Genomic DNA, 144,179 nt, shown 5'->3' on the forward strand with positions numbered 1-144,179 from the left:
AAAAAATTGTAGCTCTTTTAGGTGTCTGTTGTTTCAACACATTTAAGCAGTTTTTGATCATGGTTAATAGTAATTTTTATTGTATGATTGTATCACATTGATAGTTATTGCAATTTATTATTATTAATTTATTATCAGTTATCATATTATCAATTTATTATCAACCGATTGTTTTACAATTTCTTTTGCGAACTACTTTATGTGATTGCTTAATTTTACCTTAAGTTTAATGTTTGTGTTAGTGATAAGAATTTAAGCACAAACTGCTGGAATGGGAAAATATAAGGTATCAAAACCTGTTGACCACTAGCGTTTTTCGTATTTCGGAACTTTACAAATTAGTGCAGAAACTTGTGTGGAACACATTGCACAGAATAATGATTCTTTATAGGCAACCATAAATACACCTCGTTTTATCGTTCAAGTGATTGTCATTCGATTCCCTTTCAATCGCTGACTATCGTCATGCACTGCATTGAAGCAACTTGACGCATAACTCAGCTCTTGGTACACCATTTCTTTCCAAGAAGAGAATTTGATTCACGTTTTCCTTGACGAATGCGACGCATCCCACTCTCGCTAAGCCCAAATAATCGCACTGACTGCAACACAAGAGATTTTTTCGCGTGTAGAATTGTGAGGAACTCAGGGAGTAATCAGTAGTTAAGATTCCCCTACTGCATTCACTCACCTGAACATTGCTCGCAATTTTTCGATGGGGGTGGGTTTGGTCACCTTGTCAAATCCTTTGATGGAAAGTTCACAGAACACGCACGTAAGATAGTGGATGTTGCTCTGAACTAATAGAGAAAACCTCATTTACTTTCTTTTATCTGACATTCATGCAAGTGCACATTTGCTGAGCATTTTCGTGGATTGGATTCCGTTATATTCCTCTTGAGATTTTTCCATCTTATATCTTATATATCTTTCTTAAGATTAATAGCCCATTGAACTAAAATATTCGTTGCTTTTATTTTTTGCAGCAAAGAAACTAGCTGAAAAGCCGTCGGTAGTGTTGACACAGTTGACCGCGACGCGCCTGCTCTAACTATAGCACTTCTAACGGATACACAATTCCCCTATCCCATTGTAATTCTCTCTATAAAACTGTCATCGCGTCAAGATCGATACTTATCAATCAACCTATTATTTGTATCAATACTTGGCGATCCACAGATCTTCCTCACAACCGGTTAGTCGTGAGGCTACGAGGCGCCCGTCGGTCCGGCCAGAAGCCTGCAATCAAGCGACTGGGAGGTGCAAGGGAGGCGGTTTGGAGTCGCCTCCAACAAATAAGCTCCAAATGTTCACTCCGGGAGAAGTTCTCCCAAAAACTCATGGGACTAGAGGTTTGCAACCTGCCCCTGGGTTTTAAAAATTTTTTTGCATGTCACAGTAATAAAAAAGATTTCCCTGACTCCGGAGGAAAGCGCGGTACGGTGGCGCCAGGAAGGACGGGGTTGAAGGAGTCATAAAGGCTACAGAAACAGAAAAGGACTAGGACGATGATCTGCAGTTATAACGCACGTACGCTTGCGTCAGAGGCGGCCATCGAAGATCTGATGATGCAAGCCAAGAAGATTAGGTGCGACGTCTACGGACTGACCGACACAAGACGTCACCCTCTCAACGCCGTATATGAAACTAGAGAACTGTTCTTAGAAACATGCGAAAGTAGAGGTGTTGGAGGAGATGGTGTCCCCATCAACACGAGTATGGCAAAGAACGACTCTTTCGAACAACTTACGATTTGAATCGGACGTCTGCGGCTGAGAAGACGTGGTCCAACACCAGCTTTGACTCTCTTCGTCGCTCACACTCCAACATCAAACTACGAAAAAGAAGAGGTCGAAGCTTTCTATATGGACTTGGAGGAGTTCTACAGAGAAGACCATGCCTTCTACAAGGTCATAATTGGCGATTTCAACGCCAAAGTTGGCCCAAGAACAACGCCTGAGGAACTTCACATCGGGACCCACGGCCTACAATGGAATGACCAGGGGGAGAGGCTCGCCGAGTTCATCATGACGACTAAGACCATCCATGGGAACTCGCAATTCCAGAAGCCCTCCTCTCTACGCTGGACGTGGGAGTCACCCGATAGAGGCTCCCGTAATGAAATAGACCACATCATCGTCAATAAAAGGTTCTGCCTGACGGACGTCGCTGTTGTGCCAAAGTTCTATACGGGGTCGAACCATCGCCTCCTCCGAGGAAGATTTTCCTTCACAAGGAGAAAAGAGAAAGCCGCGAAGTTCAGAGAGAGAAGTCCCAGAACTATCATTAACCGAGATCTCTTCGTTACGCTAGCAGGCTTTTGGGAAGATTCCGCAATGGACAGCATCGGCGAGGAATATGACCGGTTCGTTGAACACCTTTACGACTGCATGACGAAGACTTAGAGTTTTAAAACCACCAAGAGACGCCTGTTTCTTGAAACTCTTGAGCTGATACGCCAGCGTGGAGCATCACGAGCCGCAGGAAACCAAGAACTCAGCTCTGAGCTAGGAAGGCTTCGCAGAGAGACGATAAAGGAAGATCCTAAAGAGAGAAGAGCTGAAGTATTGACTGAAGCTGCAGAGGCGGTGAAAAATATCCGCTCGTCCGTCGAGACCTCGCCAGTCGCAAGACGAGGATGACTGCTCTCCAGAACCCGAAGGGAACAACCATTACATCGAGAAGGAGGAAGAAGAAAATCATCTACGACTTCTACTCTGATCTCTTCGACATGTCCACTTGCCTCCTCACCATTTGAGGGAAGATGGACATGTCATTTCACAGGTTCTCCGTCCGAAATACGACATGCTATGTTGTCGGAAAGAAATCGTACGGCACCCGGTCCCGACAGAATAAGACCAGAACACCTGAAGAGCCTTCCGCCAGTACTCATCAACACCCTGGCGAGGCTCTTTACACGTTACCTGTCGGAATGCAAGGTTCCAGAACAGTGGGAGACAAGCAAGACAGTGTTCTTGTATAAAAAAGGAGATCCACGTGGTATCGGAAACTGAAGAAAACGCCCAATCTGCTTGCTGTTCATCATCTACAGACTCTTTACAGGAGTGATCCTTAATAGGATTGAAAAAGTCTTGGATGAAGGACAGACATACGAGCAAGCAGGGTTTCGAAAAGGATTCAGCACGATAGACCACACTCACACTGTTTCGAAACTCAACTCAACTATCGCGAGAGTACAAGATGCCGCTGTGTCTCACCCTTGTCGATTTAAGGAAGTCTTTGACTCAATAGAGACGGAAACGGTCATGGAAGCCTTGGACTACCGAGACGTCCCTACTCAGTACATAAAGGTACGTCGAGAGCTGTACAGCACCATCAGGACCGGAATCGCGCCACTCTAAAAGAATATCATCATTGACATGAAGATGGGGCTCCGAAAGGGTTATACAATCTCACGCAAAATATTCACAGCCACCCTCGAGAACGCAATGCTAAAGTTAGAAGGGGACGACATGGGAGTGAAGGCTGATGGTCGGTAGCTACACCATTTACGCTTTGCTGATGACATTGTAATGATAACACCTAGCATCAGCCAAGTGGAACGAATCCTGACCGAATGCGACGAAACATCTGGATGCATCGGTCTCCAGCTGAATCTGCAAAAGAAGATGTTCTTGCGCAACGGGTGAGTCTCGGATGCCCCATTCACGCTGAAAGGAACGAACATATTCGAACGCACCAGCTATGTTTATCTGGGTCGGGAACTAAACATGATGAACGACCTGACCTCCGAGCTGGGCAAGAGGAGACGAGCGGCTTGGGGAGTGTATAAGAGCATCCGGAGGATTGAGGATATAGTGAAGAAGACCAGGAATAGCCGGCCTCGTGCTCACCTCTTCAACACTACCGTACTTCCTGTTCTGACCTATGTTTCGAAAACCTGGGTATTTCGCAAACAGGAAGAAAACGCGGTGAGCGTCGTTGAACGCGCAGCTGAGAGAGTGATGCTGAGAGTACCCCCTTCACGCAAGTGAGGAACGGGATTCGCAGTTCTTTCCTACGCCAGCGATCAAAAATTAGCGACGTCCTTATTACGACTTAATAAGTCCACCTTATTTTACTTCCCTTGACGACGCCGCCGCGTTCGTCAAGGGAAGTAAAATAAGGTGGACCGGACACGATGTGCTTTAACTACAACCGTTGGAGCCGTGAGCGATTGGGTTCCCTTCGATATTGAGTCCACTACAGGAAGACCGCCGATCCGATGGTCAGATTTCTTCAGGAAGTTCTTCAAAGAAAATTATGATGCTCTTCGTGTCCAACGCGAAAAGAGGAACTACTGGGAGACTCGGGCATGCGATATGTGCAAAAGGAAGAATAACTGGCGCCCGCTTGAACAGTTCGAAGATCAACGGAAGTCAAGTTGATCATGGTGATTCCCGTGTATCCAAAGAAAAAACAAGCAAACAGATAACTTCAGAAGTTTCTATTGCTTCTTCCTTTCCTACTAATATTGAAAACGATCTGATGCACCTAACGTATATCTGCTAGAAGTAATAAAAACCGTCGCACTAAGAATAATTCTTATATTCGAAAGCTCTACGGTGTCCAGGAAAAAAGTGCACTTCGAAAGCGCTTTCTAAACAAAAAAGGCATCATTTAAGTTGGAAGTTAGTACTTGTGAACTACTCAAAAATCTGAGGGACCCACACGCCACCTATGAATAGGTGAAATGCTAGTGTGCTCACATACCCTATTCATTGCGAATATCTGACTCGTGTGTCATATTTTTTACCACCGTATCGCCCACATCGAATGATTCGTTTCCTTCGAGGTGATTACCTATGAATTTCACTCATGGAGAAGGAGGTGTAAATGCAACTTTGAGTTCTGCTATGTTTTTTATTCCTCAGAACTGGTACGTTCAACTCGCAGAGAACTAAACAGAGCAGGATTTTGCTGTCCATTTTGTTAACAAAGCTTCGACTTCGATTCAACTTTTTGCGCAATCTAGTCGTTGTTCAATCTAATTCGTTTGAAAGCTTTGACATGGCGTTTTTATCGCCACTAAGACTTCGATTACAATTTATTTCCACAGAGGACAAAAACAAAATAAAAAATATTTTTAAAAAGTTAGCACAAAATATTAAGGTAATATGAACGTTATAGGATCAAATAGTTCAAAATACAAATCTTGTTATTGCACACACTTTCGTGATGCATGCGTAGACTTTGCAAATCAATTCCATGCTTTTCCTTTTCATGCAAACTCTTAGTTACTTTCTTTTCTTTCTTCTTTTTACTACCCTTTCATACAACGTTCGTTTGAGTTTCGCAAAATTTTGAGGTTAATTGCATGGCTTTGCTTTTGCAATCAAACAAGATTTTATGATTGTCAATGATAGATCAGATCAATAGATCATTTCAGTAAAAGCTTAATATGCCGATTTTTCTTCCTTCTCAATGACTTAGAGCAGAGACAGATAATAGCTTCAAAAATACATCAAAGTGCAAGTGCAAATTTTGTGCTCCCAAACTGCTTTCTTGATGAAAACATGCAGCTCACTTTAACTTATTTATGAGACTATTTTTACCTCCACGTTCTTCTAGCGAGCGTCTTCAATATGGGGTAACCAATACTATTACAATAGTATAAAAACACTGTAATTACTTATCCGGATTAGTTTATATTCCGTTTATATTATTTTATATTTATTAATTATTAATCACATAATTTACATGTGTTTTTTTTTATTCTGACATTTTTTTGTTATCTGAGCCCGAAGTGATAATGCAAAGAAAACGTTTGATGTATTAAGACACACGGTTGGATGAGAAATAGAATGAGTTAAACAAAAACAATAAACTAAACGATAGATGGTGCCACTGCTTGAGGATTGGAGAAACGAGAAAGTCAGGGTAATTTTCAGAAGAGAACGATAAGGCGAATATAGTGCACTTCATCTGATACGAGGAACTAAGATTATCGCACAAGGTCTAGGATTTTGAAAGTAAAATTCAAAATTATAGGCATACGGTACGAAGTTTGTGAATTGAAGCACGTGTGTAGTGCAGTGGTAGAAGGTCTCGCTGCGAGTGCAAGATCGATGGTTCTAAACCGCCCTAACGGTAACGTATTTAAACCCCTGGGATCGATAAATTGGTACCGGTCTTGTCTGGTAGGACGGAAACCCTGATTAGGTTTGTTGGCACGGTCCGCAATTCACTGTCTGGGCTAGTTACACGTTCGTAAGCTTCAAATGATTCTGAATCGAGGTGAACACAGTGGCGTATCTGAAGTGGGTTGATCCAAGGCTGGACACTTTAACGTTTATCCTTAACTGAACGAATTTTATAGATCGGAAGATAAATGTAATGAAGGAGGAGAGGGAGACGCATCGCATGCGTTTATGGTCTCCTCGGAAAACTAATTCTCATTTTGCCTGTGGAACGCGTGGCGTCAGCGCCGTTGAACGCGCTCGGCGTCGACTACACGCGCAACATCTTTTCTTCACAAAAGAAAATGTTCAATGAAAATTTATAGAAGTATGCGAGAAGTAACCATAGACGCTAATATAAACAACAGCTGATTTTTGAACAATTTCCAATGCCAATTCAAGTGAATGCGTCAAAATTTTGTATTTTGCGTAGATTTCACAAGGGGTTTGACACCGGTTTAGGAGATAGCGTAAAGAATTGCGTAGCTGCGAAACACCTAATCATAAAAAAGATCATGAATAACGATGGAGGTTACAGAATCGACGGAAGATCAAATTAATTGATCAAATGTAATTTAATTCCTTTTGTTCCCACTAAAATAATTGATTACTTGTGGCTACCCCTAGTGAACAGGTAGTGCAATAGGTAAGATAAAAGTAAGTCAGAATTTCTCAATTCTTTTATTTTATCTTATTTCTTAATTTCCGTGATGGAATAAGCCCGAAGAAAGTCTACCCTAAGTGGCTAAATAAATGCTCAAAATAATAAAAAAAAATCCTAAAATAATAATAAATAATAAAATAAAAATGAAATGTTTCTTCCGTGAGATGATATTTGAACCGTTTAATTGGCAATGATTTACAAGACCTGGAAAAGTTGAGAACAACACTGATTCATTTATTTGTGTTATTAAGAAGGACGTCACGAGTTCGGATCCGTTCTTCTTCCATTTTAAGAACAAGACATCATTTATTGCTTCGTCGGGCAACCTTTAATCATTTCATTAATTTTTTCGCCATAGAGGTGTAATTTTATCGCTATTTTTGAATGTTAACATGCGTTTTTCGGACCAATTGCGCTCTTTTGAATACCACAAATGAATGAATCAACGTTGTTTTCAATTTTTCCAGGCGTTGCAAATCATTGCCAAGAATAGATGGCTCAAATGTCATCTAATGGAGTATAGGACGTCTGTCTCGATGACAATTTGCTGGTTATATTGGTCTCCATCAATGACAATACTATATGGCATTTAGACTAACAGCCATAAATCAGGACAGCAATTTAGAGCAAAGTTATGTATGACTGGGACTATTAGGTGAACAAGAAAAGAAGATCAAACGGTTTTTATGACTTGACTTTTAACGTATAAACACCTTTTCAAACATAAAAACTCTTCTAGAGGTCCCATTTGGAATCTACGATATAGCACGAAGATTTGAAACATTCCTGTAACCTACCGAAACCGATCATCACAAGGAACAATACGAGACGAACGGCCATTTGCACAGGTGAGGCGTCGTTGACGACGACCAGTCGCAGTCAAGGCACCTTATATGAATGCGGACGTCTCCCGATTGTTGGTGTCCGGCTGGCCGACGGCCCTCCGGCCGCCCTCTCACCAATGACACCATCTTACGACACACACCCACACACACGTGCACACAGTTACAGTAATACACACACCCACACACAAGTGCACACAGTTACCGTAATTTCTCGCCGCCACATACCTAAGCTGTAACAAATATTTTACATCAGCAACTGTAATCAGTTGTGGTAATAATCATGTCGAGGTGTGGACTTTCGGTGGTCAATATTCGAGTTTGACCTTAAAAACGAAGTCGGATTTACTGGAAGAGATTCTTGTCAGCTCACTTTAAAATAAAACTAAATGTAAAATAAAGGCCGGTAAATAGGAGTAGGTAAAAAGAAATAAACTGAAGATTTCCGTTCTTGTTCGCGCTCCCAGTAATTCTTCGATTATGCACTTCTTCTATAGATTCTTGTTGCACCAATGGACATGCGACAAGAAAACATTCCAACTTTTCTGATAGGAGTTGGAGAACTATTTTTTATGCACTAGCATTTTCACTTCTTCAGCTTCTTCTTTCGTATAATTTAATCTGCAACGTTGTTTACTCCATTGGATTAGAATTGCGAAGCTTTAGGAAAAATCTTGTAGTAATATGTGGAGAAGAGTGCTCAAACTCGTGGTAGCAGCTGTGTTGATACTTCGGTTTCTTTAAGGTTTAGAACCAGTAACATTAATCAGTTATAGTTAGTTTTCTCTTATTTGAAGACTTCGGGGCGGAAAATTTTGGTGCACGCAATTTTATCCCTTTTTTTATATTGTATCTATAATCTTTCCCTTCTTAAAGTTGTTGAATGTCCTCTTTAAGAAAAAGAAATTTCATTTCAATTTTGTAGTTATTGATTTTATTTCAAACGTAATGTTTAATTGGTGGCCAAACTTTTGAGCCTGAACAGGGAGAGTTCTGATCAAAGCGAACTAACTTCGAAGAATTGTACCGAATGGGGCTGTGGTTTTGAATGCAGCGCATCACCACTTTGACCTGCTGCGGAACCCCCGGCGAAAGCGTAAAGTTCGGGTAGTAGGTTGCGGAACCTAGCGTTGCTCCGCTCATCATTCCCTAATCGTCCTAAAACGATTTCAGTTGCAACGCGCCACCTGTGCGTCCAAGTGGGGGAAGAGGGGGGGAAGCGAAACATGTACATAAAAGCCTGTTCCAACTTACTTCGCGGGTAATAAAGCGGTTTCCATGCCGTTTTTTTAACGACGACAAGGCAAAGAAAAGATCTGCGGAAAAACGCTGGGTGCCACAATCTTCTCCCCGAACTCTGCACTTTCGCTGTAGGTTTCGCACTACGTAAAATATACGTCGTGATAGGTTGCCCTTTAGGGTGAAATCCTGCGGTAGAGGAAAAGAAATGAATGACTTGCGGCATCTTTGCTAATTTTGAACAATGTAAAAAAGGATTCATTTTGGAAGATTCCATTAATCACGCATAGAGAGGAAAAAGTGAGAGATAAAATGATGAAATAGGATAGGCACGTGGGTTCCCCTGCTCCTATCCACCTCTTCGCTGCATATGTATAGATATGCCGCACACTACACCCAAGGGTTGCTCAGGATATTGACATTCAGAAGCTGGGATCTGAACTGAACTCTTATCATTTCCTCTGATATCTGTACTGTGATGGTTCTGATGGCCATAACATGGCTTAGGACCGACTCACCGCATCCAATGTAACTGGCCTAAGCCTCTAGCTGCTTCAGCACGACCTGTTGTTGATTCCTGCCGCATCCGTTGAACGTCTGCCTGTAGAAATTACATAAGGTTCATTCTATTACTTCAAACTACACAAAAAAACTCTTTTTTTTGTGGAGTTTAAAATAATAGAATGAACCTTATGTAAAACTTTTGGTTTTCTTTATGAGTAGTTTTTTATTTCCTTCGTGAGTCTCAAATATCGGTCAAATTTCTTCTTGCAGATTTTTAGTTCAAGAACACATGTTTGTCGTAGGATAGTAATACTCGTTCAGCAGTCACTCAAAGTCACTCCATTCAATTCGGGATTTATTTTAAGGCTTCAAATCCACTTCCCAATGCATGGCTATTTTATTGAAACGCATTCGTCATATTTCGCAAATCGAATAGCAATTTCTAGGATATTTCTTTTGAGATTGCCTGGGTATGTTCCAATTTTAATGAGAACTACATTGTTTACATGAATTTTCTCAAACCATTACTTTCTTTCAATTAAAAGGAATTTTCGTGTATTTCTCGTGTAACAGTCTTTAACAATATTTCGGGATATTTTCTGTGAAGGAATCATTAATCCAAATCCTCTTTCCTCACAAATCACATCATTATTATATTATTTTAAATATGCATGTATTAGTTACATTATAACATATTATTTCAATTATTCCCAACTTTTTTCACCAACTCCTTACTATCAGTTACGCTTGCGTGGGAAAATCAGCTCGTAAAGACGCTATTCCTGGAGCATCGAGGCCAATGCGATCACTGGAACGGAAATTATTCGAGAAAGCGTTGAAATCGCAGCCCTCGATGGTCCCGTGTTTGGCAAGGAGGTGGAAACTCGATCACTTCCCTGCTCGCTTACGCGTCATGACGTCGCCTAGCACCAAACGGATACGTATTTTGGATTAAGTCAATCATATACCGTATACCAACAACAACAACACACCGTTTAGCATGAAATTTTCTACTTCTACTAGCATATTCTAGAACAGAAATTCTCGTTAATCAATGTAACCATCTGCTGTGAGAATTTCAAGTTTTTTTTACAATTACGCCCAAGTCTAAACGTTCGGCTAACGTCGAACATCCGAGTTTTTATGGGGTAAGTGTCATCCGCCTTCACGGATCAATAGAAATTAAAAATAGTGTCATTTATATGTAAAATGAAATTTGTGTTTTTTTTTCTAGCGACGCTTTCTTCGTTCTTTTGTTTTACAAATTCACGGATGCCCGAAACGATTATGAATTGATTTCATGGTCCTAAATTCGTCAGTACTACATTTGGAAAGCATTCAAGCTTGATTTCACACTTACATATTGTTTCGATTCCGCAAAGATTTGGAAACATAATTCGAATTGTGAATTTTTCTTTTCTTTCTCCTCAACAATTAGCGCAGAACAATGTGCTGACATGAAATGAAGTGACTATCATCATCGTACTGATAAGGACAAAGTTAAAGGCAGCACACCACGAATCTGAGGTGGTGCGGATTTCAGGTGGAGTATTTGTGTACGGGATAGGAGATTATGGAGAGGAGTGTGATTCTGTCCATTAATTCCTAATTGCCGTAAAAAACGGCACGGAAGATGTGCGAATGCACAAGGCTGGCGCGCTCCAAGCGAACTCTGTGAGCGTGCCGGCGCACTGTTTTCCACAAGAAGTTTATTTTACTATTTTCCACAAGGAGCGGAATCACCCTTCTCTCAATAATCTACGAGCTCGTATACGTATACTCCACCAAAAATCCGTACCGCTCCAGGTACCTGGGGTGATGCCTTTAAGACAAAGTATTTAAGCACCCGGTTTTATTCGTGCTGCCAGTCTCTGAAGAAAGGTTGTTGGCAACTTGATGAGGCTGAGGCAATGGTGCGGTGCGAGTAGACATGGGGTTGAGTACATAGGAATGAAACACAACACAGCAGCTTTCATGGTCATAGAGTAGTTCACAACCTTTCGATTACTTCTTGGTAAAATCTCTTAAAGTTACTGAGGCGCACCAATTCAATGTCATGTGAGCCGGATAAACTATTTTGCGTCTTCTGGTACAGGCGCACCAATTCGATGCCTTGGGACCATTTTTCAGGCCACTTCATCACTTTTTTGCTTTGGTACGCTAATTTCACGCGGTTGAGCTCGTCTCATTACATTCTGGAATTTCGTTACACACACACACACACAAACACCACACACCTCAGAATAAGCCCGTTATTATATATGAGCAGTCTGAAAGTCAGGGTAAAGCTGGACTTCAGACTTCGTATCGTTTTCGCTCCGCTCTCTTTCACTGAACAGTGAAATCAAATAGTAGTGGCATTTTCTGTAAAATTATATTTGTGTTATTCTAGCAACGCTTTTTTCCTCTTTATCGTAACAAATAATGGCGAAAGATCTCATAGTTTTTTTTTTCTTAAATGCGTCAGTACTACATCTGGAGAATATTCAAACTTCGGTTTCAAACACTCTTTCGATACCAACGTAATATGGATCCATAATTTTAATAATTATTCTCTGTTCCCATTTGTTTGGATTATATATCACACATCGCAGTAAAGATACACTCTACTACACTACAAAGTGTATTCAAAATTTTGGCTGAGCAATGAGTGATGATCGCTGTTCTACACGTCATCAAATGGAGGAATTACTGGCGCCCACTCGATCAATTCGAAGAGGAATCAGGAGGATCCACGTAGAGCTCTGCACGTGATCAAATACGAAGTACAATGATAAGAAACAGATAGGTTCTCTTGTATAAACTGAACAGCTGGAAATTTTGGAAGGCATCTATTCGTGTACCTGCTGATTCAGAGTCTTAGAAAAACAAAGGTTATAATTTTTGTTCGATGCTAGTTTCCTCTTTATAGCATAAGATTTTTTTTTAGAAATTTTCCGAGAGGATTTTTTCGCTCCAAATTTCATGTTTTAGTCTATTACAGATGTTGGTGTTTTTTTTCACTTTTATATTCATTCACCAAATAGTTCCTTAAAAATTTTCTACTCTTTCAAGAAAATGGAATTATGTCAAGTTTGAAAAAAGCTGAATCAAACACTTGGAACGAATAAGATTGAACAAGGACAGGATTGCGAAAAATCCGACTGAAGATACGAGTATAATCAGCAATAATGTGTAGGCGACGTGTGAATTGAAAAAAACATTCGACCATATAACAAAAAGGCAGCCCTAGTCTCCATGAAGGCCACCTCATATTCCATTAAAAGGTGATCGGTTTCAATAATATTGGTATGATACGAGTTACCAGCCTTAGTATTTTCAAGAAAGGCAACATCAAAGACGGGTTTGTCACGATTCAGTAGCGCGGAAAGACAATACTTACTTATATCGAAACAAAAGCGAAATACCTCGGCTATTAAAAGTGATGAAAATGACTATGTCAAGAAACACACCTGTAGACTTCCTCATACTTTTCTAGTCCACTTTCTCCGTGTATTAGCCTGTTCATCCTTTTCCGTTACAGAGATTGTAGACTATGAAAAAATCTTTCAATCCACGTTCACTTACTGTGGGCACGAAATTGTCGACCATCGTAAGATTTTGATTCGACTTTTTTTTTGGATTCGCATCGTACCTCCATCCAACTCGTTTGAAAGTCTTGGTCTTTTTTATAGTCACGATTACTTCGGTTAGACTCTACTTTCCTGAAGAACAACAGAAGGTTGAAAATTGCTAAGAAGGGGATATGAAATCAAGAAAACATGAAGATCTTTCACTCACTGATACATTGAATTTGAACTGAAGCAGTCATTCTGTTAAGCTTGGGAAAGATCACTCTCGAAAAAAAAAGAAAAAAATTACTTTGCCTGCAACAGCGAAAGTGGTGTCAGACAAAAGTTGTATACCGAGGTTTTATGTTTGCTGCTAGACGATTTTAGCACCTTTAAAGGCATCACTCCACAAATCTGGGGTGGTACGGATTTCAGGTGGAGTATTCGTATACGGAGTGGGAGACTATGAAGAGTGGGGTTGATTCCGTCCTTGTCTTCCTAGTTGCCGTAAAAAACGGGAAGATACGGCTTCAGGCGTTCTGGCGCACTATTTTCTACAAGGACTTCGATTAGAGCGCGCTATCCTTTTGGTGTACACGCCGTAATCCATGTATTTGTGCCACTACATTGATTCAGTATCCTTGTTCTTCAAGCAGACTCTTTCACCAATTTATCACTGAACTAATAAAATTCTCCGTTGTGCTCAACCAGTGCCGAACCAAATAAAGCACAATGGAAGCTGCCCAACTTCTTCAACTCCTCCTCATCAAGTGAAATTCATGGGTAACCCTCCCCTTCTAAGAACACGAATTTTTTGATGAGCGATGCTGCAAAAATACAATACAATACAATACATGACACATTCACAATGAATATCCAAAACATGCTAATATCCATTTGACCCTTACTTAGCAGTGGTAGCTTTAATTTAAAGGAAGTAATTTCTGTAAGTTTTTTCATTCTCAAATACGCTGATAGTGTATCATAAAGAACAAAAAAGAAAACTCATTTGGTCTAATTCAGAAGGTTCAAAAAATCGAAACACAAGTTATTGCCAGAGAAACCTGGCGCAGTCCTTTTCGCTTCTTCAGTTACTACTTGTGACGAAGAAGTAATGGATTTGCAAGGTGAGTTGCGAAAATAAAATACTTGCACAGAGGAAGAAAAGTTCACAAGAAATCATCTATGCATCCGTAGCTGTCCACTAACGACATGTAAAATTTGTCTAGCTGCTACGAAAAACGAGGTAAACGGAATAATGTCAATGGCTCTTAAGTCTCCTATAAAAAGTTAGCTGTTTTGAATACACCGATCAAAAAAGGCTTCTGAGCAGTTTTTGCAAAATTTCCCGTGTCGGCATTTGTGAATCTTCAATTTTTTCTCATTTGCACGGAGATTTTTCTACACTTTTTCTTACATTCTTGTATGCTTACACTCGTTTTAAACACTTCTCTTATAAACTCGGTTTTTAATCAAGCATCAAAATACGATATCCATCACGCACTGTTCATTTTCAAGATTTATCGCCAGGAAATCAGCTGAACAATACTATTTTGGTGATTTCTTATTTAAAATATATAGTGTGTGGATGTATGCTCATTAGAACTACTAACATTGTTTTCCAGGCAATGTTTCATGCTCATGCTGGTTTCATGCTCAACATATCACTGTTAGAATATTTCAACTTTATTGTTTGCTTCATGAAAATTACTATTTATCACTTGGTTGTCTCCGATAGATATCGTCCCTCACAACTTCTATGTTCCTCTGATAAGTATTTTTACTTTAGAACGCAACTTTCAGCATGATGGATCAGCTTTTTTCACCTGTTTTGAAGAATAAGCACTGCAAGAATATCTCGACAAAAACTTATGTTTCGTAGCGACGGAATGGATTCATCTTGTAGATCAAACAATAAACAAAGAAGTCACAGGAATGGGGTGTTGTATTGCTTTTGCGTTCGTATTGTACAAAATCTTTGTTCAAACTCTTTGACTTTCCACATCTCTTATATCGGCCTCATTCATCGAAACCTCTTGACCTCACTATACCGGACTTTGACAAACTACCTCGGAAACAATCTAGTGTTTCTTATGAATTAGGCGTATTGTGAATACATTTGTCATATTTGCTGGTAAAATGCATATTAGTTGACGTTTCTTCAATTTCTTTGCCGCTTTTTATTGGCAATTCGTTTTGTCGCAACCCAACCGCTTTAACAAATCCAAGTTCTCAGTTCACCTTTTTACTTCACCTTTATTTATTGCTTCCATTCCCCGTTAATGAGTCCCTGCGTCTAGCGTGTACTGTAACAGAGCTACGAATAGAGCAGTACTTCAACCAACGGACCTGGCCATCTCTCACGGTATTCAACACCGGAAAGCAATAGACAGAAAGCAAAGAACTGTGAAAAGTTAAACTTTGTTCGGTCCCTATAATAACGATTGCTCATCTTTTCTCCAACGTCGTATGTCCCGGTCGACAGTCCTTGGACACTGTCGTAGATAGCGTTCGGCGAACGATGTCATCACACCTCAGTCAGTACGACTTCTCTTTCACATAAGCCGTCGCGTCTTAAGATGCTAGTCGCCCGGATCCAGTTCCAGAAACTCATTGATGAAGTGGACAAAGTGGGTTCACTTGGCTGGAGTGTACCCGCACGAGGATATGGTTGCCACTAGATTTACGTCCGTGATAGATAGTTCACGCCCTGCCTTGCGGTGACACTTTCCGGGAGGCCATAAGGCTACCGCCATACTTTCCTGTGTTTTATCCTTACTCTGGCCCCATGTCAGCTTTGTCAAAATGTACACTGTGCTCTGACATTTGTGCGGATCTCGCGGCCGGGTTCATTGAGCCCCTTCACACTGCACACATACATTAGAACGCATATGGAATACTTCGCCACCACCCCCCCCCCCCCCTTTCGCTTCTGTGTACTCGAGTGCGTACAATAAACGTTGAATTATTACTTAGTCCCCATCCCACTCTACTCATATGTGCATACTACAATATAAAGACCAGTCTTTCACTACAGCACAAAGAAGTGCAAATCCCCGGACATATGAGTAAACCCCGGACGCGGGAGCGTGTGCTCCACTCAGTCAAACAATCCCAGGGACACCAGTCCTCCAGTCCACAGCAAATCCTCCTCCTTCTCCTCTGGTTGATGGTACTGCTCGAGAGTTGCGCTTGATGTTCAATTGGCTCATTTTTGCCGTCCTTCCTCGTTCCGCAAGCTGACCCAACCATGGCTCGAATGAACGACGAAATGCGAAACTGCGTCCTTTATAGAGGCGAAAGTGGGCGAAATGTGAAGCGCGCGCAATGTAGGAGCGACAACGACAAAATGGTCCGAGGTAGACCTGCACTTGCACTCATCTACGGGTCACCAATTTGCATAACCATAACTGCCTGATCCCTACAATATGTTCTTCGACAGCATTCTACGTCTACGATCTACATGAAAGTTCAAGACTCTTGAAGCTTTACTTAAGATTTTTAGAAGAGCAAAGAAGGATTCGGAAGAAACACTAAGACAAAAAGTTGTGGCTCCTTAACGACATAGGGAACCTACAGTGATCTAACAATCTAAATTAATAACTTAAAAATTTGAAATAATAGTTTAGCAAGGCAGAGTATGCATTTTTATTCCGAAACAGACATATCGCCCAAAAGAAGTGTGGTCTCTAAATGAAATAGGCATACTTGTAAGGTAGCATCTGCATATGCAAAACAGACATATTCGATATTCATTGCTGCGTTAACGAGTAAGCGGAAGAAAGAAAAAAAGGAAATAAATTTGATAACGTCTTACTGCCATACCGAATATGTGTTTTGCAGTAAAACAGAGCTCGTCGCTCGACTCGTCGACTTGACAAGGATTCCTTAACTATCAATTGAAAGTTCAGGACAAACGTCAAACTAACAGTATCACAGGAGACGTACTTTGTAAGTAAGATTTAGCATGTGTAGTGACCATGATGTGGAAGATCAGCGATTTGATCGAGATAGCAATAAGGTTGAGAATAAAAGATTACTCGATCGACCTATTGGAATATTCCGTAATCTTTGTTATCGTAGCTTATTTGTGAAAGGACAATGGTGGCTAAGTACATGTCCAAATGGGTGTGGATTGTCTATGGACATAACCTAACCTGATTACGAAATAGTCTTTAAAACGGTCACGACCTATGTTAAACAGTATTATGTGATGTGGCGTTATGTGATATGATCTACCCACTAGGGTGGAATTAACTAATATTTAAATAAACTGCGACAAAGAGGGGGAAAGTTAAGGAAAAATAACTAAAGTAAGATGACTATTATGAAAAACGTTGAAGAAAATATGATAATCTGCTAAGGAGAGAAGAAACTGTGGAAAAAAACTGTTAAAAGGACAAAATGTAATTAAGAAATAAGTGCTCATAGAGGAAAAAGGATGAAACTAGGAAAAAATGGAAGAACTATTAAAGAGGGAAGGAAGAAGAGGAGAAAAAAGATAGAAAGAATAAGAACAAAGTAGAAGGAAAGAAAGGCAAATTAGAAAGACCGCAGTAATATAGAGGTCTGACGCAGCGAATTAGACTATAGAGAATGTGTACAACTGTTAACGGCATTCGCTGACGAAACCTTGCGGATGATGATGGTCAAAGGTTGCAATAAAGATCATGTGATGTTCAGTCGATTTCACAATGATTTACCAACACAATGTGTCTCCCCAACAGAAAGAACACTTGGCACGCATTATGAACCACAACCTGCATAGATATAAATGTGAATGTGAAAACTGTGAGAATTAAAGCATATTACACGTTGCCTAAATAGAGTACAACGCGTAAAGTAAATATACAGCTATTCATTATGCAACTAGTGATATGCAAAGTGTGGAATGTGAAAGGATATGAGGTATGTGATTAAGACTTTACGAACTTAAAAGGTAGATAAAAGTAACAAGAATCAGAAGGGGATAAAGTCTCAAGTTTTTAAGATATATACTATGTATGTATAAACGGGATTTGAAATGTGGAAAAGTGTGAAAGGAAATATCAACTTGGAAAGTTGGCAGGAATCCTAAAAGGTGCATGATGTCAAATTAAGAAGTTGGTAAAGAGTGTGAAGAGATGTGAGATGTGAAAGGAATTAGGAACTATCAATCAAAAAGTTTTAAAAAAACTATGACATATGTGAAATGTCAACTTAAAGAGTTGATAGCAAGGGTGAATGTAAAATGTGCAATATATAATGCAATAAAGAAGGTGATATATATTAGACTGGACGAAAATCTATTCACCATTTGCCATTTTTTTATTTTTTACTCAGCTTACAATAGAAAGTAATCAATAATATAATCACCATATTTAATTACAACAGTCCTCCACCTAATGAGCAGGTCAGCGATCTCTCTTTCTTCCACAACTGGGGAGACTGGGAGTCAAAGGAGTCACTGACCGCCCGTTCGACCTCTTCAAAGCCGCTCGTCTCAGCCGCTTTCTCGAACTGCAGATGCGAGCTTGTGGAGTTGACTAGTGTATATGGAACCGATGACGGTATGGCCTTGTAGGAATAGCTCATAAAACAGCATTCCCCTCGAATCCCAGAAGCAACAAAGTAGACACTTCTTGGGGAGTCTCGACTTGGCTTGCGTCGGCGGGTCTTCCCCTCGAGGAAGCCAGAAGCCAGTTAGAGTCGTAGAGGCCACAACTCTCACCTTCAGTAATAAGATCTTCGAGGAACTCCTTTGAGGGATCCGTCGAGCCAGCACTTTTCTGTAGCCAAGGGCCTAGAGGTGACTAGCGACTGTTGAGTGGCTACACCCGAGCAGAACTTTGAATTATAGGATTGGCAGCTATTGACGGTAAACGATGATGTAGGAAAGAATTTGATCACTGCATCAACCTTAGTGACTCGAAGTAAAAACGGAGACCTCTAACGTCTGCAACGAATTTTTTAAAGGATGACGATGGGCTTATAAGGCAAAGCAAGACGTCCGATATTCCTTCATGTTTTTTTACGCTAAGTAGACCAAGCAGAGCTGAATAAATCAGCAGGAAGAATGTCAAGTGTCGTTACTGTTAGAAATAACGCGCTGCTCATCGGGAAGATAATAGTATGATGTGAAAACGAGAATAAATAGTAGAGGGATTCCTAATGTATTATGCCGTAGAGAGGTGTGTTTGAAATCTTGCGCTTGCGCTTTAATGCATGTGCGCAATGATTATAGTCACTGCTTACTTTTGTCATGATTGCCGTATGATCACGATATACAATAACGGGCTTAGTCTGTCACGTTTGTGTGTGTATGAGTGTATGTGTGTGTGTGTGTGTCTGTGTGTGTGAAACGGAATATCAAAAAGGGGGTGCGGCAAGTCCCACTGCGTCGGATTGGTGCGACAGGTCCCACGGCGTCGGATTTGAGTGCTGGCGTCAGGTACCTATAAAATACGTACGACGGGTCAAATGCTGTGGAATTGGTGTACCTTGCTGCGGTAGAATCACGCTGTAACCTCCTGTGGATGTCGCAAAAGGTAACTGTGGCGCTGCAACTGTTTCATATCCATGGCCACTGCCCGTGTTGCGTTTCACCTGTACGACTCCTCCCCGCGCCTATCTCCTTGTTCGCTTCCTTCAGAATGGTGACATCACTTCTTCAGAAAGTGGAAACACACATGCAAACGGTTGCTTAAATAGTACCTAGCTTTTCATATGATTTGACGTGAACCGTTACCTTTATCAGTACGATGATGTCGTTCATGTCGTTTTGTGCCAAACACTAGTCTGTGGTAAGTTTTAAGGAAAAACACTAGGAAAACACATACTTCGAGCAATGCGGACGCTCAGACTGATATTAATATAAAAAATGTATTGAAGAGTCTAAGTAAGCGAATAAAACTTTAAGGGAGAAAGTGATTACTGTGAAAATGAGACCAAGCGGAATGGAGCCGCTATAACAACTGTGAGCTTATTTATAACTAATCATGCATTGTCTTAACTAGTCCTTGACTAAGGAAATGGATGATGTGATCTGCTAGATTGTGCTATCGGCGCATAGACGTGCTAAGTAAAGTTCTTTTAACATGTGTGCTGTATCCTAACAAGCGTGCTAGTCAAAAAAAGAGCGTAAGTGTACAAGACCAAATCAGAAAAAGGTGTTCCAGAGATAATCTATGTAATACAGACCGTCTACAGCGGCGTGAATTGGAGGAGTATAGATCGAACGTGTGTGCGTATGTATGTGTTTGTTTGTTTGTAAAACAGAAACGCACGATAACTGTACGATAAATGTGGCCAACTAAGCCTGCTTAAATGCAACCCACAAGTGATTCCCTGAAATAACGAATAGACCGAGCTATAGCATACACAGAAACATGTTCGTATATCACGGGTGTCTACTCCTAAACTGATAGTATAAGCCAGTCCTGGCTCAGCAGAATCTGAGGTCTGTGCTCTGCCCTTCGATCTGCTCCTCCTTGTTTCAGTGAAGACAAATCGTTTTTTTTTAGACAGTGGGAAGATGTAGACTGGCTACTAACCACCTGTGATTCTTCCAGTGAGGTAGATGTGCTCAGCATGTGCAAGGGCACAGTGATCTGCCGCAACATATCCATCCGGAAGATTTGATCAAATTCCATATCTTATAAATTATCCAGTTTGGATCTTTCGATTGATTGGTGGTTCTGAAACGAATCCAGCATGTGCATAGCATAAACAGAAACACCCTGGAATGAAAACAGTTCAAAATCGTCTACTATTGTCAAAACGACAAGAAGCGCGATGCAATTGAGTAGACGACTGCCCCCGAAACGGCGGCATTAGGATCGAGTGTGGACTCTTGCTAGCACCACTCGCCGTTGCATTTCGCGATGGTCCCACGTTGACTCCAGCAGCTTTTTCCCGCGCTGCTGCGAGCGCAGCTCCATGCGTAGCCACACCGTGCTTCTTTTCGGTTACACCCGGCTAGGTTTCACTTATTCAATGAAATTATTATTGACCAAATGATATGCTTTGAGGTTTCTGATTCGAGTTTAGAAGAGAAATCTTCTACTGTATAGTCTAACCCCGGAGACACTGATATTTCAGTTTGACTAGTTGTACATATTCGATAATTTCTGTCTGAACACGAGGCTGTGTGCTACTTCCCAGGTTATCCATCATATGTTGGAAGATGTTTCCTCAAGTATGTCTCTCAAAAAAAGAACGTTTGCAACAATGAACAGTTTAAAATAAAAAGGCGGAGTCAGAACTCTCCTCGGAGTTGGTTGGGGCCAGTTTTTTTTAAAGAGTATCAACATTTCTGTGAAGTTTAGCGTTGTACAAGTAAAAAAAAACCATCTCAGTTTAGCATTTCGAAGCTAACCTTAGCTCTAGGATTAAGTCTACATACAAGGCCTATCCATAATTTCTGAGAACACACAATTCTTAATTTTCTGTTTTGATGGTTGGAAAGATGGAGGGAAAAACACATACGAATTTGAACATTTACAGTTAGTCCAAGATATCCAGTAAATACTAAGCTGCACTAAATCGAGTACTCAGAGAGTAAGTGACCACCTACAGTACGATGGAAAAATGCTGCATTTGATGGTACAAATGTGCACAGTAAGACTATGGACGAAAAACGTCTATTTACATTTATGCAAGATTACAGAGACTCTCCAATATCTACAATTTCTTTGATGAGGAAATCAAGATCCTCTCGCTTGATCGCTTGATTGGAAATGATCAACCGGAAGAAGTTTGGTGTTCCATGACGAGGTTGATATGCTACCATCGTTGAACCGCGCTCCATCATCTTTCCCTTGATCGCCGGTGCAACCTGAGACATCATTTCAATTGTCAATTTTAACTTTTTGATGACAACCATAAAAATCTGTTTCTCTATATCATTGCCTTCCCACGAAATTGTCCATGTCCGGATCTCGATGAGATGTGGTTAGGGGTGTAGATTACGATTATGAGTGCCATCATGGTCGATTCCCGCTAATGTTGATGAAAAACGCCGTTGAGAACAGTGTTTTCGCTCGGATTTTCCTACGAGGCACTTAGTAACGGTCCTTATCCGGAAACGGATGCAAGCGAACAGGAGAGGAAGCGTCGGCAGCACATTGATTGTTCGCCCTCCATCGTCAGTTTCATGATATAATAAGATCTGAATTGAAGACCGAGGGTCACATTTTACGACAACAACTTCACAAAGAGATAGAGCGTCTGACATTAATCAATAAAGTTGGGATTCGCCAACGCGTTTACTTCAATTTGGAATTGTTAAGATCGAGGTTTGCGAACGCGTCTTCAGCCTATACAATGACTTGGGAGGGCTAGCCGATGTGTCAAACAGTCAAGTCTGGCACCAATCCATCAAATCCAGAAGGATGAAAGAAATGGGTGGCACCAGGGCGGTTTCGAACCACCGGCTGTGCGGTCACAGTGGACCTCTTGCCGGCTGCGCCACATCCGCCCTTTCCTCATAATTAAAGTCAATTTTAAAGTTTCTGGCGTTAATCAATCCGCTTCGGATGCGCCAATGCGTTCACTTCAAATTAGAATCGTCTGATGTTTTCGAACGTGTAAATGGCCCATACAATGACTTCCGGTGGCTAGCCAATGTGTCAAGTCAGTGTTTTTATCCTCCGTCCTCATAATTATGCACGGATAAATGATAAAAACAAAAAAATGAACGAAAATAAAACAACAACAAAATCAGACAACTATCCATGTCTCCTTAGATACAGACCTCCATCCTAAATTTCTACCTGGTGCATTCAAATTAGCTACAGGTTACGTTTTTTATATGTCATTACAGTAGACAGCACTTTTTTTACCACAACTTTCTCTTGATATCTCTCTAAAGGGGCGGGTGTAGCGCAGTCGGCAAGATGTCCGCCTGTGACTGCACGATAGGTCGATATCGCCCAGAGCTAGCCAAGGCTTTCATTTTTTCGGCGTCGATACATAGGCACCATACTCATAGAGGATAAACACTGACTTGACACATCGGCTTACCCTCATAAGTAAGGCTGCGCACACGTTCATAAGTTCGTGGAACAGTTGTTGCTTTCTTATTTTGTACAATCGTTCCAAACTTTTTATTCTATATTTATATTCTGCTTCAGAGGATTGGTGTAGAGCAGTCAGTAAGACGTTCCGCTGTGTTTGCACGATCGATCGATGGTCCAAAACCGCCCTAATGCCAACCAGGCCTTTCATCCTTTTGGGAGCGTTAAATCGGTACCGGACTGCTTTAGGAGGAGAAAAACACCAACTTGATTTATCGGGTAGTCGGCTCCCCTTCCTATCGCCTCTTCTGATTAAGCGAATTATTCAACTCATGTAATCTTACCTTCCCCAATTTCTCTTTTCTCTCTTCTGGACTCAAGTTTCGTAACTTCTTTGGCACATACCAGAAACAGATGTTCAGGAACTCAGGCTAAAAACATACATCAGTGACAGACCACGGGCGGTGTTGAAGTGTGAAAGTTTGTAGAGACCCTGAGTACACACCGAATCAAGTACTAGCTCATATCCTTCCGTTTCCTTGATTCTCTTTGTGAAATAAGCGGCAAGATCCATAAGATAGTTCACTTGATCCCTGTAGCCTTCCATTCCCTTAAGAGAGAAATATACAAAATTTAGATCACATATAAAAAGACGCAGTCGTTCAGAATTTCGCTTGGGGAATTTTATGCGTAGAAATATTAATGTTAGTATACAAGAAATAAAAAACAAGAAAGCACGTATGTGGAGGTTGTTCTCTTTCAATGAGGTCCTTACAGAACAGCTTACCTTACTCTTCCACATTAACCACAACTTAAACACGTCGTTATGTCTCCCACATTGAATCACCTTGTCACCGGTGTCGTAGGTGACATCATAAAATTTATCTTGCATAAACAGATAGTCAGCTGTCATTTTATTACATTGCATGAGAAGACCCTGAAAATATTTGTCAATCCCTATTGAGGATTTGACAGCTAAAATATCATGACCGAAAACTTGATCTTACATCTTTTCTGACCAGGCAAGCCGAACATTGCAGTAAGGCACCCATCAATTTATGAGGATTCCATGTGACACTGTTAGCTCGATGGACACCAGCCAATTTGTGGCGATGTTCGGGTGACAGCATTAGGCCACCTCCCCAAGCTGCCTGAAAGAAAGAAAAAAACGGTGACCTGGTGACGACGACGACGTCCCATGCGGCGGCAACGGAAGAACTCACGTCAACGTGGAGCCAAACGTTATGGCGTTCACAGATGTCTGCTACTTTCTCGATCGGATCAAACGCTCCGTAGACTGTAGTTCCAGCTGTGCAACAGACGAACATTGGGGTGAGTCCTAAAAAAATCAGGGGAAATCTTCTCTGGTATTCAATCAAATTAACTCACTCACAGAGGACCCTGACATCAAAAGAGATCTCAAAGTGTAATTCCTTGGTATGAGTATTCATTGTGTGGGCGCAGTGGAATCCTGCTCTCGCAGGAGTGCACAGTCGAATTAAAGTCAAACGTGTTGACGTATTCTAAGCGGATTGATCAAAGCCATTCAATGTCTATCCTTTACCTTTTAAAGGCAGCATACCACAAAACTGATTCTCTCCACGAAAGGATATGGTTAGGGGTGTATAGGACGAGTGTAGCGCAGTCGGTAAGAGGTTCCGCTGCATTTGCACGATCGATGGGTTATTTGAATTTGATTGATTTGATTAGGTTTGAATCCGCCGTAGTGGCTAACAAAACGACAAATTTTTACTAGACTTGTCTGGGAGGATACAAAAACTGGCTTGACACATCGGCTCGTCTTCCCAAGCCGTCAGGCTACAAATGCGTTCGTAATCCTCAAACGATTCCGAATTGAAGATGCGTAGTCGCGTCCCCATAGGGATTGATGACCTTTATCACTTACAGGTTTAGATCACGAGTATAAATGGGATATGCGAGCGTACGCGTTTCCCATTGTGCCGAAGAGAGAGCATCAGCAGTCCACCAACTGTCCTCCAGTACGCGGAGGCGTCGCGTATGCTTGCGCTCGCATACGGGACACGTCGTCAGGCGCCTCGCAGGGAAGTATAATTGACAAGGCAATCCCATTTTCAATGTAGTTTTTTCAGGACAGCCGGGAAAAATTGAGCATGGTTGCGCTCACACTCGTGACCTGCACTCTCAGTCCTATCTTTTCGTAGGAGGATCCAAACATCGCCAATTTTGCAGTATACTGCTTTGAAATTGGTATCTGTAGTTCAATGGCTCATTCCTTTCATCCATAGTATATATTTAGAATTTCTCTCACAACTGGTGGTCCGCTAACATCACGATTTCGTGGCTATCAAGGTGAGCGCTGGTCTGCTTTTCTGACGTTGCTTTTAAATAATCTGTTTGCTAAATCATATCTTGTGGGATGACAAGGCGTTTAAGAGAGTAGATTACACGTGTCTTTGATTTTTCCAGGCTCTGAAGAAGGCGACGACGCCGAAACGTTAGCCAGAATAAAGATCAATAACAATCTTGGTTCAGCTTAAGAAAGTAGTACACAATCAAACTCTACGATGCCAAGATTCAAAGAAGGTCGAACTTGGAACTTATTTAGAATTTATTTACTCATCCAGTCAAGAAATAACTGATCCAACTGACTAGTTTTTTTCAGTTCGCTAACGCTGTACTCTTTCTATGAGAAAGGAACTATTATATAGCGAAGTGGCTTGTTCGATGTCCGCTTCTCCACTATGCTTACGCTCGACTACGTGCTCTTATTACGTTACGATATTTTACGGCATACCTTCTTTTTTGGCCTCCATTATTTTCTTCTCCAACTCTTCCGGTATCATCTTTCCAGCGCTGTCAGTGCGAATAGGATAGCAGTAGTTGGTTCCAATTCCACAAATTGCAGAGGCACGTTTGATTGAGTAATGGCTCTGGAAATATCCATCCATCAGTAACAAGATGATCGAACAAATAGCATTGGTTCGTCGTAGATCAATCACAGACATCTTCACTAGTAAAGGCACAAAGTTTAGGCAACTCTTTGAGGCCCTCTTGTTTGCCGTTAGGGAAGAGATTGTGTCTGGCGAGTATGAATGCATAGAGGTTTGATATGGCTCCGCCTAAAAATGACAACTTTAATTAAAATTTTTTAAAATGCCTCGGCCAAAAATCTGGCAACCATCAGTTCTCTCAATCATAGCCGAATGGCGTTTTCTTACCAGGTGCAAAAACCCCGTCGGATGTGTTAGGATCCCAACCAATAGTTTCCCACATTCGTCTCATCACTGCGTTCTCCATCAGAATAAACACTGGAGAGATTTCGTAGGTAAACCTGAAAAATAGTGGATAAAAACAAATAATGCGTTGTGTTTAGCGTTGTTGATCAGTCAGTTCGGGATGCGTCAACGCTTTCACTCGACTTCGTTTCAGAATTGTTTGAAATTCATAAATATGTACACTCTATACAATAACAAGGTCAGCTAATGTATTAGTTCTTAGTCCTCATAGAAAACCAGGGTATTGATTCAGAACCGAGTGGATGAAGTGTTGGTTTGGATTGTGGTACATCCCGTCTACAGAAGTCACTCAAATCTATTGAATCGACATTTTAAAAAAAAACAATATTGACGTTCTGAGCGAAATAAAAAACGTAATCAAAATAAATTGAATCTAGCACTTATTCGAGCATATAATTTTGGCGCTCTTTTTAAATCTGAAAAAGACGCCCATCATCTATGCGTTAACTTAAGAGCTACAATAGATTAAGCAATCATCAGCATTTCGTCCCTCGTCCATCGTCTACTTTTCTTCGGTTATGAAAAAGTTTCTCCAAGTTATCAGAGTACATCAAATTACACATATCGCTGTTTTTAATCCTCTTTCGTTTTAATTTCTTTCCAAATTTCTCAGAACTCACATATTTGTGTTAACCGTCGCTGTTAACCATTCTCCGGCCAACGATACCAAATCCAAGCCACATGAGATCTTAAACGTAAAGACAGATTCGAAGATAAGTGCGAAGTTTTAAAAAATTAGAAGAATTGTTCGAAAAAAAGGCTGATGACATCACAGGACACTGTTTGTTTTGGGATAGATAAGGTTTTACTGATGTTTTTGTTACCTGATTGAAAAATCTCGGATGTCCTGTACGCACTCCATAACGCAACGTCTCTTCGCAAGCCTGAAGGAATCAGGTTTTTTGTCAGTAGTTTCCAATAAAATTGTGTGGAAGCCAATGGGGCTTCTGTCCTAAGGTCTCAATTCTTCTTTTTTTGCTTTTGTTATCCAAAGAAAAAAATTAGAAGTTAGTGGATGAATAGTTAAAAGTAGTTAAACTTAAAATAGTCAGCAACGGTAGGACTCGATTAGAAACGCTCCAAGAAATAATAACAAGACCTCAGAAGACTCCATTACATATCTGTAGTAAATACTTTTTCGAATAATGCTGTACAGCCTTTGTTTTAGCTCAGAACGGTTAGGAACAACAACACGGTTAGGAATTTGAGACGTCTTTAAAGACAGCGTATCACGAAATTGATGTGAGACCAAATCCCCAGGGAGAACGTAGAGTTCGTGTTATGGTTGATGGAAATGAGCGTAGCTCAGCTCCTCTTCCCCTAATCCATGTTCAAATCGATTCTCAATTTTATTTTCTTTGGCACGCGGCAGATGACTCTGATGACATAGGATGAACCTCGATTCCCTTCTATCAGTGGTCCAAAGCGGAAAACTACTAGCACACCCTTTCAATCAAGCGTTCTATGACTCTAATTGCAATTCTTCCCGTTTAGAAACACTTAAAGGCATCACCCCACAAATCTGAGGTGGTGTGGATTTCAGGTGGAGTATTCGTATACGGGATCGTAGATTATGGAAAGAAGGGTGATTCCGTCCGTTTCGAAGATGCGGCGAGTGCACAAGGCTGCCGCGCTCCAGTCGAACTCCTTGTAGAAAATAGTGCGCCAGAACGCCCGAAGCCGTATCTTCCGGGTCGTTTTCTACGGCAATTAGGAAGAAATGGACGGAATCACCCTTCTTTCCATAATCTGCGATCCCGTATACGTATACGCCACCAAAAATCCGTACCACTCCAGGTTCGTAGGGTGATGCCTTTAAGTTTCTGAAACTTACGTCGAGTAGCAATAACGGTAGTGTTCAATAGGTATGCAGGATGTTCTTATGCTTCTTCACTGGATGCTCTTTTATATGCTCTTAAATCCGCTCTCTTTCTCCTATCCAGCTTGGTGGAACTTCATAGCGATTCAACAAATCCCATGAGACCCACTACACTGTTTTTTTTTTAGTAGAAAGGGAGAGAAAGCAATAATACTTTCTTGATAGAAAAGGAACAAATGAAAATCCTCGTATTATACAAAACCATTCTTGAGAAAATGTGGTAGGATTCGAATCACATCGATTACATCGAAAATAAGCGAAGATAACTCGGAAATAGCCTTAGAAGTATCGTATATTGAACTCGTTCATACAATTATTAGAACCAATTAGCAAACTCTGATCAGCAATCAGAGATGCAAAAGGGAATCAGTTTGCACCTTTGAATTCCTTCTGGAAAAGAGGTGAATACCTTAAGAATAGTTTGCAAATTTTGTGGTTTGTCCGGGATCTTAAGGTCGATAAGTTTGAACATTTCGGCCGGATGATGAAAGTCGATGACTTTGCTTTCATGTACATTTTCTTCACGAATATATTTTATGAGGATCTGAATCAGGGTAAAAGTTTAAGAGGATTTCTGGTGGAGTTCCTAAGTACTTACGTCCACGACAGAGCGCAAAAATTTCTCGGTTCCTTTCCAGTTGTCTGTCTGTGGAAGGATTTCTGGAATAATCTTCGAGAATCTATATTACTCTTAGCTTAAGCGAACTCTGCCAGCTGCTATGTTTATTAGCGTCATCTACGTTTCAATGCAATATCCCCGAATTCCCAATAATGAAGACCTTACAAAGCCATGTAACCAAATCCCCAAACACAAAAATGGAGTCTGAGTGTTCAAAGAGTACCTTTCGCAATCAACTTGTTGAGATCATCGTTAGATACAGGGTGAGTGGATGCCCATCGTCGTCTCCTGAAAAGGGAGGTGTTTTTCAATGATGTGATGTGGTACGGCAATGGTTCCTCGCTTTTCTCATCGAATCCATCTCAAACACTACATTGATGAAAGGTTGCTGAATTTAGACACATGCAAAGCGATGAATAGTATGTCTTATATTGTCGTATACTGATGCGTCCAGGTCTTGAGAGGTACGTAAGAACCTTCCAAGGAGAGAAAACGAAGGATTATCTTTATTTAAACAAGGGGGTTTTTGTAGAAAACATAAAGGAAACACCCGTTCAAAGCACTCCGTCATTAGAAGTGTCGTAGTAACAGTAGCGAGACCACGTGGCCTTTCCCCAGGTCCCAGGTGATGAATAACGGCTAGTCGCGGACCAATAAAGATCTTGTGCCTTCTTCGAGACGCAGGTGAAGAATGATATAGAATGACAAATACAAGGATATTATGAGTCAATCAAGACACAGCAAAACAAAATCCCTGCTCATGCTCGACTCCGGGCAGACCGAGATGAGATGGCGCCACCTTCTAAAAACCGTAAATGACACTGGAGAAGAACTACTCTTGGGACAGTAGAGGAATTTTGCGGTCCGTCAGTGTCCTCGTCAGCAGTAATATGTCTAAGAGCATCGCCTCTTTTGAACAAGTCACGATCCAAATCGGACAGCGGATGAGGAAATGTGGTTCGAAGCTAAGCTATCTATAAGTTATCTTTTACTATAGTAATCTTCGGCTCCAACATCAAGCTAAGAAGAAGTCGATCTATAAGGCTTGGAGACGTTCTGCAGAAAAGATTCTACTTTCTTCAAGACTTCTGTTGGCTACTCCAATGCCTTAACTGGCCAGAGGAATGTCCGCAGAACTATGCATTGGAGTCCACTACCTGTACTGGACTAACCAGAGAGAAAGGTTCTCCGAATTAAACATAGCGGGTATGAGCACCCGTAAGAACTCGTAATTCCAGAAGCACTCCTCTCTGTCGTGAACGTGGAAGTCACCCAGTGAAGAGAACTGTAATGAAATTAACCACATCATTAATAGTGGTCGAATTTGATGGAACGTGTGAAAAGATCGGTCTTCAGTTAAGCATGGACCAGATATTAATGAGAAACGGATGGGTTTCTTATGTTCATTCACACTCAATGGAACGGATAACCGAAAACCCCGCTATATTTCTAGGTTGGGGAACTAAAATAATGAACGAATAATGTTCTCCGAGAAGGGCAGGAGGAAGCGAGCGGCTTGAGAGCATATAAGATAATATAAGCATATATAAGAGCACTGAGGATATAATGAAAGAATTAAGAACATACATTACATTTTCAACACTACCGTTCTTCCTGCCTTCACCGATGCTTCAAGAACTGGAGCGTTTCGCAAGCACAAAGAATATGCGATAAGAGGTAGAGAACGCTCAGTTGAAAGAATGATAGACGACATTTGAATGAAATCCCTCGCTGGGCCAGAGCTGTGAGCGACGGGATGCGACGCGATATCAAAAGAATCGCAGGAACACCAACGACATGGTGGTCAGACTTCTTCACAATGTCCTTCGATGAAAGATATGATGTTTTTCGAGTCCTTCTCAAGAAGGAAAGCCATTTGGGAACCTTTCGGGACAAACCGAAGTATTACTGTTGCCCGCTGAAGCAAATCGACGAATAACGAGAGACAAGTGATACAGTTGCTTCCACATTTAAAAGGATGGAATGATTCTATGTGAGCTTTAGCCGGAAATCGAAAAGGATGGGCTATGTCTAAGGACGACACATCCCAGCGAAGATGCGGATAGCCGCATTAGTCCACCCGGCCGCCGATTAAGTCATGTCATGTTTGCTTTGATTCTTTTATATTACCTTGTTCATATTTCCTTATAGCAGCTATTCGATTCCCTTGTGAGAAGAGGAGCCACTGGACAACACTTGCCCTCCATCGGGACAAATGGAACCATTACTGGCGTCCACTCGAGCAAATCGGCGAACAACGAGAAGTAATACAAGTACTGCAAGTGATACACAGCTCACGTCCACCACTCTACTGTTTGAATTATTATCGATTATTTATATCGATGATGATTCAATAGATAACAATTCATTTGTATACCAACATTTATATACATCGGGCGGTGTGGCAAACGCGCCTTAATCATGCCCTAATCTTTTGGGTGTACATGGTAAAAAATTCTACGGAGAAGCAGTGTTTTATGTTTGCAAAAACGGATTGTAAAAATGTTGATGGTTCTCATCTCGAGATGTACGTCAAGACTTTTGGACTAACTATTTACTTGCGAAAGGAATCTAAAGAGAAACATCTCGGTGAACGCAGCATTCAAGAGCACTAAGGATATTGAACTCTTACCCGACTTGCGAGTTCTGTAGGCATCGAGCATTTCGCATCGCGATATTCGACGCTCCATAAATTCTCGGTGAAATTCGACTCAGGAACATAACGGATGCAGTAGAAGACAAGATACGCGACTCAGAATTCAGGAAACGACAGCACAAACGAGTAGAGGGAAGAAAATGATCATGACCCAGCTCTACTCACTGTTTTTGATAAGTCAAACGACAAATATTACATGATAGTGTGCCTAGGAGCCTATAATCAGGTTTGTTTCTCCTGACGTCGTAACTTAGCCGGTTGAAAAGCCTTTTTTGAGAGACACCACAAAAAAAATTTAAAAAAATAAAGAAGGTAAAAAAAATTGGGACAATGAAATAGTTCTGGATCATAGTCGACGAATGTCAACCGAGTGAGCGACGCGACGACGTCACGACAGATCAGACATTGATATATTGACCCACGTAGTACCACAATAAGTTGCGTCGCCAAGTGACACGAAGCAACAGAAGGTTACTATGCACGACTTCTTCCGGATTACGAGAGACAATTGCGGGAGAACTGTTTTAATCAAAAGCACACTGCATTTATTTAGTTGGGTATATTCTCCGAGTGTGGTACTGGATAGGCAAGTATGGGTTGACTTCAACTTACAAAGGCTAGGACTAGATTATCAAACTTATCCGACAAGGCTATTTTAATCCTATGGCACCCAACTAGTAATGCAGTTATGAGAAAAATCCAAGGAAAAGACACATTTGAAAACTTTTGTCAAGGGCAGCCTTGTGCAGTAGTGGAAATTTTCGAAGTTGGAGTCTTTTAACCAAAGCACAGAAGGGAAAGTAATTGGCAAATATCGCTATGAAAACTCGCAACTTAACTCCACTTGAGCGGTTGTAATTAGTTGCTTTTTCCTGTGTAGCCTCAACTTTAACTTAAGGCTTATGTTAAATTTCACGAGCTCATCGGGCATTTCAGATGTTTTGAATAAGTTCTGACGAACCAAATGCAGTAAAATTAGGATTATTTGGTGAAAAATTGTAGGATTTGCTTGAAAATAATGCTATCAGAATAGAAGTTTTCAGTAAGTACTGACAAACCCGATACGTTTAATATCGATACTTACTTTCTAAGTCAGAATATTTGTGCCCCTCCCCACCTCCCCAAAATTATTTGGTTTCGCAATTACAACGAAAAATTCGAACGATTTCATGATGAAGTACAGAACGCTGTCATTCTGCTGGCTGAATGGGTTGAAAACGGAAAGCCAGCAGAATGATGGATTTGTTAATGACTGAAATGTACAGTGCTTATATTGTCTTGTGAACACATAAAAGTTTTCTCTGAAAATGTGCAATGAATCGTTCCGGACTTCTACAATATCAGTCCAATCACAAAGTGAGCACATGGTCCATCCATGGCTCATAATGTAGCAAATGTTGTTGTTGTAATGTTAGCAAAAATCGCATACGTGAAATAACACTTGACCATTTGCACTCTAGTCTAGTCAGGCACATGGAACACCACCAACTCCAGCATTTTTTCGTTACGTATACTATCCTAACCCTAAGTCACAGATCCTAAAGGATTAAAGATAAAGTCACTGGCGTATTCATCCACTTAAGATGCGCCAACGTGTTATACTGCAATTCGTGGTCATTGAGGTTTTGGAACGTGTATTGGCCTATACAACGACTTGCGGGGAACAGCCGATGATCAAGTCAGTGTCTTTGCCCTCCAGTGTCATTATCCTTTAAAAGCATCACCCCACGAATCTGGGGTGGTGCGGGTTTCAGGTGGGTTCTGCCTATATCGTAAGATCGTAGATTATGGGGAGGAGGGTGATTCCGTTCACTTCTTCTTAATTGCCATAAAAAACGGTCCGGAAGATGCAGCGCGTGCACAAGGCTGGCGCGCTCCAGATGAACTCGCTGTAGAAAATAGCGCCCCGAAGCGCTCGAAGCCGCATGAAATAGCTCCACTTTACAGAATAACTCTATAAGTGGAGTTAGAATTGTTGGAGAGTCTTAATTGATGTGTAGAAATGTAAGGACTGAGTATAAGTAGCACAATAACCAGTGATCGAGGAATGATTGATTTGGTTTGTCTGCAAATGCTGCAATTACAATTCCAATCTTAGATAGTATTAATGGAAATGGGTAGCTGACCTTAAAAAACCGATCTTTTCGACAACCACGTGGGTTGGGACACAATTTGTTTTCTTTCTTTAGTTTTTCTTTTTTTTTGTTTTCTTTATCTAAGTATGTAAAAAGAGGCAAAAGGTGTTGCCACAATAACATCTTTGAAATGTCATATTGATTGTTGGTAAGCTCTACACGAAGTTGTTAAATATTAGGGTGTTCGGAAAGTATCTGGCAAAAATTTCGCAGTAGCGCAGATTTTTTGAGATGTTCTGGGAGTTCCCGTTTCAAATATATTATATAAGGACGCTACCGCTTGTATACACATAACATATGTGGCTCCCTCGTCCTTGCCTATTTCATCCTGTAATGGCCCAACATTCCACCTATATTCGACACGTACTTCTTTACGAGTTCGAATCTGGCCACCCCGCTGCTGAAGCCTATCGAAACGTAAGTCAAGTTTTTGACACACTGAGCAGTCTGTGTGCGCCTGGTTCCAGCGCTTCAAAGCCGGAAACAAGAAACTCGAAGATGAGCCTTGCACTGGTCGACCGACTGCAATACCGTTCGACGAACTGAAGAATCTGGCGGAGCAGCATCCATATGAAGATGTGCGGTATTTTGTTGACACTCTCGGCCGTTCGTTGTCCACCGTGAACAATGGACTACGCTCTATAGGAATGGTGAAAAAGCTCGGTCAGTGGCTCCCATATGCATTGAGCGACGGCAACGGCCAAAAACGCCTGGACATCTGCACTCAGCTGCTCTCCAAAAGCAGCAGATTCGCTTTAGCTAGATACCATTGTCACTGGAGATGAACAATGGGTCCTCTACATCAACCACACCCACAAACGTTCGTGGTAAACTTGAAATTCTTAAGAAGGTCATGCTGAGCGTCTGGTGGGGAGTTCATGGAATCTACCGTTTCGAACTGCTGCAGGACAACACGACAGTTACTGCTGAGGTCTACTGCGCTCAACTGCAAAGACTGGCCGACAAGATCCGCAAGGAGCACCCGAGGCTTGACAACGTTCGCCTGCTGCACGATAACGCGCGCTCTCAGATCGCGAAGAAGAATTCTCAGAAAATTCTGGAGCCCGGATGTGAAATTTTACCGCACCCAAGACCTGGCCCCCATTAACAAACCTACACACCTATTTTCTGCGCAAAAGTGTCAAATGTCAATTTCTTATTTGAATATGCGCTCAGGAAAACTAAAGAAAAATAACACACAAGAAATTGAACGTTTAAGTCAATCCACCGTATACAACAAATAATGAATTGCACTGAATCTAGTACTTAAAATCTGAGATCACCAAAGATATGGTGGAAAATTCTACATTTGATAGAGCAAATCTGCAGAATAAGACTACGGACAAACAGCAACTTTTACACAATTATTTATGCAGAATTATAGAGACTCTCCGATATCAATAATTTCTTTGATGAGGAAGTCAAGATCGTCGCGCGTGATCGCTTGGTTGGAAATGATCAAGCGGAAGAAGTTTGGCTTTTGATGACCAGGCTGGTATCCTACCATCGTGGTGCCTCGCTCCATCATTTTTGCTTTGATTTTCGGCGCAATCTGAATAACTTCAATCTCGTTGGCAGTAGCTACGAAGTCGATTTCCTTGGATTCCTTGGATTTAAGTTCACATTCCTTGAATCAGCTTCCTAGAATCTGAGTCGAAATCCTTTTGCCAAATTTCAACCATATATAGTAGGGTCAAGGCGACCTGATGCTCGATGCAGTTAAGTGTAAGTGACTGTGCTCGAAGTGGCGTGGTGGAACGTATGGGTTGCGATCTTGGAGGAAGGCGGAGGGAGAGACGCTTGCAAGCACCAGTCATCGCCGTTTCGAGCGCAGCCGCTTAACCAATTCACTCATCAGATTACACCGAGCTGCAGATCGTTTTGACCCGACAGTACCTTACGCAATTTAACTGCGGAAAGAACCAGTCTGATCTGATTGATCGGTCAGCTCAGATTACATCCACTCATCAGATTATACATGTGTTCAAAACTCCGGTTTCTGCAAGACGGGAGTCGATGATTTCTCTTTCTCGCCTACACTATGGACCCTGAGGGAACGAAACGAAAATAAAATGAAGAACAATTAACAAGGGCTTCGAAAAGGATTTCGTTCAGCTTGTTATAAACACTCCGTTTCAAAACGCGATCAAGTATCTCGAAAGAAAAACATGTTGCTACGTTTCGGTTTCGTTCACAAAGTTTTTTTTTGACTCAGTTGAAACGGAAACGATCATGAGAACTTTGGACGTCATGTGAATTTCTGCTCAGCATGCAAAGATGAGTTTTCGTGAGCTATGTGATAGTTTCAGTTTCAGTATTTTGCCGTTCCACGGTATAAAAAGGGGCGGGACGGAACGATATTGTTATCTTCTCTAGACATTTCAGCCCAACGCTAGAGAACATAATGCGAGGGTTAGAATGAAACATGATGAGGATGTGTTGGTGGAAAGCAGTTGCACCACCTTCATTTCGCTGATTTCATCGCGTTTCTATGAGGCCAAATATCAGAAAGACCTATTGGAAAGAATGATCCAAGCTGAATCCAGGAAATCTTTGTGGGCTTCGTTCCATTTTTCATGAAGGTCACTGGGCGATAGGTTCCGCTATGTTCTATTCACGTACAACGGAAATAAACTCTCCCAATGTTTAACCAGTGTGAATCTAGAGAGGGGGATAGAAATGACGAATCACTCTCCAACCCAGGCAGGAGGAGATGAGCGATCAAAAGTCATTGAGGATGAGCCGAAGAAAGTCAAAGAAATCATTTTTTACTTGGAAATTGCTTTTTACTTTGATTTCGGTAACGATTTCTTCTGCTTATCTCATACTTTAAAAAATCTGAACTTTTCACATGCAGAAAGAAAACGTTTTCAGTGCTACTGAATGTTTCAACGAAGGGATGATGTTAGGAGTATCAGGTTTCACGCAAGTGAAAGAGAGTATCCGAGGTCACCGTAAACCTCCAAAAATCAGAGTTACTGGCAGTTTTGCAAAAAAAAAAGAAAAAGAAGCTGAACCGGGTACGTGAAGCGTTTCAACGACAACATTGTATCAAAGTGGTGACAGGATAGATTTAATGAGGTATGAGTCAGACCCAGCATAGAGACCGCCGTCCCCATGGTAGAAAATCTTTTTAGGACTCCTCTAGTGACGTGATTGCCTCGAGGGGAAGAAGCAAATCTGACGTGTAGCTGAGAAAAACGAGAATGATACTTACGTTACGTTACCAGACTTAGCAAATGAGGCACGCACTAGCCGACGTGTTGTCCTTTAAGTTTACGTACCCTTTAAATCTTCTCTGTATGGTCATGAGGCACATGAGAGGATAACTCGCTGATTTCTTTAATTTGCCAGGCTGTGACGAAAGCGACAATGCCGAAACGTCAACTGTTAATAAAGAAGGATAAAGATGGATTAATATCAATCTTGGCTACAGCTCAAGCGAATAAATGAAAAAAAAAGAAAGTAATGTTGTCACCATTTCGAACAGTCGATTATATATCAAAAGCTATCGAAAGCTTGTTGATAGTAATAAAAAGGCGGCTATCAGATCTTCTTCTGGGATCTTCGCTATGTCTAGATTTTGTGCTTGTTCACCGCTTCACCCCTCGGTATTCGCTGCTCTCCTACTAATTCCAGACGGATGGGAGTGGGTAATACGGATGTCTACACACAGACAAAACATTTGTGACTCAGAAACTCTTCAGATTCCGATGTCTGCACTCCTCTATTTTCTTCACGTCCTTTGTTACATATGTGAAAACGCTTGCACAGTATTTCTGAAGTTCGTAACGTTAAACCATTCATTCCATCAAAGAAAACACACTTTTGTTTATTTTATGTCTGCGACCTTAGTAAGGTAGAAGTAGACGGGCTTCATAACAAATAGGCGGATGCCTCTCTAAGTGCAAAATTTCACCACACATTTACTTATTTTGCATTCAGATCGGTCACTTTTACAAAACTATTTGTATACGAAGTCTTTTTATGTTAGACAACTATCCTTGACAAATGTTCCTTCCCATCTTCACCAATCTTTTGTCAGTTGATTGACCGAAACAATCTCACCTTCTCTAACCTAGCCTTTTTCTCGGCTGGATCCATATTTCTTATCTTGCTTGGAACATACCAGAAGCAGATGTTGAGGAATTCAGGCTGGAAGCATATGAGATGAGCTCGTCACAATCCGAAAGTTTTTTTGTTGTTTTTTTAAGGATAACCACATACCGACTCATTAATTAGCTCGTAACCTTCGGTTTCCTTGATTCTCTGCGTAAAATAGGCGGCTAAACCCATTAGATTGTTGATCTGCTGTCTGTACCCTTCCATTCCCTTGAAAAAAACATATCTGGGTCAATTAAAAAAAGATGTCCAAGTTTAACACTTTTCATGGTTTAGTTTGTTTAGCATCTACTCGTTGGTGATCTTAGGAAACAGTAAAAAAAAGCCTGACGGACCTTACTCTTCCACATTAACCACAATTTGAACACATCGTTATGCCGTCCGCACTGAATCGCTTTGTCACCGGTGTCGTAGCTGACATCGTAGGGTTTATCTTGCATGAATAGGTAGTCGGCTGACATTTGATTACATTGAAAGAGAAGACCCTGGAAATCACAAATTTTCGTAGCTCTTGAAAAATTTTTTGAAAAATATTGATAGCGATTGAAAGTTCAATTTTCACAAAAAAAATAATTGAATTCAATTTAATAATTTATAATAAAATTCAAAAAATTCAATCTTACATCTTGTCTAAACAAACAAGCTGAACATTGCAGCAAAGCACCCATCAATTTATGAGGATTCCATGTGACACTGTTAGCTCGTTCGACACCAGCCAATTTGTAGCGATATTCCGGTGACAGCATTAATCCGCCACCCCAAGCTGCCTGAAAAAAAGGCGATGACGTGGTGACGACGACGTCCCCTGGACCTACGGAAGAACTCACGTCAACATGCAACCAAATTTTATGTCGTTCGCAGATGTCCGCTACCTTCTCGATTGGATCAAACGCTCCATAGACTGTAGTTCCAGCTGTGCAACACACGAACATTGGGGTAAGTCCTAGACAAAAAAAAGTTATTCTCTAGCATTGAATTAAAATATCTCACTTCCACGGAGCGAAAATGTAAAAGATGCCTCGAAGGGGAAACCTAATTCAGTAATTGTTTGAACTTTGACAATTAGATATATGGATGGTTTACTTGTTATATATAATAATGAAGAAAAAAATTCTCAATAATGTTCTGCAGTACTGCTGCCGTTGCTCCAATGCCGCCATGCCATTCATAGAAGACGCTAGCTCGATGTTGCTCTTGTGTAATTTAAATTGTAATTTGTTTACTTTTTGATTAAAATTAAGAAAGGCCTATATAAACCTATTGTGGAGAAGCTTCGAGACTGCTCTACAACTACAACATCGCGCAACATAAGTTCCACCCAAAAATTGTAAGTTCTGGAAATTTCGAAAAATGGGTAACAAGACTTTCTGCTCAGCCTAATATATACAAAAACCCTCCGAATATCTAAGAACTGTAGTTTTTATTCCGATTTTATAGACAGAATGCATATTATGCTCAAACTTCTAAGTACATTAAACTACGACAACAATATCATTACTCAGGTTATATTCAAATGCTCAATTAGTAATAAATATATTATTTATAAATATCCTGAACTATATAATATACATAATTTTAAGAAATTTACCAAGATGATAGTATCTAAGCTGTTGTTGTAATTTTCTTGATCTGTTTCTAACACACGCTCATGTATTGATCTCCTTCTGGCGCCTTATCGTGCTATATATAACCAGCTCTAAATTGATTTGCCATTCTATTCACTCCTCCTTACCGAAAAGCCTCGGGAGTGAGTTACCATTACTATTCCTCCACTTATTCCCTATATTCTTCTCTATTCATTCAGTCTAAGGTTGGAGGCGAAACCCATTCAATTCCAGTATACTCTCCATGTATTCAATTCTATTCCGATGTACTCCTATCTATATCCTGTCTTCTATTCTTCTATAAATTTATTTTTTTTTTTTTTTTTTTTTTATTTTTTTTTTTTTTTAAAAAATTTTTTTATTAAATTTACTTGGGGGCGCAGTCGGAGAGAGGACAGTCCGTTGTAGCCAGACGGTCGAGGGTTCGAAACCACCCTAGTGCTCACCAAGCCTTTCACCCTCCGGGGTCGATAAATTAGTACCAGACTTGTCTAGGAGGATAAAAACAATGACTTGACACATCGGCTAGCCACCGGAAGTCATTGTATAGGCCAACACGCGTTCCAAAACCTCATCGATTACGAATTCCAGTAAGACGCATTGGTTTTACATTTTCTTTGGTGCATCCCAAGCGGATTGATACGCCAGTGACTTTTTTTTACTATCACTTCACTTACCGCTACTTTACTTCGCTTTACCACTTTACTACTACTTAACCAACACATTTACTCCATGTTCGGATCATGGTATCTCCATGAAGGAGATATTACATAGTGAAGTAGATTGTTCATCTTCCATTCTTTCTCTACCTTTACTTTTGGCAATCATTTTTACAATATTCAATAGCATACCCTCTTTTTTGGCCTCTCTAATTTTCGTCTCCAAAGCTTCCGGGATCATTTTTCCAGCGCTGTCTGTGGGAATACTGAAGCATAAATCGGTTCCAATACCACAAACAGCAGCAGCGTTTTTGATCGAGTAGTGGCTCTAAATGTCATCACTTAACAATATATAATTTAAACATATAACATTGTTCTAAGTTTGTTTAAGTTCTAGATCCCTAACATCTTCACTAGAAAAGGCGCAAAGTGTGGGCACATCCTTCAGCCCAACATATTTGCTCCGAGGGTAAAGGTTGTGTCTGGCAACCATGAATGCGTAAAGGTTGGCTATGGCTCCGCCTAAAAATAACCTGTTTTAGAGAAGTTCCACAAAACGCCTGGGAACATGATCATGGTCAATTTCTTTCAGTTCAATTTCCCTAAAAATAGAGTACGATTTTTCTTACCAGGGGCAAAAATCCCATCGGCTGTATCCGGTTCCCAACCGATAGCTTCCCACATTCGTTTCATTACCTCCTTCTCCATTAGAATATACACTGGAGCGATTTCGTAGGTGAACCTGAACAGTACACATGAAACAATATTTCACAGAATAATTGTCTTTTTTTTCCTATGTTGGTCATTTCGACTTTTTTATCAGCCATAAATGATTGGTTCTCCTTTCTTTTTTTTTTTGTAAATTTAGGCAAAATATTTCATAGTTTTCTTTCTATTCCCGTCATTTCTAAATTTGAAGAACATTCATACTTCAACTTCAAACACTCTTTCGACATCAATATAACATAGACACAATTTAAAAGCATTACTAAGTATGCGTTTTCCTCCAGTTTTCCCCCAACAACTATCACAGAATGATGTTTTAACATAAAATAACGCGAACAAAATCACCGCACTGATAAAGATAACGTTCCACGTCAGATCATGCAAACTGTTCGCTACTATTTAAGCAGCCGATTGCAATCGTGTTTCCACCCTTCTGAGGCACACGGAAGAGCCATAGAGGTGAAAAGCAATGCGCGCAGTGGCCACGTCTATGAAACGCTTGCAACGTCCCATTTATTTTTTGCTACATACACACAAAACTACTGCGTGAAACTATTGCTCTATGTCGCACCATTTCGACGCCGTTGGTCCCGTTGCACCCCATAACAATGATTATTGACGTCGGTGCACCAACTTGACGCCGTGAGACCCACTGCACACTATTACAACGCTTATTGGCATTGGCGCCCATTTCGACGCAATGGAATCTCCGCACCCCATAATGACGGTTATTGGCGTCGGTGCACTAGTTCGACGCCACAGTATCCGTTTCATCCCATAATAGCGGTTATTGGCGCCCGCGCACCAATTCGACGGTGTAGGACCCGTCCCTCCCTAATTTCCCGCTTTGCGGCGCCAGCACACCTATCTTACGCCATTGGACACGTCTCACCGCGTTCTGGAATTTCGTTACCCACACAAACACACGTGACAGGATAAGCATCAGAGCGAGGCGAGGGTAGCGTGTTGGAAAGGGGTCATCACTGGGTCTGAACGGTCAATAGTTACAAAACGGCTCGGGACTAACAAAGCCTTTTTCTGTTTTGGACCGATACATTGAGGATAGACTTGTTTGTGAGGACAATTTTACTAACTCAGAGGCAGCGTATCACGAAATTGACGTTGAACGGTAACCTCAGGGAACCTAGCGTAACCCGGTGGTCTAGCTCCAATTATGGATTATGGAAGCCACCGTGTCTCCACTCAACTTCCCGTAATCCTCAAAAAAAAACGACGTGGAAACGGTGTTTGTTCCTACTATGTACGTTAGCACAGTCTCCTCCGCAGCATATTCATTAGTTTTATCTGAATAGGCTGGTGAGAAGACCTCATTATTCTTCGACCGCTCGCTCCACTCCATGCGGCTCGTCGGGATGCGTTCCAACTTACCTCCCAAGAAAGGACGTAGACTTCTATACTCCTTACGTACGGTGCTCCTTACGTTTTTCACGACGATTAGGGGCGGTTGAACGGTGTCAGCTTGGTTTCGTAATTTACAACCCTGCCTCTGTGGGATCCTTGAGGTTTCCATACGACGTCAATTTCGTGATACGCTGTTTTTGATACAAAGGTTGGCCCTCGCAAATCATTGCTTAAAGGCATCACCCCACGAATCTGGTTGCTAATGGGCGTAAGAAACGGCCCGGAAGATGCGGCGTGTGCAGACGGTTGACGCGCTCCAGTCAAACTCCTTGCAGAAAATAGCGCGCAGGAACGCTCGAAGCTGTATCTTCTGGACCGTTTTTTACGGTAATTAGGAAGAAATAGACGGAATCACCTCCCTCTCCTTAGTCTACGATCCCGTATACGAATACTCCACCTGAAATCCGCACCACCTCAGATTCGTGGGGTGATGCCTTTAACCTGTATTCACGTTATTTAAGCTCTATTACTTTAAATAGATACGAACAGAAATGGCATAGAAATCTGTCAGCGCCTGCGCTCCTTATTTTCACTCGTTTAAGGTGAGAATACAGTAAGCAAACTGAAAACGCCAATTTGACTATGCCACCCGCAATTCGTCACTCTTTCCCTGCATACTCACTTTTTATAAAAAGCTCTCCAAAATTGCTGGAAATACTTGATCCTGTGAATACTTGCAGCTGCAATGGATCTTGTACTAGCAGGAGAATGTGAATGAATGAGTTAAGTACTGTGCAGGGTCCATTGAGGTAGATCACGTCAATTAAAAAAGGGGCATGTTTTTCGACTAGAACCAAACTCAACGGTTCGAATACATTCGACAGAAACTATAAATCGTCTAATATTCTCTCCGAACATCCCAGTACTGACATGTTTGTATTTGCTGTCGCCGTCAGCCATTCTCCTGCCATCGAGACCAAATCCAAGCCGCATGAGATCTGAAAGACGAGTATATTGGAAAGAAATATTTGCGACAATCATCAAGAAGTATTCCTGTCTGGTCTATACGGGCATTTCATTCAATAAAAGATTTGTTTCTTTACCTGATTGAAAAATCTCGGATGTCCTGTGCGCACACCAAGTCGCAACACCTCTTCACAAGCCTGAAACAGGTATACAATCATCCACTATTTGTCGAAGTTTTGAGTAGCAATTCGGGAAACTGCAAAGTTTCAGCTCTGCCTGCTACTCCTCTACTTCTTTGTCTTTGTAACCCTTACGTATGCAGCTAAGCTCCAAAAACTAATTATGTGCGCTTTACACAAATGAAAAAATGAAATTCATCAAAAGGATCAAAAGTGCTACGAATAACGTCGGGCGAATTTGAGGAACCTCTCTCAATTAGGAACCAGAGTGAGTGATAAGATTCGACATACAATGATGTAGTAGTACTTAACATAATCGTTTATAATACAAATATAATTATTCAACGAGGGGAAGGAAGAATGAATTCGCTCATTAACACAGAAAACCTCATGTATATGAAAAAAAAACACAACGACAACAAGTTACACTCCTTGTTCTTAAAACAAGCGGAAAACCGCCTTAAAAAAATCACGTTAAGTGCATTTTGTACCTGGTTTGTTTTAATTATTCTACTGGCCTTCAATGCAAGCAGAAATCCAAGCGAAAATATTCAAAAAGAAGACCTTTTGGCAAAATACCTTTTTGATATAATATAATGAGTGAGAAAACATGTACTTGTACTTTGTCAATTTCCTTTTTTTACAAAAACTGAACGGCACTTTGAGGAGGAAAGGAGGACAGCTTTTTTCATTATCGTCGACTTCAATAAAATGAATTGAATGAAATTGTACGCAGGGTGATCTAAGGGGCGTTGAACCAGACGATAAGCGTGTAAAGCGTGGGGAAGGTCTCGGACTCGGACAAGATTTTTTTTTACAGAGCCAGACGTTCTGCAGTCGTTTTTACGAAATACATGGGAACGTACAGTAGGATCCTGTACTTTAGATGTGTATACCAGATCCACGGAATGAGTAGCACAGAATGTTTTCTTGTAATTTTTGCGAAGGAAGGAGGAATTCCTGAAGGCAGCATTCACCTTCAAGTCTATTGTGCACAGCAATTGTGTGGGACCCAAAGTTCTATGAATGCTATTTAAATGGAGATTTCGCAGGTGAAATCCGTTTACTTGTGTAGTTTTTTTTTTCCTCTAATTCCCATATTAATACAAGACTTATGTAGTTGTGTTATGGGGCGAGTGTGGAGCAGTCGGTTAGAGGTCCGTTGTGGCCACACGGTTGAGGGTTCGAATCCGCCCTAGTGCTCACCAAGCCTTTCGTCCCTCCGGGGTCGATAAATTGGTACCAGACTTGTCTGGGAGGAAGAAACCACTGATTTGACACTTCGGCTGGCCCCCGCAAGTCATTCTATAACCCAGTTACACGTTCCAAAACCTCAACGATTACGAATTCCAGTAAAACGCGTTGGCGCATCCCAAGTGGATTGATACGCCAGTGACTTTATCCTTTATGTAGCTTTTCTACAACTCCCAGTAGAAGTGGAGACGGAGGACGGGATTGTCAACTGTCTAAAGGTAAAAATCAATGATGATCGGCCGAGTACTATTGTAACAGTCACGTTTTACGATTTTTTTTTCACAGGAGATCGGTATTTTCCTCCACAACTTTTAAAAATTCGTCCATACAAAATTACTAACTAGAAAAACACTTGTGTACACGCGCCATCAGAAGGCAAATCGGTTTCGGAAATAATATATATTTTCACTAATACCACGTTTATACGTACATCTGACTAAGTACCAATAAAAATTCAACGAATATTGCTACGGTTAAATAGCTAATGAGTGTAAAGCGAGACAGGAAAAATACTAACACTTTTCGCGCGAGACCAAGAAACTAACAACTGAAGGCTGCAATCTTTCCATCACTGAAGTGTTTGAGCGGGCAGTTTGCGGGGAATTTCTGCCCTACGGCGAAGGATCACAACCGATAAGCGCAAATGAACAAGGAAGGCTGCAGTGAAGAGGAATTTTAAGGCGAATTAGTGTAGTAGCAGCGAGTTTTGAATTTAATTTTGTATTTTCTTGTACGGGCGGGTGTGGCGCAGTCGGTTAGAGGTCATGATTGTGATGATGTGAAGGGCCAGTGATTTTATCTTCTACTTTATCGTTTTTTTCTTGTACTTTTTTGTTTTTATTTTGCATGATAACGGGACTGAAACTGTGTATAAATCGGACAGCTACTATTCATTGTGAGCACTGTCTTAAAGCAATTAAAAGGAAAGACATATCAAATCACGAAGATTCAGAGTAGTAACAAAAGTCTTCTAAGAATGTGCCCCTTGTTTCCCTTGTTTTTTTTTTCAAGTATCACTAAAATCATCGTACGAAAATACACATTTTAGAAAAGACTTCTAGGATTTGAAGAGGAGAAATGAAGATTGTGAACCACACGAGAATGATTTCTGGAGAATGATTTCAGAATATGAGGACATGGCAGTTTTAGTCCAGTTTCTTATCGGATGCGATATGGATTTAAATGTGCAGCCTTGAAAATTCACTGAAACAATCTGGAAAAACCCATACAAATATGCATAGTGTGCTTGTGGATGCATCCATGCATGACGTTGTGAGAAGCAATGAAATACGCAACGAGGACGTGTGAAGGACTCATTTTCGTGTACGATGAGGCAATACAAAGGAAGAATCAATCTGGACACCTAGGAAAATTTCAGGGAAGCATACGAATACCTTCACAATAGTCTGCAAATTTTGTGGTTCATCCGGAATCGTAAGGTCGATAAGTTGAAGCATCTCGGCCGGATGATGGAATTCAAGGATTTTATTTTCACGTACATTTTCTTCACGAATATATTTCAGTAGGATCTGAATTAAAACAAAATTATCTAAAAAATGAAATTGTTTATGAGATTTCTAGATACTCACGTCAACGACTGAAAGCAAAAATTTCTCGGTCCCTGGCCAATTGTCTGTCTGAGGGAGGATTTCTGGAATAAACTGGTATATTACTCATAGTTTGAGTGAATCCACTGAGCTGCTCCGTTTATTGCTTTAAAGCAAACAAACACAGGACGAGGTTTTAAGAACGATCTCATGCAAAACCACAAAATCTCCAAGAGTAGTTACAAGTACGAAGTCTGCGAACACCTCAAAAACACACAGAACTACGAGCTGAACTTAAAAAGCACACCTTTGGCAATCAGCTGGTTCAGATCGTCGTTAGCCATAAGCTTTGCGTGCCCTGAGGCGTGAGTAAATGCTCATCGTCGTGTCCTGAAAAGGGGCGTCATCTGAGCGCTGCGATGGGATACGGTAGCGCCGTCCTTTACCCTAATCCCTTCGCTAGCCGCTTCTCCTTGAAATCATCGCAAGCACTGCACACTGATGAGTGATTGGTGGATTTGGAGACACACATACACTCAACATTCCGATGCAAAATATTTTGATGACGTCGTAGCAGGAGCTAAATAAGATCCTTCTTCACAGGAACGGAAGGTGAAGATTAGTTGTTCACTGTTTTTTGTTTTTAGAGTTCGAGTGAAGAATCAGTAAGTAACAAATGTGACCGGCAAAAATCGTCGATAACTCAAGATTTTCCCTTACATCATTTTCAAATAGACTGCATTGTTACAGGTGATGGGAAAAAATCGAAATTGAGCCCTTTCATACTATTCCCGTCGAGATAATGTCAATTTTTTAGGATTAACTATGAGCCTTATCTCTAACGGTTAGGCTTAGGAAGACGATGCTACTCAAATCTCTGAAGTTCTCTTTTTTTGTAGAATTTTCCAGAGCTGAATTTGTATAGTTTTTCTAGATTTTGGTTATTGGGACTTGAGACAGTTATAACGTTTAGACTCTACAAATCCAGGAACGCTACGCTTCAGGAGCACTCACAAGCCTCAGTTGACCTGACAGAGCGGCATTTTTAAAATTGTACGAGCGACGAAATGATGACGTACAAAAGCAGAATTCATAGAAATTTTCAATTTTATCCAGCGGCAGTTGGGGACGTCGGATTATAAGTATTGCACTGTTTCATATAATCCACCTACCACACGAATGATGAGCACAGGTGAGCAGTAAACGGATCAATTTAACTTAAATGAATTAATTCAAATTCAAGCTATTGTCTGCAGGAATGCTTTACATACATTAAAATAAATGACAAAAACTATGTAAAGTGGATTAGAAGTGAAATTAATCGGTAAGGAAATCATTTTAAAACGTACAAGCAATGAAATCCACTTTGGTCGATTTCATTTCTCTCAATCTAATGAACGCAATATTTTGCGATTTTGAGATGATACGTGCACGCTTTGTGCGTCACAAACGTCGTAGTCTGTCCAGACGACCTGAAGCTCAGTGCACTTGCGTGAGCGACGGGGTAATACGTTTACGATCCAGGTGGGACCATCGTTAAATTCACTCGGACTGCAGCGATGAGTGCAGCTAGCGAGCGATACCGCGGCGTTTCGAACGCAGCCACTTACATAACTGAAGCGAACTTCACTTCGTTTTCACCTGGCTGTAACTAGTAGCAATCAAAATGGGTCTTTATGGAGAGGAGGGTGATTCCGTCCATTTCTTCCTAATAGCCGTGAAAAACGGCCCGGAAGATACGGCTTCAGGCGTTCTGTTTTGTTATTTTCTACAGGGAGTTCGACTGGTGCGCGCCAGCCTTGTGCGGCGCCGCATCTTCCGGGCCCTTTTTTTTACGGCTATTAGGAAGAAATGGACGGAATCACCCACCTCTCCATAATCTACGATCCTGTATAAGAATACTCCACCTGAAATCCGCACCACCTCAAATTTGTGGGGTGATGCCTTTAACACTGTGTAGGAAACGTCCTGTAGGACAAACTGAGGTCTCCGGTTATTCCTGAAGCCTCTCAAATCTAGAATTTTAGGTGTTATTTCTCATTTTCGATTCACGATTTTCGATTAAAAAAAGATTAAGTAACCTTCACAATTACTTACATATTTACTTTACATATTGCACCAGTCGGTCAATAAGAGAAGTTCTTGTGAGAGCATCCCAACATTGTACTTACTGTTTTTTTGTAACACAAGGATGAACACTATTAACAATAGTGATTTATGTTTTCTTGTTTTGCCAGCGAAGGTTAGGTAAAAATTTAGTCTCAGTCCGATATTTCGATAATCTCATACTTATCATGTACCTGAAATTGCCACCAGTTATAAGATACAGTGCTTATCCCAGCGAGTTCCTCTTTCTTGGCAGCCATCGACATCGTTCCAACTACTCCGCACATCCAATGAAGAGCACAAACTAACCAGTCTCACCGACGAGCAGAGCTGCGCTACTAGACTGTCATCCTACGCGAATCAGATCCATATTCTCTCCAGAATCCTAGTCCAAACAAAATCAGCTCGTAATTCGTACATGTATAGTTCTATTCACTCGTATATGTGGTTCTCCGACGTATCGCAGCACTTATAGAGTCAAAGATAAAAGAAATTCTGAATGGGACTCTTCCCTCAACAGTATCCACAATAAATTTATTTAAAATTACTCCTTTTCTTTTTAAGTTTTCTTTTTAAAATTTATTTGTACGATTTAAAGGAAGTTGAGGAAACGTTGAGGGAAATTTCGAGGGCTTGGACTACTCCACCAGCACCCGCAAATGTGCTGAATAGTTCAGATGTATCAATCCAAGAAATTGAGACACACGCTTAAGCCCATTCCTGTGGGCTTGAGTGGGCGGAAGTCTGCGAAAACGCGTAGGAGAAAATGGCTAGCGCTACCCCCCAAAATGTTTGAAGGTATCCTTCGTGGAAATTTTCTTCATTTTGTGAGGTCAACTCATTTCGTTGTACATTTTCGGTTGGTGGCCGGAGCTGCGAGTTTTCGCAGTGATACATAGAAATTACCTCACGCATCCTACCTGGAAAGGTCACAATGGAAAGGCCACGACTTCAAAATGTCACCCGAACACTATATTCACTCTCCAGATCTAAACAGTATGTTTCGAATCTGCAATACGTGATCTGTAATTTTGTAATTCAAATTCAGCATGCCACACATGATTTCTTCCTGATCCCCAAGAAAAAGTCGTGTGGAACAGCGTTGGTTGCATCGATATTCCCAACGATGCAATTTTTTACGGGCTTCAGAACTGTGGCCACCTTTAACACGTCTGCAGTTGCGCAGGTAGGTCAGCTTCTGTCGGTTAGTTGAGTTACATAACTTGAGTTGCAAATGTTGGGCGACGGCGGACATGCTGATGTTTCTATCATAAGGAGGACCGGTGCAACCAAGATTCTTTCTTACATTCTCTACCCGGATTATTTATTTATTTATTTATTACGCTCAAAGGCGTGCCCAGAGTAAGAGGCAACGAATGAATAAAAATAAACAATAGAAAAACCAGCAACGAAAAAAGACTAGAATGAGAATAAGCAGGGATAAGTCACGCGAACAGTAAAGCAAGGGACGATTTGGTAATTTCAAAAAGCACATAAACTCGACAGGATGGGATTATGACTGATTCGTCGGATTAGTAGGCGGATTTGCGCATGATCACTCTTGTACTCGGGAACTACACCTCTACCCTTATCTATTGTGGTGAAATCCTAACGCCATCCATTTTGTGATAGATTTTTCGTGCCGCTTTAGACGTTTTCTTCTCGCAGTTCAAGTAATCATACTTAGATACGGTTGTTCCCATTGCCCGGGAGAGCGCGACCACAACAACGCTCACAACTAACTCAGTCTCCCTCTTCTCTAGGCATCGCCCCAATCGAACCCGCATAACGGGCGCTCGGGTAACAGAATATGCCAACGAGCGCACTTTTAGGTTCTCGGTCAGCGGTTTCTCAGCACATATGCTCCCAAAGGCAGCTTCCGTTGAAATTTTTGTTACAAACTTTTACATTCATCGCGAAAAGGCCCCTTAAATGTCTTCGTTGAAAAACCCATGGACGCCTAAATTGAACCAAATCCTTTTTTTTCTCTAGACCCCTACGAGAACCATACATGATCGATGTGGAATGTGTTCAACCGGGTCAAGCGCTTTCGATTAGTCTAAGGAAAGGGGGAAACATGAGTTCAGCAGAGAACGACAGCAGCAGACAGCAGCAGACGCGTAGCCACTCACCTCGTTGAAAACACATGGCGTCGACTATGTACCAGTTCTGAACGGTACGGTCTGAGTTAACGCGAGTAACATCGTGATAGGAGGACCAAAAAAATATTTTAGGTAGTTTTTAAGAGGAGAAGGTTTGCCCCACACTACAGTTGTACCGCTGTTTTTCCCACTTTCAGTCTTTTTGGAATTTAGATGAGGCAACTTTTTCTGCCTATATTTTGAACGATCCTTCTGCAAGGCTTTTCTGGTGAGCTTGCGGCGCACTCTTATCTGCTCATGCATATCCACTCAACGCTAGACATCGATACATATATCCCCAGGAAAAAATCTTCAAAAATACAGCACGAAATCTGCTGCTTTTCACTCCATTCACTTCATAAGGTCAGTTCGAGCCAGCCAAGAAAATAAAATTTAAAAATCTTTTCTTTCGTCACCATGTGATCTACGTAATAGATAACCTTTTATAGTAATACCTAAGGAAAACAGCAATACCCCAAAACTGAAGTTTCAGAACTCCAATTCAAGGCTTTTTCCACGAGGTTTTAGTGTAGTAGGGCGTTGAGTGATGATGTGGTGTGAAATTCCAACCAATGACATGATTAGAACACATATTCAGCATTTTAATCTTTTTTTTTTTCTTCTCGCACTTTAAATCTATCGAATTAGTCTTTGTGGAACTCATCAAAGAGAGACATAAGAGCACTGAGGCATAGATTTTGGACCCTCGATTCTCTGCAGAAAACAACTCCATGCAGATGTGAACTCATTACAGGACGAGAATTCCTACAGAAAAACCGGAGTTTCATGGCTTTTCTTCGTAGGTCAAAGGCTTGTGATTTCAGCATTTTTGAAATGAGCTGGAGTTCCAATCTTAACAGTCTCCAGATTCCCAAACATGACTATGGAAGAGGATAAATTCCCCCAGATTATGAATTGATGCTATGTCAGCTTCAGATTCTCTTTCAGTCCGTGTTCCAGAAATTTACCAAGATTCCTTCGAAAATTTTTATTAATAACCAGACCTTGGAAATCGTTGCAAAGAGAGAAAACAAAACGAAAAGAAAGGAAAAGAAAAAAGATTTCGTGAAAACAATGTCATTAGACTTGCACATGTATGAGAAACAAGCGAAGACATCAACCACAAACATGAAATCCTATGCCCCAATCCTAGAGACTCTCGTTCAAAATACCCACAACAAGAAAAAAAAATGGAATGTCAATGTTCACAGTGACATATCTGCCACTAGTGCATTTCTTTCTTAGCACACATACACTTATACATACGCTATATGCCTAGCAGATCACAACAGTAAGCGCCGAATGATCACTTATGGCTGGTTAGGACGTTGCCAATAAGAACTAATTGGAAAATGATATTAAATTACATCACATATAGCCGGTAGAACATCACCCTGAACGCATTAAGCATGAACATCGAAGGGTGAAAACCAAGAGACGAACGAACGAATCATTGAGGTGCACCTAGACAAGCGCTGACCGCTCTAGTATGGAAAAAAAGGGACGCTATAACGAGTTCTGTACACAGAGAGAACCACGAACACATAGTGTTCGTATATCACATATTTTGACACAAACAAAAATAACAAGAAAGAGAAAATCTTAGAGCGAATTTAGAGTGAACTTAGAGCGCAAGAAAACACAGCCCGCATAATCGAGCGAAAAATTAGTGAAGAACATAAAAATCACAACCCATGGCAGAGAGGGGAACCAAGAAAACGTACGGATCAAATTAAGCACTCTTCAGCTTCTGTTTTTCGCATAACCGTTTATGGTAACGTTGTGCAAGCGAGTTGAAAATCGACAATAGAAAACCGAAGATCATCAACGTCACTATGCCGCCGAGAATCGCCTGCAGCGTGGATGTCTTCTGGAAAAATGTCGATTTGAGGAAATATATGCGACAGCAATAGCCCCGAAACTTCAAAATATTCATCAAGCTATGCTTTCGACAAGGATCTATCTCCATCTTACAAATCTGCGAAAAAAAAACCCTTAATACTGGATTCAAGAGCGGGCAGAAGCTGTTATTTTTGGAATTTCGTCTTTTTTTCAAAAACAGAAATATGGTTTAAGAGCAACCAATAGTTCCAAGCATACTGTAGCAGATTCCTCGAAGCTTCTTAGTCAACGTACTTTTAAATAACACTTATTTTTGTGAAATAGAGAGAATCCATCCAATACATATTATTACATGCTGAATACATGAAAATAGCATATGTAAAGTCACAAATCTTAATTAGCTCACACCCACTATATTATAGAGAAATTTTACATAGATATTTTTATTATCTTACTGTTTATATTTGATTATTTCTGTAAATAATAGAAGTATTATTTACGATTATTAGAGTTGTTTATTTATAGAATTATTTATACAAGATATTTTTGAAGTATCTTTCGATGCAGCAAATCTCCAGGAGTCCAAAAAAAGCTACTTTTTAGAGATAGAAGGGAAATTCTTCTGAAAACGACCAAAAAAATTCTTCAAAGTAGAGCTCAACACTCTTCCGTAAACGGTGAGATGCTTCCCAAAATCAATAAAATACAAAAATAAATGGGAATACACTTAGCAGAAAATTTCGCTATGAATTTTTTTCTTGTATTTAGTTACTCTCAGCAGCCAACATCTACACAAATTCTTCAGAACATTTAAAAAAATCCAGTCACCAACCTGCTCCACCAGAGTTCCCGGTGGTCGATGTAGCGCCATCTTCTGCTTATGTAGCATATCACGAATAGGCTGCTGAATGGACTGGCCGATGTAAGGGATTCGTCCAATATGATGAACAACTACATTAAGATGATGTTCACTGAATGCGATGATCACGAACAGCATCTGAAAAGGCGATATATTTAAGTAAGCACGTATATGTCATAAGGAAGAAAAGTGTTTTTTCGATAAAGAAAATAAAAATAGCCTCCATAAAATTTCTAAGAGACTAACTGGAGAACGGTTTCAAGTAGCATATGCATACTGTGTGCGTACATTTTAGAATGTAAATAAATAAATAAATATTTCTCTAATTACTGAAATTTTTGGGAAGCAGGTTACGTAGGACAAGCATAAACCAGCACCAGAAAAAAAAGTAGAATTTCGATTAGAGTGAGAGAGAGGGAAAAATAGCCATAAATAAGACACCTTCACCTTCCACTTCTCAGTCATCTTCATCATTTTCAACAAAAGCGTATCACCTATTCTTGTAATGTTTGAAGTTAGAGATTATAATAAAAGCAGAATTGAGATATTTATTCTTTGATTAGTGGAATTGAACGCAACTTTATGGAAATTTACTAACTTCTCAGCAATAGAAGTACTTCCAGAAGAGTTAGGATAACTCTTCATCGAAAATCCATTTGTAATTGAAGAACAAACTTTGCATCAAATGAAATTATAGTTACATGAATGGTGCTTACACTGTAAATTCTTCCATTTTTTTAAAAAAGCAATATTCCTACGCTAGCATAGTTCTCTGTGATAAAGTCAATCAGCTGATAGCCTTAATGGTTTCATACGATGGAAGAAACATAAAGTGTCAGAACGTTCGCTTCAGGTGTTCTATTGGCTGATCTCTAGACATTGGTTCTTGAGAAAAATTGGAATAAATGTTATCGGAAATAAGAAATTTAAAAGAAACTTCTTTTCAAGTTAAGTTCGATCGTGTTCTCCGACTGTTTCTTTTTTTTTTGCAAATACACAGCTCTTCAAGATTTTTCTGAAGTACTTATACGACATTTTTCTTTCGTCTCCAAACCCATGTGCTGCCTCCTTGTGTCTTTTTCTCCTCAACTGCCGCATTTTCTGAGTAGGTACTCTTTCTCCGAAGCGATTAGCATATGTAAGCCCATCACTCCTTCAGCTATGGAGGAAGATTTGCGGACGCACGAAGAATTATTGGGCCGGAAACAATCGCAAACTAATAATGGACGAGACGAAGCGGAGCAAGCGTCAGGGATCCTGGATTCGCGTGTTTGCATTACATCATTCCTTGTGAGGGGAGAGGAGAATGATTTCATAAAAGCTTTCGGAGAGCTTCGAAGAGCTCTTGCGCACACAAATTCCCCACAAGCAGAATAGTTGAAGCACCTTTTCAGCACACAATGGGACATGCTTACGCAGAGACGAAGAAAAATAACAATTTCTTAGGGACCATAGCAACAGCTAGTGTTCGAAGCTTAGCTTTTTTTGTACAATCTTCACAAAAATTCCCATTCCGCACAATGAAATATTTGGAATTTGTGCACTTTGTCGCCCACATAAAATCCAACACAGATGATCCAACACAGATCCAACACAAAGCTACCATTCAACAAGGTTTATGAGGTCTAGGACACGCATCAACTGTAAAAACATTATCTGCCAATTTAAAACAGATATCAGTTTCGCGAGAAAACGAATAGAAATAAAAATTGGAGCCTCCCATAAATTTTTCATTGTTCTGATGTTTAGAGAAAACTAAAGTATCAACAAACCTGTACATGCATTTTAACTATAGCCTTTCCGATGAGTGTTGCTCCGAAGAACGACCAGAATGGAACAAGAAAATGTCCACATGTTATTCCTGAAATGAGGAACTCTTAAGATCAACAACTTAAACAAGAGAACACAGTAATATCGTGTGCGTATCGAAATTAAACAAAATCTCTTTGAAAAGAATACTTGAACTGAAGAAAGATTGGGATTTTTGCCACAGGCACGGACTGAAGCGTTAGTAGTATTTTAAGTGAATTTTCCTAGCAATTACAAATTTATGGTATCGACTACTCTCTGAGAGAGACTTTCCTGTGATTATTTCTCATAATTTTTACTACTCAACATCCGTAGCAAAAAATTTAGCTGCCATTCAAATCCATGCATTTTTTTCTCGAAATATCTAATATCATGATGCACGGAAATCTTGAAAACAACAAACTGCTTAAACCACTTCACTTAGCAATACAATACAACTTAGCAATACACGTAAATTAGTCTTTTGTTCGATTGTCTAGTTCTAATTATTTTCAACAAAAGGTCAAAGTAACTAACAGTCAGTGTAACTTCAAAAAGGTCAAAGTTACAATGCAACTAAGTGGTTTGAAGATAAAGGATAAAGTTAAAGTTTCTGGCGTCAATCAATGCGCTTGGGATGCGCCCCCAGGTTCACTTCAATTCAGAATCGTTTGAGATTTACGAACGAGTAACTAGCCTACACAATTATTTGCGGTGGCTAGCCGATGTGTCAAGTCAGTTTCTCCGAGACAACTCTAATTCATCGACCCCAGATGGATGAAAGGCTTGGTGAGCACTAGGGCGGATTCGAACCTCCTATCGATCGTGCAGGGAGCGGAACCTCTAACCGCTACACTACAGCAGTCCACGGTTTGAAGATATTGCCCCAAAATCAGAAAATCTATTACTTCAAATTGATAAGGATGGAGTCTGATTTGTTTCTCGCTACACACCAACTTAGGTAGAAAAAACCCATCTTATAGCAAGGAAGATAAATGGCAAGTGAAATCATTTCAAGATCCATAAGTCAAACCGCTGTTTTCGATACCAAATGTTTTATATGGCTAGCCTCGGAGAAGTGTTTTGCACGAAGACTAATAAGACGAATCCAACATCTGTTACATTTTAATGAGAAAATTGTTAATCTGATAAGGCAAATTCTAGTTGATACAAAGTGTAATGAAAGAAATATTTGTTATTGACATTTAGGCACGCAGTCTCAGTATACAAAAAGATTTTTGAGTGAACGACTCATGTTCGCTTTTAATGTTACTGTGCTTCAAATACTCAACTTCCTCATAAACACCTGAAACTAGAGTACAAAGAATGTCTTGAGAAAGGAATTGTTGCGAACTCTTCGAACGAAACCCACAAACTTCCATAACATTTTCTGTAACTGAGATAATAACCGCGAACGCACCCGCCAGATCGAAGAGAGGGTTCGGGATCGACGCGAATAGTAGGATTCCAGGGAATCCAACACGGGAGATGAACCGTTCCACCCAAGCTTTTCCGCGATCGGCCCATGACTGAACCATCACACAAGAGATTAGCAGATAAAAATACCAGAGTAGTTTGAAAATCTCACCAATTCATCGGCTCCACCCTTTTTCTCAGCATTCATGAGCTGAAGGAATTCTTTGTACTCTTCGTCATCTGGCTCTTCTCCGGTGAGCCGTGCCGCTCTTGCCATGAAGTAGGGCGGTAGTTCCCCAAGCGCCGTGCCAGCACCCCATAACAAAGATTCAACACGAACCTGAAAAGGACTAGTAATGTATAAACAGCCCCATAAACACCAAGTGCAACCAGCGCAAACAACTTCAGTGCAACATACCTTCGCAACAATCTGCCAAAGAGTAATCGCTATCGATGACGATGCGTCGGACCTTGGGTGTGGACAGGTTATGCTGTAATAAAGTAAATATGAATAAGAGTGCAAACAAACAAACATTTTAACTACTCTTATACATCTAGAGAGAAATTTCGGGAACATAACATATAAAAACGACGAAATATATAAACATATAAAACATATAAAAACGAAACGACGGCAAATAGTAAGATTAACAAAGAGGAGAAACTTTGAGAAAACTTTTCCCATTTAAAAACGAAAAATGGGAACGAACGCCACACTGGGAGGATCCACAATTTGGAGCTAAGCCTGTTGGTTACAACATCAAAGCAGTTAAACGTTACTGAAGTTCAACTATTTAAGGAAGTAATCATAACATCTGTGAGGGAAAATATGTGATCAGTATTACATTATGACTAACTTGCGGAATACCGGCGAAAAAACTAAACAGCAAAAAGCTGCAAACCAAGATATCAATTTCCTCACACCTACGTTTTCGTCGCAAAAAAAAAAAGAATCTAAAATGATTTGCACGATACACAAAGAAAAATCCAAAAGTAGCCAATCACGCAACATTTCTTCGCTTTGTTCAATTAATAAGTTGAGCTCTCTACTTTTAATTAGTAGTGAGAAAATCGTTTTTATAAAGAAAACATTTAATTTTCGAGTTAGTTTCCAGATCACTGATGTCAAGGATAAATCCCTAAAATACAGCAAAAAGCTCAACTTGGAGAAAGTACAAATCCACCCAACATTCAAGTCCGCTTACGGTTGAAGGGATCTTAATGAGTAGGATGGGAGTTACAATAGAAACCGATGAGAATTCAAACGCACTTCTAACGAATTGGTCTTGGTGAGTCATTTCCGATGACAAAATATTTAAGCGCGAAAGTTGTTTACTTCTATCAGACAGTGTTCGGCTCCAACCAATAAGTAAATAAATTTTCAACGGAATAAAATTTTCAACAAAAGACAATATATAGACACCTGAGGCCTCAAGCCTCTAATAAATGATAAAGAATACACTTGAAGACATGAGAGAAGAAATTGCTATGGAATTGTTGCAAGTGAGAGCCTTTTCTAAATGGTCAAATGTATGAAGACCGTAGTAACACCATTCACAGGCCGTAGGTCTTAGGAAAGTATAGCAGACAAGTGCTACACAAACTTGTCACGAGGTTAAGTTGAGCGAATACTGACTTTTTCTAAGAACTGCTCCGATACCACCCCTTTTTACTTTAAAGACAACCAAACAATCAATCATCGAGCAAGAAATGATGATGCCTTGCCCATGAGTCATAACCAAACCCATTTTCATTCATATTAGAATAATGCGTTTGTGATAACAATTCAGACTCGGAATGGTAGAAATGTAAGCTATTTGTTCTGTCCGTATCGTCCTGAAGCAATGGCACAGGAAAAGCTAGCGAAACAATTCAGTCAAACAAGATTCCTCACAAAGGAATACGTGGGGCAGCAAAAAGTTTCTTTTCAGTAATAATAAAATTCACACCCCTCTTATGAGCTAAAAAAGCTTTTTTTTAACCCTGTGCTAACGACTACTAATAAGCGCTACCCCACGTCAAAATTGGTAAAGAAAAGTTTCAGCTAATGGTTTATTTCTCATTTCTGCGAGCAAAAGGGTTGCAAATGTTACAACAGTTGGATGAAAAAGAGAGCTAAGAGAAGAAAAAGAAAACTGAAGATTGAACATATGCTAGAAAATTACACTGGACTATATAACTATCGGAAATTGAATGGAAGACTAAAATTACTATTGATTGAAAGCTGAGAAGAAGCTTACCTATCCGGATAAGGAGGTTCTGGAAAATCCAAACTATTACATTCATGGGCTGCCAATGTGACAGCAGCGATGTGGGGTCCCTGAAGAGAAAAACCTATCTGAGAAAATTGTTTTGATACTCTGAAAAAAAAAACCGTAACCGCTACGTACCAAGTAGATAAGAAACGTATGCAGGCCAGATCCTAGTCCGATGGAGGACAGCACGCCGAGAAATACCCACCATCCCCACCTGAAAATGTGTCATTGCGAGTGAGGAAATAACGTTTGCCTAGATATTTGTTTAGACTATATCCGCCCCTTACCGTGACTCTATCAGAAAGAACAGCAACTAGTTACCAAAATAACTGTTTGTCGCGTGGTTTAATTCAGGATGGATGGAATAGATTAAGAATGGTTTCACAGACTTAGAAAAGATTCCTATATTCTTCCGAGAACTTTGGGAGGTTTTGCATAATACATCGAAAGAAACTAAGTTACTTATCTCTTCGCCAACTGATTTAAAACAAACACAAACAATTCGTTGAGTCCTAAATACACTGAAATTTGTGTTCCGAAGAGAAAAAGAGAGAGAGGGAGAAAGAGATAGAGAGAAAATGCGAGTTGCAACTGCGTGAAACTTAAGAGCCACTATAAGCACTCGTACAACTTGTAGAAAAAAATCATCTGACTTCACTGCAAGCATGCTGCAGTAGTTCTACTATTTTAAATAATAAAGGAGGAAAAGACAAGTAAATATATCCTGACTTCGATCCACTTCACAAACAACTAACAGCGCCAAAAAGCGAACCAGTCCAAACTATACTATTCAACTAATATGTCTTTCTCAGTAGATTATGGTAGAAGGCGAGCTTGCATTCATACCAAAACATATCAGTTCTCTCTTCTTCAACTTCTGAGTTTAAATGTGTATTTGACGATGCAAAAAAAAACAACGCAAAGAATTAATGGAATAGTTAACTATAACCGCGAATAGAATATGCTCACAAAATAACTTTTGTTCAGCCTTAAGACTTTTAGTCACTTATTATTATTATTATCACTTATCAGTGATATCTTCTAAGAAACGTCTTCCAAGCATAAGAGACTCAAAAAAATCAATTAAAGTTTACATTTCATTGTGTAAATTGTTTTGTTGTGGCTAGAGAAACCCTCAATCATTACCGAGCCTCTAAATCATGCACCCTTTCTTTATGAAGCAAAACTATGCGAAATACGCTTGCTGATAGAATCATGGATTACTGCTGCATCCAGCAATCTACTTCTTCAAAAGATAATGTAAAGCGCAAAGTCACATGTGTAATAAGCAGATCAAAGCAACGAGAAGAAGTGAAGGGAAAGAAGCTTTCGAAGAGATTTTAAGCTTATTGAAATTCAAAAGATAGTTTACTAGAATAGAAAATAATCATTCTGTAGACAATATGTTACCACTCCATGATTATACAAAAGTTTCAGAAAACTGGCAACCCTAATCAAACATTAGAAGATTCAAGATAAATGACATCCCATTCGCCAAAGACAGAGATTATTGGATCATTTGATCGATTCATTTAAAATGAAGTACTGGTTAGTTTCTGGCTTACATGGTGTGCTCTCCAACATTCCAAGACAAAAACCATAGGAGTTCGATGTAACACAAGAGTGTTGAGAATTTTAATTGATTTTCAGTTTTATCGTTCAAGCACCGTTCAAGTGTCAGCTGCTTCTCTCGACACTTATCATGAAAACGTTCTTGCATAGCATAAACATGCAATTTCTTCAGTTGTTATGCATTGCTGTTGTGTCGCTTGATAAAGCTTTTAAATGCCATTGTCTGCACTGTAAATTTGAATTGGAGAGAACTTTGCTCATTTCCTTTTTTATTGAAGCATTTGAATGATTGCAATAAAACGCAAATATTATGGAAAAAGTACTGCATTGAAATCCACACACTAACGGAGAAGAGAATATCGGCAATTTCTTTTTCTAATTTTCATAACTCTCTTTAGAAACCTCCAAATTCTATAAAACCTCTTTAAAAAGTGGCTCTAACAGCACAGAGTTCAAATCAAACGACCTCCATACCGTTACTTTTACAAAAGAAGACAAATAATCTATAGACAATATCTAAGGGCAGTGAACTTCTACAACATAAATACACTACATATCGGTTCGAAATCATTAAAAGATAAAAGATAAAAGGCCGGTGTTAAGCAATTCCTTTTAGATTATGGTGACGATGGCGAGGATCCCTTCGCCAACCGTTCAAAAGTGAAGGGACCCCTTTCGCTTGGTCGATTGGCGAGGGGATCCTCACCATCATCACCACAATCTAAAAGGAACTGCTTAACACCGGCCTTTCATCTTTTATCTCACCGTTTAAGCTGCACCCCGTGAGCTTGACCCCCTTCACCTGAGGAGGTTCCGGCTCCTCCGTTTGAGGTTTACAAATATGCGGATATGCGGCGTATGGAATTGCAAGCTGAGACCTGGCGATGTATCAGATCACTGCCTATCCCTCCGTACAAATATACAAATCTGGCAGCGATTTATCAACTTCGGAGAGGTGAAAGGCTTCGTAGGCATAGGTCATTCGTAAGCATCTCCATTTTTGATGGTTTCGAACCATCAAAAGTGGATGCTTACGAACCTCTTGTCATCGCACCATCTTAAAGTTAATAAATGACGGCTCAAAGGAAAATAGAGATGAAACTGCTGAGCTTCAATACTAAGAGAAAGAATATCACAAATCCGAGAGTAAACAAAAATTTCGCTACAAAATGTAGCTCTTGCCTTAAAAATTCCTCGTTTAACGTATGAACGTAACTGTATTCAGCGTCATTACGTAAAAATACATCGGCTTCAAAAATTACTGGAGGCAACGTGACAAATAGTAGCATAAAACCAGTTATTCACATGAATTAGAGAAGAAAATATTTACAGTCCAAATTGAAAATTTGAAATGAAATGTTCCTAATGCTCGAGTCCCTTGGTATCGACTGAAAAGGACCGACCCGCAAGCACCATCTAGCCATAGGTTTCTCCACAAAACATCGAAATTTTCGAATACACTTATTATGAGTAGATGTAAAGAACACATGTAAACAACTGCATCAAATTATCACTTTCCTTTGCATAACTCCTATCTTCATTTTTCATTCGAACTTGTTTACCTTAGATATTCAAAAAAAACTGTCGATGCTGAATGCCTTGCCATGTTATTTTAATCGAGCAGAGTTCCCAGCTTTTCTACACTAATACGTCAACATAATTTAAATAAGAAGCAAACAGAAATGAGAGCAATAAATGTTGAAGAGACATAGGAAGGTCAAGAACTGTACTATGGCGCCTATATCTCTTCTGCTTATGGTTAAAAAAAATTCAATAAAGTGATGAAAAGCAGTGCGAAATCAGACGGACTAGCTCGGAAAAATAACTCACCACGTTAACGCCTTTTCTGCAACGGCTATATGTTGTTGATGTTGACCAGGAGTAATGTAGGCATAATAAATAAGCCCAGAAATTATAGAAATCGATAACAGCAATGCTTTTTGGTGAAGCATCCTGGAATGGATGATACATGGACTAGGTAAATTTTGAAAAACGAAGGTTGAGAAGAAAAAATAAGTATGAACACGTACCCGGTGAGGAACTCAAAAGTCAAGTTGAGCACTTCCATAAATGCGTAGTATGTGGTTGTGAAGGGTTGCCGCCATAATACAATCTTCTCCCGTGCAAGTCTGTTTAATGTGTTCGTGGAAGGTGACGGTCTGAGTCCGCCGTTTTTGAAATGGCCACTGAAAGCACGACAGGAAAATGTTGATATTTGAACGGAATCAGGACAACGTTCTCGGAATCAATTTCCAATCTTTTGTGTGTGCTGTTGTTGTGCATTACGTACAATATTGCTCGATTTTGCGAAGAACCACGTATAGGTAGTCGAATGACAAGGAAGTCATCTCCATTCAATTTCAAAATAAAACAAAAAAAACCGAATGTAAAGTTGGCTCACTTGCTTGTTTTCATTCCAGCTCCATTGAATTCCACTTTCTTCTCCTTAGTGGGAGATGTAGCGGCAGCTGTTTTACGAGGAGCTCCCTTCTTCTTGGTTTTTGTAACCATTTCGGTGACTAAAACATTACTGTAGCTCATATATATATGTATGCTCATATACATTTATGTGAACAGGAATGAATCAACTGTTTTTCTTAATGCGCAAAAAATCAGACGTAAATTTGCAGACTATGAAAGAAAAACAGCAGATAAGCCGAGCCTTCTAATGGAAAATATGGGTAACAATGCTTAGTAACACTAGGCCAGAATATGTCTTCAATCAGATTTTGCCTCGAGAATATAAAGGACTTGAAATTGAGCCAAGCAAGATGAGTGGACACGAAATAATGATGCGTCTGCCTGGTGAGACAGCCCCAACACCAAATGAGGACCTAAACGCCCTACAAAGTACAGAAATGAGGGACGTGGAAGAAGCGAAATCGATCGAACCGTGACGTGGAGTGCAGCGCACCGCTAATGGATTCACAATTGCTAAAATAACGGCAGAGAAAGAGATGATCGACCGAGCAGATAAGGACAAACATTTGCAAAACGAAAGAAAATGGTGAAAAAACGTGAACGGAATCTTATTACACGTCACTTTCTGCGACCAACGACGAAGAAGTCCGACGACGACAGTCTGGTGCGGTCACACAAATCGTTGTCGGCTACAGTAGGAAATAAGGCGTGCGGTGACGACTCGCCTTTGCAATGGTGATGGGGTTAGGAAGGATGGTGATCGGTGCTAATTCCAAGTGGCTCTATTCGCACTATTCGGTGACCATTAGCAGATACAAGGGTCTCAAGCCATTTATCTATTTTTTTTGTTTCTTTTTTTTCGTTTTGCCATTTGTCAGGTCTCAAATGGGTATTCATCTCATTTGCACTTTAGATGTGCGGAATTTGAAGGAGAAAATTCTCCAGAATGATCGTAAGCGCACACTCGAAACCTTCACGTTTTGCCCGACGTCACTCGGCAGAAACACGTATTCAGCTGATTTGACACTGAAGATGTTTGTTTTGTAAACACTTTGGTCCCACAACGGTGTGCTATTGGAGTGAACTTGTACCACACCATTAGTCAAATAACATTGAATAAACAAACAAACAACAATACAACAAACGATAAACAAACTTTTTCAAATACGGTTTTTAAAAGAAGAGGCCGATGGTTTTACTTGGATCGTATTTATCTTCCCGAAGTTAAGTATGATGTAAACGGGTCCAGGTATTCCTCAGTTAGTGATTACTCCGCTTTAATCGTCTCCGACTCTACACGGACTCACGGGTGAAGTTTTAAGGTGCAGGATGAAGATGATTGGAAGAAAGTCGAAGATTTTGAGTATGTGGTGTATGCAATAACAGAATCTGGGCAACATATGCGGTTGTTCATGTTGACATGCTTCGGTCGTAGACAACCGCATCTCAACGATCATCCCATCAGTCATCAGCCAAGTAGATAATCGTGATCAGCACCCTCTAGAACCAGGAACAAAGCTTGAGGGATGGGGACAAATCGGAGAAGCAACGAGACGGTTTGCGTTGATCAACCTTCTTCGGATCGGCCACCGCCTCCGACTTCAATTTAGAATTGTGAAGGTTCATGAACCTATGTGTAGAGCTCATACAGCTGGGTCGTTTAAGTTCGACAGCAAATGCGGCAAGTAATTGTAGTCCAGGTGACGCGTTCATACTCTTTCTCAACCCTGCGTCAAATTTGAACAAAAGATGATCCCGCCGCGAGCGTAACCGCCCACGTAATTCCACTAAAACTCAGGTGGTTTTTGAACCGACTGTCTTGACCACAACAATGACTTGCGGTGCCCATCGATTTATCAAGCCTATATCAGGGCTTTCTGGAGTTTCTTCCAGAGAAATTCAAGCAGTTTATCCACGTCAAAAAGATGAAGGACGTTGTTGGCGTTGACTCGATATCGAACCATCCAGACACAGTGGGACCACTTTCCATTACGCTAGGCCCTTCCTGCACTTGGAAATGAAATCTGCGAATTTAAATCCATCAATTAGTGAATGCTGTACGGAAAAGCCTGTATATGACATGGAAATGGTATAAAAATGTGGCTAAACTCTACTTAGAAGGAGAATCGACGGAAAAATATAACAGTATGGGAGGGAAGACGAATTTTTATCTGTGTGTACAGCAGTATGGGAGAGAATGCGAGGCTATTCTTCCAAAGTAATGAATTACTTTTCTATAAAACAATATGAGAACATAATGTTAGATGAGAATGAATGGATGATGAAGGTAATGCTGTCAGCTCCACCACCATATTGTTATCGGGGCGGTCTGGCATTGCAATACTAACCGGTTTCCATTTGTACAGTTGTCCTCCGTGTACAGTTGAGTATATTCAAGGATTCAACAGTAGAATAGTCGAATAGTCGTCGGATTCGTTCTGTCGGCTTAGCTGAAAAGCTGTAATGGATTTTGTATGTAATGACCCGCAAGAACATCCCACTAACACGAGAACAAGCTAATAACCGCGCGAAAAATAAGAGATTTAATAGGTTCGTTGATGACCGGAGAGCAAGGGCGGAAGGAGGTCATCTAAGTAACGACTGTTGTCAGAGAAACTATGTTGGAGGTTGGTATTCATCGCGATCCACGCGACCAGGTGATGATCAAGGTTAATCTCATGAGAAAACAGACCATTTGATTTCTCAACGCATCGAAAATCACTAAGACAAGGAAGTTGCATGGCTAAGAAAAACAGAAGGATATGTGATTAGCTGGATACAACCTGGAAGCCATGAAATAACAAAAAGAAGCGTCTCGTTAAGAATCACAACCTGGTTAAAGTAGAATACTATGAAATTGGCCATGCTCAAATCTCTACCCAAAAAGATAGGGTTAGGCGTGTAGATCGTGAGTATAAGTGTGATCAATCCCTTGTAATTGTCCTGAAAAAAGGCGTGGAAAAGAACTTGTCGATCGAATTTCACTACGAGGCACGTCTTGACAGCTTGTCACCTATGCGAGCGATAGCAGACACATACGCCGGATTGCGAGCGAGCGGACAATTGACTGGCTGCTGATGCTCTCTCCCTGTTCACTTTCGGACGCACACATGCATGCACTCAAATGCGTTGTTAGACGCCTCGTAGGAAAATCATGTCGACGACACCGTTTCCCACGTCGTTTTCCCGACAATTCGGTGGATTTGAGCGTGATTGCGCTTATAGTCGTGATGTGCACTCGTGATCTTATATTCCGATGGAGAACACCGGCAATTTCTTGCTTTTCTTCGGCACCATTAAGAAATGAATTAGTACTGCCATCTTGCCTCATTTTACTTTACACTTTCCAATAGAACAATCGATAAATATGAGATGTATTACTTTTTAGTAGATGATGTTGAGTATAAATGCTGCACATGGACTGTTCACAACTGTCTAATTCAAGCACATATGTGAAATTAATCGGCATTTTCTGTTTTATGTTCGGCTAGCAGTGATACCGAGTAACATTCCTTACTAGAAAAAACATACGACATTGATGTTAGAGCTTGAAAAAAGCGGATCCAGCAGAAATCGTAGCTGCGGACCTTCTTCTGAGACAACACACAGAGGTAAAGGGGGAAATAAAAATGGGAAGAGTTTGAAAGATACAATCAAAGTGATCAAAGTAATGGACTCTTGATAACAAAAAGGAGTACTTTTTTGCAATGAAATATTGATAAGGAAAGCACTAACGTTGGAAAAAAAAATGGAGGCTCCTATTCCACTATTCATTAGTGTTATTTATACCTTCGAATGTCCTCGAGATACAAAGATCTACGCAGTAAAGGTCTGTAGAGGACAAACTACGTCATACTGCAAAAAACCTGTCCAGTAATCCTATCGTTGTTTTTTTTGTCTGTTTTTTTCACTATGTATTCACTGTATTTGTTGTGTTTTTGTCTTGAACACATCTTTTTTTTTAGGAATTGAGCGTAATAAATAAATAAATAGACCTGAAAATCGCTTCGTCTCTCTTCTACGTTTTCCGATACTGCTTTCAAAAAAGCGAAGAAAAAAAACTAAACGACGGTAGAAGGTGATGAATCCCATCACCCAAAGGACAACCCTAATCGCGACCTCATTTTCATCAAGAGCCTTTGATTACGTGTCTGGTATTTATAGAACTATGCTCGATAGACTTGAGTCCTCTTCTGTTGGTCCAACGGTTAATGTTCTCCACCGGTCATCACGGCCGAAACATCGTCGAAAAAAATCTAAACCAAACGAACCAAACTATTTTGCTCGTCACCAACTGCTAAGTTCAATCAGGTCACACTTTTTTTTGCTCGTTTCTCTTCTCAAAGCACTCCTCAAAAATGAATGATTAAAACCCAGTCGTCAAAAAGCCATCAAGTAAAAGAGAACAGGTAATAAAAATCGATGAAAACGACATAGGCATGGTGGGGCAGCTGTAATCCGGCTGTGAACCTGGGCGAGGGTCCCATCGCCTCACTTCGAACGTAACTGCTTACAGTGAATGCTTCTCGAACTCTCAACTCCAAGAATTGCTTGGATGAGTGCCCATTTAGCCCATTTAGGCGAGGGGGAAGGGGAGGCCGGGGCGCTCAGGAGGTGCCTGAGCTAACTGGGTGCAGCCGACAAGACAGGACAAGACAAGTTAAGACAAGTTAACGCAAACCAGTTGACACATTTCAAAGTTTGCTCAAATCAAAAGATATAAATATATAAATGGTTCAAAACGCTCGAAACGAAAGAGGGATCGAATTCGCCGACGAAGGATTACTGGGATTAACGCAATGGGGGATTTCAAAGCAGAATAGGAATCTAGCAGTGATAGCAGGGTGAAAACGTCATGAAGCACGTACAGTTGCGTAAGCGGCTGCGTTCGAAGCGCGCGCGGTGAAGCGTAGCGGTTGCGATCCTGCGAGGATCTTCACTACCGCCACCTATCTCTGCAGTTCACCATCGCCCCACCTCGATTCCAACCGCTGTCTCCACCGCACCCCTTCAAGGGCACCCGCCTACGTCCGTGCTTCTTTTCGTTTTCACCCGACTATACTTCCTGATGCACACTTCTCATTTAGTATAGGCGGGTTAAAACGTCATGAAGCACGGACAGTTGTGGTGCATTTGCGTACACGCTCGAAACGGTACGGTGGAGGCAACAGTTGGGACCGAGGTGGGACCGTCGCAAACTGCAGCGATGCAGGGTCATGTTACGGTCACAGCAATCGTATACGATAATATAATATATATATATAATATATAATATATATATATATAATATATATATATATATGGCAGCAAGCAAGGTTTCACCAGGCTCCTAGCTCCACCGAAGCGCCTGGAGAGAAGCCCCGTACGCAATTGCGTACGTGCTTCACGTCGTCTTGACCCTACTATAGCTTGTGAGAAGAAAGAATTTTTAAAATGGATTTTGCATTGAAGTAGTTCGATTTTATAGGTGGTCCGGTGATACATGTATTTCTTCAGAATTCAGCACAGTTCAAAATTCTGGAAGAAAAAATGAAGCTCTCTAACTAGTATTCTTTCCTTAAAAAAATCTTAGGTGTGTAGAAAAACAAAAGTAAAAACTGAACTACATTGGAAGCTTGAACTCATTAGGATTTTTTATGGTAAAAATTATTTGCTGCAAACTAGTTTCTCTGTTTAGATAAAACAGAATCATGACAGACAGACAGACAGACAGTGGCTAATTACTAGATTCAATGAGTGAAAATCTAAATAAAAAAAACTCCGAAAATTAATGAAAAGAGAACGGAAACGTCTATTTCTCGTTTAAAAAGGTGAAAACGGAGGACGTACGCAGGTCAGGAGGTAAACCGGGGCGAATGCCAGACGCTGTCTGTAATGGGCTGTAATGGGATCGTTGGTTGATTACACGAGCAGGCTGTTTATTTCAGGGCACATCACGGTCATGTTACGGTCACAGCAATCGTATACGATATATATATAGTTATATATATATATATATATATATATATATATATATATATATATATATATATATATATATATATATATATATGATACGACGACGCACAAGTGCATTTGATCGACGGTTTTTTTTTCAGGGAAATTTCTGGAGACAAGAATATAACTGGATAAAATAGTAGATGAATATAGTTGAAAATTAAATTGAGGTTGAGAATTAAATCGTGTTCTCTTAAACCTGAAAAATCCAAAGAGAAAGAAGACCTATTTTCAATGTGTTTGATTTCATTCGATAGGAAATTCATCACACCACAACATAGTGGCATCTCGATTTTTTTTTCTTAATCCACTGAGTCTTGTTTTTCTTTTGCAAGATGGATATGGAGAGACTGGACAAAACTGATCGTTATCGGTGTCATTTTCTTTTTTTTTTTTCTTATGTAATCCACGTAGGGCCGCTGAGCAGCTGAGTACGATGGTATATATAGATTATATATATATATATATATATATATATATATATATATATATATATATATATATATATATATATATATATATATATATAGAGATTGACCTATTCTTGACTAGCTGGTTTCTCAACTTCAAAATTAAGAATTTTGACCTCGAATGCTGACCATACATCCGGTAAAGTAATTCTGGTATACTGATGGGATACTAATTCTTTTATAGGTTTTTTTCCATCGAAAACAAAAGAAACTAGTGCAAATTAATCAGTAGTGTACTCTCCATAGTTATTCGTCTCATTCTTCTCGAAAAAGTTCAGTAGCTACGCCGATGCTTCTTTTTTTATTCTTTTTCTTTTGTACGCTTTTCTTGTACTTTTTCCATAATTTCTAGGTGCTTTATCTTCTTTTCTAGATTTTTCTTGTCACGTTTGATGTTCTTTGTGCAAAGTACAAATCTCACAAACAGCCTTAGCGCTGTTATTATCTTGATTAGAAAAAAACCAAAAGGTGACAGAAAAATGGGAAAAATGCTCTATTTCATCCATTTGACACTCCACTTGAATGATCTTAAAAAAAAGAAGTAACGAAATTAAAGGAGAGTGAGAAATTTTTTCATCTATTGATGTACAAATCATTGAATGTATCTTATTTTTGTACGTACATTTTTTACTTTGAAAAAAAAAAACGTTCCTGTTTTTCTCCTCAACCCAGTACAAAGTTTACCAGACAAATTATGTACTAGACAAAGTGAGTAAGGAATATCGATTGAATATAAAACGTGTATTGAGGTTAGAGGCTTGAAAATATGAGACAAAGGTAAGATTTAGAATTTTTAAATGAAAATCTCTTATACAAACCAAATTAGTCTAGTTTCTTTTTTTTAAGGCGAGGATTTGCGGACTTCTATAGCTTGGAGAGGAACATTCAGTGTTCATACTTGAAGCCATAAATTATGCCACAGTTTTTGATTTTTACAAAGAATCCCAGAAAAATTACGAGCTACTGATGTGTTCTATGATATGCAACGAATCCTGTATTGATGTTTTAATCGTTTGGGGTGAATGTGTGGTGGTAAGGTGAAAAGTGCAGAATTTTATCGGTGAAAGGCGTTTTTGCCACCTTCCCTATCTAGAAATGATTCATACAGAACTATCTCGAAAACCAATATCTCGAAAACCAAAAAACATCATTATAGGAAGTGTCAAAAAATCACAAGATCGTCTGTCGTGTCAGCACGTACAACAGAAACTGAAATTTCATCCTAACTAATTTCTGGAAGTAAAAATTGTTAGAATGATTTTAAAATGGCATTTTTTAACCCTTTTTTTCACTTCTATGAGCTTTTTCCTTTTCCGAAATTGAGGTGAAACTGTTTCTTGTGGCAATTTAGGTTATGCTCTGGATTATGACGGATCTGGGTCACTAAATTTAAAGAGATTAAGTGAGCTGCTGTTTTAGTTGGTGCCGAATTTGTTCAACCGTATGTACGCGACGCGTCTCCAATCATTCTCACCTCTCTCTCTGTCCCAAATCAATTGAAAGTGCACTGCAGTCACTCAGCCAAACAAATTCCACAACCGCTATATGCTTGTATACAAAGTAAATTTCTATTTTGATGTATTGGGTCACCCATGAACAATAAATGTACTGTTTTATATCTTTTATTTCTCGAAATTGGAATAATCTGAATTTCTCAGTCTAAAATACATTTCACTTCATTTCCTAAAGTCCCTTTCCACAGTACTGGTAAATTTCAATGTCTCTACTCGAAAATTCACTTGTTCCCGGCGAAAAATATTTTCTAAGTGCAATCGAAGGAGCTTAAATATTTATGAGATGTCTAAGTAGTTTTTAGCTTAGATGACCAACAAGAACGAGGAAACCTGAATAGGTCCTCGTAGAGGAATTTCTTTTTCGACAAGAGGTAAAGAGGGAAAATAGAAGTAATTTAAATGCCAGTAACAAAAAAGAAAAGATTTCTGATCTTTCCGAGTGGCGCAAAGCACCACTTATCAATCACTCAGTGAGAATGGCGTCAAAAACAAGCTTCACGCGTCACAGTAAAGCATAAGCATGAACTTGGTTTGTTCTCGCCTCGACAGCGCCTTGCCGTCGTGTCGTAATAATATTCTAGCTTTCAACATATTACTGCTAGCAATAAATACAAGACACTTAACTTTTTTGCGCGTTCTATGACCTCATCCCATCAATAATGCTGTTTTCTTTCACGGTATTGGAGCAGTATTTTTCGTCGGTAGACAAATAAATTTTCGAAGAGAACCATTGAAAACCTGCAGAGAAGATAGGATAGGATTGTAGAAAAGAAAAGAGAGAGAAAATATATTTTAATTTTCAAAAAAACTCTTTTGATTGGAAAGAAGTATAAAGGGGGAATAGAGTAACTCATTATTTATGAAATGACCTAATAAAAATGCCGTAATATAAGGTTAAGTTGAACACAACTCCATAAAAATTATTCTTAACAAAATCGGCTATTTCATAAGGATTTCTGGAATCAATTGACCGATATCTCAACGACACATGAAACAATATCGTCCACTATCTCGTTGTTATAAGCTTCGGACTAAGAGAAATCTATGGACTGTTAGACGACTTCGAAGGAATTTGGTCGCCAGAAATTATGTGTGTAAAACATGGTTCAAAACATTCAAGAAATCATTCTAGAAAAAAAGTGCGAATGTTTTTTTTTAAATGTTTCACGATTTTAACACGTTTGGCGATGAAAAATCAAATTGGAAATCACCGGATTAAGGATATATTCAAATAATTCATCGAAAAAATCTTTTCTTTGGAAAATTATTAGTCCTAGCAAGTTAGGTGGATTTTGATAAACAGTGGAGTAGTTTGGTTTGAACATAACGCGTATCTCTAAGTATGTTAAGCCGAATATGTTCAACCGCTTGAACGCAACGCTCATTCGATCGGAGTCAAATAAGAGGGAAAATGATGCGCGCCTCCAGCGGCGTAGGGCCACGTGTAGCGGCGGATATGTCGGTGTCATTAGATTGAACATACTCAGCGCCGACTACTGTTAGAGGCATCACTCCACGAATCTGGGGTGCTGCGGGTTTCAGGTGGTTTATTCCTATGTTTATTCCTATACGAGGTCATAGATTATGGGGAGGATGGTGATTCCGTCCACTTCTTCCGAACTGCCGTAAAACGAGCGTGCACAAGGCTGGCGCGCTCCAGTCGAACTCGTTTTAGACGGTAGCGCCCTGGAACGCTCGAAGCCGCATCTCCCGGGCCGTTTTTTTTTTACGGCAATCAAAAAGAAATGGACGGAATCATCCTTTCCATAATCTACGATCCCGTATAAGCATAACCCACCTGAAACCCGCACCACCCCAGATTCGTGGAGTGATGCTTTTAAAGGGCGTGTAACAGAAAAACAACATCATGTTGGGCGACTAGCCCTGTATATTCTAATATTAAGCGATATTCAGCGATTGCACCTGCTAAATTCCAGAATTCTGGATTCTTAGAGGTTTTGGATGCGCAAGTGTTTGCGTTGAATCGTCAGCAAAGGAGCACCTATCGCACATTGTCACGCTTATCAACCTTAGGACTACAGCAGATAATGATTGATTGTTGTATCCTTGTGTACAGAGGTCAGAAATCGATGGTGAGAGGACGTTACTTTCAATTCTTTCCTCCATTTAACGTTCAATCTCCTCAAAATAAGGATATAACCACAGCAAGATATCGCTTAAGTTGCCTATTGAATCGCCCACTTCAGACTCTGACAAGAATTTGCTCGCCTGCTAAAACCAACAACGCGAGTATAGCTCCTTAAAAACAAATGGATCAGCTTGTCATGGCGACGTTTATTGAAAGTAGAGCATTCTCAAAATATTAGATTGTATCTCAGAAAAAAATTGTGACGCTGGTGAATGATGACGCGTGATTCTGTCCACTGACCTAGTCACCCTAAACATGACTATGTGAATTAAAGGTAACGTACGGGAAAAATTCCGATGCTGCATGCTCTCTCTATACTCTCTATACTATAAAATAACCAAAAATATTTGAATTCGAAGAATCCTGCTTGAAACAATGTTTTTTCGAAAGTTTGTTTAAAGGCAGCATACCACGAATCTGGGGTGGTACGGATTTCAGGTGGAGTATTCATATACGGGGTCGTAGGTTATGGAGACCGGGGTGGCTCCGCTCATCGCTCCCTGAACCACTGCAAGCAGCCGGCTCCTGAATGCTGTTATGTACGACGCCTTCTAGTGCAACGCGCCACCCTTGCACGTATAGCGTCCCTTAGTGCCTATCGGGGCAGCCCGAATTGATTTTCGACGAATCGCAGGGCGGAGGCGGCGCAAGGGGTGGAGCGTTGCAATAGAAAATTCGATAATCCTAACACGTGATCCTAGATTTAAGATTTACTTTGCTATCCGTAGATCTTCAGTGAGACAACACTTTTTGTTAACAGAGCTGACTCTGGTACTCATTTATGTGCAAAAAATATCCACTCCCGCTAAACTTCCAGTATTTAAGAAGCTGTTAACAAATTCCTTCAGCAATCAAGTAATTAGAGGTTTCTTCAGTTGTATTTAGTATGTATATACTCATTACTGGTGTTATTTGTGCATATTCATACTATATTTGTGAACACGTGGATTGTCACATAATAAATAAATAAATAAATAAATAAATAGAGATCAAATTGAGGAGAGGTGTGAAGAAAAGACGAAAAAGGCGCGCATTCACTTCTTTTTCGTCTTTTTTCACAACTCATCCAATTTGATCTCTGACCTACGGTCGAGGAATTCGCGATTATGCTTTGGGAGGGATTTTAAGTTTGATCGGTCATAAAACAAATTAGCACTTTTATAGTGTAAACACTCTTCGATTCTCAGTTACGTAACATATCTTCGAGGTTGTAAATGTTCTAGATTATAAGAACCTTTTCTTCTCTTCCTACACCGAGAAATGGTTACAGTGGCAAGATGAGGAAGTAGTAATGGACGTATAGTCCTATCAAAAAAAAATGAGCAAAAGCATGTTAACTATCAAAAAAGATTTTAAAAAAATCAACTAAATGCGAAATCAACAAGAAGGTCCCTCACAGTTATATAAAAAACTTGGAATGCTTGGATAATATATTCACTATATTCGAGTGAATAACCGGGAGTTGAAGTCGATTGGATGAAGGGCATGGAAAAGTGAAATGTTCACTGTCCAGATGTGATCGCTGTTGTTCACATGAGTTTCCCCGCTAGCGACACCCGACAAACACATGTCAGCACAGCAAAGTCACATGCACACGTTCAGCTTAGCAGCCTAATTTTGCTGTTAGCTAACGCTGCCAGTGTTGGGAACGATTTTCCTCATTGAACCTCTATAAATCACATACTAACGCTGTAACATTTATGGAATTACGAAAACATCTGTTTACTGCTGCTGCTGGCTGGGATGCAATTCGTTGCTGTAATATAGAAAGAGGGAATTGTGGGTGCAAGGAATGTCTTGGCACGGCAAAAAAAAAAAAACAACCCAAGTGCACCATATCCTGCTTAGCACAAATTCCTTTGCTTTGCTACGTTCTTCACAACATTCGTTTCGCACAACATTAGTTTAGCCGAGGATTTTCGCGTCACTGAGGGACTGGCTTTGTTGTTTCCTGTTGCAGATAACATAAACAATGGAAATCGGTGAGGATAAAGGATTGAGCGGTAGGCGATGATCAATTCTTTCAGGAGTATCGAAGAGCACATGAGTTCATTTCAGAGTTTTAAGCCTTTTTCTCATCTCAGTTTTCTTCAAATGCAGCACGATGCGGCACGAGAGACGCACGTAACGAGCTAACCGGACGCGTTCGATTCGTTCCAACGAACGGTGGCTTGCAATCGATCTCTGTAGACTTGCAAAATGAATCCGTTAGCTCGCATGCAACAAAAATAAATGCAAGCATCCTCCGCTCGCATTTGCCGCGAAAAGCTCGATCCTGCCGCTTCTCTGCACTTCATCATATTTACCTATTCTTTTATTTATTAACATACGTCAATAGTGCACCGAGAATACACGAAGTAAAACACTCCACCTGACCCAGAACAAACAACAGCAAAAGTTTCAAAAAATGAAAAAAGAACTATGTGTCGAGCTATCTGATGATCTTTAGCAAGGATGAGTGAGAAATAGCTTGAAAATTTTGGGTGTCGGGAATTATAGAAGATAGGAAGCACCTGGAAGTTAGTAGGAGATCGAAAATACCCGGAAGTTGGTACCGGAAGAGCGGCGCTGGATTCCAATGAGAAAGAAAGTGTAAACAACCCTGGATTTTTTAGATGTGTAATAGAATCTTTGTTACCTTCGAGAATCCTTGTTACCCATTCAATAAGTAATGTACCACACAATCAAAATTTCAAAAAAAGTGGGTAAAATAGCCTAAAGCCATCATTTCTCAATGTAGACATGCAAGAAAAGTTCAGGGAAACAAGGATGTAATTAGCGTCAGCAGCTCGTACGAGTAAACAACTGCGAACGAGCACGAATGAAATAACACGAGAAGAACTTTCCGAGTGCAAAAAAGCAATTGGAGACGGCGGACGTACAAGAACATAAAAAGCTCAGCTCAGAAAGCTTGGCCGATCCAGAAAGAGTACCATATGTTATCAAATGACGTTACTTCGCAGACATTACACAGAACAATGGGTAAAAAGTTGTAGAGGGTGGCAAAAAATGAAAAGGACGCTCCAAAACTACAGAAACTTCCGAAGTTTATGTACTCTTTGCACATGTGGTTTGTGGTTGGAACATGAAGGTTTGCAAGCTCGAAAAAGCCACTGCTTCCAGAATTTCGAAACCGATACTCGGAATTCCGTATAACTCTAATGTATGTAGAAGCGGCAGAAAATACGAATAGGAACGGAATAAACAACAAAACTGAAACGAAGCCATAAAAGAGAAAGAACTGCTTAACAGACTTAGGAACGCGCGCAAGCGGCCTCTATAGACGGGTCAAAAGCTCAATTTTTTTCTTCCAGAAGTTTGAACTGTGCCGAGTTCTGGAGAAATACATGTATCACAGGATTTCCTTTAAAATCGAATTACTTCAATGCAAAATCCATTTTAAAAATGGTTTCTTCTTCTTACAAGCTATAGTAGAGTCAAGACAACATGAAGCACGTACGTAATTGCGTATGCGGTTTCTCTCGAAGCGCTTCGGTGGAGCGTAGCGGCTTGGAGACTGAAACTGTGATTGCTGCCAAAACGCATCGCTGCAGTTTGCGACGGTCCCACCTCGGTCCCAACTGTTGCCTCCACCGCACCGTTTCGAGCGCGTACGCAAATGCACCGCAACTATACTCGTGATTTCTGTCGTTTTGACCCGACTATACTAAATGAGGGCTGCGCGTCAGGAAGTATAGTCGGGTCAAAACGACATGAAGCACGGTGTAATCGCATAAGCAGTTGCGCTCAAGGCGGCGCGGTTGAAACAGCGGTTGGAATCGAGGTGAGACCATCGCGAACTGCAACAATGAACGGTGGTGGCAAGGGTCCTCACTCGATTCTAACCGCTACGCTTCACCGCACCGCTTCAAGCGCTGCTGCTTACGCAACTGCGTCCGTGCGTCGTATCGTTTTGACTCTAACGTACATCTGTTCTGCAAAACTTGAGTGGAAAGTAACATTCGCATGATCTGCCATTCACAGCCAAGTAACATATGTCGATGAAACTCCGACCTGCTACAGTATAGTAGTGAAGGTAACTGAAAGAAGTACGCAATGAGTCGAAGAGAAATGACAGTTCTATCCAAAACCAATAATTACACCGAGAATCACCGCGATTTATGATGGTCTCCTGGACATTACAAAGGACGGGAAATGGTTCTTGGTCACCTCCGACACCAAAGGATGCTCTGAAACGTGATCCCATGCTGCCTAAAAGGTTGGCAAGGAGTTCTTGTGGTAGACTCCGCGTTGCGGGGCCAACCCCACTTGGCGCTATAGTCACGCTGACCTCGTGTCTTGTGACGGCCAGCTTTTTGTGCACGATTGGGAGACCTTTGGGAACGTAATTCCGGATGATGAGCTCCGCATTTAGTTATTTATTTCCGCAGAGTTGTTAATTCAACATTATGTTACTTTACCTATCTCGTCCTCAGGTTTTGCAGAGCAGTAGGTATCTTGATGGGTCTAAGCGGTGTATCAGATTGTCCATGTCTCTATCTCCCCATACAAGACCTATTTAGAGACCTTGGAGGATGAAAAACTCAGTTGTTTTTCAACGGTGTGGGAGTAATTGACTGCTCAAACGTAGTAGGGATGTCATGTCATTCCTTTACACCGGCCAATCGTAGAGGAAGATTTGCTACGTCCAATCCAACCACGCGGTGAGTTTGGTCCCGCGAACAAGTGATCAATCAATTAAATCAAATCAATCAACAGGAGACTTGAACTAGTTGCAGCACTTACTATATGTACTGTACTGTTTGAATTTATCATGAAGAAAGAAACATAGCCTTGTCACATTTTGGTATTCTCTCGTTTCAGTCGAACTCAAATGTGACATTTATGAGTACCACTCCTTTTCTTTTGTACAGTCTGATCTGCAGTGTGTACATATATGGACAAATAAAATCCAGAACTAGAAAGTCTCCAACTAGGGAAACAGAGAGGACCAGTAGCTACTTCAGTGTGGGTGATCTCGGAGACGATTTGCGAAACTAAATCCACAAAGGGCAAACTTCCAGGTGCTATAGTCGGAGTTGTGTCCTCATTTCATTCGTTCCTAACCGCTACGCATCACATCGAACGCTTCGAGCGTAACCGCTTACGCAACGGCATCGTACTTCATGTCTGTGTTTTGACCCGACTATACAAATATGATTACGGATAAAATAGGAATATAGGATAGGATAAAACAGTGGGGGTGACGCTAAGTTAAGAAAGTGTCCAGCGATAAAAGAAGGAATGTTAGGTTCTATAAATGATGTGATGATTCGCTCACTATTGATTTCGTGATTTCGTGAATAAACCTTATGCGAAAAACAAACAAAGTAATATGTCTACATACGATGACCTTTGAATCCAATAGTTTGCTCGTTTATTTTTTGTGAGCTCAGATTTCACCGTGTGTGCTAGGGCTCAGGAACCAGTTTGTAGTAGCAGAAGTAGCTGTTTCGCACTCTACAAGTCCAGGATTTCAGAAATCAGAAGTTGAAATGACCTACGAGCTTTTATTGATCCAATTCAAATCTTCCTGAACAAAACCCCATAAAGAGATCTTTGAACTTGAAATATTCATGACCTTTTTTAAGCGTATTTTCAGATGAAAGCTCAAAGATCAAGTACAGAATGTAGGTATGACGGTGTTCTACCATTTTGGCATTGCGATTCGCATATTAGTCCACCACAGTCCATATCATTATATTTTATTACTATATTATAATATTATAATAATATTATTATTACATTATTTTGGGCGAGGTAAGAGGTAGAAATGGAGGAAAGAAATTTCATAATTTTCGCTGATTTTTCGAGAAAAGGGAGGGAGATAAGTCTTCTTACTGACGCAGAAGCATATCTTGTTAGATGCAACTAATCTATTTTGCACAGTCTTCTAAATGCCATACAAATTTTGAATAAACCAGAAATAAAAATTCCTAGCACTGTTCGAGTTTAGGCCCGTTTAGGTTCTAATACCTAATAGCCATAAAAATTTGGACCCAAACAATAATTAAAAAAAAATCTTAACACTATTTCGAAGCAAGCTTTCTAGTATCTACTGCATCAACTCTAAACGGACAGAATTCTTTCGTGCGCAGTTCGCTTTTAGATAGTGTAAATATTTTTTTGTTATCGACGATGAGAGCTCGTCCAGATGTTCCTTCCTTACAATTAGTAATTCCACTGCAGCGCTGCGTATGCATGAGGGAAGCTGAGCAAATTTCGTTTGTTTTTCTGGAGATAGAGTGGGAAGCAGTAGCGGAATTATTTGAACAAATATTATTTTCGAATTTCTTTTTTCCATTTATTTAATTTTCGAATAGAATTAATTTGAAAGAAGAACTCTAAAGATTTGTTCAAATCCTGAACTTGCTCCACTATGCTTCTTCCAATCGGGTAACGTAGACGTGAATTGCTCAGAAACAGCAAATATGCCAAAATAAATTTAAAAAAGGTGAACAACCTCCACTAAACAGAAAGAAATTTACATTTCTAATCGTAACGATTCGACTAAATCCATTACCAAAAAATCGATGATTTTTTTCTTTGCTTTATTTCTAGACTCTCTGATCGCGTTAATTTTTTCGCACGGCCATTGTTCTCTAGGTAGTATTTTTTGATCATTTTTTTCTGGATTTGTTTTTAACGTTCTCTTTCTACAAATTTATCAAAGACATTGAGTGAATGAAGAGATAGTTGAACAAAAACGAAATCCAAGAGAAAAACCAATTTTGAAGTAAAATTCTCTTATTTAACCTGACAAAGTTAGGGGTATGGAAAAATTGGGAAGCATAGACGACGGAGGAATATGGAGTAGATACTATATAGACTTTTTAAAGATTTGAAATTATCGCCATCAAGCGAAAGAAGGAGTTCTAAATGCTGTGCAGGTGCATTGTATAGGGGAGTATGAAAGAGTACGAAGTAGTATGGATTATCATCGAAGAAAATGAAGAGGTATGGAGGAGCAGAATCGTCCTGGGGCGTCGAGGATAGCAGAGGAGGAGCATGGAGTAAATAGGAGAATTGTGGACTGTGGTGGATTACGTTAAATTCGACCCATTAATAAGCACATCTGCTCTCCTCTATACTCTCTGAACTTTTCAAAAATTTGAAGTTATCGCCATCAAGTGTTATTCCTGCTTGGCATACACAGATCTGGTACAGCACGCACTAACACACCGTATCTTTCTGATTCATCCACAGCAACACACATTTTAACCATTAAAACACCCTGTTTGTGTTATTTTATAGATCGAACCGTAAACCTCTGGATTTCCTGAAATTTACCATGATGGGAAATTGATGAAAACATTGATTTACATCAAATTAAGCAAATTTCTAGAAAATTCAATATAGAGCTGAGAAGTATCTCATCTCTAAGAAGGAAAGGGAATCCTTAAAATATAATAAGAGTGTTCCTAATTTCTTTTTTGATTTGTTATTTTATTTAGTTCCGTTTAATAACGTTGACGTTCGAGGCTTTCGGCACGATTAGTGTTAGATGAGCCTAAATCCAATTTAAATGTAAATGTAAAAATATGATGCTACTTGTTTTTCAAAACAATTAATTGGTCACCGGGCAAAACGACTTTGAACATTAACTGTTTGAACTTCTTTGAAACTGTATTCCAGCAGATTTGAAAACTCGTTTTTTTTAGTTAATCTGAATTCCTGGTACTTTATCAGCATCTTCTTGGTTTCTCTCTTGTTTTTGTTTTTTTTTAAATTATTCTCTTTTCATACGACCCCATTTTAATTATAATAGCTTGCATAGAATTCTTATAGAGCATCAGGTCTTATATTCTATACATCCATAAGCATACAAATAACCGATTTAATTGGCGGTGGTAGAACAAGATCAGCTGCTGAAGGACCTCCAGCGAATGTTTTTCACATTGATCCGGAGCAACGATATAACAAAAATGAGCGCTTTAGCAAACTGAGCAATCCAGATGAGATTTTTCCTTTGTGATAGTGTGCAAAGATCATTTTCTTTAAAAAAATCCTTGAAATCTTAGTTCGCTTTCATATTCAACGTTAATGTGCAAAAAGTGAGGCACGATCGTAAAGGACATCAATCACAATCGGTGGCTGTCAGCAAAAAGAAATAAGAAAAAGTAGTGAGAAAGGAAAAACATCCAAAAGAAAAAGGTCACATGGAAGAACAAGAAACATAAGAGTTTATCGTAAGTGCGGGGTAAATCTGTACTCGGTAAGATTTACATCTAATTTTGAACTCACTTAATTCACTGCAGGTGAGTTAAAGGCATCACTCCACGGATCTGAGGTGGTGCGGAAGGTGAGGTATTCTTATAAGGGGTAGTAGATTATGGAGAAGGGGGTGATTCCGTCCATTTCTTCCTAATTGCCGTAAAAAACGGCCCGGAAGATGCGGCGTGTGCATACGGCTGGCGCGCTCCAATCGAACTCGTTGTAGAAAATAGCGCGCCGAGACGCGCGAAGCCGTACCTTCCGAGCCATTTTTTACGGCAATTAGGAAGAAATTGACGGAATCACCCCCTCTCCCTAATCTACGATCCCGTATACGAATACTCCACCTGAAATCTGCACCACCTCAGATTCGTGGGGTGATGCGTTTAATGATGCTTCCATGATAGGATCGAGTAAAAAAAAAGGCGAGAAGAATTAAGGAATCAGGTCATTCCCAAAGATTGGATTAAGTCCAATCACTTTATTGGAATTAGGAGAGCAAATCCATCAAATCTCGAAGATGCTTACATTATCCAAGAAAGGAATGGACCCGCAGTTGCACACAAAATGAAACACGATGAACGAAAAAAGGATGTAGAGGCAACTGAATCAAAGTTTCACGTTTTTGTGGATATTTCCAACGAATGTTTGATTAAGATGGCTATGTGTCACATGCTGTGAATAACCAATTTTATATCTCATGCTGACTCAAAGAATTGTCCTTTCGCCAAAGAATCTGGGCTAATGTGGGACGAACTGCAACGCCAGACGGGGATCGACCGTTGCACATCCATTCTCTACAATTCCACAAAATGTCAAAATAGTTCCTATATAAAATAAGATTTTCTTTTGACCTTGGTGCACACCAATTTTTCTTTGTGTTATTGCCCTTGGTCACTTTATTGCCAGCTACCTGTGTTGAAAAGAGGAAAAAAATCTAGAATAGGAAGCCACTAGTTGTAAACTCCGGTTTTTTAAAAATCCCTTTTCTACCTTCTCCTTCTTTTTTTCCTCTTGTCATTTCTATTGTTATTTTTCTACTTCAAAACCTCATCAGTAGCATCATTTCTTAGCAATCAGAGGAACATCTCATATTCTTGATACTTCCATCGGTATCTTATCTATTTTTCTGCTGTGCAAACAGGTTCCTTAATTTATTTTGTTCTTCTTCTGTAGTTTTTCTGTTCCGGTTTTCAGAATTGTCCGTTGAGACGGAATAGATGGATGTAAAAGGATGAAATCACTGGCGCATCAACCCGCTTGGGGTGCGCCCCCATGTTCACTTCAATCCAGGATCGTTTGAGGTTCACAAACGTGAGACTGGCCTATACAATGACTTGCGGGGCCCAGCCGATGATCAAGTCGGTGTTTTTATCCTCCCAGACAAGTTTGGTACCAATTTATCGACCCCGGAGGGATGAATGGTTTGATGAGCACTAGCACGGATTCGAACCATTGACCGTTTGGCTACAACGGACCTGTAACCGACTGATCATGTAATAAAAATTGAAATATGATAAAATTTTATTCCAGTGTTTCTGTCGATAATGTTTCAATAATAAATCGATGAAGAGAGTCAATTCAAACGTGCTTTGCTAGTAAATAAATACTGAATGGATGCTACATACCAACTTTCAATTGTCAATCTACAATCTAATCTTCTTCCACAACGGTTTACCGCCTCATAGTGGCGTGGAGGTGACACTGGGCGTCGAACTGCGATGCACAGCGGAGGTTCGTCCTCCGGCAGGGTCTCCCAAGCTGAGAAGGAGTTCGACACATCGACATTCCAACTTCGGAATCGGAAGCCTAGCTAAGAGTAAACCACGCTAAGATTCACCACCGTCTTGGCAAAATGTCGCAAGGTGGTTCCCTGATCCATATAGGTTGGGCGACGACCTGTGGTGAAAGCAAGTTCGCCGTGGCATGGCTGCTAGTTTGGGGAAAAGTCTCTTTGCCACTCCAGCATATTCACTGCCTCAGTACCCTGCACACTGGGCCCTGCCGTCTCAGACGTCGGACGGTATGGCGACCGGTGAGAGGCGATCAAATCTCAGGTTGCTCAGGACGTCATTGATTCTGGACCAAGGCGACACACGCACGACCCGCCATGGAGACTGTCTCAGACTGTGTACTTACAACGCGAGAACAGTTTCCAAAGACGCCGACCTGCATTCCTTCTCGGAGCTGCAGAGCGTATCAAATTTCACGTGATTGCTCTGCAGGAGACCAAGTGCAGAAGGAGCGACGTACGACAGATGAATGACGGTACACTCGTCATTCGTGGAAGAAGGTTCCGTCGCGAAATGTAGGCGGTGTTGGTTTCGTTGTGCACCCATCTGTCGTCCATCTCGTCGATTCTCACGAGGTCCTGTCACCTCGTCTGGCCATTCTTCGCCTCCGCCCTCTGCGCCAAAAATCCATCAGTATCATCAACTGCTATTCACCAACATCAGCAGCTGATGATTCCGAATTGGACGCGTTTTACGAGGAGCTGGAGGAAGTAGTCCACAACGAGAAGTCCTTTTACAAGTTCGTTGTCGGAGACTTCAACCAAAACTAGGAAAGGCCACAGAAGAGGAATACAGGATTGGAAGATTTGGACTAGGGGACCGGAATGAAAATGGCAATCGTCTCGCCGGGCTGTTGTCCGCCGCTCGCCTCTTTCATGGGAACTCTCTTTTCATGAAAAAGATCATCGTCGGTGGACATGGGAATCGCCCAATGGCGCGACTCGTGCGGAAATCGACCACATACTCACCAACCGGAGGTGGTGTCTATTTGACGTCTCAGTAGTACCATCCTTTTGTAGTGGTTCTGATCACCGTCTCCTTCGTGCGAAAATACGACTTAGCCACACGATGGAAAAGAACATGTGCTATCGGCAACGAAGGAGAAGAGAAGTCGTCTACGACGATTGCGTACTCGAGGACTCCCTGTCCCAAGGTGACTGGCACATCGAGGAGGACCCAAACGTGGACTACGAGATGCTGCTCAGAGGATTACGAGCCTGTGCTGAACGTGCCTCGAAGTCGCGCACGACAAACTTGGATCGAATTTCGAAGACCACCAAGGAATTGTTAGGAAGAAGAAGGGCTTTGAGGCTTGATCCGAATGCATCGCACATTGAGCGGTTAGTAGCAAACACTAGCTGCAGAAAAGCGTTGCAGAAGGATCTACAGGCAGAAGAAGATTCTAGAAGCAGCACAAAGAAGAACGAGTCTAAAGAAGTGCCGCAGGGATCTCCGCGAATATAATATTCCGCTAGCAACCTTGCTGAGCGAAGACGGGACTCGCACGTCTTCTCGTCGTGAGATGGAAATCATTACGGAGAGGTTCTACTCGAACCTTTTCCGTTCATCAACTCCTGTGTCAAGCCCAATCATCCCCACTGGCGAAGCTCCACCACGGATTCTCCCTTCGGAAGTACGAGTCGCTATCAAGAGCATGAAACCTGGCACAGCCCCGGACCTGATTTTATATCAGCAGACTTTCTTCGGGCTGGTGGCCATCCATGTAATCTTAGCAGCGCACATGACATCCTATCTTCAGAAAGAAAGGATCCCAGACCAGTGGAAGACCTCGCGAACCGTTCTTATCCATAAGAAAGGTGACCGAGAGGACCTTCGGAACTACCGTCCGATATGCTTGCTGAGCGTGTTATACAAAGTATTCACCAAGATCATCCTCACACGCATATCTAGGACGCTGGATGAAGCCCAGCCTCAAGAACAAGCTGGATTCCGCCAAGGGTTCAGCTGCTTGGACCACATCCAGACCGTGTCGAGGGTCATAGAGGTTTGCCGGGAATACCGCCTGCCCCTAGTTCTAACCTTCGTCGACTATGAAAAGCCTTTGACAGCGTAGAAACGAATGCAATACTGTCAGCGCTGGTCGATCAAGGTGTGGACGCGTCGTATGTGAGGACATTAGCCAATTGCTACGAACGATGCACGACTAGGATACAGCTTTTCCACCGCCCTCTCACCATACCCATTGGAAAGGGGGTACGACAAGGCGATACTATATCGCCGAAGCTGTTCACGACTGCATTGCAATGGATAATGAAATCACTATCCTGGGAAGAAAGGGGCATACGTGTTGATGGAAGATTTCTTTCGAACCTTCGTTTCGCGGACGACATCGTTCTTTTTTCGAGCAGTACCAATGAAGCAGAAACGATGCTCAACGAATTGAACGAAGCAGGGAAGAGAATAGGACTACGAATAAACAGAAAGAAGACACAGTTCATGAAGAACGCACTGCGAGGACGGAGGGTACAACTTGAAGGCTCCCAAATCGTGGAAACTCCGTCATACGTATACCTGGACGTTCTATGAACATGGAAAACGACTGAAGGAAGAACTGAATAGAAGAATGAGAGCAGCATGGGCACATTCGCAGCCGTCAGGAAGCTACGGACCAACACGGATCTTCGTGCCCATGTTCGACTCGACAGTCCTTCCAGCGCTCTGTTACGCAGCGGAACGTGGGCAGACACCGCAGCCACGTCTAGGAAGCTACTACACCCACAGAGCCCTGAGAGATGTCTCCTGAAGTTTAACCGGCGCACACAACACCTTGCCGGTCTTCGTAGCTCCACTTGAGGAATGTCCCGTCTTCGCGACCCAGCGGAATATGTATCGAAAGCAAAACATAGATGGGCCGGTCACATCATGAGAAGAATCGACGATAGATGGACTAAAAGAACGCTAGAGTGGATCCCAAGGACCTAAACGCCCCCGAGGGAGACCGCCAACGAGATGGAGTGACGTGTTCGCTGCACGGATGGACCACTAGAGCTCAGCTGGATACGGCTCAAGGACCTCGTCATCGTCACTCACGAAGCTTGAGAACATCTTGGATGACAATGGCGAGGGAACGAAACGAGTGGAAGAGATGCTGGGGCCCGTACGTCGAGTGAAGACGGGCCATCTAAGTATCTAAGTATCTAAGTAATCTAATCTTTCAAACTACACAAATTACAGAAGCCTGCGGGAAATTTGCTCCAAGTGTGTCAGCTATGCACATCACTTTTAAACCCAATTTATTTCCCATATTTCATTGTTATTTCTTCAATATCATAAACTTCTGCGCATTCTGTCAGTAGCTATGAATACGGTGATCGGAAATGTACTCTGCAAAGCTGCAGATTGTACGTGAGTTAGGAGAGAGTACAGTTGTTTTAAGAGTAGATCAAAAGCTCGGTACAGTTCGAACCGTTCGAAGTGGCGTTAAGAAGGCTGCGGTCGGGTATATGCTAATGCAAATGGATCGAGCTTCATGTCGTTTTGAGCCGGGAGTGTCTCAATATTTGTAGTCGTGATCCTTCGATGTTCTGAAAATCTCCTCTTCATTTGGAAAAAAATAAGCAGATAGATTGTCAGTAAGGGCGGGTGTGGCGCAGTCGGTTAGGGGTCCGCTGTGGCCACACACGGTCCACGGTTCGAAATCGCCTTAGTGCAAACGAAACCTTTCATTCCTGCGTGGTCGATAAATTGGTGGCAGAGTTGTCTGGGAGGATAAAATCAATGACTTGATCATCGGCTGGCACTCGCAAGTCATTGTATAGGCCAGTTACACGTTCGTCAACCCCAAACGATTCTGAATTGAAGTCGACCGCGACTGTGGAACGATCAGTTTATCCGACGAAGCAACTTCTTACAGCATTGCGGTGGGAATCTTTGACCAACGCTTTTTTCTTTACTGTCTTGAATTTTCTGCACACATACAGGAGAACTATAAAATTGGTATAAAAACTATAAATTGCTAACTATAAACTATAAACTACAAATTGGTGCCGGAGTTGTCTGAGAGGATAAAAACAATGACTTGATCATCGGCTGGCACTCACAAGTCATTATATACGCCAACACGCATTCAAAAACCTCTACGACTATTAAGAGCAGTAAAAAAACGCGGTGGCGCATCCCAAGTGGATTAATATAGTGAATTTATTTCTGATTTTTAGTTTGCCAATATGAAAATATTGCTTGGAAAACATTTTTCTTTGTTATCCCCGGATATTCATGATAGATGGTCCTGAGAGTAAAGGAAGATTCAGGGGGAGCTTCGTCATTCGATCCCACAATTCAAAGCCAGGTTGATGGTCTTTATCATCTAGTTTTCTTCTAGTCATTTGTAGTTATGATCCTTCTAAGACCCACAATTGATAACGAGAAAATGAACAGAGAAAAGAGAATGAATCAAGAAAAAAATACGAACAGGAATGAACTAAATAATGACGTACAACACTGAAACAATGGGAAAGAAAGACGAAGTGGGCGATCAATTGATGGCGGCCTTCTCATATTTCCTTCGCACAGCTTTCAAATCCTCGCAAACTTTCGTGAATCATTTCAGGATGACTAACGCGAAAGAGAAAATGTGAGGAAAATCTTCAAAATAACGGGGAGGACGCGATGTCCAGCAAGATTTATTGCGTTGTTGATTGCCGTTGATGCTCTTCGATGTAACTAATTGGTCTTCATCTGGGAACTGGGGGAACAGTTGGTCTGGTAGTGTCCAGAAATCGACGAAAAACTGACAAAAATTCGATCAGTTGATTACTTATTGATTGTGAAAAGTGGAGGGAAAGAATTAACGGAAAAGGTTGTCCAGGAAACTTCTCTTGATTACTTCAATTTGCATTCATGTTCAATATTCAATTCTGCATTTGATTCCAACGAAGTGATATTTTACGCGTGCTACAGAGCATGTCTTATATATTATCGCTACATAATGACGCGATTATTCCGTCACGTGTGCGTGCAACGAAATTCCAGAAAGCAGTGACAGTGGGTCCAACCGTGCCAGGCAGGTGCCCCGGCGTCGTAAAGCACTAAAATGGTGTGGGACTGGTCCCGCAATACCAGAGGATCGAACATGATGCGAAAGGTCTCCATGGTGTCGAATCGCTGCGACGACATCAGAAAGCGTTGAAGGCTGCACGAACCACGAATCCGTGAACGTAGAAACAACTTGATATTCGTAAAAAAACGGCGTGGAAGGCGCATTTTTTTACGACCATTACAGAATGCAATGCGCCACCGTTGGGCATGCGAATCATCCACCTGCGAGCCGCTGAAGATCAATTATTCCTCCTCAGCAGCGTATTCGTGTGAAATAAATGAATAGGCTGCTGAGGGGACCGGAAAGTGTGCATAGAGGAGCGTTCTAATCTCATGGGAAATAAAGCTGTTCTCACGCCATTTTTTGAGGCGATTAGGGAGAGATGGGCGGAACCACCTCGAATCCCACATTCTACAACCCCATCTCTAGCTTTTAACGTCATTCACCTCGCCCCTTCAGATTCGCTTTCGGATGAGGTGAGACGGGTTCCGCAGCGCGGCGCTGCACAGACACCAGGCAGAGGTATAATAGAATGAGATGGGTCCGTCTGGAGTCACATTGCCGGAGAACATCGAAGGGGATTTCATGGTGCGTGATTTGATTACGACGACGCAAGAAGTTGGAATCCGCAGCGCCATCGATGCACCGGATCCGTGCAATAATTCCAAGATAGTTTGTCAGAAGGAAAATGAGACATTGTAAACCGTTTCATAGCCGTGACAACTATTTGCATGGCGTTTCTTCGTTTATACCTCGGTAAGTCTATTCGCTTACATCACCAACCTTCATAATTTTTGCTTCCTCCCTCTCTTTCCCATAGAAATTGCGTATCGTATGCAGATAGCTGCTTTAATATTCTCTAGCAGTTTATAAAGGATAAAGGATAAAGTTTCTGGCGTTAATCAATCTGCTTGGGATGCGCCCCCTCGTTCACTTCAATTCAGAATCGTTTGAGGTTACGAACGTGTAACTGGTCTGCACAATGACTTGCGGTGGCTAGCCGATGTGTCAAGTCAGTGCTTTTATCCTCCCAGACAAGTCTGGTACCAATTTTTCGACCCCGGAGGGATGAAAGGCTTGGTGAGCACTAGGGCGGGTTCGAACTTCCGATCGATTGTGCAGTAAGCGGAACCTCTAGCCGCTACACTACACCCGCCCCTTTCTAGCAGTTTATAGTTGGGTCAAAACGACATGGAGCAGGCAGTCGCAAAAGCATTTGCGCTCAAAGCGGCGCGGTGTAGAGTAGCGCTTGGGGTCGTATAAGGATCCTCGCTATCGCCACCCACCTCTGCAGTCCGCCTTGGTCCCATCTCGATTTTAACCGCTGTCCCCACCGCACCGCTTCGAGCGCAGCCGTTTACGCAACTGTCCGTGCTTCATGTCGTTTTGACCCGACTACATATCACATGCCGTGAGACTCTTATTTTTATTGGTATGATGTTGACATTCAAGCCATTTTATATCAGCACATCATTCTAAGTTAATCTTTGGCCAAGAAGGACGAGAAAACCTAATACCTTAGGCAATATTTTCAAATTGTAGCTATACAGAGGTGTAAAATTAAGTTTGAATACTTTTTAAATGCAGTTTTGACCTTTTCATAAAGAAGATTGCAAAATATTTCATTAATGCTCATATTTCTGATGAAAACTGCGAAAAAAAAGCAATGCTAGAGAAAGACCTTCATTCTGGTGCAGAAATCCGAGGACCATACTCATTTTGAAAATGTCTACTGATCACTGTAGGCGAGCAAAACGAGGACCACAAGAAATCTAAAGTCCAGCGCCAACCGGACGTTCAGAGTGAGATATAAGTATGGGTATGTATATAAGGCGTAACATACGGCTGGGAACAGCGATCTCACCTAGAAACCTAAAACCGAAAACTAATAATCAATAACAGAAAGGGCGTAAACCTTCGAGATGGAAAAGAAAAACAGCTTTTGAGGTCTACATGAAGAGCAGAACTGTGTAGAAGAAGCAGTAGCTATCTATTTATTCTGCGAAGTCGTAAACACCTGCAGTGCACCGCTGGCGCATGCAAATGTTTGTCAAGACCTGCGGTTGTGTTTACCATTGAATTCATGCCTGAGATCAACATTGATTTACCCACTATTAGCTCTGAATACCGAAATTCAAGACGGGCAAGGTGAGCTGCCATTGCCAGCGCTAGCCGAGGTTAGAAAGATGAAAGAAAGATGGAGCAACCAACGGACATCAAAGGCATCACCCCACGAACCTGAGGTGGTACGGAATTCAGATGGAATATTCGTATACGGGGTCGTAGATTATTGAGAGAAGGATGATTCCGTCCATTTCTTCCTAACTGCCGTAAAAAACGGCCCGGAAGATGCGGCGCCGCACAAGGAGCTCCTGTCGAACTCCTTGTAGAAAATAGCGCGCCGGAACGCTTGAAGCCGTACCTTCTGGGCCGTTTTTTACGGCAATTAGGAACAAATGGACAAAATCACCCTTCGAATAATACTCCATCGCAAATCCGTACCACTCCAGATTCGTGGGGCGATGCCTTTAACTATTTAGCTTGAGCGATAGGTTCACATTGGTATCGATGTTTACTTGTAGCTAACGATTTTCTTCGTCACAGTCTGAAAATTGGTGTGACCGATCTATTTGCTCAAGCGCCTCGTTATTTTAGAGGACGTTTTTAAATGGATAGCGTACTTACAGGGAGCGTACCACAAAATTATGGGTGGAGTAGCGCAGTTCGTAACAGGTTCCGACGCGGACTGCACAGTTGCATCGAAACCTAGATCGATAAATTGGTACCATACTTTTCTGGGAGGACAAAAACTTGATTTTGTACATTTGTTTATTTATTATATGTTTATATGCTCATACTACTATGTTCATATACTTATATATTCATATACTTTATCCACATGATTAACCTCAATAAGGTAATGTATAGGCTAGACACGCGTTGGTAAGTCAAACGATTCTGAATTGAAATAAACGTGTTGGCGCATCCCATACGGATTAACTACAGACACTATCCTATAACTACTCTTTTTAAAATAGACGATGTTGTTGTCTCCCAACGAAAATTTTGAGCCACCAGATCAAGTATGACCGCAATTCCCTTTTATTGTCCCAGAAAATACTGCAGGAAAACGACCTCCGTGATCGTGATTCCATGATCGAATTTTCCTACGAGATGCCTGATAGCGTACCACGTTCGGGAGAGAAAATATGTGATCCGCATCTGCGAGCGATTGGACAATCAATGGGCAGCTGAATCGTTGAGCTCTCCCGCTCGATGACAGAGACGGGGCGGTTTCTTGCTCTCACAGACACGGTATCTTATCAGATGTCTCGTAGGTGAATATGGTACGACAAGGACGTTTTCTACGTTGTTGTTAGGGACAAGGTGGGGCGGAGATGTTGGACGTGACTGCGCGCATAGTCGTGGCCTACACTTCTAACCTCTTTTTTTGAGGACAGGCCCCAACATCGTCAACTTCGCTTTCAATCTTCAACTACAACTTTGGAAATTAAAAGAGACTACCCCGTGCCACAACATAGAATCATTAATGTTTATGTAAGGGACGATAACAATCTCTGAGTATTGCTCCTGTCCGACTGTCTTTGAATCTCGGCATGTTGAAACGTAGTAATTAATTGATTTCCTTGAGCTGTAGCCAAGATTGGTATTGATCGTCTTTTATTAAACAACGTTTCGGCGTTATCGCCTTCGTCAGAGCCTGGAAAATTCAAAACCATTGGTGATTTATCCCCTCATCACCCTACAGAAAGCATCCAAACGGTAGTCAAACTCAAACAAATAACAATTTCTCTACTAGGTCGGAGCAAGCAGAGTTCCTGATGTAGACGTTTGTGGTTGCGATGCACTCATCCTTTCCTCATCCTGATGATTCTTAGACATCTAAGTTACCCACAACATTTTTGCTTTCCTCCTGCTACAACCTCAGCTACGTCGGGCAGGATCGACACTCTGACGCGCACTATGCATTTTGCGTGCGTATGTTAGCAGTCGTCCGCAATTCGGTCACATTGTAAGGATCGAGGACTTGAGCAGCATCGTTGACGGTGATGAAGAAGCGACTGGATGGAAAGGAAGCTGCTAGACGGATGCCTGGCTACTTGTTGCCAATGTTATGTCACACCAAAAAAAACGTTACGCAGAAGAGGATGTAGCGTACCGGCGGATGTCGCCGAGGAAACATCAACATCTTGCCCCAGCCTCTAAACTGGTCGCAGAAAATCGTCTTTGGTTTCTTGCTCTCACTATGAGGAGACCGTCAGAACCCCACGTCCAAGATGCCTCGGGGATGCTTCAAGACCTAAACTTGAGAAGGCCACCTGGACGTGTAGGAAAGTCCTAAACGGAAGTGGTGGAGGAAGAACTGAGGACACTTGGCGTTAACAGGCAGTTCAGCTGAGACGTGAAGTTTCGCCGTTTATGGAATAGTAGAAAAAATGTAAAAGAAGTGTGGTGAGATTCTGTCCGAGCTCTACTTGAGAATCGAACAGGATGGGTTCGGATACGTTTGAGGAGGACATACTCCGGCTAAAATGCGGGGAGCCGCGTTAAGCCGAATCACTCGCCCGCCGATTAAGTAACTAAGTTAAATACGTGTGTACACTACAATTTTCCTCGAAAATTGTGGAAAGAACTGATTTTCAAAGTGGCCCAGCATGAACTACTCTTCGTGGAACAACAAACCGCAAAACGAACAGAGTTAGCACATTTTTCTGATCACGTTACTGCAATGTCTATTTTTTTGGAGCGAGGCGAATAAATTACGGAAATATTATGTTCGATTTTTAGGCAATTGATAGATTCACACAGAGAACATCCCCACTCTGCATATTCAATGACGAACTCAACACGCACTTTGAATTCATTGTTTTAATCCGAAAAGAAGAAAAAATGTCGCCCTATGTCAATGTCGTCAGGTGGACTGATTAAAGTACGATATATTCTATCTATACAGAATTTTTTTATAGGTATGAAGGAGAGTATATTTAAAAATTAAGGAACTCCCACTAAAGATTAGATGATGACAAAATTCTTGTTTTCGCTCAAGTACGGCGGAAGGACACTTATTAATGTGGATGTTATCCTAGCAAAAAAAAGCACTACATAAATAATTGTTGGCTGAGAAATACAGAAGAGTAGTAGTTCTTGGGAAATTGCTAAACAGTAAACAGCGGTACCATTTCTAAGAACGGAAAACACAAAATGGGGATGGTGGTGTTTAGGGCATTTTGCAGTTGAACATTGATGTGACTGGCATATTTGAGGCTATGAATAATTTATGCCAGACATAAAAAAAGTTTTAGTATGCTCTAGAGGTCGCTGTGGGTTGGCTTACCGCATGCTATCTGTAGTAATTAATTAATTGTTGTAAAATGTTTAATTATTGCACAATTATTGCACAATTTTTTTGAGCAGCTTTTAGAATACCGTTCGTTATGTAGGCGAAATCAGTGTTCCGAACGTTCTCAGCTCGAGTGCTATCAGTTACAATTGAGAGAAAACTTGAACTCCACTTTTCTATACGTCTGTAGAGAATTAAGAAATTCTTAGAATTTCTTAAAAGTCTAAAATTAAAGCGGTACCATCAATACGTTAACAGAAGCGTCACTGAACTTCACTTCCTATGAGGACCCCAGTTAAAATTGTGATATTTCTCGTGGACTAGCTTACCTTATTTGCAGTAATCCTTACTTATGACCGATTTTTTTGAGTATTTTTCAGTCCTAGGACTTCTGGGGCTAGAATTTTGTGATATATGTAGTGAATTCTCCCCGTTGTGTCAGCAGATGACGTTAGAAAACAAGGTACACTGGATAGGAGTCTAGTGTGAATGGTAATATGGTGATCCCCAAAAAGAGTTCTTTTCTGGTACTCAGCGATGAGATGTTGACCTCATTTGAACGATGGAATATGCCGGGGACTTATGACAAGGCTATAGCATCCAACAAATTCATTTCATCACCTAAGTGATGAGATTATGAGTTAACATTACTTGCATTATAGAAAACTCATTCACTTTTTTGGAGTAACGACTGGAGCAGAGAGCCGAAATTGCGTCACAAAAATCCACCACGACTATGCATTTTATTTTTTCCAAACGCTTTATAACACTATAAATTACCGCAAGAAAAAAGCAGGCTAAGAAGCTGAGTCAAGGAATCAGTCACAATCGCTCAGGATTCCATATAGAATGTTAGATCGAAACGCTAACGAACCAGCAGCAGCTTGCCGAAGAAATGCTGATAGTAGGCGGCTTGCCAATCAAATTTAACTCTAGTAGATCAAAAAAGGGGGAAAAAGGATTTTGTGGTACAAAGTCCTCTGTCCGGTCATCGTTGTTCATTCCCCCTTTCCGTTCGTTTTCGAACAGATATCTCCAATAATTAGTGAGTTACATTTCGCGACACAACAACAACATCAACGTTGAGTAAGGTAACCAACCACAGGTTAGTAGACATATGCGTAGGCGTACGTCAGTGTCCATGCGGTGTCAGCGGCCGTAAAATCTTTCACAATGTCTTATTTACTTTAGAACAAACTCGCTTGGAATGATTTAGCAATGCATGTACAGAATAATAGTTCATTCCTAGCGTTTTTTTCTGACATCCAGATGTCTCCAATAATCAACGGGTTACAATTTCTGACATACACACATACGACAACAGACACTATGTCTATCCACAACAAGCTCATGGTGGTGGTTGAACGACCACACTTCCCATGCAGTGTAGGTGCTCCTTAAGGGGAACTTATCACAGAGTTGACGACGTTGGGATCTCTTTAGGTAGATAAGACAGTTAGGTGTAGGCGTGTAGCTCACGACGTCCATAAAGTATAAAACGTCGTAAAACCAAGCAAGTTCCTCGGACGAATAGATCTACTGAACAGACTGAACAGTTTCGGAACTAAGAACCTATGGTGGTCGGTCTAACTTCAGATCAGCTGTTTTTTGTGGGATTGGTGGTGTTATCTCCAGAATTCTCGCGTGATCCCTTACGATGTCACGTGCCCACGCCGTCATCTACGAAAACAAAAAAGAGCCAGTTTCATAACTTCATAAGTTCTGCTGACTTTCAATTTTTCTGATACTTTGTGATCACAAAATAAGTGAACTTTGCACTGCGGAAACACTTCAGAATCACTTTTTAAAGACATTAAGGTTCCCTTTAAAGGCAGCATACCACGAATCTTAGGTGGTGCGGATTTCAGGTGGAGTATCCGCAAACGGGGTCGTAGATTATGTAGACGGGGGTAGTTCCGCTCATCTCTCCCTGCATCACCGCAAACAGCCGCCTCCAGAGTGCTGTTTTGTACGACGCCATTTATTGCAACGCACAACCCCTTGCGCCGCCTCCGCCCCGCGATTCGTCGAAAATCAATTCGCATTGCCCCGATAGGCAGTGAGGGACGCTGCGCGTGCAAGGATGGCGCGCTCCAATAGGAGACATCGTACAAAACAGCATTCTGGAGGCGGCTGTTTCCAGTGATTCAGGGAGAGATGAGCGGAACTACCTCCGTCTCCATAAGCTACGACCCCGTATACAGTTACTCCACCTGAAATCCGTACCACCCCAGATTCGTGGTATGCTGCCTTTAAAGTAGCGTTGTTCACCCTACCGAAATTTACAATCCAAATACTGTGAGAAATACTGTTCTTAGTTTGTCGCATTCGTTGATCCCTTTCGTTTGAAACATGATAAAAAAAACATTTGCTTTTCCGCTAAAAACAATTGGAACTCATTATCGTCAGCCCGGTTGGCACGGGCTTTTGTGCACGGTGCCTTTTTTCATACTGGTCTGTAGAACTGACAAAGCTGCGTCTATTGTTCTCTTCTCGGGGAGCTGGGAGACTAAAGGGCATTGTTGTGGTTCCTATAAGACAATGGCTCTATGTTCTAACTAATTAAGGCTAAAAGCACTACGTATTTAGAAAAATTAGATTTCTACAGTAATTATGGAAAACAGATTGAGCAGTCCTGTTGCACAAAACCGGACTGGGATAGCTTTTAACACTAGATCAAATTATCCAGATCCCAATCGTATACGAACTGATCCTTGCTCGTTGCATTCTTTTTTCTGCCTTTACAGGCGCAGGCGGGGGCGGAGCGCAAAGCGTAAGAAACTTGAACCCGTCTGTTTCCAGTGATTCAGGGAGAGATGAGCGAAACCACTCCTGTATTCATAATCTGCGACCCGATATAGGTATACTCCAATAGAAATCTATTCCACGCCAGATTCGTGGGATGATGCCTTTAATTAATTAATAAATGTTAAGTTCTTTTTACTGGTAGGCCATCCGTCTGGCATTTTTTACTGCAACAGAACATGCTTCATGTTCGTCATAACAGACAGTATTCCCTTGTAGTTCTTGCCCCTAAAGATGTACTGTTCGGCGATAACCCATCCTCTTGGGATGCATCGACGCGTTTGAGTGGAATTAAAGGCATTAAAGGCATCACCCCACTAATCTGAGTTGGTACAGATGTCAGATGGAGTATTCGTATACGGGATTGGAGACTATGGAGAGGGGGTGATTCCGTCCATTTCTTCCTAATTGCCGTAAAAAACGGCCCGGAAGATGCGGCGCGTGCACAAGGCTGGCGCACTCAAATCGAACTCGTTGTAGAAAATAGAGCGCCGGAACGCTCGAAGTCGTATTCTCCGGGCAGTTTTTTACGGCAATTAGGAAGAAATGGACGGAATCACCCTTTACTCCATAATCTTCGACTCCGTATAGGCATAACCCACTTGAAACCTTCACCACCCCAGATTCGTGAAGTGATGCCATTAAACTTTGCTTCTATCCTATCAGGAAATTCTGCAACGCCCCGAAAAGAAAAATAATGGATTTAAAAACGAGACATTCCGCTCTACATACTAGGGCATAGAAAAACATAACTCCTACTTTTTCCTCAATAGTGAATTGGTAACTGATTGTTCCCCATTTAATATTGTAATACTTCTGGCATATTTTTGGAATAATGACGCATACTTTTTATTTCTATTATCCATTTATTTCAATTATTCGTTTATTTTTCACTTGTAAAATGTAAAAATGCAGACAAAAAGTTTTTTTTTTCATGGATCGGATCCACACATTAAATTTCTTGGTTCACATTAAATTTACACAGGTTAGTAATCCTTTACGAGAATTGAAAATAGGATTTTTTGTTAGGTCCCTTGTGGAGAGTTTGGTTTGGTGATGTGTGCATACATATAGTGTTGTACCGAACAGTTGACATAGATTTTCGATAGTTCAAGTGTAAACGGCAATGTTTTTCCGAAAAGACGCACCTCTGCAGTAAAACAGAGAAAGTGCTGCTGGTGCATTTTCTGCTAGATAACAAAAAAAGATCCTTATCATTGCAATTCTGCACCTCTGATAGCAGATAACGACAGACACAGCACACAGAAACGAACTAACATAGTGACAATTTTTGCGAGAAGAAAATTCTGAAACTTGTTTTTTTTTTTAGAAAATTAGGGAGACTACAAATATGAGAAGTTTTCTGTCCCCATTCCATTACTAAAATAAAATGAGAGGCAAAGCTAATTTATTTCTTTAACATTATAAACTCATGGTAAGTAAGTAAGGTAAAAGTAAGGTGAAGTAAGGTAAGTCATGGTAAGATTGAAGAGAAAAAAATAAAAAACGATGAAGCAGGCAGAATAAGAACCAAAAAGAAGTTATGTGTGTTTGAATCTTATTATCTTCTTCTCTTCTTCTGTTCCCCGTTTTTGAGTTTCGGTGGTTTTTAAAATAAATAATAATTGTTTCGTGTTTGAAAAAATTGAATCAAACTTATTAGTCTTGTAGGAGGTACACCTTTATGTTTCCTCAAACAACTACCATTTCTTAATCCACCATTCTCTTAATAAGGTTTTTTATTTTCTCTATTAATCATACTTAGTCATATACATATTTAATTTTTATTTAACACCGTATATTTTTATTTATATGTAGACTCAACGATGAGAAGCTTCTGATTTTTTTAGAAGAATTTTCTTCGGTAGATTTTTGACAAAACTCTTCTGTTCTTCAAAAAATACTTGAAAAAAATACAGCCTTCTGGTCCTCTCTTTTTATTTTGGTTTTTGACGTATTTCTGTGGCTCCAATTTTATTGAATAAGTGAATATGCCAGTAATTTTTACCGATTTTTTTCTTTGAACTGATTTTGACTTATCAAGATTTACTCATAACTTTAACGAATGCTATTCTAAGAGATATGAGTGGCAAATTTTATCATTGTGGATCAATGCAGGATCATGTCTATTAGTATATTAACAAGACAGATGAATAGAGGATAGTTAGCTTACGACTTTTGCGAGATCAGAAATTTCACATCTAAGCTATGGAGAACCATCAAAATAGAAACGACGGATGATGGAGTTAGTCCTCTTCTATACAAGAATTGATTCAACATCAAATATCATCATTCCCATATTTCTCAAAAGTACGATAAGGTATAATCAGCTGTTACGTTTCCCTATAAAATTTGTGAAAGTTATTTTGAGAAAAGAGAATGTGCTTCCAGAAATCCACTGCGCACGTCCAAATATTGTTTGAAATGTTCAAACACGTACTGCTTCCCTACTCGTATCCTTTTTTACGTGTCACATTGAAAAATTTGACTATTTATTGACAAATCAAAGTTGGCTTACTTGAGGAGAGGAATAGTACCTCTTCTCACCTCCTCTTGTAGTGGAAGTGGTTGTTGTTTGTCAAGTTCTTCTCAAGTATGCATTATATTTGCAGCGCGAGTAGTGAACGAGTTTTTCGTGTTTTTTTTTCCCGTTGTTTCCTTGTTGTACCTCAGTGAGTTAAGTGATATTCACTCGTGTTCAACCACCGTTGAGAAATAAGACACCTTAAAAAGTGTTTTATTTGAAAATTCTGACCAAATATTCTATGTCTCGTCTCTTTTTTTCTATTTCCGCTAATTTATCTATCATCTTTTTGCATTGAATAACAGCATCAATCTTCTGGAATCAATCACCACGTCTACACATTCCGGCAAGGTAGAAAGACTATTTACTAAGGCGCAAGGACATGGCTGCGCTGCATGTTTCCACCAGGTCGCGCACGGATTTGAGGTGCACGTGAACAGAACGTGACAAATTTCCCTTCAACTGTAGAACGGCTACAGTTCAAGTGAAACAAAGTAGATATGAAACGATAAATAAATATGGATAATAATAATAAATGTGATATAATAATAAATATAAATAAATATAAATGAATAAGTTTAAATAAAATAAATACTAGTGATATGAATGTAAATAAATAAATATGAGCATATAACAATGAACATGAATGAAGCAATAAATAATGAAAAAAAATAATAAAAACAAAAGTGGAGACAAATAATATAAGAATAGTAAGTAATAAATGAAATAATATTAAATTAAGCAAGCGTCGGTGCAGCTTCACCATCGCCAAGGACATAGAAATTCCCAATGAGAACATTTCTTTACCAATAGCTGATCCTAAGGTACGATTTTATCTTCTACTGGTAGCTATGAGGCCGAACAGTAAGCGTAGGACTTTCTTTGTTGGGCGGATAAGGCGTTTGATCGGATTAATCACGTTCGATTTCGCCCCTTCTGAAGCTCTGAAGAAGGCGATATTGCCAAAACGTTAGCCACGAATAAGAGATTGTAGCAAGCTCGTGTCCGGCTCAATTAAAGGAAAACAATTCTTTACCAATAGTTTTTCAGTTTTTTGAGTATTTCAAGACAACGTTACAAAGGCATACTGTAACAGTCTCACGCAACACTTTTGCGACATCACTGTCGCGCACCGTTTCAGCAAACGATTCGAATAAATTCACTGGAACAAATCGAACTGAATGCAATACGGCTTCAGCCACCATTGTGAAATATCACCATCGCCTGGTGTCAAAAACATTAAGGCGATTCGTTAGCTTCAAGAGGTTTAACAAACTGATGGGTAAAAAGCATGGTACCGCCGCAGGTACCCATCAACATTTGTTCATAATTAAAGACACAACTAGTCAGCGAAATAATTAGCAAGGTATAATTAAACTAGGGTGGGTGTAGTGTAGCAGTCCGAAGAAAGTTCCGCTGCCTGCACGATCGATCGGAAGTTCGAATGCGGCCTAGTGCTCACCAAGCATTTCATCCCTCCGGCGTCGATAAATTGGTACCAGACTTGTCCGAGAGGTTAAAAACACTGACTTGACCCATCGGCTAGCCACCGCAAGTCGTTGTATAGGTTATACACGCGTTCGTAAACCTCGAACGATCCTGAATTGAAGTCGACCGCGACTGTGGAACAGTCAGGTTATCCGACGAAGCAACTTATTACAGCATTGCGATGGGAATCATTGACCAACGCTTCTTTTTTTCATTTACTGTCTTGAATTTTCTGCACACATAAGCAGAACTTTGACAAGAGTTGCTAGCGGAACTTTAATAAACAGCAAATTTTCTCGAATTCAACAAAGAAACCAAAATCTCCAAGCGATTTTATTTTTGAAATGAACATTGTTCCCATTAGAAACTTACCGTACACAATTAACGCCAAACGCGAATATCAGAGAAGAAATCATTTTACTGGGAAACACAGACGAAACAAGAATGTTGGAGTAGAAGAAATATATAAATTGATAATGTGCACAAAGGTAATTGCGAACCATTACGGACGTTTTCGTTGTTTTTGCTATCAGAATTTTATTGGAAATGTTTTGATTCACAGCTGTTTTTTCTAAAGTAATGAACATATCGGCACGAGTTTAAGAAAACTTGCAGGTTACAAAATGAACGATTAAGTTGTAATTATTGTAACTATTCCCGTTTTCAAAACTTGATTCACTTTGGGTAGTTCTGAAAAAAAAACCGTCTGTTTACTTTCTCTGGTCCTGAATATTCAAAAATGGTTAAAGGCATCACCCCACGAATCTGAGGTGGTGCAGATTTCAGGTGGAGTATTCGTGCACGGGATGGGAGACTACGGAGAGGGGGGTGATTCCATCCATTTCTTCCTAATTGCCGTAAAAAACGGCCCGGAAGATGCGGCGCCGCACAAGACTGGCGCGCTCCAATCGAACCTGTTGTACAAAATGGTGCGCTAAAACGAATGAATCCGTATCTTCCGGGCCGTTTTTTACGGCAATTAGGGAAAAAATGGACGGAATCACCCCCCTCTCCGTAGTCTCCCATCCTGCATACGAATACTCCACCTGAAATCTGCACCACCTCAGATTCGTGGGGTGATGCCTTTAAATCAGAGGGCGATATAGCATTATTCGTCATATCTCCAATGGCGACCACAGGGTACAAATCATTTGAAATGTGGACTCCTTTTCTGAAGCTCGGATCCTAAAAAAGAAGGTCCCAAAAGTTATAGCAATATAAGTGAAATAAACATCACTTCCTACTTCACCTGGTACTTTTAACATTGGATTATTCTCAAGCTGGGATAAATTCACTTAAAAATAGTCTTTTATTTTGTCCGCAATTACAGAATAAGACGAAGACTTGGCATTATTAAAAAAAAAACATTCGCTGTTCAGGATCATGATCACCAGGGCATCAACCTGTCCTCCTGATTCTCGCCAAAAAGTTTAATGTATTACACAGAATTCTTTAAATTTCATGTGTTTCAAACCAAAAAAAAAATCACATAGCAATTTATTTCAAGGACGCACATAATTTATCCAGTCGCACACGGACACACTGAAAGAACAACGGGACCGAGATGCTCATCGCACGAGGCTGATCTGGGGCTGGGACTGATTGGGATCTAGGGATCACAAGGATCAGTAGCGCACAGAAAGAACTCTGCACTCGATAGGGCGAGCGTCACGGCACATAGGGGGAATCTAATGCGGGCAGGCGGGCGGGCGGGCGACAGCGGCAGATAGGCAGCAGCGACTGTGTTCTCGGGCTATGGCAAAGAGTCGTTGAGGAGAGTTAAAATTCGAGCGAATGAGCCCAAAAACTTTGAAAAGCACGCGTAGACACGAAGAGGAACGGCCTATAAATACAAAGACATTATCGATTGACTGGGAATGCAATTAGTGATCAATAAAAATTCGAGAAAGCAATTCATGCATAGATAAGTACGCGCCTATTGGGACGACGAGTGCTGCAACTGGAAGAAAAAAAAAACGTGCGCGGGCAGACAAACACGAAGTGCTGATGTGGGGTGCGGATATTTGCAATGGTGATATTAGTAGTAGTTGAGGACGTTGATGTTGGTCCTGCAACTATAATATGTACGAGGTACGGTAAGATGTCGAATCGCCCGTGTGCAGACTATGTACAGATTTGCCTAGTTGGCGCCAGCAGCTACAGCTACCGACGGATTCACCGTTCGTGACTTCAATTCGCCATCCTCCAGAATCTGAAAAATCCTGGAATGATTCAGCAGCCTTAAAGCATAGGAAACTTCAGCTATCGTACCTCAACTACTTCCTCGCCGTCGTTTTCTGTTCGTTTCGTGACCACCTTCTTGCCGTCGATAATTTTCGTCGTGGTAGATGTTTTTCGGACGGTCGCATTCTTTCCAGGCTCTGATGCCGATGAGAAGCGAATTACCGTAGAAAAATGGCTAAAAAAAATCATAGATCCTCTGAATGATCAATGACCAAAGATGATGTCGACCCACCAATCATCATCTTTCTTTTTCCTCTCATCGTCATAAAAGATATGCACTCGGCTCGATGGGAATTTGTGCTCTAAAATAATTTTGAATCATCAAAATACATACATACATATAGAACAGTGATCAGAAGAAAATCTGATAGTAATCCGAAAATATTTGTTGTTCTGAGAATTATTTTATTTCTCCTGGAGATTAAAAAAAATTCAGAAGCAGAAATACTTTGACGCAATATGCAGATTTTATCATTATGGACATTCACATTTATTAAAGAATACATAATCGATTATATATCCGAAAAAAAAACCACGAAAAAACTTCAATATATCATCGAAACTAAGCGAAACTAGACTTTCTGTGATCATCCTACTGTATTCCTCGGCAAAATGATCTCAGAACGCTTCATTCCTCCGTTAAAACAGTTTTCGAGTTGCGCAGTTGCAATGAGAAAAGCTGGAGCTCATCTTGTTTCATCTCATTTCATTTAATTTGTTGGTATACATGTTTAAAAAACCCCTTTAAACTATTTTATTTGTTAATATGTTCAGAAAAACGCACTTATTTTCCTTTCTTTCCTCTATCGTTACGTTTCTTCTGCTACAAAAAAAAAGATAGAAATAAATGAAAAACTAGTTACAGCTCTCTCAACCTATACAGCAAAATTTTAAGAAAAAAAAATAAGCTGAAAATATTGCTGTTGTGTGCTGATTTACAGGTTAATTAAATAATAATTAACTAATTGTAAAATTAAAATGTAATTGTAATATTAAATAATGGTTTACTAATTGTAAAACTTCCAAAAATTACCAGAATCTTAAAATAGTACATGTGTCTTTTTGTCATTTTTTTGTGGCGAATGATTAGAAAACTATGATTGGGTGAATATTTCTATTTGGTGTCTTTTTTTTTTTTTTTTTTGGGGGGGGGAGAAGAGGACAGGGGAGTAATAGGCATTTTTCCTCCTTTTTTTTTTTTGGAAAAGGTATAGATATGTGAGTATATTTCTAGTGAAACCTGTTCCTTTCAGCTTTTTCACCTTTTCTAAATGTATTAACCATGTTTCCACTTCAGATGACCTCGTGATGTTCAAATTAGTGGCACCATATCGACCAGTACAAATGTGAAACGACAGTTTCGTAGTTAGGACAAACTAGCTCTAGTTCCATTGTTACAAGGAAACAGTAATCGAATCATGACGAACTCAATCGAATTGGACGATTGTGGAACGTCGCAGAAAGGTACGAATCCGTAAAAACCACCACAGAAGAAGAACTCATCTGGAGGAGGCATTTTGATTATTGTTCAAGAAAAAGTTCACTCAATAGATCCATTATGTTCACACGATGAGATGCGTTCAAAGAATGTTTTGATGAAAAGCTGAAAAAACTGTCAAGCCATCATTTCTCAGCTTTGTCTCATGAATCCGTGCGCCATCTGAGAAACTTGGGAACAATGGCCAGACGATTTATAGAAAATTTCTTCTATTTATAGGTAATAATAATATTAATTGATTATCATATTATACAGAGATATAAGAGACAGAATTTTCGCCTACTAATGGGTTCCTGGATTGAGGTTTTCCCCTCCAGAGGTTTTTTGGATAAATCAAGTCAAAGACTGAATAACTCACTTTTAAAAATAAATGAATCTGACGGGAAAGTGAATGCATCGTCGAAGAAGACGTCCTGAAAAAAAATTCATTTGTATTAAAAAAATCTTCCATAAAACAATGTTAGTTCATCATTCGTCATTCCATCGTTCGTCTCTTTCAGGAAGATTGAATCACCAGAAGAAATGGCACAGTATTACAAATTCTTCTATGAAAGCCATATATAATTTTATTTTACTTCTTTTTTCTTTCTTCCACATCTATAATACTTTTACCCTTTCATCCTAAACTTCCCTTTTTGAACTACTTTTACGGCGACAACTTTCTACAACTGGCAATTAATGAGCAAATACCTGAAGAAACCAAGAGAAATTCTCGTTTTTTCTTTTTCTTATTTTTATTCTTAGGCATGTGTGCTTTAATTACTAGTACTTTCCCATTTTTGGCTGGGAATTCTTGCAAAATTCCTTCTTATTCCCCTTTAGAATCCCTAGGATTTCAAAAACTTAACTTCTCCCATACCTTTGCGTTCAATGCACATCCAGCAACGCTGCTGAGGTATTTTTGTCAGCAGAAAGTTGCAAAAGTGAAACTCCCTCTGCGAAGTGACCTCACTGCCAAGAACTATCTTTTAGGAATTTCTGGGAAACCGTTTAAGTCTTGCAAATCCTCTTATTCATCGTTTTCTCATGCAAGAACTCAGCTTCACTGCTTGGAGGTAATCACTTTGGCGTAAGAAAATAGGAGGACGAACATCAAGCATTACTTTTAATCCTCCCCATTTTTTTCACCAACACTTCGGAAGAATTTTTAGTTACACCCACGTTTTCCAATAGTAGAGATGTTGGTTAAACTCATTCTCAGTTCCCTGATTTGCAAGGACCATCTCTTCCTTTTACAACAAAAAAACAACAAAGGCAGTAAAAATCAGAAAACACATACATTTTTTTAAAGAACATTAGAATAACTTCTCAGAGCTTAAAATTTTTGCAACGAGTTTCAGTCAGGAGATTATTTGAGTGGAAAAAATCAACAAAAAAATCCACGAAATTCTTTTCTCCGTTATTTGACAAACATTTCTGTTAACTATAACAAAAACAAAATGCTCCACTCGTTATTCCTCAAACTTATTAGCACTAAATAATGTAAATTCCAATTAATATAAAGAAAGTTGTTTTCATCTTATTTTTTTCTTAGTGATATAGTATGTGATCATTCTCACTGTCAATGACATTCTTTCCCATATGATGGGAAAATTTTTAGTGTAAGTGCCTATTTTATCTGCAATATCTGCGATTTTTTTAGGAATTTTTTTCTCGCTGGAACCTATTTTTTTCCAAGTGTATTGGTAAAAATTTCACATTAGATCTATCCATAGAGGAACTATCCATCCATAGAATCCATACCCATAGAAAAACTTAAGGATAAAAATTTTCATTTTCAGAAAATCCCTCATTTCTATTTTAGAGTGTTCTTTGGTTTCTTTCCCTCATCAATAGCGACTATAGTTTCGAATTGTGTACAGTTTGATGATTATGGCAGATATTGTGGAACGATCAACATGCTGTATCCAATTTCCCGACAAAACAAACACATACACACACATGTACGCCTATACATATATGGACCGTAGCGAAAGTGGAACGTAATTCGAAAAAACATCGCTTAACGATCGACGAGAAGTATAATCAACCCTGCGACAATGCTTTGACACCATCCACGCACTCGGATCTACTTGAATAGTAGAAAGAGAAAAGCCCACAAACCTGGAATGGATCACGATTCCCAAAGAATTCACGGAAAATGTCGAACGGTGAGCGGAAATCGTCACTCATCCGACCACGACGAGAACGGAACGTGGACAAGTTTTCGGAGCGATCAAATTCTTGACGCTTCTTCGCTAAAAACGGCAACGATTAGTTCGTGTGCGAAAATTCGAAGGAGCTTAGGAAGAAAGACGTGTTAAAATAGAGTGAACGGTGGAATTTTTTTAATCCGCTTCGGGTTTATACATAAACAACAGCATTATCAATGAAAGGTAAAGCTTCTAAAAACAGAAAATAGGTTTCATTTTATGCGAAAATTAGAAATGTTGGTTGAACTCATTCTCAGTTCTCTGATTTGTAAGAAAAAGATCTTCCTTTTCACGGCCGAAAAAAGAAACAGAAAAAAAACAACGAAAGTAAAAATCAGAATAAGAAAAGATATACATTTTTCTAGAACATCAGAATAATAAACAGTAATAGAAAATAAAAAAAAAATCCAAATCATTCAATTTTCAAGATTTTTGAAAGTCCCGCTTTGCTGGGTAACGAGCTCTATTTCTCTTTCTTTTTTCCTCTTTGGAGGCCCACATAAAGATAAAAATTAATTGCAAATTATGCACCATTTCATTTTTAAAAAAATGACCACAAGTCATCAATCAAAAGTAGTCTATGTCGGCAACAACATGACCGACCGACAACAGTTGTTTTCATTGGTTTTTTTTCTGGATGCAATCGATCGAACACCAATTACGGTATTTATTATAACGGAATTGTTTGTTTCCATCAGAAAATTCGCTGCAATACTTTCTTTACGGTTTTTCCTTTTTCATTTCTTTCTCTTTCCTTCTAACAGCACTAGTTATCAATAAGTCCGTTCCATTTCTACTGTGCCAAGCCCAAATGGCATTTTTCGATGAAAAGAACATTTCTGGAAGGCATATCCTCATCCTCACAACAATGGAGGAACGTTTTTCAGCATATCCAACAGGACCCCCCATTCTCTATGTCTGCAATGAAATGCAACGATTTTTCGCCGCAATATCATCTGACTCGGGAAAAAAAAGTGTAGTTGGCTTCGCTTTTGCACCGTGACTGCACCTCTCTGAGTTAAAAAGTGTGAGGTTTTTCTTCTGAATCCCGGCAGACAGGCATGCACTTTCATAGCTTCTCTGCTTTGCTAATCTGTGCTAGAGGGGCAGGAAAAATTTCCAATAAAAACCGCACAAGGCAAAAAAAAACTTGCGACTCCCGTTGAATACGCTCGCGCAAAAATGTTTCTCCGGTGTTGAGCGGAAGGATAAACCTTCCAGGAATTTTTCCGCAGCCCGAAGTTCTTCCTTTCTTTCCAAGAATGTTCCTATTAAACGAATAGCGGGTTAAGGACAACTTTTTTTCCTTTCTTCTTTTTTTTATTCCTGAGAGCCGCATTTGGAAGCATATACAGTTAATTATTTGGAACCTGTTCGGATCTTTGTAAAGTTCTGGTCTTCCCAAGGGTTTCTGGAAGAGAAAAAAAAAGAAAAGAAACCGACTTTTCTCAAAATTATTCAAAAAATACCTCTAAAGCACAGTTTATTTTGGGTGGGTATCGAGAAAGTCGAAAAAGAAATACATATTTTGAACGCCAATGACTAAACTGTCATTTTGTAATTTTTTTCGCTTTATTTTTTGATATTTTTTCTGATTTATTTTACATGTCGTTCTGTTGAACACCTCAGAAGAAGCAGCCAAGCGTGCTATGTTTACGTATAACCATGCTCCCTGAGGGTACCACTCCAAACTAGTTCTGCGGCTGTTTTAAAGTGTCTGTTGGCGTTTCTTCACGCTATACGTACATTTCACGTGCAAACACATGAAACCCGACCCCTCATTTCCCTTTGTTAGCTAATCGACTAGTTCCAGATGTTTTAATGATCCACGAGTATTCGTTATCTATCATCGCTCCGTTATCAGTTGCCAGAAAGAACAGATGGGCGGCAAAAGCAGCTGGTATGACTCCATCTGCACTACAGGTGTCCGCTAGCATGTCTTCCAAACATCTGATCCACAATTCTAATTTCAAATTTCAAAATCCAACAATTATGGACACCTGCAAACCACCAGACAAGGCAATCAAGCAGGTCACCTCAGATTCGATGAAATCTGGTGCCCCTCTATTGAACCGGCCTTGAGTTGCGTGGCTCTTCGGAGCGAAAAAAAGGAGGTCGCGTTCATTGAAAGAAAATACACGTTTTCTGAGAGCCGACGAGACTCATCGTCTTTGTAAATATTGGCTGAAGAAGCAGGTAGTTGGGAGCCGTTTCCCTGCGGAAAAAGTGCGACCCGAAACCGGTCCAGAAGAGAAGAGGTGTCGCCCAACTTTTTCCCTGGGAAAGAATATCGTTTTTGCAGTGAATTCGCGATTTTCAGTGCTGACGCAGCACTAAAAGGTCGGTCGAACCGATCAATAACCATCCAATCAACAGCCATAATGAGAAAATTCAAAAATTCAACAAAGCTCAAAGTGTTCGCTGAGCAAAAGTTTCAACAGTTCTGTGGAATTATGTAGAGCAAAGAAACAATGAAAGCTTTTTCTGCGTTGCAAAATCAGTTCCAATTTCTAGGTCCATTTTGGTATATTTTTGAATTGAAAAATAGAAGAAGCCATGGAATCGCAAGAATTTCAGGAAAAAAAAAACTTTCACATCTGCCTATCAATCTTCTTTCGCCAGTTTTTGCTGAAGACTGCTGAGGATAAATTTCTAATGCATTTTTTTAAAATATGGACTGGTCACATAATAAATAAATACTTCTAAATAAAAATTGAACTCACCATCAGAAAGAATCTCGTATGCTTGAGCGATTTTCTTGAATTGTTTTTCGGCAATCGCCTTATCCTTCTCCTCGGTATGTTTGTCGGGATGCCATTTTAGCGCTAGTTTTCGGTATCTAAACGAGTAATGAACTGAGTTATAAATAATGATTTTTTGATTTGAAAAAAAATCAAAAAGCAGTTGTGAAAACAAGAAAGCAAGAAGAGCAGAAAGAAAAAATAATTAAAACCTTGTTTGAATTATATGACCTATCCCATCTTCTGTCTGCATCAAAAACTTCTCATATCCTTATGGATTTATAGAAAAAACGTACAATAACCATAAAATACGACGTTTTCAAAATTTATACATTCATGTGTAGTATTATATTGTTGATTTTCTCAATTTTGGAACATTAAAGGAATAAAGAAATAAGAAAAGAAATACTAAAGAAATAAGGAAAGAAAAGGAAGATGTTACCATACCACGAACAAGAACAACAAACTTTGATTACTCTCTATCAGAATCAGTTGTGAAGGGTTCACTGTTGAGGGAGAAATAAAACGAGGACAAGAAGAACAACAAAATACTTATGAAGGCGCATAATGTTTAAACATTAATCATTTCATTTAAAAATTTGGAATATGAACAAAACAAAACCGTTTATTTATTATACATAGAATAGAACTTAAATATTTGCTACTACCACCTACTCCCTTCTGATATCCAAGAGAAAAGAAACTTTTCCCTGTCAATGATACAAGGCATAAGCCAGTATCTGAGGATCGACTGACCCACATTCAACTACTATGGAACCCTTCTCAACTTCACTCTTCAAGAATCGAACTTAAATATTTAATACATACGATATTTTTGTTTTGTTTTCTTTTCGTTCTAGAAATTGTCATTCAAAAGTGGATAGATAAGAATATTTCGGTAATCTTTCCCTCCTTTGTAGGTATCCGCATCAGAAAATCCCACAAACAATATGCTACAAAATGTTCGAGAATTTTCCTTTTTTCACTCATCATTTCCTTTCACACCACTTAACTCCTCTCTCTTTTTTTTCCAAAAGATTTAAACACTTCCAGCCTTTCAAACTCGTCTGCTCCTTACTTTACAACTTTACTGAACTTCAATGGGAAGAGAATGTCTCAGTCAAAGGCAGAAGAAATAAGAAAACTTTCTAGCGATGTAGGTGGTTTGGTGGAACTTTCAAGGGAAAAAAAAGATGAAAGGATCGGAAAGAATGCAATAAATGGCTGTACACCATGAATAGAACACTTTTTCAACGGAAACAGCCCGTTTTTTCTCCCGAAATGTTTCCGAAACCGTTCGGATACTAATTTCGGCTCACCCTCTCTTAGACCTCTTTGATGGTCATTCGCTTCTTTTGACGACCTTACGTTTGTCCTTTCTTGGGCGGATCCTCGAAACGTCTCAACTTTCGCTTCACAGGTACATTTGCACTACGGGACCATTGTACAAATAATGTCTGGGAGAAATTCTCCAAAATCACTAGAGATAGCTGCTGTGAACGCGAAGCAACAAATGTGAAGTTATAGGAATTAACTTTCGAAAAATTTTTTTAGTGAAAAGATTTTTTTTAAAAGAAAGAGTACTTGTTTCTTCCCTCCTAAATGAGAGAACGAGCGGGGATCCTTTGGTTTTGCTCTCTCATGGCTTCATGGAGGTAATAGGTCAGTGGATTCCGATGATGAAGGGAGCTCGGAATGGTTTAATTGGGACGGTACTTGTTTCACCACAGTTCCATGAAGGTAATAGGTCAGTGGATTCCTATGATGAAGTTTCGTATGACTTGTTCGTATGAATTGTTGGGATCCTATCTACATCATCTACAACCACAATCCACATAGCTTACACCGTTGCTGCTTCCTTATCCACAAACAATGTGTGCCAGAAAGGATGAGATGCTACGAAGATTCTAAATTACAGCGAACGCGTTGAGGCAGTCTTGTGCAAGATTAGCACAAGTTCGTATGACACCAAAATTACTGTACATTCTGGATTATAAAATGCACGCCGTTACTATTACTGTGAAAATGATCCAGTAATCCTGTGCGGAAGCTATATGCAGACTTAGGCCACGTTGGAGATCCCTGTTCTCTGATCTTGCCAAAATTCTTGAGATCTTAAAAGCATCACCCCACGAATCTGAGGTGGTACGGATTTCTGGTGGAATATTCGTATACGGGATCGTAGATTATGAAGAGGGGGTGAATCCGTCCATTTCTTCCTAGTTGCCGTAAAAAACGGTCCGGAAGATATGACTCCTAGCGTTCCGGCGCGCTTTTTTCTACAACGAGTCCGATTGGAGCGCGCCAGCCTTGTGCGCGCGCCGCATCTTCCGGGCCGTTTTTTACGGCAATTAGAAAGAAATGGACGGAATCACTCCCTCTCCATAATCTACGATCCAGTGTATCGAGTACTCCACCTGAAATCCGTACCACCTCAGATTCGTGGGGTGATACCTTTAAGAAATTAGGAGCAAAATGATGAAAATATGTTGCTCACTGCATGTTTCTAGTACCATCATTTAAACGTTTTGAGCAGCTGTTATTAAAAAAAAATCATTATGTAAGTGTAAAAATCCTAGATTGGAAGAAGAAATTAAAAAAAAACGTACGACTTTTGAAATCTGTTATTTTTATCTTAATATTTGGATTTGTAAAAAAAAAAGAAGATTCCCCATTCATTCACTACTAAAAATTCTAGAGTAGACGTGAACCATCAGGAACTCAGATTTTCTTATTATAAAAGAGAAGAATTGTTGCCCTCCATAAAAATTATTTTTTTAAAGAGAAAACCGCTGAAGAGAACTTTAGAGATTAGAAATATTACGGTCATCTTTTCATTTTTAACCAAAACTGATGGAAATCCATCCGTGGATTTGAAACGAATCCGAAATTTCACCACCTCTACTCTAAATGTTTGAAAAATTCTCATTACAGAAGAAATAAAAAATGTGAAGAAGGATATCCTTTGAGCCACTATTATTGAGATTTTTGAAGCTAAAAATGTGTCTTACATGATAGAAAGAAGGTTACATTCACAAAATGGAATTGGAAGTATTAAAAAAACAACTTTCCAGAAATCGATATGACATTGGGAAGTTTAATTCATATAGTAACCATTCAAGGTCGTTATCAACGTTATAGCCTTCAGGGTTTATTAGACAAATTTATAAAGATCCCTTTTTTATTCGCGCTTATATCGCAAACTTCTATTAAAGTTATTTAATAAATACGTTTTGAAACTCTACAAAATCCTTCTCGAAAGCTTCCAAATGTCTGGAAAAATCTTGGATGTTCACTCTTAGGTTCGTTTTCATATTGAATTTCGGACGGGATTTCCTTTGCCCTAATGGATTTTCTCAGGAATTGCAGTTGTTGTCCTGTGTTGTAAAGAGTACGGAACTGTGGAAAACTTCGCAATCCTTGACGGACCATCTCGATGTATCGTAATACTTGGCGTTTTGTGTACAAAATAGATGTCTAGTTCTTCTGAAGACTGATGTTTTGATGAGTCGTAGTTTTTCGTGACCATGAGACATCACGATTATCCAATGCTGATTCAGTAACGTTATGTAAACAATACGTTCGGGATCAAAAATAACTATAGAGATTTGGAAAAGAAAAATGAAACCCCGGATCGTGATTCCCCCAAACTTCAAACCTTTATAGATTCGCTACAGTTATCCTGATTGGTATTCATCGACTCCATGGGGTTTCAAGGACGAGTTACGCGCTGTGACCTACTTTTTTCGCACACTTGGTTACCCATCCGTTTGAAGCCAGAAACACTGTGACTGGTTTATGAAAAAAAAACGAAAACGGTACGGGAACATGTATCCCGTCGGGATTAATGCTACCGTTTAGGAGCAATTTGCGAGCGGAGAACATTCACTTCGACTCATTGCCTTCGATTCTGAGATGATCATGTGACAGCAATCTTCATATCAGGAGGTTTTTCCAGAATTTTATGGGGATTTCTTGAGTGCATCGAAATTGAAATGATCGTTCTCTGCACCACCTAGTCACCGTGTTCGATTGTGAACTCCACAAAAACTATGAAAGGGCGTCATCCGGAGGGAAAAAAAACATCACAAAAACCAGCCCATTCAATTGGTGACCGTCTATAGAATCAGTGTTGTGAGGTTAGGTGCTTGGGTGTGGTCCTACAGCTCTCAATCATAATTGTCTGTACTATTTCTCCGTTACCGTTTCCCCTGTCATCGTGAAAGAGAGTCGCTGAGATGCGAATATTAGCGATAGAACCGGCTTCGATAGTGAGGTGACATTGATTGGAGACAAGATGAGCGAGCGCTGGGTCGGGTTAGAAACGGATCGTTTATAGTTTCGACGAATAAAAAGTTGTAACAAAACATGAAAGCAGAATTAGATGGATTTCATCGTTGAAACAGTACTTTCCCAAAAAAAATACCACCTATAAAACCATAATCATCAAAAATAAGCTGAAATTTTCTGGATATAGAATTTCTCTAACTCATCGTTTAATTTTGCTAGAAGATTTCAGGATAATGTGCTCTATACTAGAAACAATGCACCATTTACAACTCGTCTTTCAAGGATTCATTGCTCTCCAAGGCTCACATTTGCTCTGGAGTTATCTTGAACTCTCCTTACTCCAGTTCCAGATTAATTATTTTCCTCAACTCCCAAAGTGCGCTTATCGCGCTCCATTTCAGCTATCTTGCTCCGCTTCAAAAACCATTAGTCTTTTTATGGCGCGGATGTCCTAGAATGTTCTAGTCTTCTAGAAATTCCCTCAAAACTCATACATATGACCTGATCCTGAAGGTTATTCGTTTTTTCTCCTCTTCACATGCCCCACAACGAAATTTCTTCATGAACCGCAAGTGGATGGTTCTCTCAATCCGAATAATTTCAGCATTTCTCCACTTTTTCCCTCATAAATCCACTAGAAAACCCATCATTACGCGTCCACAGTTCAATTAATCGCCCAATCAGCGGATCTCATCTTTAGCGCTCAATCATCGCACGTGCCATTTTTCCCCCCACATCAAACCGAAATCGATTTCCCGTAACTGTGAAAAATTGATGGTAATCGTGGACGTATCCTGGATAGGAACTCGTCTCAAAAATTGTTACTTCGCTCTCATCGGACCCATTCTCTTTCACCCTACGTTACTCCACTTTTTTTACCCAATGGCTCTTCCATAGTTATCAGATCCTTTGTAATTCTAATCTATTTTTTTCTAATTATAATTCAAAGTTATTTCCGCGGTCTAAGGATTTAGTAGTTTACAGTGAGATTTGAGTACATCAAAACAATTCACGGCTTTTTTTTTTCTTTTTTTTTGGGGGGGAGAGGGAAAGCGGCACATGATAGACACCAGAAAGAAATTTTTTTATTTTTTCAATCCATAGCATCTACATAAGTTGTTATGGATATTGAAGTACGGTAGGAAATTGGTTTCGACTGAAGAACAACGGATTGTTTGCAGAGAAAGCGATTAAAAAGTTTCGGAATGGGAATCAGGAAGTTACGTGCGTATGCGAGCAGTTGCGATAAGATTGAGAGAAATTTTTCTTTTACGTAAAAATTTTGAAGAAATTCTTATGTTCCAAGAGCTATGGAGCTAAATTTCCGTCCAAAACGAGAATTTCAAAAAACAAATCCACTTTAAGATTTTACGACTTCAATCATTGAGGAAAACAAAACTTACTAAATCTCGAATGTTTTTTTTCCCACGGATATTAATCGAATAAATGACTGAGCCGTTTTGTATATAAATGACTTCGGGAAGAACAACAAAAGTGTTCCGCTTATTATTAGAGTTCTCCACTATCCACTAATGAAAACTATGGACAAAAATCCACGATTTGAAATAGGTTGGGACTCGAGTGATTTGAAATCGGTGCCAATTGCATCAAATGACAATCACATCTAAGGCGCCGTTACCCGAATGGTCGAAAAAAAAACCGAGGCAGTTCTCCCATCAAACAATTGAACGCTCACTCGATTTTTTTCATTCATCGCGGTTCAATTCAGAATAACTGGAACGGAACCGGGTGGCGAAACGGAGCCGTTCATTTTTTATTCGAAGAAACACCATTCAAACACACTTTCGAGAAGGTTAAGAGGGGATTTTTTCTACGGCCGCCACACCTATCTATCCTCTTATCCTAGGGCATTCTTTGATTAGTAAATATTGAATGACACTTTAGATTTCCTTACTGTCGGATGAATTGTAATCATGCGCCTCATTCGATTCCTCAATAAAAACGTTGCTCCAAAACATCTACGGTTGTAGATCAATTGACAAAAATTACAGGTTGTCACAAAAATCGTAGAATTAATCGGTGAAATAATAGGAAAAATGAAATAATACTAGGGAATATTGGCATTTTCACTACATAGTACTATTTCATTTTCTTTGCGCGATTTTTTCTTTTCTACTTGGATTGGATGGTTATTAATCAAATAGTTTTTTACTACAAATTTTATAAAATAAATATTAGGATTAAAACACTAAAAAATGATCATTTCTCAAGAGCGCAGATAATGGAACATTCTAATCCTAGTTCGCTTTACAAGTTCTCTTTGAAAAAAAAGCAAAGTAGAGAAAAGGAAACGAACAGTGAAGGAAAAAGAGTAAACTATAACGTTTCTCTTTCTTTTCTTTTCGCAACGCTTTTCTCTGTGTGAAGAAGACGACGGGATTTTCTGAATCCGCTTAAAGAAATCCTCGCAATTCTTCTTCAACCAACCATGCAATAGCGGACTTTTCAAAGCGCTCGTCGTCGTTCATCGACGCATCTGCACGCATGGGAAGAAAAAAAGACATCCCTTTGTATTTCTTACTAAATAAGTGCAACATTCGTTGAAAAGAATTTGCCGATTGAATTTCTGTTGATTCAGCGCAAATATCAACTGTGAGATTAGCTTCAGCTATACGAATCCGATGTAGTTGTGGTCAGTTTTCAGAAATTGTTGCGAAAATTTCTCGAAAAGAAAAAGGCTACTGGAAATTTTCTCTTCACAACCCCTGATCCGTAAAACTTGTAGCTTTCAGCAGTGGTAGAGTGGCGTGCAGAAAAAAAACCGGTTCACATCGTGCTGATACAAACTTTACATCGAATGCGTGTTCAGGAACTGTTCTAAGGCTCCAACGAGCAAACAGCAAGTACAATATACTCAAAAGTAAATACTCAGATAAGCAGCAACAACGAAATGCACGCAAGCAAAGATCGAACAACAGAAAATTTAACGATATACGAAGAAAGAATAACTAATAACACTCACGCTTTCTTTATCGTTGTTTCATCCGAATTTGACGCTATTCCCAAGGTTGTGTACGGCGATTCCTCCCGTGGAGGCATTCTGGAAAAATTCTAGTCTCAGTTATAGATAATGACTGCAAGAAAAAAACCCTTAAGAGCACGAATAGTCCACTGGAAACCACGAAAAATGAACAACAGAGAGCTTGAGAGAGAGATAGCTCAAATCCATGCGATCATGGATAGACCACGGCCACAGGTGTTCAATGTGGCGCCAGATCTGTCGCCGCCACCGCCGCTGCTGCTGCTGCTGCTGCTTCAACGACGACGACAACGTGGAATCAATGTAAGGTGGGCGCGGCTCCAAATAAGCGCCAACCACGCCCACCCAGTCGGCGACAACGTTCCGAACAGACCGGTCCCATAGACCGGAAAGCAACCCCCGGCCGTAGCTATGGTTCAGGTGGAACAAGTGGAGCTGGAGCCAAGTGGAGCTATGAGTGCTCAGCAGAGCGATAGAAAAGGAGAATCCGGCAGCTATCTAGAGATCGAGGATATCGAGATATCCAGATACCTCCCGGATTCATAAGTGGATCTAAAAATAGTCAGGCCAAAGAAGCTTACGATCCATCCCAACGTACGGAAATCTAACAAGAAATTCCTACGATTAGTACTATAGGAACACATTTATATTTACTTATATACTTCTCGGAACGTATGTCCTTGAAAAGTAACCTACGCGAATTAATGGATCCTAGAGGGTCGTTCGACAAGGAGCGCGTAATCGGTACAAAAACTCATGCGTAGGTAGATGCACTTGGCAGATATCGTTACTTTGAAGAGGACATAACCACGGCGAAGGTCATACGATCCTCTGGCAGGTCATCAGCGAATTTCTCCCCATGGATTCGGAGTAAATGTATGACCTAAGAATAAGGTCATTGTGTGACGTATGTCATTACCGTATCACAATGTATCGTATGCCTGATAAAACTAGCAAAGATCACCAAAAAAAAGTCACGTGAGGTGCCTAGAACGAAATACGAGAATGAACACGAGACTAAGAAAGTGATACGGACGAGAAAAAAATTCATATCTATAAAAATTCGAAAATGACTGGGAAGGAGTTAACTTCAGGCGCAGTGATATAAAAGAGATGCCTGAAGAGCTGTTTTTCAAGATCCGATCCTCTATTCTGGCTAGTCAATAGCCAACAAAAGCCGAAACAGCCGAAACTATTCTCTGATTTGAATCAGTTCTTTTATTTAAAAAAAAGGAAAACAATTGGAGAATTGTCGGTTTTTATGTTCTGGATTTTGTTTCATTCGTGATTTAGCTTTTCCTGCCTTAATTCGTCAATTCTGTAGCATATGGGAAGACTGTTCGTCATTTCTTATCCAGTTTACGAATATATTTGTTCACGATGACCATGACTAAGAACTATGATTCATGGAGAATTTCAGTGGGTGCAGATCGCAGATTTTAATATTTTTTCTGAATTTTTCATTAATTCCTATTTTATAGTGATTATTCTTTATCATTATATGAATGCCTATTCTTAGAAATAAGTCATTTTTGTGGACTTAAAAAATTAATTTAATCTGAATGAAAAATAAATGAATATGCTATTCTAATACCATCACATTTAGCTATTATAACAGATACCTTTCTATCTTTTCGCTTGGTAGCATCAGTTTTAAGCCATTGGCTTACTTCAGAAGCTCTAAGTGAGCTAAAAACAAGCTTTATTCTAGATCCAAACACTTTTGCAAAACCTTTGAGAACTATGGTGGGCAGTTGTTTGAAAGTTTAAACCACACAACGGAAAGAAACGCAGAAACAGAAACAACGAAGACTTCCAAATTCTTCATACGATTCAAACGGAGCTTTCTCATGGATTTTAACCATCGAAAGTTCAGAGAGAATCTAACGGATGAAAGAATAAAACGAGGAAAATGTGGGGAAGAAGGAAAGAAAATGAAAAGGTAGAAAAAAAAGAGAAAATAAAAGTGATCCTTAAAAACTTGAGTTATGCTCAGCTAAGTTATGAGTGAAAGAATTCGGATAGAAACCAGGATGATACGCGAGCAAACTAACGAAAACGATAAGCACACAAAGTGTACAAGGCGGCGAAAGCGATAAGAATCGGAAGAAGCAGGATTCATGAATCAGAATCACCTAAATTCGAGGGCAATCCCATAAAAGTGATTGCCTATAAAGCTAAAGCCGTGTTTCTTCCAAATTTCCCAGAGAAATCGATCTAGTGTATGGAAGAAGAGGCAGCACTTTGTACTTATCTACTAGTATGAGCAGTGTAATGCTGTGCCAGGTGCTCAGTAGATAAGTAAAATAAAAAAAGTAACTGGCCAATGTAGCTGAATGAGGGAAACTTTGACTTAATTGACAGGTAAAGTGCACACAAGGGACATCTCTCTGTGTAAAGAATAAAAATACGCTGCGCGAGAACTGATCCCGAACGACAATTAGGGATTTTGGAAGTTTTTTGTAAATAATATAATCCTTGTGAACATATTTAAAACATGTTCTTTGCTTTTCACAGTTCGGGAGAAAAAAACATAGGAACTCATTATACGTACAAAATGGATCAATCAGTCCCCTGTAAACATGCAGGGAACACTTCTCGTATTCAAAAAAAAAACTATTGTGGGAAAAAAGAAACTTAGCGAATGAAATCAAAACATAATATTATTAAGTAGCTGGATGAAGTTGTTACTGAACGACACAAGTGCCTCGTTACGTCCTCGCAAGGATTTCACCTCCTTTAAGAAGGAAGTGCTCTCGATCGGGTCGCACTTTGTATAAATAAGAGAACACGGCTCAAGTGTTCACCTTAAGACTCCGCCCACTTAAGTCGGGATCTTTTGAGGAAAAAAAGCACACTAGGGGGGAAATTAAATGGAGAAATTAGTTCAAACTTGTGATTTTTGGTAATTAAAAGACATCAAATTGAAACATTGATTTCTTTTGTGGAACATAATGTGAGGGACAAATCTTTCTTTTCCCTAATAAGTGACAAAAATTTCTCGAAAAATTCCAGAAAGAATTTGTGAAATTCCCCGTAAAAACTTCTTTTCTGAAATTCTACCTTTTTCAAATAAGCGCTTTGTTTCTGAAAGTGCATATGCACTTTCACCATAAGCTGCATCAGTAAAGCCGACGACGATTGAACGTCCACCTAATTAATCCTCTCTTCCAGAAAAAAAAAAAGCAAGAATTTCCGCTCCAATGGTAAACAACACAAGAAGTCTGATGTTTAGCAAATTTCTCCAACAAAGACTTGCTCTTCTTTTTCACGTTGAAAATCATTAATTTCCGGATTTTTGTTAATTTTTAAGCCGGTTTCGAAAGTTTTTTGCAATCATTTGTTACTAGTTCATACGGAGATTTACATGATTCCCAGAGCGACGAGTTTTAGGTTTGTGAGGATACAGAATCCAAAAAAAGAGGAAATTAGAAGTGAACAAGAGCAGAAACAAAATATTGACAAAGTCTTGCGTGAGAAAAAAAAACCGTTCAAGGAATCGTAATAAAGAAATTTCTAAGGCATCGTAAAAGATAAAGGGCACGGCGTTAATCAATCCCTATGAAGATGCGCCTATGCGTTTGACTTGAACCAACCGTTTTGAGGTTTATGAGTGCGTATACAGCCTCAAAGTGACTTGCGGGGGCCAGGCGGCGAGTCAAGTCAGTGTTTTTATTCTCCCAGGGAAATCTGGTACCAAATATCGGCCTTAAAAAGATGAATTGCTTGGGTGGCATTATTGTGGATTCGAACCTCCGATTGTGCAGCCATAGCGGAACCTCTCACCGACTGCGCTACACTCGCATTGAAGAAATTAAAGAGGAAATACAACAGAAGGAATGTCGTTCCGTTTCAATGTAAAGGCAGAATACATTAGAAAATTGCTAGGAAATTTGGAAAAATTATGTCACTCATCACCCCGATTTGGCTTAAAAAATTTCAGGATCTCGGATAAATTTGTGTTTCTTTACGAGAATCAAAGTCAAGACATGATTTGGAATCTCAACTCTATAAGTATGTAAGCATAAGGGAAAAATGCTCCATCTGTAGATAGAAATGTAGTAGCTCCATGAGTCTATGACTCAGTGAGACTTCCTGAAAAAGAGTTCCTAAATTTTTCTCTTCTAAGAAGTCTAGTAAGTTAAAATGTGAGTTTTAGAAAAAAAAGAGAATTTTAAATTTTAACTTGCCCTAATTAAGAAGGAGGAGAGAAATCTGCCGATTTTCAAAATATTTTTACATTTTAAATGAACCCCGAAGAACACAGTCATACATCCTTAGTTTTATGTAATTATTACTACTAATCTACGTTCTCACCCGAAAGAAAAAGGAAATATTCCAGAAAGTATACAAATATTCCTAGAAACTCCGAGTATTCCTCACTTTTTTTCAGGGTCGTCAAGATCTCCCTGTTGTTTGTGCATTTTTCTGCATACTTTACGTTGCTACATTCATTTTTCTTCAGGATCAAACAACCAAAGTATCATCTTGAGAAGAGAACAAGGTGTTTAATCCCGATTTCCATTATTTCTTTGTAACTATGGATTTCTGCGCTTCCAGAAGTTTGCTGCTGAGAGATAATAAGACCGGACACATTATGACAAAAGATCGCATTAGGGCACTGCATTTAAGTTCTGCTATATAAGAGAAGCGGAACTATCAGTAAATTCACTGTTTTGAATTATTCTTTCGAGTTCCAAGAACGATCCAGCAATTCTTTTTGGGTTATCTTTCAACGTATCAGTATTTTAAATAAATATTAAATACATTATACGGTACATTACAGCGGTAGTCGTTCCACATAGTTACAGTAAAATAGCAAATTAATTTCATGTAAAATAGGTGAATCACTCGAAATAGTTACTAGTAGTAGTTAATAGCTTACAATTATTAGTTACACTAATAATTGTAAGCTCAATGTAGATTTACTAGTACAAAAACAAGAGTTAGTTTGATAGTGGGTAGGTGGAGTTTTTTTTTTTTGCAAATGAGTTATTGAGTTAGCACATGATTATTTTTTTTTAAAATTGAGTATTCAAGAGAATAAACAAATAAATTTTGACATTAGCCACCACATCAAAGCAGTGAGTAGGCGAAATGCGTGTATGATCTCACGACGACGGGCACAGTCCAAGTGTAATAGAGCTCATGGGAACAATCCAGAACATTTTGTAGGTGGTGATACGATTATTTTCGAATTAAAACACATGATAGAAGAATTACAAACACCTCCCAACAAAAAAAAAAGAAATTAACAGGAAATATGAATATGAAAAAATCAATACGAAAAAATTAATATGAAAAAATTGCAGAACTTTTCCCCAAATGCCAGTAACGACAATTTATGGTCAAAAGACAAGAAAAAAAATCACAGCAATTCTTTTCTTCATTTTCCCCAGATTTTAGTGCTTTTATTCATTTTACTTTATTTTAGAAATGGACACTCAATAGTTAGACTTTTCTTTACTTGACAAAATTGCTGACAAATTTTTCAGTAATAAAATTTGATAATCATCATGTCATCTAGTCAAGAGCAGCAATTATATCCGTAAAGAAGAAAAAGAAACACGATAATGAAAATTATTGAATGAAATATACTACAATGGCTGAGTAACACTATGATGAACAATTTGATTTAAAAATTTGCAAGTTTTTCATTGATCTCATCAATTTTACATTGTTTTATAGATTTTTCTGGAATTCCACCTAATATAATATACACATAATAGATAATATATAATAGGGATTTTAAGTCAACTGTAGACAAACCTACTCAGTACTCAGCAATTCTAACTGTAACTGCAACTATTAATTCCTATGGCTTAGATGAAACAAGGAAAACATGTCAAGGAATAAAATAAAATTTAAGGAAATTTAAGGAATAAGGAATTTAATATATTCTGGTTTTGCATTCGAACCACACCATTATTACATAAATTTGCGATTAATGAGAAATTTGTCCGGAACGATTATGGATCAGACATACAGATCTATTTTGAAAAAAAGTGATTTCAAACTCATTTCAACAGCACTATTAATATGTAAGAGATAAGCTCTATTCAGTAAAGCACAAGCGATTTTTCTTCAAATGTTTCGACCTTCAAAATCAAAGAAAAATCGGATAAATATCCACTTTGGTTTATTCGCATCCTTAATTCTTAAAAAAAAACCGCACATTAATGGAAAGTATAAAATACATTACGCTGGAAGAGAAATTAGAATCCTGGTGTTTTTCTTTTCAAATTTTTGATGCGTGGCCTTCTATTCACCAAAAAATTAATGCATTTTGGCGATATTCACTAGGATCGACTCTTTTTCGTGATAAATAGCCGGAAAAACAGAGAAGCTTTCATCGAGAGAAATTCTGATTCCAAAAGGAAATTCCGTGTAGATTATGACAATGAACGGAAAGATCGCTTATAGCAGTTCACGTACGTGTTTGGCACGCGTGTGTTCTCTGGAACAATCAATATTTGCATACCTTTGACTCCAAAATTGGAATCAACATAATATGATACAGGATTGAATATCTATGAACAATATAGAAATGTATGTAAAAGTTACGTTTGCTGTTACGAATCCTGCAAATGTTGGGAGCCGAGCACGATCATATGAGGAGGAATTCTTGATCGCAAAAGGTTTTCCTTCTGGCGTTTCAAACGGTGGAATTTCAATGGTAATTCATTTTTTCGCTGTTGAGAAGGAGAAAATGAATAAATTTTTCATGTCCTCGATTGCTACAAAGCGTACAAATAAACAAATTTACAATATATAATACGAGGTTCTTATTTAATGGCCTTTCTCACTTTTTCCATCCCAACATACATGAAAAGAGGAAAATTTCTGGAAAGAATCACTAAGAATTGGATGTAATCTTGTGTTATTTTCTCTCCACATTATACCATCACTTTAATTTTTTTTATAGTGTCTGCAGTGCAAATGACGGATGCAAAGGACAAAGTCATCGACGTTGATCAATCCCTTTGGGATGAGAGGTTTGGTTTCGGTAAGTCAAAATGGAGTACGAATACGAAAATGGACAAGACGATGTTTTAAATGTCTAGTCGGATCTGAAACTGGATCTTTTCCATTAAACATATCCGTCAATTTGATCCAGTTCAAAGCAAAACTATGGTTTCCATCGTATTCCATAGAGGACTGTGAATACAAATTTCCAAAACTCCTAAGAACTCTAATTTTACTGACTCCCCTGATGTAAAATCCACGTTAAACTGATTATTAGTAAATTTAAAAACGTCAGATAGTGAATTTTAGGACATATATATTACGATGTTTATTTCTTATTTTTATTGAGCTCTTAGAAAAATACGCTTTCTAAATTTACGCCACTAGCGCAGGAACACTTAGCTTGCAACAAATAATAGCTGCTCATAGAACAACAACTAGTCCACTTGTGAATATTTTTTACTCGTCCCTTGTTGCAAATTATGTTGCGCATTGTAAGTCCGTAATTACGGTCTAAAGAAATACGATTGTTGGCGACACATGTATGTGTACGGGTAGGCTACAAAGGCTCGCGCCTAATTACCAAGCAAGCTATTGAGTGGTGAAAAAAAGAAGGTTTATAGACTTGTGCCAGACTAACAAGCTCATTAGCCTCATTGTTACGTATTACGATAAGCAAATTGGATGAAAAAGCTCTCTGAAGCTGAAGCTGGATTAAGCCATTGAGGATAACGAGGTTCTAGTACGCTGCTAGAGGGAAGTGATGAGTTTCTTTTGCGAATGCGAAGTAGACAGCACTGTATAGCCAAAATCCACTATCGTCGTAGGAGAACACTGGAAAAGGTGCAGAAACGAATCAACACAGCAACGGGGGCAACAGAATCCGATTTGTCGGAGGCTTTTTGGGCCAATTTCCGCAAATGATTGATTGAAATGCTTTGAATCGCACGCAAACAACAAAAAAAGCACATATTGCTGGTTTCTACGAAACGATTATTACGGTTGCTATTAATATTTACTGTTTGTTACCTATCATTTATCATTTACTACTTGTTATTTGTTATTTTTATTATTGCTTTTGTTGTTGTTATTGCTATTATTATTGTTATTATTCCCGTTATTTAAATTCACTTAAAGTAAATTTTGCTATTACTTAATCTACCACCTCTACGAAGTCAATCAATAAATTTTAATAAAAATGCGAATATATATTTAGATATAAATATATGTATTAGTCCTTACATAAGCTCCCACCCATATCTATTCTCTTCGGTATTTCTCCGTTAGTTTGGAGGAGAAAAACCCATTATTTAACCTTAAAAAAGGTAAAATAAATTTTTTACGCAAATAAATATTGTTTCTAAGCTAACTAATAATTTTAATGCCTCTTTCATTCTTTCATGTAAAAATAACATTTAATATAATGAGTAAATAACACTTTAGTGAAAAAAAAACACAAAGTATACTACAAATTAATGCTGTATTTATATCTTATTCTAATCACCATGAATTACAAGATGACGTTCATCTTGTTAGTAATTTTTTTTTGTGAAAAGAAGTAATTAATTGAAATCTTCTCCTTTTCGTGGTTATTCTTATTTTTATTAAATCTCTGTTCTTCTTAATGTAACTAAAAAAATACAGAACTAAATATGTTCGGAGCAAAATTTCTCCTAATTTGTCTATACCATGTCTCATTAAAATTTAGATATGACGGTTTCATGGATTTCATTTAATGAGCCTGGAAGGGAAAGTGCATAACCAGACAAACAAATGAATAAGTAGACTAGAAAAGAACAGGACAAGAATTAATTTAGGGATTTTACTTGAAATCTTCTCATTCGGTTCGCATTTGAAGACGATACTATCTTTCATTTTGGCTAATTGCACTTTTTCCTGTTCAACACTAACTCTCATTCCAGAACCAAAAGTTTCTCCAAACTTGTCTATACCATGTTCAGAGTTCATATACTTATATGTATGTATATGGTGATTGATAGGGGAAGGAGGTCATGTTCTCTTATCTCTCCTTATTTGTGTTTACGTCTGGCAAAGCCGAGGTCACGTTTATGCATCGCTACTAGCGAACGATTCAATTTAAACGCTACTTTAGAATTGTAGCGCGAAATTTCGACTTCATCGTCAATGTGTAATGGTTTGATGAGATCGCGATGAAGCAAGAAACGATGTATTGTCATCGAGTCGACTCGGAAACCGGTCCCATGCGTTCACTTCCCGCATTTGGCAACGACGACCTTGTAGAGTCGTTGACAAAGCGGTGTCGACGCCTTTTTTTCGTCCCAGCACGAAATTCACTTTGGTCGATGGAGGAGAGTTGGTCGCGTTCGGAAAACTTTTTTTTCTAAGGCAAGGCGTACGAAATCGGAAACAGCTGACTCGTCGGGAACCACAGCGTCGGGAATCGCATGACAAACAAAGCTACGCCGAGCCTTTCGTTAGCGTTGAGTCCAAAATATAAGAGTTCATCGCTCTTTTTGGACTCGTGGATCACTCGACGACCACATAGCGCAACGAAAACAACATGACGTTTTTTTTCGGGTCATGTGTTTCATCGGAAACAATCCCCATATGGGCTTATGAATGTGATTACATGTACGAAAAGGAGCTGATAGTGAACGGAATGGACGAGTTTCCCGCGACGAAACGACAGATATTGATGGATTTTGCATGTTGTAATGCAGGAAATGTTCTGACTTCGTAATGAATGATCTGCAGAACATCCGTGGCATCGCATCCGGACTCGCGGAATTTATGACCGAGCGCAAAGCAGACATTTGGAGTAGATCAAAGGGCGGAGAGACAAAGGAACAGATGGAAAGCAACGGTGAAGCCGTTAATGAAAAACCGCCGGCTTCTAACAGGAAACAATAAAATTGGTGGTTTTTCCATTTACAAAATAAATATTTCGAGAAGTACACCTTCAAAATTTGTTGCCTTTCTTGGGATTTCGGCGTTCTTTATGAGTTTATCCAGGAACTTCTGCAAGACTCTTGAAATTCATTTCGAACAAAAAAGGAATGGTTAAAACGATTTCTTTTCTTCCTAAGAGATTTTAAAACAAGTCATGATTTGTGATTCTTCCGACAAAACAGAGCTATTCAGGAGAGATCCGACAATACTCCAGAGATTTCGATATTTTCATAAGATTACATCGTTATTTCGCAGATGTGCTAGTGCCCTGATGTCTGATGTATAAAAATTATAGTCGCTTCGTCGAAAAAACAACAAGGTTTCAGTTTCATAGGATTTTTTAAAGGAACCACAGATGAAATATATCTGAAAAAATGAGAACTGCATAAAGAGCTCATCGGAAAAGTTCTGGAAAATGCGCAAGGAAGGGCTGAGTCTTTTAAAATCGCTTTTGCCTGGGATTCTTTGAGATTTCCTTTAAGAAAAATATGATTGTGAGACGGAAAATCACATTTTATAACTTTTTGAACGAAAAAAAATATATATTCCATGGATTTTTTTTTCACAGTTTCAAAAAATGTTAGGAACAACCGAGACATTGGGCATCGAAGACATCTATGACAGTGGAAAAGGACAGATATTTCATGGAACTTTTTCAGTAGAAGTTTGTTCCAAAAAAAAAATCCCGAGTTTTTCCCTAGTTGATCTCACGCGGAGTCATCAGCAATTTTCTATAACGAAAGTTTTTCCGTTCAAGTAATCGAAGCCGAAATTAATTGGATCTTCATTCGCTTTGGTCAGGTATCTTCCTAACAACTTGAGGAAACCCAATGAAAACATGGATGTAGATAAAGAATGGACTAGAATTAAAGCTGAAGAATCCGAAAAAGGCGAAAAATTCAAAATAAAACTGTGTCTCATAGGAAGAACGTCCGACATGGTCCCAAAAATGTGGACCGTCGAGGTTTTGAGTAACCACGATTTTTTATGGAATCTTTATTGGAATTCTCAGTTCCTATGCGTCCTTCACGCGCAAAGATCGTCGAAGCCGGCAAAGTTCGTTCAGCATGGTCAAGGTCTTTTGTGCAAAAAAATCATTGGACGTTTTCTGGACTATGAATGAAATAGATGCAAAATCTACATGTATTCCAGAATGTTCCAACCTCAAAATACCTTCACCAACTAATCCATGCATAATTTGAGCAATATAATCCACTGCAAAGTTCTGTGAAAGTCGTAGCGCGGAAGCATATAAACAAAAAATCGTGGCAGTTCAATGAATGAATTGGAGAAGGAAGCAGAGGAATGAAAAAAGAGAGAGGGAGGAAAAGGAAGCTCTTGGCCACGATTTCGACCTGGAAATATTCACGTAATGCGGAATACGTAGCAGAAACGTGGAATAATACTTGAATAAGCCAGTTAGAAGCAAATTGCGTTGTCCTCGAAGAAAAAAAAGCAACATGGGGGCGTTGATGTACTATGCGAGGTGTATGCGTTGTGCGTGCAATTTGCGTCCAGCAAGGGGCAACCGATCGTCGTTGTCGTCAGCTGAGAGTGGACGTATATAGCGAGAGACATTCGACGAACAGATCGTCGACGAGGCATTGGACACGCCGACCGGCAGAAATTCAGCTCAGCTGGTCCGTCCCCCCTTCCTCATATGAGGTTATAGACGTTGTGGCGTGTACGAAGTATCCACTAGTTGAGTGAACACTCGTAGCTTTCCGTATGAATCGAGTTGAGATCGAAAAATTGTCAGCCGAGTGCGGTCACTTCATACTCAAACAATGGAGGACGGCAGAAAAAAAAGCAAACCCGGCGGTGGGAGCAGAGGGTGCGGGAATCGGAAGAGAACCGAGCGAGTCAAGTGAACCCGGCCCTGGCCACTATGCGCGTATGACGAGGGTCATTTGTAAATAAACAAGGCACTAGGAACTGCACGAGCGTCAATAACAGATGACCGCTAGAAGCAGCTTTGCAAACGGTATTGCAGATAGCGGCGATAATCCCACGAACAGGTGGAACAATCCAGTGCGAGTGCAGAACTCGTACCACTTCTAGAAGACCCTGGATTACTCCATAAGGAAGACATAACTCCTAAAGAACTCCTAGAGGCAACATAGTCCAAGTATTAAGGGCACAGTAGCGGCGATCATGCGGAATCAACAACTTCCAATGGACATTGAGCAATTTTTTTTGGGTCATAACAAGAACAGCATTACTTCCGGCTACCACCAATGATCCAGAAATTATTTCATGGACCTATGCAGCGATGTGATGAATACCCGCTGTCACGCCCAAATAAGCATTCAGAGCGTTAACGGCCATGAAAGAATGCGTATAGTATTCTTTAAAGATCCACATGACTTTACTACATAAGAGGGTGCTATTAGTTTGTGCTGCGAAAGTCCCGACAGCAGCAACACATGCTAAATAGTTAAAAGATCCGATCCACAAAAATTGTTGCAATTATCACATGAGAAATCTTATAGCCTTCAAAAATTTTAAATAAAGATTTTTAAAACTAAGAGTAAACAAGTTCTTTATTCCTTTTTCTTAATAAGATACGTTTTCCTGAATTATTTATTAAGGGGTATTATTAGCACGGAGGTGGGTTGTGGTAGAACGCTTAGGTCAGTTTCCCAATCTTGCTTCATGGATTTCTACACTAATCCTTTGGATCTAATCCACACTTTCGGAAGTTTTCGTGTGTAGGCCGAAAAGCAAGCCCATAAGGTCTTAAGAGATTTTTTTGGGTCGGGAGAAAAAAGTTTTAAACTTAAACTTTTGAGAAACTTTTTTTTTTTGCAGGAGGAAGATTGCTCTTTTTCCATCTACTGTCGGAAATGACAGATGGAAAGGATAGGCTGCTTTAGTAGTTTTACAGGAACAGAAGTCCAAGGATATAAAGGAGATGTAGAGCATCAGTTGTCGTACATCTCAGAGGATCTTTTTTTCAAACATTTTCATCCCTTCTTTAAGTGCAGCTCTTATACAAAAGAGGAGAAAAACGTGACTGAAAAAACCTATGTAAGTGCATTTTTTCAAACTCATTCTTTGTCTGCTTGAATAAAGAGCTTTGAGAGCTAAATAGCACTATAGCGTTTAAAGAATTTGAAAAAAAAAACTATGGGTTTAGACAAAGGGTGTAAAAAACACTTGGATAAAACCTCAAATTTTCGGGGAACTAGTAAAATGAGATTATATCGATCTTTCCCGTTAACTTTTCAGAAAGACCTAAGTGTTATCTGTAAAGAAAATTTTCTAGGAAATGGGAACTGAATTTTCCACCAGCTTTAATTTCTTTCTTTTTTTACCAACTTCACTTCGGGAAAGTTGGACTTTTCTGGAAGCAAAAATCTAGATCAACCACAGGATCAAATTAGAGCCCACAAATTAAAATTTTATATTTAAGCTGTTCCCTTTGGTTTTTTGGATGTTAAAGATTTTAAAGAGTTCAAATCAATCAATGACTGCGAGATTTGGGCAGTGGTTAGTTTGCCGTGCCGTCAATTGATATAACATCAAAAATTAATAAAATTTGGCTGTTATTGTGGACGCTACTCGATCAGTACACGGACAAAAATTGTCGATCAATAAAAATTATCTAACAAGGAAATGAATAACAATTGTCAAATCTGAATAAACATCAATAAAGACACTTTATGGCTGATGTTTTTTTTTCTAATCTGCAGAACGGTAGACCAAAAAAAACCATAACATTTTTATCTTTACATCTATACCTCTGTAATTTTTTACCATCACTTTGTCCACGTGTATATTTGCTAAATATATCGTTAAATATTTTTTTACTGATATAACAAAATCGTGATTCATTTCTGTCTTCTTAAAAAAAGAGCTATATGTACGCAAATCTATCAGTTATTCAGAGTTTTTTTTTAATGATGAAAAAAAAAAACAACGTGAGGAGGGTGTGTCATCGAAGCGTATGGAGGTATTTTGAAGCAATCAGTGGGAGTGAATGTAGTGTAGCAAACAAAGCGTTGCTAAGCAATTTTATATCAGCGGAGCGGAGAGAAAACAGTTTTGTTACGTGTAATTAGTAGTAACTACGTACAAGGAACGATTATACAGTTAATTCTATATCATTGTGGTACTTGAAAAAAATACCATCCTGAAATATTAAAACAAAATATTACATTCATTCTTTTTCCCCGAAATTCTCAACAAGCCATGTTTGTTCTTCTTATTATAACAACAACAACGAATTATTTATTCTACTCTACTATTATTATTATTATTATTTATTTATTTATTTATTCTACTCTTTTCTTTTCATTCATTTAGTATTTTATGTGTATGGACACACTTATATTCACAATAGCTGCTGTGAATAACTGAAAAAATACCAGAAAAAATCATAACTAGACTATGGAAGCAATTTTAACGTGTAGATCTTCTTAACACCTCTTTCCTTCCAACAATCATGTTAACTATGGTCGAATAGCGCGAATAGCATTTCGTGGATCTTGGTCCAGAAGACAATTCAATTTTTTTTTCTGGAACAGTGAACCACGAAACGGCGAGAATTCAACAACTACGGGAATACGGGAATACAAAACATTGCGAACACCTATTTAAATGGGTAAATTTGTTTGAAACGAAGTTTTCTTCTGCTGTTGAACGGGTGCAAATGTGTGATGATGAGGGACGAACGTGAAAAAGTGGTTGGCGTTATTCAAATAACGATAATTGCTTTCTGGAGAGAACAAAGACGTGATTTCCAAAGAAAAATGTGGTTTTCCAAAAAATGAAGCGGAGCAACGCTGAATTTTGTTCTTAACTTTACTTCCTTTACCTCTTAAACTTGCTTACTTTGCTTACTTTCTAAGAATTTGAAACAATCTTCATCTTAATTATCGTTATCCTAATTGAAACTCACAAGAATTATGCGATGCGTATGAAAATATAAGGAATCAAGCACATACATTTATTAGAATATGCTAAAGTCGAGATTTTCACGTGTTGTAAAATTTTCTGGAAGTTTAGCTCATTCAAAAGCTGCAACAGTGATAGAAACTGCAAGGAAACACTAATTGAGCACACTAGCTCTACCGTGGTGGAACGGTAGAGGTATCGGTACCTCCCTGGAGACATTTAATGCAATTAAAACATGTATAAGTAAATAGTAAATGAGGTTTTCAATGAATGATAATATAATCAGTTAAATAACGATAAATAGTGATAAATTCATCAATTAAATAATGGTAAGTAAATGAAAAGTAATAATATGTCAGGTATCACACTTTGCAGACTACCTTATGATAAAATAGAATACAATACTTCCTCCGGAATTGACTCGTGAAGCTCCGGTATCCTTTATGGCGAAAAATTTCGTTGATATGGGAGCTGTAATGGGAAACGAACCTATAAAAATATGATATATGTCAGTTGAGTTGCTAGCATCGGAACTAGCGCAGCACAGCAGCGGAGATCTGAGTTATCCAGTATGCAATATTCTCTTCCCGGATGTGCGGCAGCCTTTCCATCACATCACTCTCAATCTGTCACTTTAGCTATGCAAATAGTCATTAAGGCGGAAAAAACGCCAGCAACTATGGTAGCGACACACATCTTCATGCATTACCGAACGACCGCAATGGTGTTCTCGGCTGGACACCGCCGCGTGTGGAGTCAGTTGGCGCCGCGGTTGATGGATGACCATGGCAGAATACGCGGTGGCGGCGGCTGCCGCCGTGATGTTTCTTCCATTGCCAAAAAAAGCGAGCGGATCCGATTGATGTCGTTAGGCTCAAACACACAAATTTAACCATCACGTTGTAATCGGCACACATAACACACCACACATCAGGAAAATCCACCACATCACACGCGTTTCAACCACAAAAACAACGTCGAAAAACACCAAATCAGAGATCTAATTATGCTGACGGCAGTCAGCCGAAAAGCCGGCTAATCATGTATGTCTCTCTTGGGTCCCATCCAAAATGCTATACATGGGAAAAAAATGACGTGGTGATTATCCGCAAGATACTGTAGATGTGGTGAAATGCTGTAGATATCCAGAAAGTCACGTGTGAATTTCTGTTGTTTGAAATGGAATGACGAATTGTTTGCACTCGGCAAATCTTTTTCATCGTTAAGCAGTTGAAAAATGTGTTGCGAAGGAAATGGAAAAAACACTTTCGCAAGACTCAAAATAGAAGGTGAAAGATTTTGTTGCAGTATTTCTAGTGAAGGGATTTTTCCTTCATGGCTTTTTTTTTGAACAAAATTTTAGAACCTTATTCTAAAGATAACTCTTTCGCATGGTTCAAAAAGTCCACAGTTCAAAAACATTAACATTGCAAGAAAGACAACCCTGTGATTGCTCGTAATTGGTTAGCGAATAAAATAGGCCGCCCCAATGCGTTGTGCTGTGATTGGCTGACAGTGTTTGATTCAGGTGCTCAGCAAGGCAGCTTTTTTTTTCAGAGAAAACTCTTCTCTAGGTAATCACAAATATTCGAATACACCTACTAAACACGAACTTGTCGCAAAGATGTCATCAGGCTACGGTGTTATTTCTGTTTAGCACCCTCAAACTCAAGAGATTGGGAAGTCACAATCACTAAATCCATAAGGCACCGTGTATCCACAAAAAGCTCTGGAATCAGAGTTGGTAACCCTACCAGTTATTAACAAGGAAATGCTCCGAAAAAAAAAAGAAACGTGAGGTTTAGCTGGAATCATAGCTTCATAATTTTAAAGGCAGTATGCCATGAATCTGACGTGGTATGGATTTCTTATGGAAAGTTTCTACACGGGGTCGTAGATTGCGGAAAACCACGTGGTTGCGCACATCTCTCCGTGACTGTCGTAAGAAATGGCATGGGCATCGCTTTAGTTCCTACGAGCTGAGTGAGAACGCGCCTCCATGTACACGTTCCGTTCCCCTCAGCAGTCTATTCATTAGTTTAACTTGAAGAGGCTGATGAGGAGACCTTATTAATCCTCGAAGGCTCATTCGTTCCGGCGGCGCGTACGCAAGAGTGGCGCGTAGCAATGCAAGCCTTCGCAAAAAACGGAGTCCTTCACGCCGTTCTTTTTTTTGCAACGACTGCGGAGAAATCAGCGGAACCGCCTGGTTTTCCACAATCCACGACCTTGTGAAGAAGCTTTCCACGAGAAATCCATAACGCGTTAGATTGGTGGCATGCTGCCTTTAAGAGAGTACTTTGATGTTAAGTTGATTAGTCATCGTGGTTAGGTCCCGGCACGAATTTCGCGCTCAATTTTCGCCAGTTATTTAAGCCAGATTATCTAAGGAGTACTTCCACCTCAGTTTACTACAGTTTTTTTTTCTACCTCTGAATCCTGTAATGAGGACTTTTTTTTATGATGGATTGTCATACCATCATAAACTTCCGACTTATGATGAATTCACGAAATTTATTAACCAGTAGATACAAAATAAACTATATTGCTTATTTATATCTTCTCTGTTCTTGTTTATTGTATCTTAGTTTTATGTAACTCGAGTATTCTATCGACGTTTTGGAATTTTGACTAAGGGAGGAAATCCATGACAATGAGCCTATTTTGGCCTATTCATACATCTATTCACAAACACGTAAACAAAGCTTGGTCGCAAATTCACCAAGCACATTGCTTGCATTCCATTCAAAGATTTTACACTTACAATATCCATGAAATCTTATTAGTACCACAATATCGCCTTTTTCGTTCCAGCAAAATCTTTTTCTTTTTCATATTTTTCAAAATAATATTCCAGGTTTTATTCTGATTTTACTAGGTGCAATATACAATGTAACATTAATATTCTCCCAATTGAATAATATTAAGTAATTTTAATCTGGAAACTAACGACTGCGAGAAAAATGTTATATAAAAGATAGTGCTTACATTAGTAACACACACGACTTTTCTGGATTTTCATCCATGGTGAAGTCCTTTGTGCTATTCATATATAAATCATTCAAAAGAGTGGATAAGAGAAAAACATAATTATCAGAGGACAATTATATTAAATTCCTACATAAAACAATATCAACAGAATGACACTTCTCTACATACGAACTTCCAACTTACGAGCAATTTTCAGAAATACGAAAAAAAATTTTGATGCATATACTACAACTTTTTAGTCGGGCCAAAGCGACCTGAAGATCGGTGCAGTTCCGTAAGCAGCTGCGCCCGAAACGGGGATGGTTGAGGCGGCAGCGCCTGCGAGTGAGTGGAGCTAACAAGGGTCCCACCTCGAACACAACCGCGACGCTTATGCACTCGCAAACTCGGTGCAACGGGATCTCGCTGCGAGACCAAGGTATTTGCTGCGGAAACATTTTGTATTAAAACGAGTGAAAACATATGCTCGCCGAGTGATGCGGTCAAATTTTTATTAGTTAGCAATTTATCCAACCAAGGCACATTTTTCCGCTGGAGTGCCCTTGTCCAACTGGAAGAATTTCACAAGATACAGACTCATGCAGTTTTGACATGAGTTAGAATAAAAAAAAACATGTACATTAGGTTAGTATCCTGCTTATCAATGGAGAAAAATACAGTAGACTCAAACGAAATAAAACATGGTTGCGTAAGCGCTCGAAGCGCCGCAGTGAAGCGTAGCGGCTAGGATCGTGGTGGGACCTTCGCGAATTACAGCAGTAAACTGTGGTAGCACTGGTCCTCACTCAATCCTAACCGCTACGCTCTACCGCTCCGCTTCGAGCGCATCCACTTACGCAACCGTGGTTCATCTCGTTTTGACCTGACTATACGGTATAGAAGCACGTGAAAACCTAGGATAAGAACTTACGAACATCCCGAGTTATGGATGGCCGGAACGTAACTCGTTCATGAGTGGAAGAGTGTTCGTATCATTGTTTTGATATTTGTAATTATTTGACGAGGACGATATCACTGCATTGTTTACTTTATTTATTGCCGGTTCATTTCGATAAGAACACGTAAGTAAACAACCAAGTCGTTGTTTTCAAAGGAATCTCCAAACATTGGGAGAATTATGAGTGACAGCTCGTATGCGTCCGGATCGTAACTCGTCTAAACTACAAATCCATTTGAAAAATCCTTATTGGTGGCAATGTTGCTCCTCCAAAGTTCCACAAGCCGTTTATTTCAACGATTTCATGATGGACAAGGCCGTCTATGTTCACTTCGATGATTAAAATCTCCCGACCTACGACTTTCCGCCCTTCATCCATTAGTACATTCAACGGATACACGGTGAACGCTTGCGTGATGGGACCCCCGAAAGAACGGCTAGGAGCCAATCGTTGTAGGACCTAGTTCTCTGTCTTATTGCTGACATACTGTCATCAGTTATTTTTTTTCTCTTGAGAATCTGTAAATTCAGTTATCCGTAGAGGGTCCCGTGTGACGCCACGTCTCACTTTTTGAATAGATAAGAAATTTGTGAACAAATAACAGAGGAAGATAGCACGTAGATGCTTAGTCACAAAAAAAGACAAAATTATAACAGCCACCGCATAAGACACGAAACGAGCTCAAGAGGGATTTCTTTTTCTGTTGCACTTAGTTTTTGTCCGTTCATTTGCGTCAGAACGTCATCTCAACTGGCTCTATTCACAGTTTTTTTTTTTCGTTTGTTTTACATACATACTACCTTATCCTGAAACAATGGGGTAATATTTTAAAATTTAAAATTTAAATAATTGAAAATTTTCAAAATAATTTTTAAAATAATTTTAAAATTATTCACTGGAGACTTTTAGGAAATCTCTGAAATCTTTCATTTCCCAAACCTCAGATCGAGTTACTGTATTCGAGAGAGATTCCGGAATTTGCTTGAATAACTGTGGCCTACTCGTTCCTACATCCACCTAAGGGATCATATCACCTATGATCATTTTATCACGTCTGATCGGGAACAAAAGAATCGAAAGGAATGGATCAATCCGAGAAGATCAAATATTTGTCCTTTTAAATACCCACAGTCGATCGTTCCGCTTCATTACAACCACTTTTGCCTCTTTTTTGACTTACATAAAAAAGTAGTATCCGAATGACCGCGAAAAAAAAAATCCGACTGCCCGAAAGGATAGCAGAACAGCAGATGTTTTTTTTTTGTTGAAATATTATCGAATTTAAATTTCGAACTCTCAAACGCCGAAAACCAATCGCCGAATGCGTTCGAATTCAGAAGTTCAACGAGTGACAATACCCGAATATATTCGAATATTCGAACCAGTATTGCAGATAAAGAATAATTTTCAAATCAAGAAAAAAAATCTAAGCATTACTATACTTGATTACTCGGATATCCGATAATTTCTGCTCCTGAATGTCCTAGTTCGAATACTTTCGCTTTATAGTAGTCTAAAATTCCACTCATTGGTTCAGGTAGTTTCTTGAAAACTTCGAATATTCAACGTTCGAATATATGACTATGCACATCGAATTTTTCACTTTTAATTTGGATTAAAATAATAAGAGTCACTGGTAATTAATGTAATGTCCAAAAAGTCCTAATGTATTTTCCAGTGCAGGAATTACACAAATATTTACCAAAATACAAACTTTATAGGTATAAATAACTGTTTTAGCATATAGCGATTCTAGTGATGTTTTTCTTAGTAAATTTTCTATTCCACCATACTTACAGATATGAACGGGAATTCTTCCAGGGACACTTTAACAGCACTTTTTGACGTTTCCCTGCAAATTGGACTGCTTATGACGTGTTTTCGACAGCCATCGACATTATTATGGTTGTTTATAACATTTAATCGTCTTTGAAGTCCCCTTCTGAGCTGAGAAAGAAAAAGTGAGAAACATGGAAGTCGTTAAAAAGTTGCTTATGGAATGTCACTCTGAACATTTTTAATGCTTGAAGATTGCTATAATCAGCGAATAGCTACTGTAGGTGCATGATAATAGTCTTTAAGCGAAATATATGGGACAGAAGAGAAGAAATTCAAAAACAGAGACTCTACTTTCTACATTTTTCTAGGAAGATGAAAAAGACTGAAAGTATTGGAAATAAATACACGCGAAACTAGGATACGGTTAATGGATTATGCATTTTTAGAACAAACTGTGTAGACGTTAATACTTAGATATGATTGAAATGTGATAAGCGTTCAAATTTACAAATAGAAAGAAAAGGGAAAGAATTGAAGAGGGCGCGTCGCGGTTGCTCAGCTCAACATAAGTGTCGCCCTTGGTATATATACTAGCAATCGGCATGCGAAATCCATGCATATTTTGAATGGATCGACTGATAAGACCGATTCAAAACACAAAACTGCTGGGGAAAAAAGAAAAAATAAAATAAGATAAACTGAAATGTTGAGGATGATGGTAGGACATAGCTAGGAGAGGGTGAAATAATTGTCATGAAGGAAATCCATAACAAGTGGAGAGAGCGAATTTAGTATTTATGGTCTTCATCCAGGCTAGTGACTAAGGTAGAAGGGAAACTTTTGCCAATGGAAGAGACAATCGAAATTTTCCGATATCTTTATAACTTCTATAAAGATGCTGAAAAATAAAAATGTCAATTTTTTATATCTTTGTACTATCACTTCTAAGCAGACGGGGAAAAGTAAAAATATGATATAATTGAAAAATCATTCCTTGTCAATATATCTCTCAAATAAGAAGACAGCTGTCAGAAATCCGTCAAAAACTGTCCATACTGTCAAAGATTCATGTCAAAACTGCCAAAACTGCTTGGATTCGTGATTGAGCCAGCATTATCAGTGATCGAAGTACACAATACGTGGTAATACAGTCCTATTTCTATCCAGAAATTTATCTCGTGGTTCAGTCCTGTTTCTATCCTCTCAAATAATAATAATAATATCCTGTTTAATGTCCTGTTTCTATCCTCTCAAATTTCTATCCGGAAATTTATTTCGTTATTATTTTTGTGTGAAAGAATGTTACAAATAAATAGGTACACACATAAATGGATAAATAAGTAATGTCTAATTTCGAGATATTGCGCGACGACGGTCCCACACAGAAAATTACCATTTTTGAAGCGCAAGTCATAAATGAGAGAACGGCTAGTTTTATAAGTAGCAGTAGCCTTAGTAAAGGATGTGTATGTGTTTAAATTGAGAAACACACACCTGTGTTATCCCATTGTTATCCCAAGATTTTATTCCTCCGTTTATAGTTCGAGCGGAACGTTACGAGTCTGTAATTGCAGACATCAGCGAGGTAAAGGCTATCGTACAAATGTAGAGTGGTTGTTAAAATTTCCCACATTTTATTATAATCATTAATTTATCTTTTTTTTTTTTTTGATGATGATAAAATTATCTCTAGAAGGAGCTATTCTAAGAGGAATTATTTTTACGTTTTTTTTTTTCAATAAACAAGACATCTCCTATTTTCTCAATAAAATTTTGTTCTTCATATGTTTACTAACCGAAGAAATGAATAAAGAAGAAATATGATTACAGTAATGGAGTCTAGCAAACCAATATTTACTTGGTATTGACATTTTATGAAGAAAATAACAAAAACAACGACGTTGTTTTTGTAGTTAAATTGCTGTGAATACAAACATTTGAGTGTCTGTTTAGTTTTCACCGACGCATCTTCTCAAAGATATGCTTTTTAGCTTTCCTGTGTAAACAAATATCCAGAAAGAAACTAGCGATGTATTCACATTTCTCGATCACGTTTTATCGTTTCCACTTTTATATTTTTATGCCTTGTCTCAGTTTTCAGACAAAGTAAACGATGGCTTCTTTGTTTTCACATGAATTTTGAACAAAATTAACTATATTGAAGAGGTACTGGGATTTTATTCGAAGAAATAGTGAAAATAAATGAAATAAAGATATAAATAATAAGGAAAATATACATAAAAAGATGTGGTAAAGTAAAAATTCGAAAAATTTCGAAATTTAGCACTTTGGAAATTTGGAGCGAAGCAAGTAAAAAGAACTATTTTTTGTATCAAGTAAAAATTCAGAAAGCTCAAAGTCACCCATACAAAAATACAAAAACAAAAACTAGGATAGTTTTTAACGAATGACCTTAATTTTAAGAGTCTTTATGGAGGACATTAAACATCAAAATAGGTTACTCGATGATTACTGTGAAGAGAAAAACCTACTGTACTGTAATCGCCACTCATTTAAACCGGATCGCTCGGCTAAAGCCAGAAATGTCAGGAAAACCCTAGGTTGTGAATTTTGTGGTGATCCACAGATTTTATAGATCCTATCGTTAGTTTTCTACGGTTGACGAATTCTTAACGTAAATAGTAAACAGGAAATGCGCGTTTACGGAGTGTTCCACCACTTACAAATGTAATATACGAAAAAAAAAACCTGATGTAGTTCCGAATTATATTCCTTCGATATCAAAACGCTTGAATAAACTTATTAGATATGTTAATAATTATAATTATGAAATATAATATATAAATAATAATTAAATAAATTTGCGTGTAGTATAAATGAAGCCTAAGGTTTCTATGATTGGCTTCAATACAATACTGTGCTGTTCGAGAAAAGCGGAAAGAAACAACGTAACGTGTTCTTATTTGAGAATCACGGAAAAATCCATTGATACGTTCTATTGAATGTTCGGATACGTATACGAGCATTGTGTATCAACAAATATCGCAAACATTATGTACAATACGGTGCAACGCATGATCGCGTTGCGATCATCGATGCGATCACAACATAATGCGATTTGCTCAGTCAGCTGGTCCAGCTTCTTTGTCGATCGACGACGTAAAAACTCGTTGCTACGATAATTTTTCCTCTCAACTAAAGAGGAAGCTGCATATTTTTTATCTGAATTTTTCTCAACCTACAAAACTTAATAGCTTTGAAAAAAGGAAATTTCCAAAAGGTTTTTTTCCTTGATACTTTTGACAAATTTTTAAGAATGTTGTTACTTGTTAAGTTGAACTGATGAATAATATAAAAAATCAGATTAAAGACTGTCGTTAAAAGGAAAAATAGCTAGTTGGCATGTTTCTGGATCTATTAGGTAGTTTAACCTATGTCAGATTGGAGTAACTTTGATACAACCTTATTATTTGTATGAGTACCTATGAAAAAAATATGAGAGAAAGAAAAACGCACGTTGACTCAAATAAGAAAGAAAAATGAGTTTTTCTCCGAGATTTTTACGTAAAATTTTTAAGAAATTGCAAAACGATTACAATAGACAAATAAACACCCTCATTTGTTTGTTCATATTCAAATTATAATCCTAGGTAGATCCACTCTGTAGCCAGGATTTTTAGGGAAAATCCACTGAGCTGATTATTATGTATTGAACGTTGAAAGAACGAATGAGGACTCCAAAAAAAGAAAATAAAAAAAAATAAAACTGAACTCAATGAACTTTACACAGTGATTGCGACCACATTATTGACAGGTATTGATCGCGACCAGAGGAATCGTGACAATCGCTGCGATCGGGTGGAGCCAGTAAGTATCAAAAATGAAATGAATCATAACCCCAATGCCATTGTGAACGGTGACGCGAAGTGCTGGGTCATCCCATAAATGATGCGATCCTCCATGCTTATGATTTATTTTTTATTAAATTAAAATAAACAAAATTTTTCAATTTAAAACATACTCTCCCTCGTTTTTACAATCCTCTCCCATCTTCTTCGTAGACTTCCAGTGCTGTTTTCTGAAATTCATTTGTCCGTGACGGAAAACACTTATCCATTGCTAATGAAAAACCACATTGTTTATCGGATACCCTAAGGGTACAGGGATAACCGGGAGTGGAAGGAGCATGAACGACTTCGGACAGAGATCTTCAACGGGGTCAAAATGTTCCATAGATCCCAAATAAGTAACAAAAAACATTCAAAAAAAAAGAACAATTGGAAGTGAAACCGCTAGAATTTCTGTTAGAAAACGAAAGAAAGAAGAAACATGTAATCGGTTGAGTGCTTCATTTTAAAACATTTTGGATCCTCCTAATTATTCACGGAAGCAGTCCTGGTCATTTAGAAATCTGATGGATATGAAATATGGGCTTGGCTTAGCGTATGTGAACAAAATCGCAGTTGCGTCGATAAATAACGTGTGGGAATCTTCCAATCCTACCACATCAGAGCAGAGAGTAATATCTTGTTTACTGTATTGGACGCATCCTTATGAACGATAAAATGAGACCAACGGAACGAATTCCGCCCACTACTCTGTGCCAATCGCCAACAAATTGAAAACGGTTTTTTTTTCTGTACGTGAAAAGTGCACTCGTTCACGCTGCGTTAATGTATCTGGGACGATGTGACGATGAGAAAAGTGCAGAATCGCAGAATGAAGATGACATATCTATCCAGTAAAAACAGTAAAAACGGCAAAATATACGACAAAACGACTAACCGACCGTTAGTGACAAACGAAAATGACCGACGGAAAGCAAAGAAGCAAAAAAAAAGGAAGTAACGCGCGAACACGTCAATTACAAGTGTGAACATGTTTTCACCATGTCGCAAAACTCGTCCTCGTACTGTACAACTTCAGGCGATTGAGCCGGGCTCGGACGAGTTTTCGAGGGACACCCGAATCGGCAGCGGCGACAACGCTCGTTCGTAATGTCAACGTGATGATTTCACATTTCCTTTGCGCAGGCGTTGTGCACTGCTGCTGTGGCTGTGGCTGTGGCTGCTGCTCACCGATGTAACACACAGCGAGCGTATGTAAATTTAAAGCAGGTGTGGAATGACAGATTCAAAGAATACATTGCGAAGTGTGATCGCTCAGTTGCTGCCGGCAGGGCAAGGACATTCGACATTAAACGAGCGGACGGACGACGCAAAGGTCTTGCAATCAGAGCGGAGAGTCAGGAAAAAAGAGCGAGAAGAAAGATGACCACTGTGCATGAAATTCGACGAAAACTAACGGAACGAACATTAGCCCATTGTTTTCTTTAATAACCTTTTTTTGTTCTTCAATTCTTGCGCCACTAATTTGAGAATATCAGTCTTCCGACTAAACAATGCATGTATTATCGATCGCTGCAGTAATTCCCAAAATTTTTTCTCGACTTCGGTTACTACAGTCCATTTAAGGCGTTTTGATACTGTAACATGGTGTGAGCTTTAAAGGCATCACCCCACGAATCTGAGGTGGTACGGATTTCAGGTGGAGTATTCGTGTACAGGATCGTAGATTATGGAGAGGGGAGTGATTCTGTCCATTTCTTCCTAATTGCCGTAAAAAAACGGCGCGGAAGATATGGCTTTGGGCGTTCCGGCGCGCTATTTTCTACAAGGAGTTTGACTGGAGCGCGCCAGTCTTGTGCACGCGCCGCATCTTTCGGGCCGTTTTTTTACGGCAATTAGGAAGAAATGGACGGAATCACCCTTATCTCCTTAATCTACGATCGCGTATACGAATACTCCACCTGAAATCCGTACCACCTCCGATTCGTGGGGTGATGCCTTTAATGTGATAATTACATATTTATTTTATTGTTTGTTTATTTATTTATTACGCTCAACTACATGCTAAATAGGATGTGGTGAAGACAAAAACAAAACAACTACAGTGGATACATAGTGAAAGCAGAAAAAGAATACAGCAAGTAGGGATCAGTTCCGTGTACGATTCCCTCCTAGGTAATCTAGTACTCAAACCAACCCAGACCGAGGAAAGTTCCGACCGAAAGTTACGTAGGTTTGTAAGGGCTGTGGAGTTATCAAAATATAAGCAGGCTCTGGATATTAGTGACATCCATTCACATCAGGCATCAAGAAACACCTTTCCATTGAACTCATCGGTGCACCATCGGGAGTTCGGCAAACGGGTGCACTGGCTCGCTCCATTCAACCGGTGCATTGTGATGGAAGCACTAATATTATTGGCCGGCTGAAAGAAAAGTTAGCCACGAAATGCCACTCGTGCTGAAAGAAAATTTTCTTTCCTGCATTTTCCTGTTTTTCCTGAACCAAATAGAATCTACAGAATCGCTTTCTAATTTGATCCACTTTTGCGCTAATCAATACAACTCAGCCGGGAGTGGAGTTGGATAACGGAATCTTTGCACCGGCTAAAAACAAAATATGAACACATCATGTTTCTATCTTAAAATTGAATGTTCCTTAGTTACAAAGAAATGTGATGAGTTTATCAAAGTCGTGACATGGTTCGTCCTGTGTTACACATGCGCCTCACTGAGCCAACCAAGTCTCTCATCGTTTCGAAGTCGATAAATTGGTACCGGAGACTTACTTAGGAGGAAAACTGACACTAACATGATTCATTGGCTTATACTGAGTGCTGAATGATGTATTCAGGCGGTTCATAAACCTCAAACGATTCCGAATTGAAATCGAACGCTTCGACACACTCCAAACACTTGGATGTGGAGGTCGTGCACTTTACACCTTACCTCCTTTAACGAAAAATGTCCCAAAATCATATGAATATATCAAATTTTTGATATAAATGAAAAACTGAGATGTGTAAAAGCATAAGGGTTTGAAATTTGTATGGTACCTGCTCATTGTGGTTCTGCTTATATAAATCCAATCAGTCATCTGAGCAAACGGACAGGACGAGCTGTATAACTTGCACTTCTGCATGGCGGACGTTATCCAGATATTCCAAAAAGGTGCTGTTCTCCAGCATACTGCCACTACTGCTACTGACAATGATAGTGGTTGGTTTCAAGAGAAAGTGTGTAGAATCCCAAAACACAAAGATTTAGACGCATCTCTTCATGATGGAGAAAAATTAATAATACTATAGTGAAGTGCAACCGTCGTTGTCAACGTTATAACTCTGAATTAAGAATGCAGGTCTTGTTCGAGGCTATTTCTACACGGTTGATGGTTCAAAATCGTTCGAGGCCAACCAATCCTTTCATATCTCCGCGGCTGATAAATTGGTACCATACTTGTCTACGGGGAAAGCACTGATGTGGTATATAGGCTAGCTGCTTCTAGTCATTCTTTAGAACGCAGACGCTTTCGTGACGAGCTTCCTTGCCGTGTCCGTTGCTACCTGCTCTCGGTGGCCATGCGTACGCTGAACGCAACCAGGCAACTCAGTGCACGTTCTGGGCACGCACGAAGTGTATAACTTGCACAGCTATGCGGCAGAAGTTATCCAGATATCGCAAAAAGGTGCTGTTGCCGAGCACAGTGCTAAAGCCCAATCCAAATAGGTCAAATCCCGTGAGGAAGCGTGGAATCTTTGGCAACAACTCTCCGTTTTGTCACGCTGAAGTCTCAGGCACTGTCAACTTGGAGCAAACGAGTCACATGGTGTCTAAAGGCTGTTCGAGCAAGACACCAATCCTCGCAGGATATGGAACAGCGACGAATGAATGGATTCTGTGTCAGGTGTTGCCTGTAGATCGAGAAGGTTGGGCAGAATTGTGTTTTAAGACGACACGCCTTGGCGAAGAAGCAGATAACCACAGTCAGGCAATGATAACGTAACAGCTTCTGCCGATTAAGTCAATAAACTCAAATGAGGTGATTCTGAAGGAGGGAAAAGAAACTGAAACTAAAAATTTAATCATACTCAAAAATACAGCGTTTAAAAAGTCATAAGTAAGAGGAATAGCGAGATCTGATGTGGGAAATTTGATGAAGACTTTGG

The 144,179-nt window shown here is 39.7% G+C and overlaps 13 protein-coding genes across 18 annotated transcripts; 7 read left to right on the forward strand and 6 right to left on the reverse strand.

Moving 5' to 3' along the window:
* Window positions 1-463: 463 nt before the first annotated feature.
* RB195_009302 (uncharacterized protein) lies at window positions 464-7,683 on the reverse strand (the record flags this gene model as incomplete). The annotated part of the gene is made up of 3 exons (XM_064189802.1): window positions 464-602; window positions 692-800; window positions 7,641-7,683. The coding sequence occupies 3 exons, from the start codon at window positions 7,681-7,683 to the stop codon at window positions 464-466; spliced, it is 291 nt and encodes a 96-aa protein (XP_064047385.1).
* RB195_009303 (uncharacterized protein) lies at window positions 1,509-4,388 on the forward strand (the record flags this gene model as incomplete). The annotated part of the gene is made up of 7 exons (XM_064189803.1): window positions 1,509-1,716; window positions 1,798-2,365; window positions 2,654-3,000; window positions 3,064-3,311; window positions 3,387-3,496; window positions 3,548-3,646; window positions 4,244-4,388. The coding sequence occupies 7 exons, from the start codon at window positions 1,509-1,511 to the stop codon at window positions 4,386-4,388; spliced, it is 1,725 nt and encodes a 574-aa protein (XP_064047386.1).
* A 1,631-nt stretch (window positions 7,684-9,314) lies between the features above and the next one.
* RB195_009304 (uncharacterized protein) lies at window positions 9,315-13,216 on the reverse strand (the record flags this gene model as incomplete). Its single annotated transcript, XM_064189804.1, has 5 exons — window positions 9,315-9,360; window positions 9,443-9,525; window positions 12,899-12,961; window positions 13,063-13,132; window positions 13,209-13,216. 5 exons carry the CDS (start codon window positions 13,214-13,216, stop codon window positions 9,315-9,317), a joined length of 270 nt encoding a protein of 89 aa, XP_064047387.1.
* Window positions 13,217-21,620: 8,404 nt separating this feature from the next.
* RB195_009305 (uncharacterized protein) lies at window positions 21,621-31,471 on the reverse strand (the record flags this gene model as incomplete). The annotated part of the gene is made up of 15 exons (XM_064189805.1): window positions 21,621-21,794; window positions 23,319-23,405; window positions 23,480-23,584; window positions 23,762-23,911; window positions 23,982-24,125; window positions 24,198-24,313; window positions 25,751-25,886; window positions 25,960-26,075; window positions 26,175-26,287; window positions 26,873-26,940; window positions 27,077-27,136; window positions 28,541-28,675; window positions 28,730-28,791; window positions 28,974-29,038; window positions 31,383-31,471. The coding sequence occupies 15 exons, from the start codon at window positions 31,469-31,471 to the stop codon at window positions 21,621-21,623; spliced, it is 1,620 nt and encodes a 539-aa protein (XP_064047388.1).
* Window positions 31,472-33,874: 2,403 nt separating this feature from the next.
* Window positions 33,875-34,304, forward strand: RB195_009306 (uncharacterized protein; the record flags this gene model as incomplete). The annotated part of the gene is made up of 3 exons (XM_064189806.1): window positions 33,875-33,958; window positions 34,009-34,124; window positions 34,187-34,304. 3 exons carry the CDS (start codon window positions 33,875-33,877, stop codon window positions 34,302-34,304), a joined length of 318 nt encoding a protein of 105 aa, XP_064047389.1.
* Window positions 34,305-34,322: 18 nt separating this feature from the next.
* RB195_009307 (uncharacterized protein) lies at window positions 34,323-34,649 on the forward strand (the record flags this gene model as incomplete). The annotated part of the gene is made up of 1 exon (XM_064189807.1): window positions 34,323-34,649. One exon carries the CDS (start codon window positions 34,323-34,325, stop codon window positions 34,647-34,649), a length of 327 nt encoding a protein of 108 aa, XP_064047390.1.
* Window positions 34,650-34,919: 270 nt separating this feature from the next.
* Window positions 34,920-46,304, reverse strand: RB195_009308 (uncharacterized protein; the record flags this gene model as incomplete). The annotated part of the gene is made up of 14 exons (XM_064189808.1): window positions 34,920-35,093; window positions 37,610-37,696; window positions 37,769-37,873; window positions 37,999-38,148; window positions 38,287-38,430; window positions 38,491-38,606; window positions 40,119-40,254; window positions 40,333-40,448; window positions 40,556-40,668; window positions 42,945-43,012; window positions 43,118-43,177; window positions 45,808-45,942; window positions 46,003-46,064; window positions 46,268-46,304. 14 exons carry the CDS (start codon window positions 46,302-46,304, stop codon window positions 34,920-34,922), a joined length of 1,503 nt encoding a protein of 500 aa, XP_064047391.1.
* Window positions 46,305-51,125: 4,821 nt separating this feature from the next.
* Window positions 51,126-51,452, forward strand: RB195_009309 (uncharacterized protein; the record flags this gene model as incomplete). The annotated part of the gene is made up of 1 exon (XM_064189809.1): window positions 51,126-51,452. The coding sequence occupies one exon, from the start codon at window positions 51,126-51,128 to the stop codon at window positions 51,450-51,452; it is 327 nt and encodes a 108-aa protein (XP_064047392.1).
* Window positions 51,453-51,939: 487 nt separating this feature from the next.
* RB195_009310 (uncharacterized protein) lies at window positions 51,940-65,101 on the reverse strand (the record flags this gene model as incomplete). 2 transcript variants are annotated; one of them, XM_064189811.1, is made up of 13 exons in its annotated part: window positions 51,940-52,077; window positions 52,882-53,046; window positions 54,681-54,769; window positions 56,117-56,225; window positions 56,285-56,452; window positions 56,531-56,603; window positions 58,353-58,432; window positions 58,503-58,581; window positions 61,770-61,892; window positions 61,970-62,125; window positions 62,341-62,458; window positions 64,709-64,810; window positions 65,053-65,101. In XM_064189811.1, the coding sequence occupies 13 exons, from the start codon at window positions 65,099-65,101 to the stop codon at window positions 51,940-51,942; spliced, it is 1,449 nt and encodes a 482-aa protein (XP_064047393.1). The 2 variants fall into 2 exon arrangements, with proteins under 2 accessions (XP_064047393.1, XP_064047394.1); XM_064189810.1 differs by lacking the exons at window positions 64,709-64,810; window positions 65,053-65,101 and having other exon boundaries at window positions 62,341-62,450.
* On the forward strand, window positions 62,627-62,836 carry RB195_009311 (uncharacterized protein; the record flags this gene model as incomplete). The annotated part of the gene is made up of 1 exon (XM_064189812.1): window positions 62,627-62,836. One exon carries the CDS (start codon window positions 62,627-62,629, stop codon window positions 62,834-62,836), a length of 210 nt encoding a protein of 69 aa, XP_064047395.1.
* A 17,529-nt stretch (window positions 65,102-82,630) lies between the features above and the next one.
* Window positions 82,631-85,261, forward strand: RB195_009312 (uncharacterized protein; the record flags this gene model as incomplete). Of its 4 annotated transcripts, XM_064189815.1 has the most annotated exons (5): window positions 82,631-82,739; window positions 83,017-83,236; window positions 83,517-83,837; window positions 83,887-84,502; window positions 84,995-85,261. In XM_064189815.1, 5 exons carry the CDS (start codon window positions 82,631-82,633, stop codon window positions 85,259-85,261), a joined length of 1,533 nt encoding a protein of 510 aa, XP_064047396.1. The 4 variants fall into 4 exon arrangements, with proteins under 4 accessions (XP_064047396.1, XP_064047397.1, XP_064047398.1 ...); XM_064189813.1 differs by lacking the exon at window positions 84,995-85,261 and having other exon boundaries at window positions 83,887-84,571; XM_064189816.1 differs by lacking the exons at window positions 82,631-82,739; window positions 83,017-83,236 and having other exon boundaries at window positions 83,566-83,837.
* Window positions 85,262-101,423: 16,162 nt separating this feature from the next.
* On the reverse strand, window positions 101,424-141,046 carry RB195_009313 (uncharacterized protein; the record flags this gene model as incomplete). Of its 2 annotated transcripts, XM_064189818.1 has the most annotated exons (11): window positions 101,424-101,578; window positions 101,672-101,804; window positions 101,903-101,947; window positions 102,007-102,154; window positions 102,212-102,281; window positions 103,836-103,890; window positions 105,581-105,714; window positions 108,393-108,508; window positions 115,684-115,761; window positions 140,188-140,244; window positions 140,952-141,046. In XM_064189818.1, the coding sequence occupies 11 exons, from the start codon at window positions 141,044-141,046 to the stop codon at window positions 101,424-101,426; spliced, it is 1,086 nt and encodes a 361-aa protein (XP_064047400.1). The 2 variants fall into 2 exon arrangements, with proteins under 2 accessions (XP_064047400.1, XP_064047401.1); XM_064189817.1 differs by lacking the exons at window positions 101,424-101,578; window positions 101,672-101,804; window positions 140,952-141,046 and adding an exon at window positions 140,317-140,399 and having other exon boundaries at window positions 101,876-101,947.
* A 2,619-nt stretch (window positions 141,047-143,665) lies between these two features.
* RB195_009314 (uncharacterized protein) lies at window positions 143,666-144,016 on the forward strand (the record flags this gene model as incomplete). The annotated part of the gene is made up of 1 exon (XM_064189819.1): window positions 143,666-144,016. The coding sequence occupies one exon, from the start codon at window positions 143,666-143,668 to the stop codon at window positions 144,014-144,016; it is 351 nt and encodes a 116-aa protein (XP_064047402.1).
* Window positions 144,017-144,179: the final 163 nt, after the last annotated feature.

The sequence above is a fragment of the Necator americanus genome, chromosome III, assembly GCF_031761385.1.
Source record: "Necator americanus strain Aroian chromosome III, whole genome shotgun sequence".
Taxonomy (NCBI): Eukaryota; Metazoa; Nematoda; class Chromadorea; order Rhabditida; family Ancylostomatidae; genus Necator; species Necator americanus.